Source organism: Lepidochelys olivacea (genome assembly GCF_965140295.1).
Source record: "Lepidochelys olivacea isolate rLepOli2 genome assembly, chromosome: 2".
Lineage (NCBI taxonomy): Eukaryota > Metazoa > Chordata > Testudines > Cheloniidae > Lepidochelys > Lepidochelys olivacea.
The window spans coordinates 210,687,118-210,831,296 of NC_140412.1; the positions used below are offsets into that span (position 1 = coordinate 210,687,118).

Sequence of the window (144,179 nt, forward strand, 5' to 3'; positions counted from 1 at the left end):
AATAAAACTTTTGTAACTCTTTTTGTTGTTCTGCTTTTGTAATTTAAAATGTTTTATGAGACTATAAAAAAATAGAACTAATATTCTATGATCTTTGATCTTTGAGTTTGCTAGCCAAGCAACTACTATAAAGATATAGTCTCCATCTTTCTGGCAAAGGTGGTTGAACATTTTCCAGAACAGTATTCAGTCAGAAAATGCTGATTCGGTGACATTGAAATGTTTTGTGGGACTATATTGATTTTATCAAAAAATGTGATGGGAAATGATCAAATAATTTAATTCATTGTTAAAATATTGATATTAATTAATTATATTAATTATATTAAATTTCAAAATGATAAGGCTGAAACAAAATGTTTTGAGCTGATCTAAATGTTTTGTTTTGATAATTTGGTTTCAGTGTTCCCCAAATGAAATATTTAGGAATATTCATTTGGTGGGGAATTTTGACTTTTGGTTCCAATTCAGGACAAAAGGAAATTCTGAAATGTCAGAATTTTCTGTGAAATGGAAATCCTGTTTCCCAACAAGCTCTGCTTTCTGGTGGCTTTTTTCTGACAAGGTCTCAGTTTTTGTTGTTGAGTTTATTCCTTATGAAAGATGTCAGACAGATAGTCCTGAAGACTGAAGTCTTCTATATAGCTACAAGGCAGTACATCATGGGTAGGGGAATTCCAAGCTTTCACACAATCTTCCACTACCACGCCTCACCCTATTCTAGAAGGACAAATTTGAGGGTCAGAGTATAGTTCATTCTGGCATAGCCTGGCAGACTTTTAGGGTCTCAATCCAAAACAAAGTTAATTGAATTCAATGGAAGTCAGGCTATTGACTTCAGTGGTCCTTCAGTCAACTGCTTTGTATGAAAGTAACTTAACACGTGAATAGTTCTATTTAATGGAACTACTTACAGGTTTAAGTGTCTGCATGATTGGGACCTCAGTCTTTGATCTCTTTGAGATTGCTAACCAAGGTTCCAATGAGTGTCCACCTCGAATCTGGTTCTGAGATGTGGATAAGTTTCTGCTGGGAACTGAAGAATGACTACTCCATTCACACAGGCCACCAATGGTCATCAGATGATAATGACTTCCAGCTGCAATTGATCTGACCTAAATTTGAACTGTGACCCAGGAACAAGAAGTCTTAAGAGTCCCAATTTCAGTACCTCTCTCTAAACAGTGTCCTCTATAATGTCTCATATGCTATAGATTTGATATAAGATAATATAACCAGAAGTAACTTCAGATTTTTCATAGCAAAGGCTCAGATTTGTTACTTTAATAATGTGTTACTAGCTGAATTGAGCTCCGGGTACCTAATCATATGACCCCAGATTACAGTTAAGTATTAGTTATCAAGGATTTCTGCTTTTTAAAGAAGCTTACAAATGCATAGTAGTTTGCAATCTAAATATATGAAATTAAAATTAAAACTTTAGTGCAGAATGAACTGCTAAGAAAACAAGTGAAGTTGAGGGTTAGAAATTATTTTCCTGGGGAACAAAAATATTTTCTGAAACCTACAATGAAACAACTTTCTGGAACGCTTATTTTAAAGGCAGCACTGAGTATCACCAATTGTCAGTGGAAACGCAACTAGGGTGACCAGATGTCCCGATTTTATAGGGACAGTCCTGATATTTGGGCCTTTTTCTTATATAGGCTCCTATAACCCCCCATCCTCTATCCTGATTTTTCACACTTGTATCTGGTTACCTGAAGTGCAACTGAAGTTTTTATTCTTTGTAGTCCTTATCAGCCTGAAAGGAACACTTGATGGGTAATTTGAAATAGCCCTTTGCTAGCGATAAGAGAGCTGCAATGAATAAAAGAAAAAAAGGTCATAAATTTGGGTCATGTGCACACAACAATAAAAATATGATTACTGAAATAAGAATCCACATACTCCTGGGAAAGTATGTGGACCATTAATAACAGTACAAAGCCACTATAGCTAGAAAAGCCATTTAAAATGCTTGAAGCACCAAAATAGTTTAAACAATATTAAAACCTGTTGAGATAATACAAGGAAAACTAATTTATTTTGATAACATGACCTAAAATCTCAGTATTGTCAGTGTGAGAATATCCTATCACTTTATGGGATTCATAACACCATTACTTGTGTTAACTATTACAATCATAACTCTTCAGTGACAATAAAACTCATAATTGATTAGCTGCATTTAGGATTATGATCATGCTATACCAGTTTTGCAATTAATAGGTGCAATCAGGATGGTTGCTGCTTCTAAGTCACTTTCAAGCTATAGAATTAAAAATAAATCAAAATTCTCTCTCTTACCTCACTGTATGCAGGTGAAGTACCCACCATGCTCCTAGCCCAGTACACATACTGCAGCTGAATCTCCTCTCACTTACATATGTCTAAATTAGAAGACTCAAGCCCTGTTGGAGTTATTCAAATTTATCCTCTTCCTAAGATTAGTCTTTATTTTTAGCTTTACTGAACATAAACAACCACTTGGTTGTTCCAAAAACGATTCTCTCTAACAGTCCCCATTCCTCTTTACCATGGACTGTTGGGGTTGATAAGACCCACCTCTTCCGGCCAGCCTGAGTAAGGAAAATCACTGTATTTTTATCCCATGTCACAAAAACTACCACCCTATTAAATTAAGACTTTTCAGCGGTAACACACTAGGAGTGTGGCAGAGATGAATAACTGAGCAATGGAGGCATACGTAATTATAAATGAACAGGTCTTTAAAAGTAATCATAGATTTGATTGGAAACAAAATAATCTGATATACACATTGGATTATATGCTTCTACATGTATCTATGTCAAAACATCCAAGTATACATCCAGTTCAGCAAGTAAGATATGAATAGGTAAATACAGAGACCTGGCTAAGGCCCCAATTCTGCAACAAGATCCACACATCACACAGACATATGTTGAAGTTAGGGTGACCAGATGTCCCGATTTTTGGGTCTTTTTCTTATATAGGCTCCTATTACTCCCTACCCCCTGTCCTGATTTTTCACACTCGCTGTCTGGTCGCCCTAGTTGAAGTCAACAGAGTTTTGTGTGAGCATAGGTATCTACTAGTGCAGGACCATAGGGTGTACTTCACCTCTTAATATTGTCCATATGATATATAAGGGCAGGGCTTTGAAATGAATAATTGTTTGAGAAAACAGTATTATAGAGTAAGTGTCAAAGGGCCCAATCCTGAATTCCAGTGCTGGGTCTGACACTGATTATCATTTAACTTTTGGCAAGTCAAAAATCTCTATGCCTTAGTTTTACCATGTGTAAAATTGCACTAACAACAGTGACTCATTTAATCCTTATAAATCCTTGAAATTACTGTGTAGATATATTTTCATGATTAATACATAATCTTTATAGCACTTTTACAAATGATAAAGTGCCTTCAATTTTATTTTAAATTAATTCTTCATGATCATCCAAATGGTTACTCATAAAAATAAATGACTGAGAAAAAAATTAATTTTGTCTTGTTCCTCACCACCGTAACAGCACTTAATTTTTCCTTTTTAAAAGTGAAGTATCTTTTCTTTTTACAGTGTAGGTTTTGGAATTACAGAGTGTCTGTGATAGAAGAAAGACTTATTTATGATTGATGCAAAGTTGAAATCATCCATCACAGTTGTTTCATTTCCAGGGGGTTGGTAAGAAGACACTACATATGCATATAAAAAAGTTGACAGCGCTGATCAACATTTAACATTTATTCTTTATAAATGGAAGAGATTAAAGGCGAGATGTTCTCATTAAGGCTTCTGAATGCACCACATAAGGGTCTGTCAGCATTTCCATTATAAGCATCTATTTGTCAGGGCTGTATAACTCATACTTCAGATCACTTTAGGTAATAATTTGCTTACATTGTCAACCCTATTATTATTTCTGAACAATTATCAAAATTGGTTGAGATATAGAGAACAGTAAAACAAGTATATGTGGCTGTTCATGCTACCCCACCAATGTGCCTGAACACTGACTTAAAGTTTAAATTGACACATTTCAGGCCTATTGGTCCTTAGTGGGGTTTTTAATTCATGAAAATTTTCCATCCTTTTTGAGCTCCAAATCTGAGACAATTTTTTTTAATCTTGAGTTAAGATTTCGTTTTTGCCAAGTTGTATCCTAAAATGAAAGCATCAGTCCTTAAAGTGGATCAAGCTCTTTCAGTGTACTAATTTCTTCCTAAAATTTCATTACGATAATATTTTGTCTGAGTAAGAAATGTTTCCTGAACCTGTGGTGAATGAAATCAGGGAGCGTAGAGCTAATTGGTTATTATTAATAATTTATGTTACAATTTAAATGTACATGGTTCACATTATTTGGTAGCTAGTGTACTTGCCCTGATTTAAATGCACAACGAAAAGTAAGAGAACTAGGCAAAACAGAACATATAGGAATGGGTGTGTGACCACTACAGTTGCTATACTACATAGATTTCAGAGTAGCAGCCGTGTTAGTCTGTATTTGCAAAAAGAAAAGGAGTACTTGTGGCACCTTAGAGACTAACCAATTTATTTGAGCATAAGCTTTCGTGAGAAGTGAGCTGTAGCTCACGAAAGCTTATGCTCAAATAAATTGGTTAGTCTCTAAGGTGCCACAAGTACTCCTTCATACTACATAGACTAGCTAGCTTTAAGAAGGGTTATTAAAGGAGGAGCTGGTATGTATTATACAGATAGAGCCTTGTAGTTCAGGGCAGGATCCCCAGTGGTTTGGGCCTATCTCTGTTTAAGAGTGAGGCTAAGGTAATGGATTTGCTTCCATTAGTTTCTCTGTAATCCACCCCATAATGTTGTCACGGCCTCTAATGTTTATGGGCTCCATCGTGTGAAGTGCTGAACCACTGCTGCAAGATGCTGAGCCCCTCCACTCCCTCCTCTGTAACAGCCATCCAGGCTCAGCATCTCACAGGATCACGTTCCCGTGTCACTATCAAGGCACCCGGGCCCCGTGTCCTGAGAGAACAGAGCAGCTGCACCCGCAGGGGGACGGCAAGGACACTCTCACCGCCCCTGACCCCAGAACCCTGGGGGCTGAATGGACCCTCTGCTATCAATCAGATGTCGAAAGAAGTCTGGAAACCACGCCCACAGCCTGTCCCGCCCACACACTCCGCCTCCTCCCTCTTCTCCCCCCACCCGCTCGAACAGGACAGCTCCAACCAGTGGAAAAAGGAGGGAGGAGCCCGTTCTAAATCCCACCCTCTGTGCCATCCCATAGGCTAGCGTGACTGCTCGCCGCCTCAGGATTGGCTGACGCCGCAGCCAGGCAGGGACAGGCTAGGCGGGGTTGGCCCCTTACTTTCCCCCGTCGGCGCCAGGCAGCCCCCGAGGCTAGTAAGTCAGTGAGCGGAGGAGCGGTGGCGTCTCGGGACGAGGGAGCGGCGGACCCCGGAGCCGCTGGGCGGGAGGGGTGAGTCTGACTAACGGGCGTTCGGGCTGAGGGAACTTTTCTTGGCGGGGCTGGGAGACTTTGGCCGTTGGGACTGTCGGAACCGCCGGGTAACGGCAGCGTGGGGACCTACCGGCGGCCTCCCGGCTCCCTCCAGTCCCGCGTCCGAGAGCTGTCAGGCGCTCCCTGCAGCGGAGTTCCCCTCTCTTCCCCGCCGCCGCGCCTGGGGCTGAGCTGCCACTGCCCGACGGGCTTCAGGGTGCGGATGCCTGGTGCTGCCGCTGCCCCGGCCTGGCGCCCTGGGCTGGCCGTGCTGGGGCGCCCTGACCCGAGGCGGCGGGGACGGTCCCCCCGGCTCGAAGCCGGTTTGCGGAGCCTGCCGACCCCGCCTGGCCTGGGTCATCACAGCGGCGAGGACTGACCTGATCGCTCGTGCCGGGCTTGGGGCCGCGTGGTCCCGGCGCCCTGGCAGCGGGAAGCAAGAGGGTCTCTGCCCCAAGGCGTTTGCTGGGGCGCGCCCGGGCAGCGCCTGGGGCTGGCGGGGCTGGGAGCGCTGCCCCCGCTATGTGCCCGCACAGCGCCCCGACAGGCAGCTAGGGACCCCTCCCGGACAGATGGGAAAGCGGAGGCACAGGCAGCCTAAGCCACTTGCCCATCGTCTCACAACCGAGGAGTCTGGCGCAGCGGCCTGCGCGTGTTTCGCTTTAGGAGAGGGCTTGTGGAGTGTGTGTGTGTGTGTGTGTGTGTGTATGTTGCCTTGTGGCACTTTGATTATCAGCACTGGTGACTCTCTGATCTCTTGTTCACATCTTCACAGGTTGAGAGTCCCCGAGTCTCTTGGTCTCCTTTCACACAGAGATGGGGTCATGGGGAAGAGCTGGAGAGATAAGGGGATGGTCTTGCTGAGACTGCTTATTCATAAATAGCTGTACATATCCATCTTGCTTCACAAAACGTAGAAAAGACAGCTTGTGCCTTGGAGTGCTTGCAGTCTGCTACAGACAAGACAAAGACGGCTGCTGCTATTTATCTCTTCTGTTACACTAGGATGAGTGTTTCAGATGTCACTTGTGATGTGCTGTTACTTGTAGAATTTCTGCTTCTTATGCTCAGTTATTAGTCTCTACTTCCTCTGTCACTTCTGTTTGTGTTTTTGTTTAAGCATCTGTAATTATAACTTTTTATGGAAAGATTTAAAAGCGAATTTAGTGCTGTGCTGGTTACATTAGTGAAAATTAATCTGCTTTCATTAATCTCTCCACTGCTTTTCCTTTTCTGCATTGATTTCAATCCACTCAGGCACGGGATGTGAAGGTAGCAGAAAGAGCTGTAGTTGTTAGGTAGTAGGTGGCTGGGTTTGCCGCTATGCAGATTTCCTTATCCAGTTCTTGCATATTAAATTCAGGTAACTTAAATTTTGTGCTGTGTACTTAACATTTTTTGAAAGGCAGAGATCAATGTCTAGAGACTTTTAAAAAAAGTCTCTAACCCTGGAAACCACTGAACTTATCCCTCTTCTCATCTAATTGTATCTCTGCCTTGAAAAGCCTTTGGAAGGATTTTCCATTCAGAAGTGTCAGATGGCTGATTGCTATATTTTTACATATTTGGAGGGTTTGTGTGACTTCTCTGATTTGATACTAACTTTGGCAATTTAGATTGTTCACAGTGAAATGTTTTGGAAGTTAGTTCTTTGAGAAGAAGGAAATGGATGAGTAAAAGATGCAGGTGTCTGTGTAATGGCTACTTCTGAGTAGTCTTGATGACTGCAAGTTCAGACTTCAAAATAGGAACAAATAAATGATTTATTAAAGAATATTTGTGAAGCAGACTGTGATGTAATATTGGTAGTTATTTTAGTGAGATTTTACAAACATTGCTATTATAAAATAGGATGGTGGAAACTGACCCCTTTTGAAGGTTTTTCTTTTTACAGATTAGTGGTCTATTTTTGGGGTACAAGCTGATTTTAACAAATGAATACATACATTTGGAATATGCTTTAGTCCAGTGGTTCTCAATCTATTTACCATTGTGGGCTGCATATGCAGCTCTTTGTGTTATGTGCGTCACATCCATACAATGTATATACTACCTGTGTGGAGTTGAGGGTGTCACATGGGCCAGAGCTGTGTGCCGACTGGGCTGCCAGTGGGCTGTGGGTTGAGAAGCAGTGCTTTAGTCTGCTCTTCATAGAATATCTTTCCTCTAACATATCAGGTTTAGTTCTCTGTTGTTTTGCAAGTGAAATCTTTCTTCAATTTTGTTGCTTTGGCAATAGAGAATACCACTATAATGCTTTGGTTTAATTTCCAGAGTGTTTTAATTCCTAAGATGAAATTTTATTAAGAGTAAAATACTTTAAGTGTAATTTGAGGGACACAATTTCTTTGTCTTAATTTCTTTGGCATACTTTCCTTCATTGTAAGAAAACACAGCATAAACCTTTCTTCCAAAATGAAGATTTTATTTTTGTGTTGTACCAAACTAAGATTTTATTTTGTGTGTGATACCAAAAATACAAGTCACAAGATAACAAGTTTTTAACAAAGCTTATGGCAATCTTGAACTATAGTGTTTTGTTGGCTGTATTTCTAAGTGTAGTAGTTCTTTTGATTTCAGTATTGAGGTGCATTTTAATAGATAAAACTGTTAAAGGAATATCTTTTTTTCCTGTATTACGCTTTCACTGGTGGTAGTGATATATTTTTGGTCTGCCTGTTGGCTCCCCTCCCCCATTTCATTTTGTTTCTATCAAGAGATTGTGCCACAGGAAGATTGACAAATAAGCAGGAACAGCTGGATACTTACTTCCTTAAGCCCCAATCTTGTAAAGACTTTTAAACAAATGCTTAACTTTACTAACAGTGTATAAAGTTAAGCAGCGCATGTGCTTAAGTTGTTGTAAGATCAGGGACTTATGCCAACGTCTTGTTTGAACTGTGCTTAGCACAATGGGACTGGCCAGAACCCATGACTGGGGTGGCCCCCCATGGTACTGCAATACAAATTATTAATAATAGAACTGTTTTCTTTGTGTACAAAATTGAACGGTATTGTTGTGATATGTGCATGCCTTGGACATGTTCCTTTCAGGCAGGTGGTAACAGATGCTTATGTCTCTGTCTGGTCATTTTTGTGTTGTCTGCCTCACAACGAAAGGTTATTTGGATACTGAGCCAGGTGCCAGTCAAAAGGTTGCAAAATCTGCAAGAGAATCTACAGGAAGAAACAAAACAATAGAGAGGTGGGGAGTGACAGCCTGCTTATGAATGAAGTCAAAGGATGGGATTTGTATATATTGGGAGATAAGCTAACAGCATGCCTGCCTTGTGAAAGGAGAATCACAGCCTAGCATGTCTGTAAAATGCTGCAGGACCTTTGGGTGAGCATTACTCTACTCTACAAGACACCAAAGTATCTAGTTAATTAAGTCTAGGTCCTAGAATGTGTGTTAGGACTTTGTTTTATATGTAAACATTTGTTTTCAATGCTACTACTTGCTATTACTTGAATCTCTATGCTTTGTTAAATAAACTTATACTTGATTTCAATATAAATATATCTAAGTTCAGTGTGTTAAGTGGAGAGAGAATCTGAGGTGGAACTGGTAAAATGGGGCGCCCTGTTTCTTTAGAAGCAGCGAATTGGTTAATGCTGTGGGTATAATAACATAGGTCTTCCCCATGTTCAGTGGAACAGAGGCTGGACACTGAGCCCTTCGAGCATCTCCTTTGAGGGTTGGAGTGTGCATATTGCTAACCTGTAGAGTAACAGTGGAGCTGGTGAGGCCTAGAGAGAAGTGCTTGTGTTGCCTGTGGCCATTGGATTTGGGGATATGACCCACGGAAGGCACAAAGCTTCCTCATGCTAAGGTTATGTGGTAGTGAGGTGCCTCACAATCATGGGTACCCTGGGAAGCATTTTTACAATGTTGGCTAATGGGTTAGGAGAGAGCTTAGTGTTTCCCTTGATCTGCTAGCACATGTTAAAATTTTAGCTGTGTTGTACACACTATTAGAGAGAGGAGATGGGGGCAAAAAACATAACTGGTTTCAAGACTGACCTTGATAAGTTTAAGGGGGGGATCGTATGACTAGACTCCCTACAATAGCATGTAACTGATCTGCAACTGCTAGTAGCAAATATCTCCAGTGGCCAGTGATGGAACAATAAATAGAGAGGGATTTGAGTTACTACAGACAGTTTTCCCCAGGTGTCTGGCTGCTGGGTCTTGCTCATGAGCTCACTGTGTAACTGATCACCGTATTTGGGCTTGGGAAGGCATTTCCCCTGAGTCAGATTACATAGGTAAGAACGGCCATACTGGATCAGACCAAAGGTCTATCTAGCCCAGTATCCTGTCTTCTGACACTGGCCAATGCTAGGCGCCCCAGACGGAATGAACAGAACAAGTAATCATCAAGTGATCCATCCCCTGTTGCCCATTCCCAGCTTCTGGCAAACAGAGGCTAGGGACACCATCACTGCCCATTCTGGCTAATAGCCATTGATGGACCTATCCTCCATGAATTTATCTAGTTCTTTTTGGAACCCTGTTATAGTCTTGTTATAGTTTGGCAGAGACCCTGGGAGTTTTTCACTTTCCTCTGCAGCCAGGGTCACTTGCAGGTTTAAACTAGTGTAACTTGAAGTCTTTAAATCATGATTTGAGGATTTGAATAACTCAGCCAGAAGTTATTGGTCTATTACAGGAGTGGGTGGATGGGATTCTGTGGCCTGCAATGTGCAGGGGCTCGGAGTGGATGATCATGATGGTCTCTTCTGGCCTTAAAGTCCTATGATTCTCACCAACAGAAGTTGGTCCAATAAAAGATGTTACCTCATCCATCTTGTTGTCTCTCTAATATCCTGGGACCGACATGGCTACAACAACATTGTCTGCACAATGATTTTACTTTTTGTACTAGGCCTGATCTACACCTAAAACTTAGGTGAATTCTTCCATCAACCTAGCTACTGCCTCTCAGAGAGATGGATTACCTACGTGAACGGGAAAAACACCATAAATTGCAGGAAGCATCTACATTAGAGTACTGTAGCTATGCAGCTGTAGTGTAGACATGGTGGTTAACCCATTAAAAATGCACCTTTTTTCCTAGTTAAGATGAGGCCTAAATGTATAGAATATATTTACTAATTATGCCTCCCATAATAGCAGATGCATAGTTTTGAGGAATTCGCATGAATTATAACAGGGAAAAACAATTTTAAAGCAGAGTTTTTCTTTAAAAGTTAAGGTATTGGGAGCACACTTGATACTTGAGCTTTTAAAATGAAATCTACATTTTTAATTGAAACTTGAATGTTAAAATTGCTGGATGTATTAAGTACACTAGAACTCGGGCACCTATCAGAATTACACTAGACACTCTCGAAAAATATGCTCTTGAAAAGACACTGCTCTTGTTCTGGACAATTTAAATTAATTGATCAGCTGACAATCATTAATGGATTGATCCCAAAGTCTTTATAGAAGGTAACACCCACTGGAGTCAATGTGGAATTTTGTCAATCTCGGGACCACAAGATTGTGCCCAAAATATGTTGTTTATGCAGGTAATGTGTGAATCACTGTGCTCTGGAGGGAGTATAATTCAAAGATTGGCATTAGTTGTCAAGCATTCTATCTTCCAGAAGTAATATGCATAAAGTTTAAACAAGATACTCTCAAATTGTATCGATATGAAGTACCATGATGTAATCATATAATTATACTTTATACTACTTTAAACAAGATGAAGTACAATTATACTACTTTATTTATAATTTTATAAATTTATTTATTTATAAAGTACAATTATACTACTTTAAACAAGATAAAGACAATTATACTTTATACTACTTTAAACAAGATACTCTCAAACTGTATTGATATGAAGTACCATGATATAATTATACTTTATACTAATCTTTATACTGTACATGCTGCTTCTAACATTTTATTGGAATCTAGCAGGCAGGGTCCAAATTGTAGTTTCTTCTGTTTTTTCCCCTTAAATTTGGAAAACTGGCTCAACCAATGAGTATAAAGTAATTTACAATGGTGTAAGTGATATTATATAAAAGACTGTTTCCAATGCATGATGAGGATGTGGGTGAAAAGCAGATCTGACTTGATTCTCCTGGTGCTGTGTATTGGAAAATTATTTCTTAGAGATAGTATCAGATTACAATATGCTAACTGCTCAGCTAAATTGTGGGTTTTGACTTAATGCCATTGCACTTATTTATTATTAGTATTATAGAGGTGTCCAGAGGCCATAATTAAAATCAGGGCTCCCTCATGCTCAGTGATGTACAATCATATGTAAAAGACTATGAACTGTTTTAAGCAGGGACTGCCAAAATAATCAAGATGTAACTGGTGACTCTAGACCAGCATTGTAGAAATGACAATAATGGGGTAGTCATCTGTTTTTTAAACCTCATAATCCACTGTTTCTGCCTTAATTTATAGAATATCAGAAAGATTCTTTTTAAAGCTTACATCCTTTTTTTCCCTAGGCAAGGATGTGGAGATGTGTAAAGCCATTTTTAAGACTTCAGTAAAGGGTAACAGGTATGCACTGGCTGTTTGTGGGGAAACTAACTTAAATGTTTATCAGTATAATGAATTAGTCTGGACTTCAGTGACATTAAAATTTAAGCTCTGTATTTTACCTGCTTTTTTTTTCGTCTTCCAAGATCTTTGTATGGGATTTTCTTTGAATACAACTTTGTTTTTGTATAGTATGTGTGCATGCGTAGTGTCCTCTTGTACGGATGATTGGAGTCTGTCTTTTCCTTGGTGGCCTGTAAAGGATGTTTCTAAACTGATTTAGTGAAATTGGCACAACTTTTGTGTGTAGACTGTTTTACTTTAAGAAGAAAAGGAGTACTTGTGGCACCTTAGAGACTAACCAATTTATTTGAGCACAAGCTTTCGTGAGCTACAGCTCACTTCATCGGACCCCGCTCCATGGTGGGAGTTTGAGGGCCGGATTAAAATGTCTGAAGGACTGGATGTGGCCCCTGAGCCATAGATTGCCCACCCCTGGCTTAAAGGAAGGCACTTGGGTCTTGAGAGAAGAAGATTACAACATCAGAGTTGTCTGAGACCTGGAAAGTTGGGGTCAAGTATGTGAGGTGCAGGAGAGAGCTGCCTGAGACTCTGACGGGAAGCAGCAAGAAAGGTGTTCCCTAAGACTGAACTTCAGGAGACCCAGTAGAGGGAACTAGCATAAATTGGTTAGTCTCTAAGGTGCCGCAAGTACTCCTTTTCTTTTTGCGAATACAGACTAACACAGCTGTTACTCTGAAACCTGTTTTACTTTAGAAATATTAGGGCTGTCATCTCTGGTCTTTCCCGGTTTTGCTGGAGTGAGAGCCCCTCTGCGAAAGGCACTTATGGAAGTTTATTTTGAGCTGTCACCTGAATTGAAGGAATAGAATGCTGATTCATTTAAAAAACAAAAACAAACCTCCTTTCAACAGGTATTAGGTATTGGAACTAAAGAGACATTGACAAACTATCCCCATATAGCATTTTTTTAACTGTCTCATTAACAATTCCTTGCTTCTCAAGTGCTTCAATTTCTTGTGATTTCGTTATTTGGCTAATGCTCCAGTTGACCATAGCCTTACAATCTGAACAAGATTTAAATTTCTTATTAAAAATGAAAGTAAGCGGAGGAGCATCCTCCCCCACCTCTTTAGGCTTTCTTTATACATAATAAACAAGTGAGAGGGCATAAGATCAATTTTTCCCATTTGATGGTGACTTTATTAAATGTGATCAATTTATTGGTGACTTTATTAAATGGGACTTATTTATGGAAGTTAGTCTTCATTGTGTAGGTACTTGTAAAGGTACTGTAAGCAACTTTATGGGTTTCTCTTACATTATTCCATTTGATGTCTTTGTTGACAAGTCAAGATATGATTAAAAATTGCAGAATATAAACACACAAGGGCAAATCTTTAACTGGTATCAAGTGTCATAGCTTCATTGATGTCAGTAGAACTATGACAACATACTCCAGCTGAGGCTCTGCCCCATCTGATGGAGTTTCACTAGTATCAAGCTAGAACTAGCTGCTGGCTGATACCTTGTCACAAGGTGACACTAGCTCTTTAAGAGGGAAGAGACCTGTGTACTTGTGACTGGTCAGAGGACCCCTTGTTAGGCTTAAAGTAGGGGTGGGCTAACTTTTTGGCCCAAGGGCCACATCTGGGTATGGAAATTGTATAGCGGGCCATGAATGCTCACAAAATTGGGGGTTGGGATGTGGGGGGGAGGGCTCTGGGGTGGGGCCAGAAATGAGGAGTTCAGAGTGTGGGAGGGGGCTCCGGACTGGGGCAGGGGGTTGGGGTGTGTGTGTGTGAGGGCTCCATGTGGGCTATGGCATGGGGCTGGGGATGAGGGGTTAGGGGTGCAAAAGGGTGCTCTGGGCTGAGACCGAGGGGCTCGGAGGGCAGGAGGGGGATCAGGGCTAGGGCAGGGGGTTGGGGCACAGGAGGGGGGTCAGGGGCGCAGGCTCTGGGTGGTGCTTACTTCAAGCAGCTCCCAGACGCAGAGGCATGTCCCCCCTCCAGCTTGTATGCGGAGGCATGGCCAGGCAACTCTGCGCTGCCCCGTCTGCAGGTGCTGCCCTTGCAGCTCCTGTTGGCTGCGGTTCCCAGCCAATGGGAACTGCGGGTGCAGCATTTGGGGCTGGGGCAGCATGCAGAGCTCCCTGGTTGCCCCTACGCTTAGGAGCCGGAGCGGGGACATGCCCCTGCTTTCCGGAGCTGAGTGGGGCAAGCCTTGGACCCCGCTCCCTGGTGGGAGTTTGAGGGCCAGATTAAAACGTCTGAAGGACTGGATGTGGCCCCTGAGCCATAGATTGCCCACCCCTGGCTTAAAGGAAGGCACTTGGGCCTTGAGAGAAGAAGATTAGAACGTCAGAGTTGTCTGAGACCTGGAAAGTTGGGGTCAAGTATGTGAGGTGCAGGAGAGAGCTGCCTGAGACTCGGACAGGAAGCAGCAAGAAAGGTGTTCCCTAAGACTGAACTTCAGGAGACCCAGTAGAGGGAACTAGCACAAAGTTTTTGATGGGAACTGATCAAAGCTGGGGATGCTTGATGAGCAGAAGGCTTGGGCAGTGGGCCCTAGGAAAAAGGGGTCTATCCAGCTTGGACAGGGGAAAGCAACCAGAATGAAAATTTATTGTGTAAGAGTGGATCTTTGCTGCAGAAATTGCAGCTTTTCCATCACTTTCTACCAATTTGGCAAGATTTCTGAATGGTAAGTTCTCTTTGTTTGACAGCATTAAATATTGTTTTCCCAATACCAGATAGGGATGACAGTTGCATTCTGTTAATGCACATACAGCTGGAAGCATTTTGCAGAAATCAGGTGGCATGTCTGAGGTGACACTTGTCAGTTAAGCTGGGAATGGTGCCTGTTTCAATCTACATGTTATCTGTGTGTTCCATTTTTGGAAAGTAGTGAACAGCCAGGACCAAAACGTGTACCAGGTGATCTAACTATTATGGCTTCTTTGATAGCAAGAGGCCCAAAAGCATATTGGCATAGATAGCATGCAGAAGCTTCTTTGCGTCTGCTTCCTCCTCAGTATTGTACAAGCCTTAAGCTTCTTCAAAACCTCTACTGGTAATGGACTTTGCTATTTCGACACAAGAAAAGCCTCCAACAAGTGAATTATACAAGTAAGTGCTTGTTAGATGCTACCTTTAGCAACATTTGCTATGGAGACACAGGCACTGGTGTTCACCAATCACTTGGCATATCTTACATTCAGCCTTAGAGCTGCCTGGCGCTGTCTTGCAGTTGTCAGAGTTTGACAGATATGACAACAATAAAACTTTTGATTATGGAATTAGCTTTGTCAAATCCTTTAAGGACCTGCCTCAAGTACTCAGCAGCCAACTCCTCAAATGTGAGGAATTAAGTCTCCAGTCATCATTTGTATGACTGCCATGGCATCTCTGATGTACACTGTGGTTTCTTTGTTGCATACTGGTAGCTCATGGATTATTTTGGCTTGAGCTTCCAGTTAATACCCTAATTCAGCCTTGTCTATTCTTATTAATCCATCAGCATGGAAGAGGGACATAGGCACAAGCCCTATTGGGTAACTAAGAATAGTTGCCTTTGAAGCATCTGTTCTGCATCTTGCAATTTCTGGACTGATAGCTTCTGGTGGTTGTCTTCTGTGAAATCGTCTTGGCTGTGTCAGCAGATGTTTTGATGCCAGATTTCTTGATGACTGAGGAAGCTGTGTCCCCCATCAGAATCAAGTGCACCTCTCTCAAATCTCTCCATTTTGTTTTTTACCAACATCTGCTATTTTCAGTTGAGACTCTTGTAGATCTGATGTCACATGCAGTCCAGTAAATAGGTTGATAAGAACCTCTGGATGTGACTCAGGGTGAGATGAATTTGTCATATTGTTGTTGTGGTTGGTAAGAGCAGTAACCTGCACTTCATCCCTCTTCTGTGCAGAGGCAAGGACTTGTTTGTGGACTTTGTCTTCATTACTTCTTGGGACATTTCTTTCTTCCATAGCTTTTGAATATTCATAATATGAAGCTGTGTAGTGTCATCTTTGACACTAATACTGACCTGTGCATAAGAGTCACTGAATTAAAAACCTAATTTTAGAATATTTCAAAGACTAGTACTGCAGACATAGGCAATTACAAATTAAAATGTTCTACCGGGCAGACTAGATGCTACATTTGTATGTACAACAACTTATTAATGGAAGAGCATTACATTAAGAATTCATATACATTTGTAACTACCCATTATGCAGAACAATCTATGGGCACGCAGTGTTCTACTACTGTTGCACAACCTTCAGCATGAGACTAATCTGGTCAGCAAATTTCAACTGAATATATAGAAAATTATTATAGTCTTATGAGATACTTTTGACAATTAAGAATATGTGATGTGAAAACACTTCATATTAGTGTATCACAAAAATTGCCATTTTTGCCATGTGATAACCACCTTGATCATTTCTGGAAAAAATACTTGCCCATGCAAAACCAATAAAAATCTTAACACATTGTAGTTTTGGTAGCTTTGACCAATAAATGACACATTAAGGTGTTGAAATTAACTTAAACTGTAAGAATTGTAATCATAGCCATGTTGCAGTATTTCTGGAACTGTGCAAAAAAAAAAAGACACTTTCTCATTTTGGGTACCATTGTTTCACCTCACCTACAGGCTTATAGCACCACTTGACAGCTCCACATCCAACCTGATCAAAATGTATATAAAATAAACTCTCAAATGATATGATGTGGGTGTGTGTTAGGGTGTGCACATTACGCCCCAGAAATATCTCCCTTTTTGGAGAATTGCCTCATGCCTAATCGGGCTGGTTGTGTGTGACTTAAAAAAAACAACAAAAAACTACTGCATCTACTGCACAACATTAAAAACCAGTGAAATATTCTGGGTGTACTCTGTCAATTATGGTAAACTTTCGGTTCATGTCATGTTAATGTCCTGGATGCTGCTCTACTAGAACTGAATTTTTTCTTGCATTTTTTAAATCTACTGTGCAGTATCTGCCCTAATTGGAATTTCAGTCAGAACCAAAGACATAAAAAGTAGTAGGCAGGCTTAAAGTCTGGTAAAGTTGCTGTGTTTAGTTTTGGTCTTTGACAGGCATTTCTTTGCATTCATCACCATGTTAACTAGTGAGCACTTGATTGCCTGAGGCATTACAACTGGAAAGAGTGACCAAAAATATAGTGTGTCTTGGATTGCAAATGAATATTACAAGGAAGCAAGTGTTAACATCTGGGACACAGCCTATTGTAGTCATCATAGTAGTGGCAAGGAATAGGTGATGGGTTCTGTTTCAGTGACTTTCTGTGCAGGTATTTTTGTGATTTTAAGATTACTGGGAGTAGAATTGGGTTGTTTGTCAAGTTAGTGACCTATCCATGACTTTTACTATATAGCCCTAACTAAAACTCTAGGTGGGGGGGCCATGGGTGCTCGGGGGCGCTGGTGCTGGGGGGTGGGCAGGTGGGAAGGGCTGGCAGGCTCCCTACTCACCTCTGTGTGTCCCTGCATCTTCTAGGCAGCAGAGGTGCCGGGGGCTCTGTGTGCTACTCCCACCGCAAGTGCTGGCTACACAGCTCCCATTGGCCAGGAACCACAGCACATGGAGCCCCCTGGCCCCTCTGCCTCAGAGTTGCAGGGAGATGCCAGTGGGAGCTGGGGAGCCCCCCACCTCGAGGTAAGCATCATCCTAGCCCTGAGCCCAGCACTGGCTGCTGCAGAAGTCAGAGGTCAGGGACAGTCACGGAATCTGTGACCTCCATGACAGACTTGCAGCCTTACTCATAGTAACAGTCTATCAAAGGTGGAGCCACCAAGATAGCATGTGAAAAGTAGACAATCTCTTAATCCTATTACATTTTATGGATTGAGACGGTGAGTGGAGGCTCAAATAGGTACTACAGAAAGAGGAAACTAAATGGCCACTGTTGTGGAGGATATGACCTAGCGAGAGGAAGATTGAAAGTTGGTTATCTCTCAAGAAGACATTTTCCTCCCTATTTGACCCCCTGAAAAAATACTGCATGGAAAGCATGGCAGAGAAATTAAAATAAAAGTAATATGGCTAAACAGCTACGCTAGTGAAGGCATTTTTATATATGCTTATTAGCTTCCTTTGTTTTTTGTGGATGTACATTCATTCTGTATAAGAGGTAAGTTGGCTTTTTTTTCTTTAAAGTTAGAAGTTAACCTTTCAATTAAAACAGCACAGTATGGTTTGAAGCACTGCACAAATACTAATTAATTCACTTCAATGCTAAAACCATGCTGTCTCTTATGGCTTCCTGTTGTTTGCACTGGATAAATGTTTGTGCTTCACCAAGGCATTAACTTCATCCTGATGATGGATTGTGTATAAAAAACAGCTTCACCTTGTAAAAAATTAATAGAGGCACTTAAGATTATTACACGAAACAGGAAGCCTTTAGGGAATCTTACTAAAAGTCCCATTTTAACACAAAATCACTTAATTGCTTTTCTTTTATTTCAAAATACGGTAAATCGAAATTATAATTTCCCTACTGGAGAATTTCACTTACAGCAATAGTGTAAAATCCCTTAAACCTAACAAGTATATTCTGGAATTAATTTATGTAATTTGCACTATTAAAATAACTTAAAGCCATTTTGAGTAACACACACAGTATAGAATTAAATGAAACTCTAACTCCGATGTCAGAGTAATACAAAAAAACCCCCACTTTCCTCATTTTGACTTTTTCTGTTTTCAGTTTCAAAAGAGTACTTGTAGAGTATTATTTGGCATTCAAAACTTTAAAAGTTAGCTTAGCTTTTTAGTTTTAAACTGACCTAATAAAACATGGTTTTGAAATATTTCCAATATAAGGAAACTGTTAGAGCATTTCAGATTTTAATTCTATTTTAATATGCAAATTATCTCTTCTGGACATGTGGAGAGGAAAGGAGATTTGAATTATTGAAGAGCTACAGATATTTTCAAACATCAGTGAATCTCAGAAGGCACAATGGTTATGCTCTATTAATATAGACCTTGGGATGTGGAAGTGTCTCTTGATAAAGTAGTTTTTGTTTTGTTGGGTTTTTTTTATACAAACGAGAACTTTTCTAGTAACTACTTCTTAGAAACACTTCCTTCTTAGTGGTAATTTAACAGAAAGCCACAATACAGTCGACATCAAGGGAGAAAATGGGTCATATGATTAGGTTGCAACATCAATCATTCTGAGCTGGGATTAGGGATTTGAGAGGTGTGGAGTGGGAGAGAGGATGTGAGGTCGAGAAATAGATAATGGGTCATCCTTCCGCTCTTAGTACTTAAGCACAAGACTGAAAGTTAGGCACTTCACCAGTCCTTGCAGTAGTTTGGGAGTACGCAGTAGTTTGGGAGTACACACTAGTGATGAGATAATTTAGAATCTGCCCTACCATTTAGGTGTAGCAGCTCATTTTTGGCTGAGTAATTTCCTCTGATAATAGCAAAGGTCATTATAAGATATGCCACCTGCTATCTTCTTGGAGTAGTCATTTACGTACAGATAACATACCTTACAGACTGTATAAGTCTGAGAAGGAATTTTATTCCTAAAATGTCCTTTCAGTGGCATTGTAAATACAATTAACTCTTTATTTATTTATTTATTTATTTACCAAATTATTTTAATAATATTGTGGAACATAGCTTGCACTGTCTGAAGTACAGAGAAATTTTTGGTGACTCATGTTTCTTTGTGGCCTATACAAAAAAGGAAACAACTATCTTGTAAAAATATTGCCAATGTTCTTTTAATATGGGAACACTACTGCTATATCCAGTGCCCTTCAAAGGTTAAGACAACTTTAAAAAACTGAAAAGATTTTTGTGTGCCAAGGTCCGAGTTCAAGGTGCTGTTTCTTCTGTTTGCAACAGATAAAAGTACCACTTAAAGGGGGAGCAGCATTTATCAACTATTCAGGGACTGTTGTTTTCCTGCAACTTAGTTCTCCTATGTCAATAAAGTATTTTCTTTTAAAATATGTTTAACTCAAGCCTACTAAACAAGCCTATTCATACATAAACATTTTTTATACAGCACTAACAGTATTTATAAATCAAAGATGGTCTAGAGCTTATCTTGTATTTACAGAGGTTTGGACAGTATTCAGTCATCTGTGTTCATGAAGCTATGTCCAAGGAAGTTAAGTAGAGAAATTTATGCTTGTCTCCCCTTCACTTAATTGAACCATTGTAGTTCCTCCTGAATGTGGTAACAAAAATGGTGTATGAACTTAGAAGCAGCACAGGATTCAGATATCTTTTGTTTTCATATGAAGAAGGAACCACAGAAGGTAAAATGGAGTGCCTATTTAACCTTTTTTTAGTGGTACAGTGAAATAAATTTGTAAATGTTAAATTCAGACATGGGGGGCGGGGAGGGAGTATTGAAATGAAACTAGATCAATTCTTATTGCTATCTTGCTTTTTCCCTTAGCCTGCATCTGAAGTAGAGGTAGAATTTAGCTTCTACCTCACAAAAGTATGAACACTAGCTATTTTTATACCCTTTGGTTGGAATTTTATTTCTGCTCTTAGAAACCAATAATTTCTATTGTCTATCTTTAGCAGTCAAGCTAGCCTCTGAATCAAACTGGGGAATATGAACAAGATGTTAATTAGGTGATAACACTAGTAAGTACCAGATTTTGCCACTCTTAACTCTTTTTAAGGAGTTGCACTGAAATCAGTATGATTGAGTAAGGTCCTATTCAGTGTGAGTAAGGCCCTGTCTACTCTAGTGAATTGGAATACAGTAAGGCCCTGTCTACTCTAGTGAATTGGAATACAGTAAGGCCCTGTCTACGCTAGTGAATACACTAGTGAACTACCCTGTCCTGATGCAGCTGTGCCACTGTAAGATCGCTCATGTAGCCACTCTATGCCGGCGAGAAAGAGCTCTTCCCATACAGCAATCAGATCCAGTGTCCCATTTGCTCCATGCTGGAGCTTGTTTGCGATTCTGGGACTGCATGGTCACCTGTTCTGCTGAGCTCACCACGCTGACCAAACAGGAAACGAAATTCAAAGTTCCTGGGGCTTTTCCTGTGTACCTGGCTAGTGCATCGGAATTGAAAGTGCTGTCCAGAGTGGTCACATTGGAGCACTCTGGGATAGCTCCCGGAGGCCAATGCCATCAAATTTCACAGTGCTGCATCTACAATACCCCAACTTCGACCCAGGAAGGTCAATTTTTAGTGCTACTTCCCTCGTCAGGGAGGAGTACGGCAATCAATTTTAAGAGCCCTTTAGGTCGGCGGAACGGGATTGGTTGTGTAGATTCATTCCTTATAAAATCGACCTAACACAGCTAAATTCAACCTAACTTTGTAGTGTAGACCAGGCCTCAGTCTCTAAACTTGTGAAATAGCTGTTAGAAAGGCACCATGAAAGCAATAAGGGGGTTGTTTAACCATTTTTTTTGAGGAAAATCTGTCATTATTTATGAACCAGTAGGCAGCGTGGCAGTGCTTATCTCCTCCTCTCCCCCTTCACTTTGAGAGGCTAATGGTAAGTTGTGTCAACTTAGTGCAAAGAACAAAAGGAAATACTGTGAAATTTAAGGATTCCCCAACCGAATGTTTTTTAATATAGCTGTCCCCCTATGTTGACAAAGCTTATCTCTGTCTAATGTAGAAGTTTACTTTGGTATGTCATTTTACTGGGCTACCAAAACACAGGCTGTGTGGAAGATCACATCAAAACTTTCTCACAATTCTAGATCAGAAAAAGTGGTAGAATACTCGTATTGGGAACATCTCCATTATCCCTGCCCTCTTCACATATGCTTTGGGAGAAGTGCTGGAATGGAAAGACTGCATTGCTCATGTATAAAATTATTCAAGGAGAACAATTCTGTGAATAAGTGGACGACATTTGGTGATATGGAGTTGGCAGAATGTTCATTTTATAAATATGAAATATGGCTCTGGCAAAAGGGTCAAAATGAAAATCATTGCCAAAAATTGATTTGGAAAAGGACTAATGTGTCTGAGTTCTAGGGGGAAAAGTGAGCCTAGGCAAAACAGTAATGACTTATCTGACAAGAGCTAATTAGAGTAATTTGGATTCACATGTAATCTAATGTGTCTTCTCTTTTCCTTGATCATTCTCAGTCTCCTCCCCTCCATTTTATTAATCCAGAAATACAACTTTTCCCACTAGTTCTAAAACTGGATCCACTGCTTGTATTTATGCAGTACTACCAGTGTTAATTGCTGCTTGATATTTATTTTTGCAGCATACAAATTATAGTGGCATCCTGACTATAGTGACTAAGGCCTGGTCTACACTAGAAAAATCCACACTCCAGAGCAGCATAGTTAAGATGAACAAAGTCCCCCCTCCCCGTAGACAGCTCTGGGCTGACAGAACTGAAGAATTCTTCCATTGACCTAGCTACCACAAAATCTACTAAACTCCCCTCCCAAAAAACAGAGTCCAGAGTAGCAAAGGATGGATTCTCCAAGAAAACCTGAAAGTTTAAAAAGATCTCACTAAGAAGAATGTTTCTGGCTGACAGCATGGAGAACCCTCTCTCTCCAAGTGAACACATGGCAGACAAATGAGGCAGAAATGCCAGAGCTGAAGATCATCAAATGTCTACCAAAGACTACAGTCTGCAGATCTCTGAGTTTATTAAGGCCATTAGAGATGATCTGACAATCAAGCTTCTTGAGGTAAAGAAAGAAGTTGCTAACTTGAGAGAGAGAGTGTCCGTGTATGCCTACACATGAGTTAGATGTCTGCAGCTGACCTGTGCCCACTGACTCAGCCTGAGCCCCACAAGCCTAAGGGGCTGTTTAATTGTGGTGTAGATGTTCGAGCTTGCAATGCAGCCTGACGTCTGAAGCTCTCCCACCTTGCAGGGTCCTAGAGCCTGGGCTCCAGCCTGAGCCTGAACATCTGCATTACAGCCTTTAGCCTGAGTCCCTTAGCCTGAGCTGGCTGGCATGGGTCAGCTGTGAGTTTTTACTTTCGGTGTGGACATACCCAGTGCTAGAGACTAAGAACAAAAGAACGGACATACTGGGTCAGACCAAAGGTCCATCTAGCCCAGTATCCTGTCTTCCGAAAGTAGCCAGTGCCAGGTTCCCCAGAGGGAATGAACAGGTAATCATCAAGTGATCCATCCCCTGTTGCCCATTTTCCAGCTTCTGGCAAACAGATGCTAGGGGCACCATCCCTGCCCATCCTGGCTAATAGCCATTGATGGACCTATCCTCCATGAATTTTATCTAGTTCTTTTTGGAACCCTGTTATAGTCTTGGCCTTCACAACATCCTCTGGCAAAGAGTTCCACCGGTTGACTGTGCGTTGTGTGAAAAAAATATTTCCTTTTGTTTGTTTTAAACCTGCTGACTTAAAAGAAGCAGGTGAGAGAGAAACAGAGCTTCATTTAGTGATGAAGCAAAGAGAAAAAGATGCAGCTTCAATTGGATGATATAGAAAACCAATCAACAAGGAACATCATCAAAATTAAGGGACTGCCTGAAAAAGTGTAATGAGGAAACATAATCTAGTATGTAAAAACTTTTAATTGTGGGAGATATTACATCTTAGCTCTCTGGAAGAGGTAAAAGTGGAAAGAGGACGTGGAGCGCTACTTGCCTGATCTGGGCTTCGTCATAATAACTAATCCCAGATGGCTAATTGTGAAACATCATGATTATCAGCAGAAAAATTTAATTATGAAAAAAGGCACAGCGCATTCAGCGCTCATCACAAGTTGCAAATTTGAGTGCCTTTTTTTCATGACCTCTCTGCCCTAACTTAAAAAAAAAAAAAAAGAGAGAGAGTGAGCACTGGGGGAAATAGAGCAGCACTCAGAAGGACAGCTATCTGCTACAGATTGCTATTTAAATTGTCATTCAAAATCAGTGTAATACAATAAGAGATTGTAAACAAGGAAAAATACACTCTAGTCAGTTTGGATAGAAATCCAAATTTCAGATGTACAAGACGACTTTCCAGAGGTAGTAACTTTAGATAAGCTACTAAACATTCTTAGAAAATGGTGAAACACAGGAAAAAGCAGACAGAAAAAGAAAAGACAAAAGACTCTGGAGACCATATTGGCAATGGAAGTGAAGTTGAACAAGAGAACTCAGATATCTGAGTAGTAATCGAAAACCCTAATCTGAAGGGACTTCTTGGGAGTCACCAGGAATGAACAGCCAAACAGTAGCTCAGTTAATGTTATAAAGAAAATAGTACAAAGTTCACTTTAATTGGGGTGGTCAGTAATAGCTGTGTGTTTTGAATTTTAAAATGTAGAGGAAATAAAGGACAATAAGAAGGGAATGGGGAAGGGATTTCAAGGTTGGAGAAGATTGGGGGGGAATAAAAAAGAGAAGGGACGGGAAGGAGCCATTAGGGGTTTTGTTTGAATCCTCCACATAACTCAAATGTCAGATGGTAATCTATTCCTATGGGTGAGGTCAAGGTCCCACATATGGAGAATGTACCTCCTTTGGATTGCAAGAGGAGCAGCCCAATTGCTGATGGGGAAAGTACAGGGGTTCCAGGTTCAGCAAAGCAGTTTTTTGAGGACTGTTTTATGTGTTATGTTGATATTTTGTTTGTGGATTTAGAGTAAGGGGAATGCAAAAAAGGAGAGGGAACAGGGAAGGCAAGGGGGAATTTAATACAAAACATGGATATGGAAGTTTCCAAACAGAAACTAAGCCATATTCAGGCATGCAATAGTGAATGCAACTTAGCCCTGGTCTACACTACAAGTTTAGGTTGAATTTAGCAGCATTAGATCAATTTAACCCTGCACCCGTCCACTCAAAGCCATTTTTGTCAACTTAAAGGGCTCTTAAAATTGATTTCTGTACTCCTCCCCGACGAGGGGATTAGCACTGAAATAGACATCGCCGGGTCGAATTTGGGGTAGTGTGGATGCCATTTGATGGTATTGGCCTCCGGGAGCTATCCCAGAGTGCTCCATTGTGACTGCTCTGGATAGCACTTTCAACTCAGATGCACTAGCCAGGTACACAGGAAAAGCACCAGGAACTTTTGAATTTCATTTCCTGTTCGGCCAGTGTGGCGTGACCATGCAGAGCTCATCAGCAGAGGTGACCATTCAGTCCCAGAATCACAAAAGAGCTCCAGCATGGACTAAATGGGAGGTACTGGATCTGATCGTTGTATGGGGAGACTAATCCGTGCTATCAGAACTCCGTTCCAAAGACAAAATGCCAAAATATTTGAAAAAAACTCCAAGGGTATGAAGGACAGAGACTCACAGCAGTGCCATGTGAAAATTAAGGAGCTCAAGCAAGCCTGCCAAAAAAACGAAACAGGCAAACAGCCGCTCCAGGTCAGAACCCCAGAAATGCCGCTTCTATGATGAGCTCCATGCAATTCTAGGTGGTGCCCTTACCACTACCCCACCCCTGTACATAGATTCCTGCAAGGGGGGAGTCTCATGCAACAGAGATGAGGATTTTGGGGATGAGGAAGATGACCGTTCTCCCCGACAGTCAGGAACTGTTTATCACTCTGGAGCCAATACCCTCCCACGGCGGGCTCCCGGACCTTGAAGGTGGAGAAGGCACCTCTGGTGAGTGTACCTTTTGTAAATATAATACATGGTTTAAAACCAAGCATGTTTAATGATTAATTTTCCCTGAAGACTTGGGATGCTACTGGAAAAGTCTGTTAACGTGTCTGGGGATGGAGCGGAAATCCTCCAGGGACATCTCAATGAAGCTCTCTTGGAGGTACTCCCAAAGCCTTTGCAAAAGGTTTCTGGGGAGGGCGACCTTATTCCGTCCTCCATGGTAGGACGCTTTATGATTCCAGGCCAGTAGCACATAGTCTGGAATCATTGCATAACAAAGCGTGGCAGCATGTGGTCCCGGTGTTTGCTGACATTCAAGCAACATCTGTTCTTTATCTCTCTGTGTTATCCTCAGGGGAATGATATCATTCTTGGTCACCTGGTTGAAATAGGGGAATTTTATTAAGGGGACATTCAGAGGTGGCCATTCCTGCTGGGATGTTTGCCTGTGGTTGAAAAGAAATCACCCCTGCTTTTAGCAACGTGGTAGAGGGGGGCCCGTTCACTCTGAGCTGTTTGCGTTTGGCTGGCAGGGATCTTCCCGATACTAGTCACGCAGTGGGAGGAGGGGTGAAGTGATCATCCCAGAGAACTTTAGTTGGGTTTGTGCTGCACTTTAACCCGAAAACCGCAGCCCCTCCTTTTAAATGGCCAACCCAATGGGTGCTTGGTATGGGAAAGGAGGGCGCTGCTGTTTGAAACCATTCACCGTAAATGAGTCTACCCATTGTTCTCTAAAATGCCCTTTTCAATACTGCTCTCCCTTTTTTTCCCCTCCCACAGCTGCAAATGTTTCAACCCTCCCCCTATCATCTCCGTCCCAGCTAGCGCAGATAAGGAGGCGAAAAAAACGCACTCGCGATGAAATGCTCTCTGAGCTCATGTAGTCCTCCCGCACTAAAAGAGCTCAGCAGAATGCGTGGAGGCAGACAATTACAGAGTCCAGGAAAGCAGAGAATGAACACGAGGAGAGGTGTCAGGAGCAAGATAATAGGTGGCGGCAGCATGATGAGAGGAGGCAATGCTGAGGCTACTGGAGGATCAAACTGATGTGCTCTGGCATATGGTTGAGCTGCAGGAAAGGCAGCATGAGCACAGACCACTGCTGAAGCCTCTGTGTAACCGCCCGCTCTCCTCCCCAAGTTCCATAGCCTCCTCACCCAGATGCCTAAGAATGCGGGGGTGGTGGTGCACGGGCAGCTCTGGGCACCCAACCACTCCACCCCAGAGGACTGCCCAAGCAACAGAAGGCTGGCATTCAATAAGTTTTGAAGTGCAGTGTGGCCTTGTCCTTCCCTCCTCTCCCACCTCTCCTGGGCTACCTTGGCAGTTATCTCCCTATTTGTGTGACGAATTAATAAAGAATGCATGAATTTGAAACAACAGTGACTTTATTGCCTCTGCAAGTGGTGATCGAACGGGAGAAGGGAGGGTGGTTGGCTTACAGGGAAGTAGAGTGAACCAAGGGGGTGGGTTTTCATCAAGGAGAAACAAAGAGAACTGTCACACCGTAGCCTGGCCAGTCATGAAACTAGTTTTCAAAGCTTCTCTGATGTGCAGCGCACCCTGCTGTGCTCCTCTAACTGTCTGTCTGGCTGCGTGTAATCAGCGGCCAGGCGATTTGCCTCAACCTCCCACCCTGCCATAAACGTCTTCCCCCTTACTCTCACAGATATTGTGTAGCACACAGCAAGCAGTAATAACAATGGGAATAGTGGTTTCGCCTAGGTCTGAGTCAGTAAACTGCGCCAGCGTGCTTTTAAATGCCCAAATGCATATTCTACCACCGTTCTGCACTTGCTCAGCCTATAGTTGAACAGCTCCTGACTACTGTCCAGGGTGCCTGTGTATGGCTTCATGAGCCATGGCATTAAGGGGTAGGCTGGGTCCCCAAGGATAACTATAGGCATTTCAACATCCTCAACAGTTATTTTCTGGTCTGGAAAGTAAGTCCCTTTCTGCAGCTGTTCATACAGACCAGAGTTCCTGAAGATGCGAGCGTCATGTACCTTTCCTGGCCATCCCACGTTGATGTTGGTGAAACGTCCCTTGTAATCCACCAGTGCTTGCAACACCATTGAAAAGTACCCCATTTGGTTTATGTACTGGCTGCCAAGGTGGTCCAGTCCCAAGATAGGGATATGTGTTCCGTCTGTCGCCCCACCACAGTTAGGGAACCCCATTGCAGCAAAGCCATCCACTATGACCTGCACATTTCCCAGAGTCACTACCCTTGATAGCAGCAGCTCAGTGATTGTGTTGGCTACTTGGATCACAGCACCCCCCACAGTAGATTTGCCACTCCAGATTTGATTCCCAACTGACCAGTAGCTGTCTGGTGTTGCAAGCTTCCAGAGGGCTATCGCCACTTGCTTGTGAACTGTGAGGGCTGCTCTCATCTTGGTATTCTTGCACTTCAGGGCAGGGGAAAGCAAGTCACAAATTTCCATGAAAGTGCCCTTATGCATGCAAAAGTTTCGTAGCCATTAAGAATTGTCCCAGACCCACAACACTATGCGGTCCCACCAGTCTGTGCTTGTTTCCCTGAGCCCAGAATCGGCATTCCATGCTATGAACCTGCTCCATTGCCACCAGGATGTCCAAATTGCCGGGGCCTGTACTTTGAGAGAAGTCTGTGTCCATGTCCTCATCAGTCTCGTCACCACGCTGCCTCCGCCTCCTCGCCTGGTTTTGCAGGTTCTGGTTCTGAACATACCGCATGATAATGCGCAAGGTGTTTACAGTGCTCATAACTGCTGCGGTGATCTGAGTGGGCTCCATGCTTGCCATGGTATGGCGTCTGCAAGAGAGCAGAGTTGCAGCAGAAGCGGTGGATGATGATGGTTAGCAGGCCTACTGCACAGTCTGCTGCCAGCAGCACAAAGGACACAACAGCGGCGGTGTCGGTGAGCTGAGCTGAGCAGGCTGCACGCTTGCTGTGGTATGGCTTCTGTAGGAGAGCAGGAAAGCAGAGCTGCAGCGGAAGCGGTGACTGACGACCTGCGAGGTGGATTCAGGAGAGCAGAATTGAAGTGGGAGCCTATGACAGCCAACATGGAGAAATTTGCTATCTAGACAAGAGCAGGAGAGCAGAGTTGCAGCAGAAGTGGTTTGATGACTATGGTTAGCAGTCCTACTGCACAGTCTGCTGAAAGCAGTATGGCGTCCGCATGGAAAAAAAGTGCAAAACAATTGTTTGCCGTTGCTTTCATGGAGGGAGGGGTGGCTGATGACATGTACCCAAAACCACCTGTGACGATGTTTTTGCCCCATCAGGCATTGTAGCTTAACTCAGAATTCCAATGGGCAGCAGGAACTGTGGGATAGCTACCCACAGTGCACCGCTCCATAAGTCGATGCTAGCCACAGTACTGTGGACGCACTTGGCCGACTTAATGTGCTTAGTGGGGACACACACAATCGACTGTATAAAATCGCTTCCTAAAAAATAGACTTCTATAAATTTGACCTAATTTCGTAGTGTAGACATACCCTTATAATTAAAAACAAAAGAGACTTTGGCAACAGAAAGATTCATGTCATTACGCAGTTTTTAAAAAAAATCACAATTTCAAATTTTTCAGTAAGATAAATAATTACTCTCAATGTCTCTTCCTTTTAAAGTAGCATTTATGTCAAAAGGCTAAATAATGTCATTAAAAGGAAAAAAGTTCTAACAGAACTTAAAAAAACCCCCTACTCACATTATTCTATTTCAAGAAACTCCTTTTCAGGAGGGGCAAATTATGGATATGAAAGGTAACTGATTTCGACAGACATATTTTGCTTTCTAAAGAAGAGAAGAGTGAATATAGTATTTGCTAAACATGTACCTTTTCAGATTACAGATCAATTTAAGGATAAGGTGGAATGATTTATACTCTTGAAGGTCACAATCACTGAGTTATTAATAACAATATCAATACATGCTCCCAACCCAAAGCAAAACACCTTTTTTTTTTTTTTTTTTTAAAAAAAAGGTCTTCTTTAAACAGTGCAACGTTTTGGGAAAGGGGAAATTATCCTTGGAGGAGACTTCAGTTGTACACCTATTCTATACTGGGACAGATCTGTTAAAAAAGACTTGGGGTGTAGGGAATCAAGTACAGTACTGATGTCTCTGTGCCAGGTCTTTCAGATTGTGAGAGAATTGTACACAGTTGAAAGAAATTGTGTTTTTTTTTTTTTGCACCTTCATCAGTTATATATTAAAATAGATTTAATGTTAATGACTATATCCTTAATGAAGCAGACAAGATCTGCAGAAATTGGCAACGTTATGGTCAGATCATGAACCAATGGCAGTAATATTTGATAAGTGGGTTGGGTCCCAAAGACAACTATATTGGAAAGTGAACTGCTTGATTCTCCAAAGATTGGTTTGCAGCAATTAAAGAGGACATTATTCAATACTTCTAAATAAATGATATGGACAATATAAAACAAGTCTTTCCCTGGGAGGCAGGTAAAACAGTATTTAGGGTGTCAGTTGATAAGCAGAGCCTCTCAATTTTAAAATGAAAACTCAAGAAAAAATATAACTATAACCGGAGATGCATTACAAGACATTCATAAAAACACAGGTTCATAAAAAAACAATTAACTAATATTAGGGGAAAGTTGAATATGTTGATGACAGCTGCCACTGAAAAAGCTAATAGGTATATGAAGCAGACGTTTTATGATAAAGGAACTAATAGTGATAATGTATTGGCTCAAAAACTTAAAGGGATTCAAGAGCAGCGTATTATTCCTCCAGTTAAGAACAATCAGCAAAAGATTGTTACACACCCTAATGAAATATGTGCTACTTTTGCTGCTTATTATAAGAATCTTGGTACCTCAGATACTCCAAGCTCTGAAGTTACTCAATAATACCAAAGTAGCAGGCTTGCCAAAGAGAAGCAAAATTGATGATGAAACTTTAGATAAAGAAATAACAGACGAAATGCTAGAGGCAATAGCAAATATGAAAAGTGGTAAAACTCCAGGACCTGATGGCTTTCCAGCTGAATTTTACAAGGCATTTAAGGAGGTATTAGGGAGTTCCTTGAGAGGTACCTCGAGTATCACTCTGTTACAGGAGGAACTTACACAACCTATGAAAGAAGCTACAGTGGTTCTCTCTCTAAAGATGGAAAGGATTTTATCTCATGTTGTTCCTATAGGCTTATATCGCTGTCGAATTATGGCATAAAGATTTTAGCAAAAATACTAACTAGTATAATGCTAGCAAAAGTACAGTCTGTGCTCTCATCTTCTATTAATCCAGATCAAACTGGATTCATTAGGGATAGACAAATGTCAGACAATATTCTGAGTATTTGGAATCATCCATAATACCAGATGGAAAAAAGTTCTATTTCTCTTATCACTAGACTCAGAGAAAGCCTTCTGGAATAGAATGGAATAGAATGGAACTTTCTGTTTCAAGTCCTGTCCCATATGGAGTTTGTCTACCAGTTCCTTAAATGGATAAGGACACCAGTCCAAAAGCAGCTGTGCATTAGTGGGGTTAAATCCCCCTCTTTGTGAATTACACAGAGGGATTAGGTCGGGATGACCATTGTACCCTTGACTTTTTGCACTGGCTGTGGAGCCTTTTGCACAGAGGATGGATAAGGAACAATAGATCCATCACAGGAATAAAACTTGCAGGAACACATCAGAAAATAGCATCATCTGCATATGATGTAATATTTTTATCTAAACCAAGTATTTCCCTAAAATTAATTTCTAAAGTAATCCAGGACTTGGGGAAAGTGTCTGGATTTAAAATAAATTATGCCAGATCTAAAATGTTAGCTACAAACTTGACAGACTCTCAAAAACTGCTCCTCCAGAAAACATTTGGGTACAAATGGGCAACAAATTCTGTAAAATCTCAAACAACTTAGAAGAGCTCTGTGATTTAAATGTCAAAACCACTACTTCAGCAGAAATTTTTTTTTTTTTTTTTAAAAACCTTGAATGTTGAGGGAAGTCTGCAATTTCTTTATTGGGAAGAATAGCCACAGTGAAAATGAATATTCTGCCAAGGATATCTTTCTTATTTCAAAATCTTTCTGTGACCATCCCAGATAAAACCATAGCAGAAATAGAGAAGATATTTGTTAGAATTTATATGGAATAAGAAAAGACCAAAAGTGAGATCAGATACTTTGTAGAGAGCCATTAAACATGGTGGACTAGCCGTTCCAAATATTCTGTGGTACTGTCAAGCCAGCCAGCTTAAAGCGTAGTGGATTCAGAATGCTCTAACCCAGCCAAACACTGGGTCTTTCTTGAACACAAAAATTGTGGCAATGTAAACCTTGTTCAGCTAGTATGGATTAATTTAAAAAAAAAACTCAGTAGAAATTTATGCACATCTTTTAGCAAGGCTGCTCTATGAGTTTGGGATAGATCTAGAGATAAGTTCAGTTCTTTTCCCTCACCAATGACTGCCATTGCAAATAATCCAGATTTTAACCCAAATCACAAACCAGAGAGCTTCAAAGATTGGGGGAGCCATGGAATACACATGGTTGGTGAACTATTCAGTAAAGAAACTTTTCTAACTTATTTAGAGATCAAAACAAACCTTAACTGGCCCAGTCTCCCCTGATACCAATACTTTCAAGTCAGGCACTGTTTCTCAACTTTCTAGAAAACCTATTTTATACAGAAAGCTAACTTTTTTAAATAAAAGCAATGGCATCTGGTCAATTAAGAAACAAAATTATAACTTACTAAACTATGTATATCAATCTTTATAGACAGCTTTCCTAACAAAAAAGTGTCCATCTGTGACATGCTGGGAAAAGGATGTGGGTAGACAGTTATCCCAGAGGAGTGGGGTTTGATCTGGAAAAGAGGACCAGCAATGTTAGTCTGGAGCACAATAAAAGAAAATTTCTTTAAGATACTGTTTCAATGGTATCTCTCACACCAGTCAGGTTAATATATAATTATCATTAGAGAATATTGGGATGCAATTCATAACCAAATATCACAAACTGTTGGATATTTATTACCAAATAATCCTTTGATAATCCTGGGGCTTCCTACTGGGAATGGTCCCACAAAAGGAAATGAAGAATTAATCTCTCATCTGCTAGTAGCTGCTCAGCGATTGATAGCCCATGATTGGAAAAAAGAAAAATAGCCTAGCTGTTGAAGAATGGTTAAAAAAGAATTGGAGGTTGTGGTTATGGAAAAATTCACACCGGTTATGTACCCAGCAAAATAGAGGACAGATAACCAAATATCCAAGTGTCTACCTTTTATTTAGTACTCAGAATACATTCACCTGTTCAAAAAGCAAACAAAAAACCCAGCACACCTGACCAGTTGTTCGAATATGAACATTTGGTAGACATTCCTGATCTGTTAAATGTGTGTATAGTTATTTAATTCAATTTTATAACATCAGTAGAAATGACTGGTGGTATTCTCATGCCCATCTTGTTAAATAGAAAGATCTGATTACTTTATTCCTTTATAATGTCTCTTTAAACAAAAGTTAACTGTTCTAATGATTTTGTTTCTGATATTTACATGGCAAGGATTAGTAAACTTGTTAACACTTCTTAAATCATTTAAAAAATAAATAGAAAGATGTTACATGCACTCTGGTCCAATGTGTGTTGTCTGAGGGGCCAGATGATCTGCAGAGCAGTCAGGGTCTCAAATCCCTTTTCAGTTCCAGGGGATGGTCTGAGTTCTCCTCACACTGGGGGAAGGAGCTTAGATATAAGCTTTCTGCTTTTCCTGCTGGCTGAGGTCATTATCAATGATCAGGCTGTAGTCTGAGGTAGCCAGCTGAACCGTTCAACTGGGGAGTCACTTCCTTTACGATGATATGGTAGGTTCCCATAGGGGCTAACTTGACTGAGTTTCCTAACTGAGACTTGAAAAATTGGAAAAAAAAACCCTGTCACTGTGCCTTAGAGCTTGATGCTCTCTGGCTCTCTCTGCTGCATGCTTCCCTCCCACCCACCCCCACTTTCAGCTGTTACCTAGGAGGGAGCTACCACCCCTGACTCTTTCTCAAGTATAGAGACCAGCTGAGTGAAGTAATATCTTTTTTTTTGGACCAACTGCTTTTGGTGAAAGACACACTTTTGAGCTACACAGAGCTCTTCTTCAGGTCCTTTCTCAACTGTCACTCTAAAGGGAGGAGTACTTGTGGCACCTTAGAGACTAACCAATTTATTTGAGCATGAGCTTTCGTGAGCTACAGCTCACTTCATCAGAGCATCCGATGAAGTGAGCTGTAGCTCACGAAAGCTCATGCTCAAATAAATTGGTTAGTCTCTAAGGTGCCACAAGTACTCCTTTTCTTTTTGCAAATACAGACTAACACGGCTGTTACTCTGAAACCTCTAAAGGGAGGAACTACCTCCCTTCTCCCAGGCATCTGGTCTCTGGGTAAAGAACTAATCCGAGCTCTCCTTTTTGGGACATCTGGGGCTGCTGCTTTAGTTCCCGCCCTCTAGCCTCCTCTCTGTACAAGGGAGGGTTGCCTGGCAAGGGGGCAGCAATGCTCCTAGAGTGCAGTCTTTGGCCCTTGCTGGGCTCTGGTAAGATTCACAGCCCCCTTTATGGTAATGGGGGTAGGGGTTACACTTAGAAGGCTCAAGGAGTAGAATGGGCAGAATTGCTTCAGAAGCAATAGTTCATATTTGCAGATGTACAAAAACTTGTCACTATCTGATGCCTTTAATGTGCATCTCCAGTTAGTGAGTTTTTTTAAACTGTATTTGGGAGTGAAGGGTGGCATTTTTAAATACATTGTCCTTGATATCAATAATTGTGTTCAATAAATTACATAAAAATATTTAATATGTGTTTCTGAGAAGTCTTTGTGTGTGTGTGTGTGTGTGGCTGGCTAGAAAATATTTCTGGTAGGACACTTAAGTGACCTATTGTCTAGGGATGGGAACTGAAGTAGCAACAAATTCTACAGGATTCAGTAAGTGGCAGAGGATTGGTCGTCGCAGGCTCTGAAGGAGGATACAGCTCTTCCGTTTGACTATATAACTTTTGTCATTCAGTAATGATAGTGGCCCCAAATGCCTTTTCTGCTAGCTTTATCCTTGTCGGCTGTGCTGCTTTACATATGAAGTAAGAAGTGAGATGATTAGAATGGCAGTAGAAATCTGCAGTCTGAGATTTGAAATCTTGTCATTTTGGCTTTGTGGGAGATTCTGGTTTTTTGGCTGCACTGTGGTATCCTTAAAGTCTTACCAGCAGAACTGTTTGGGTCGTGGACAGGCTAGTTAAACCATACTGTCTGTGTTTGGTTAGTTGAGTGTTTTTCTTACTGCAAGAGTTTTGTTACTGAGCTGACTATTTACATGGTATCAAGTCTCCTGAGCAATAAACATTTATATTTCTACTCAACATTTTGGAATAAACCTCCTAGCCCAGGTCGACAGACTCGAGCTAGCGGGGTTTGCACTAGTATACTAAAAATAGAAGATGGGTAGGCATCTAGGCTTCAGAGCCTGAGCTTCAGTGCAAGATGCATCTTCAAAGCGCTGTCTATATGGCTATTGTTAGAGCACTAGTGTGAACCTCGCTAGCCTGAGTCGATTGACCTGGGCTGGGAGGCACATTCCAAAATGCTGTATAGATGTACCCAAAGAAACGGCCTCTCAGTGTTTTAGCCAGTGTTGCTTACTGTGGTGATGGGATGTGTTGAGACCTCTGACATGCATCCTTGGTTGGTGAAGGTCAGTGGAGAAATACTGTCTGTTCCACTGTATTGCCTCCCCTTTCAGGAGAGCGTCAGCTGATCTTGAAGCTATTGTGAAGCCTCTGCTTAAGAAACACTCTTGACATTGCTGACTTTGCCACTTACTGATCTATTTACACATTTGTTTTTTTGGGATAGGTCGTTGAAGGTTGTGGCAGGCCAAATCTGGTGATAAGACGATTATTAAATTTCTTTGACTGTTGTCAAACTAATTCAATCAAACAGGAGAACCTGTCTTTAAAATTAGCCTTACCGCAGGTGAGACTGAACTCACTAACAATTAGGTTAAATAACAAGTTTCTGTCTGAACAGCGCTTGGTAATTCTACCTTTTCAGTGGTATTGAGAAGCTGGGGAAGGCACTATGAAGAACTAGAGTTCATAGTACGACAGCAAAAGTACTAGTTTTTGCTCTTAAAAGGGCCTTCAATTGGTAATTCAAGCTTTTTACAGCCTGGGTTTCAAAGTAGTTCTTGTGTAGAACAGTATCCTTTCTCTCACCTTATTTATTCATACTTACACTCATACAAGTTTAGAATTCATTTGAATTTGGTTTGGCTTTGGGTGGAACTCCGTGATCACATTACCAAATACCGTACCTTTGGTGCCAAGAGGAATTACAGAATATGATAACGAATATAAATTCCTTAAAGTATCTCAAAGCATAGAAATATGCTTGAAACCAAACGGGCTCCAGATTGCTAAACTTCTGCAGATCCAGTGGTACAAGTTCCCTTATATGAAAAAAGGGTTAAGAGTACTTTTAGATGAGTCACATGGGGATGTGGTTGGCAGCTCTAGACAGATTTCAGTCAAGAGGAGAGCTAGTACATGCAAAATGGACACAGTTTTTAACCACGGCTCTCATAAGAGCACTGGTTCATAAGAGCAGCTTTATGGAACAAGTTACTTTGAGTCCACGTGCCTTGGAATGAAAGTCAAAGAGGCAGAGACCAGAGAAGTGTCCTTTCAGTTGGCAACTTCAGCACTGTGAGTAGCCATCTCTTAATGTTAAAAATAAAGTGTTTATCTAGAGGTTTGTTATTTACTTCTGGCATTTATTTACATCATTTCTTAAAAGGACTAGCCAACATACATAGCTTTGATCAATATTTGTAAAGAGATTAGTCGTTCACTCCCCCGCCCTTTTTTTTTTTTTTAAGTTTGAAGGAACAACAAGCATAAAGAAATTTTATTTTTTTTTGTTAAGTTGGTGTGTGTATATATAGAGTGAAGCATACGGAAGCTAATGAACCACAAAAAACAAACAACGTTTGAAGCATTAAAATAGCTGTTTCCTCTTATAGCCTGGTATGTGCAATACTCAAACATTTTCACTGCATTGTACATCTTAAAAACTATAAGACTTATTGCAGCTGGAATGGCTCAGCACATTTGGAATGGAGTAAGGCCTCTGAGATAGAGGCTGTTGATCTGTGGGATATGATCAGGCTAAGTGGAATTGTAGGTAGCCAGCTCTAACTGAGCTTGTAGCCACATACAGAACAAGAAAAAGCAGCAAAGACAGGGTGACAAAAGGTAAAGTGAGACTATATTTACAAATGGATTGTGAGGGCAAATACTGAGTTATCATTCAAAACTATTATTGTAATACCTTTACTCCCACTGGGGCCTTGAGAGCCAGATTCTCCCTGCTTTAGGGCAGTCTTGTGCTGCTTTAACAATGCAAGACTGGTTTACTAGCCAAACAAATATGACTAGGAGTCCTCAAATGGTGGAGAAGCCACGATATGGGTCTGTTGCTTTCCCTGTTGTGACGGATTGGGTCACAGAGACCCCCTTGGGACTGCCACCTGATGTGCTGAGACTACCTCTGAGCCAGTTTTCCCTGGCAGTGTGGGACTTCAGAACCCTGCCTTGTTGAGCCAGATACACCAGTCTGCTCCAACACAGACCCAGAGTCTGAACCAAAAACTGCAGACTTAACTGAAAATGGCTTAGAAAGTGCTCCTGTCTCTAGCACCCAGATACCCAGTTCCCAATGGGATCCAAATCCCAAATAAATCCGTTTTACTCTGTATAAAGTTTATACAGGGTAAACTCATAAATTGTCCGCCCTCTAAAACACTGATAGAGAGAGATGCACAGCTGTCTGCGCCCCCAGGAATTAATTACTTACCCTGGGTCAATTAATTCGCAAAAGTGATTTTATTAAATATAAAAAGTAGGATTTAAGTGGTTCCAAGTAATAACAGACATAACAAAGTAAGTTTTTAATAGATTCATAGATATCCAGGTCAGAAGGGACCATCATGATCATCTAGTCTGACCTCCTGTACAATGCAGGCCACAGAATCTCACGCACCCCCCCCCCTCCAGCAATAAACCTCTTACCAAGTTACCAAGCAAAATAAAACAAAACATGCAAGTCTAAGCCTAATACAGTAGGAAACTGAATACAGATAAAATTTCACCCTCAGAGATGTTCCAATAAGCTGCTTTCACAGACTGGACTTCTTCCTAGTCTGGGCCCAATCCTTTTCCCCGGTACAGTTCTTGTTAGCTCAGATGGTAGCTAGGGGATTTCTCGTGACTGCTGCCCCCTTTGTTCTGTTCCACCCCCTTTTATAGCTTTGGCACAAGGCGGTAATCTTTAGTCTCTCTGGGTCCCTACCCCTCCTTCTAAATGGAAAAGCACCAGGTGACATGGTCACATGTCCTATGAGACCCCAAGCCTTCATTCTTCCCAGCCTGACTCACAGAAAGGCTTGCAAGTAAACAGAGCCAACTACAGTCAATTGTCCTGGTTAATGGGAGCCATCAAGATTCAAAACCACCATTAATGGCTGACGCTTTGCATAATTACAATAGGACCTCAGAGTTATATTTCATATTTCTAGTTTCAGATACAAGAATGATACATTTATACAAATAGGATGACCACACTCAGTAGCTTTGTAATGATACCTTACAAGAGACCTTTTGCATGAAGCTGTGGAAGTAGATACAGGGAATTTGGATGCAGGCCTCTGAAATGAGCAGGAGTCAGGCTAACTCTAGCTTTAATAACGCGAGATTTGTAGAAGAGGGGATTGTGCAAAACAAGTGGGAAAAGAACTGTGAGAGAGTCTGTTGTGACCTTGTATTAGATAAGAATAGAATGTAGACTATAAGAGAAATTGGTGAGGAAAAATAAGATATCATGAAGGAATATCTATAAACAATATGCAGCTGTTGCTCATTATTGTCTGTAATAAAGGTATAAATGCTTGCTCTAATTGTTTATTTTTAGAGAGACCTGCCCAGGTGGGGGAAAACCCTGTGTCTTAGTGCACTCTCTCCCTCTGTGCAATTGCTTGAGAAAATGAAGTGTATCTGACTTGCTGCACCCAACCTGAAGAGTGAGAACTGTGTTTTTCTCTGACAAAGCATATTCCAGTTACATTATATTCACACTCATTAGCATGTTTTCATAAAATCATATGGAGTGCAACACCCGTCCTTGCAAGTGCCATAACTGGGTTGGTCCATTGGGATTGTTGACAGCAACCAAAAGTTAGAATAGTCTGGGGACTGGTACAGAGTGACCCCAGGATTGAGGGTGTGCAAGGCTGGCTGAAAGCTCCTCCTCATCTGTGAAAATGTGCTTCTTGATGGGAGCCAAGGATCAGGATGAAAAATTTAAGAATTACTACTACATATAATATGAAAAATCTCAAAGAGTTTTGAAGAGTTGGTGTAGTTCTTGCTTTTCTCCTAGTAAACTTAAACAGTAAACAGACCCTGCCAGAACAATAGATGCAAAACCTGCCAACATATACTACAATCAGAGGCAGATTAATATTTATTGGGGCTGTGGGCACAAAGAACATTTTGGTTCTGGGGGTCTAGGCACACCAGAGCAGAGGGTGGGGGCAGCATGACTGCCCACTTTTTAACATGGGCATGGGAGCCTCAGGCAGGTGTGTAACGGTGGCAGCATGGGCATAGTTTGTGGGAGAGGCAAGGGCATTGCCTCCCCCCACAAACTGCAAGCTTCTGGCCAGAGGTGACGGGAGGAGCAGTGCCACACGGGATTGCTGCCTCAGGCACAAAGCCTAGGCAGCAGTGGGGGCAGTCTGTCACTGGGAGCAGGAGGGACTTGGCGGGGGCAGCCTAGCAACAATGAGACCCAGTGGGGGGAGCCTGGCAGCAGGAACTGGGCTCAGGAACTGGGCGAGCCCGAGCAGTGTGATGGGTGCTGAGTCTGGGCCAGTAGCAACTGGAGCTTTGCCGGAGAAGCCCTTCTGCCTGGCTCCTCACTGCCTGTGACCTTCCCGGGGTTCCCCACTGGCTCTCAGCCAGGGCAGGGCCTTTTCTCCCTGAAGAGTGTGTCTGCAGGCCCTGGGGAGGGGGCATGAGGCTGGACCAGAGCCCCTGCCCCTGGGTCCCACTGGCAATGGCCTGTACCGCAGGGTGGGGACACGGGCTGGGGGCTCCTCTTGGGCACCCTGGACCCTGCCTAACACTTCCTGGGTGGCTCTTACCATTGTCCAGCTCCAGCTTCTGGCCTGGCTAGGGGGCAAGGCCCTGGGAGGAAGAAGAGGAGCCAGGGGTAGGACCACAGTTCTGGCACTGGTGGCCCCTCCCACTTCTACTCAGGGTCTGGTGGTCCTGAGGGGGCCCCAAAGTTGGCATGGGCCCCTTGGGCCTGTGCATCAATCCACCCCTAACTACAATGACCAACATCCCCCTCAACACACCTTTCAAGATCCAAGGGTTCTACACATACCTATCACAGCATGTGGTGTACCTCATCCTGTGTACTAAATGCCCCAATAGCAGCTACGTGGGTGAAACCAGATAGTCACTACGCTCATGAATTAACTTACACAGAAAAATGATGAGACAAAAACACCACATCACCTGTGCGTGAACACTTTTCACAAAGTTATCACTCTGTATCTGACTTATCAGTCCTCATCCTCAAACGAAACCTACTCAACACTTTCAAAAGACGAGGATGAGAAATTTAAATTCATAACTTTGCTAGACACTGAAAATCATGGACTGAGTAGAGACACTGTATTTGTGGCTTATTACAACAATCTATAACCCACTAACAACCTCCTTCCCCAGCTGCTTCCCCCCACTCTTTTTCTCCTATGGCTGGAGGGGTATTAAAAGGTCACTTCAGCTTGAATGAGCCCTTGAAATGTGTTAACTACTTATGCCAAACAATCTGTTCCACCTTGTATTTAGCTGTGACATTCTGAGGTAAGTTTCCCAGACCTGAAGAAGAGTTCTGTGTAAGCTCAAAAGTGTGTCTCTGTCACCAAGCTGGTCCAATAAAAGATATTACCTCACCCACCTTATCTCTTTAACTAAAATAGATCTGGCACAAAGAAATGCCTCTCCTCCCTAACCCCCACCCCCACGCACTCTCCTTGAAAGGATTCTAATCAAAGTGAGGTTTGACTTCTGAAGCATTAATTGAGCAGAGCACATAGCTTATATTCAATTCTCAAGACAGTTCTCAAACTTCTTTCTCTTGGAAGGCTATGTTAATAAGTTACAGGACTTCCAAACTCCTATAGCTCCTGAATATTGATAACAAGGAGCATGCTGAACTTGAAATCATCCTTTTCTTCTGGAATGCTTTCTAGTGCTCTGCCATATTACTCAAAATATACATACAGTTCTGAGTAATTGCTTTTAAACCAACTTTCATAGCTAAGAATTTGCTCAGTTTGATAAATTACTCTTAATGTAGTACATAATTTCTTATCCACTTAATATTTCACTTGCTTATAAGGCATTTAGAACTTCATATATTTACTATAGCTCATATCCTGCAGTTGTATCCATGTGGTTGTAGCCACAGAGGAAATAGACATGTAAATTTACCAGAACCATAAATGACTTTCAATAAACATATTAAAGGAACATTGTAATTTAGTCCCAAGCTTTGTTATTTTATGTTAGCTAGTGAAGTTTATACATCAAACAGAGAGCTTTGTAAGAGGAAATTCTCATTCTATATCTCCTGGAAACTTCAGATGAATTGGCCTGTTAATAACTAGAACCTGTTGATCTTCCCTTCAGGGCAACGTGAGAAACCTGTGTGCTGGATCTGTGCACCCATCAGTGAGGCCAGCCTTAGCTTACCACTCTACCACATTCTGTCAGCTATCTTTAGTAGCACAGCAGACTGTTAGCCTCCCTGTGCCAGCAGACACTCCACATAGCTAGCATCTGCAGGGGAAAAGGTTTTCTGCTCTCAGTTGTTTCATGTGGGCCAGAGCAGCCCTCTGTCTCCTCAAAGAGTAGCTGTAGGAAGTTTACTAACACTCTGCTCCTTCAAAGCCTTAGAAATCCTGAGGTAATGCCCTTGCAGAATGTTGTAACCTGAAGTGGACCTAGAAGATGATTGCTGTCATAACCTAACAGCCTCTTCCTCTGAGTCAGGGAAAATTGGATTCTCTCTCAAACTCATCGTGCCACCCTTAATGGGAGTCAGAAATCTTCTCCTAAGGGAAATTGCCCTGCAATTAATGGGAAACATTGTCTATTCATATGTCATTTTGCACATCACTTCCTATAGTGTTGTCCAAGGTGATATAACGTTGATTGCCCTCTTTCTCCATCTGGGCTTTTACATTTACTTTTCTTTAATTGGATGCCCTTCTGATGACTGTCTTCTAAAAAGATTTCTCTTTCTATAGAGTCCAGTAACTGCATCAGCACTTTATTAATTTACTGAACAAATCCTTGGTATTATCCATCTTGGAGCTCATTTTGAGATAGAACAATGGGAGAATTACCAGATTATGTAATTCCTAAAATTCTAGTTTTAATCCTTTTTTCTCTCTCTCAGGTGGTCTCCTTCAAATATTTATTGTCCACACTACTCTATTGGTGGTATGCATATATTGATCTAATGAGACATGTAGCACTCCATAGCTCTTCATCCTGAACAATTGGTGATAACTTGAGATTCTTAAGACTCCAAAGCAGTCAGTAATGCCATTGAAACACTGCTTCACAAAACTCTCCAAATGGTTGAATTCAATGCGTCTTGTATTGAACAATGATAGTGACATGTGGACAACAAAATGTACATAAACTACCAGGGAGTGACAAAGAACATGAATATGAGCAACGAGGCCTTCAGAATCTTTTCATCATGGAGAAGTAGGACTTGTCTATCAGGGGGAAAAATGTACTGAGTTCAAGGCATAAATCAGCTGGTTCAGTTGTCATGTGCATGCAGCAGACAAATGGGATGATCATCTGTCCACCAGATGACTTCCTTTCATTTAATTTATAATTTAGAACTGGAAGGTAAAAGTATTTCACTCTTAACAATAGCATCTCTGACTGTGGAAGACAGATCACTGTACTAATGTGTGATTATTTAGTTTCCTCTATTTTCTAAAATAGTTCAGAAAATAAGACTAGACAGAACATCTGTAATGCTTTCATGCCATATAGGCTTCACAGACAACTATTTTCTAGGATTAAAAACGGTAGACTGCAAGGCCTGGAGGTTCAACAATCTGCATTATTCCTGATGACTTTTAGTCACAGATTGGGTTTATAGCCTGAAACTAGAGTCTGAACCTGCAACAACATGAATGCTCTTAGAAATTCAGCTAATTCCTATCTGTCTTATGTACTCTGATTATGATGGTTTCTAAGGTTTTAGAAAACTTGTTCACACTGTTATGCAGGCCTTTGTCAAAATTGGCTTCAAATGTCTATCAAATCTTCATTTTCTCATGGGTGGCCTTCATGAGGATCAAGTCTTAGTTACCTAAAGATAATGGTTTTCTGTCCTTTGGGTTATTAATTTAAGAGATCTGGCACCAGCCTTCTCACATCTGTTTATTTGCATATAATTGTGTAAATAGAATTTAATTCTACAGATCTTTGCAAAACCTTTTTTGTTTTCTCACCCCAGATCCTGTAGAAAGAGCCTCGCTGAATAAATTTTCTTTGTGTAGTAATTATTATCTTGAAGAGTAAATTACTTTGGACCTCTGTCAACCAGGCAACCTTGAAAAAATTGTTCTTAGTGTAGGTCCTGACTTTGAACAAATCCAAAACAAGAATAATATACAAATTTAAACCAATCTCTTCTTTTTTTTTCTGTAAACTAAATGTTATTAGGAAAACCGTTTTATACTTTAAAATTTTTAAATTCTCATTTCATATCTCTTTACACTGGTCCAAAGAATGGAGTATATCATCTTCAAGCAATAAATATCTGATTTAAATCCAAAATCCATTTTTAAAATTATTTTTATTGACCATGGTCATTATTCAGTAAACTTCCTGTCTCAGTGCATAATCTTTTGGAATCTAGTAAACTGCTGCTGGTGAATATTCCCATTTTGTTTTCAGCAGCTGGCATCCGTGAGGCAAAGTAAAAAAATTTGGAGCTGATGTTGATGTATGATAGGTTAGTGAGCTAAAAAAGCAAGATAATAGATTAACATTTATATAATTATGGTGGCTGAGTAAATGCTCTATACTGCAATAACTTCTTAATGATATATGCTATGCATAAATTGTCACTTTTTAACAAATGTGTCTCTTCTTCAGGTATTTAAGGTTGAAGGTTTCAGATCAGATGTGGGAAGATGTTGGCTGTGGACACAGGAGTTGTGGAGGAGTGGTTATCAGAGTTCAAGGTAATATATTGTGTGATCATTAGAAATAAACTTAGTTTTTAAGCATTATATTATTCAGTAGCAGTAGTAGTACCTGATCAGCTCTTGCTTGTTGCTGAGATGGGTGCTATAGAAAACCCCAAGATAAATTTGACAGTTGAATTTCAGTCTGAGAGATGAAAAGATGAAATACATTGTCAAGTATATGACTTGAATTTCCTTTCTTGCCATATTCAGGACTGTATGCTATGTTTGGCTCGTGACAGCCCAATGAAATTCATGCTTGGAAAAAGGAATAAACTTTCAATGCAGTAAGATAAAATAGAATAGATAAAATCTGATTTAAAAACAAATCCTTTAAATGTTAGTGTACCAACTAAATACTCTTAGCTGAAGAGCTCTAGGCTTTCATGTTACACCAAAATGGTATTTTTTTAAATCAGGTTCTTACCATACCTGGCATTTTATTTTCATTTACCCTTCTTCTTGAATGTAGCAACAGCACTTACTGTTTGGAATGTAAAGTAACTCCCAAAGATTGACTTGAAGTTTTATCTGTAGATTTTAATGCTGTGTGTTAGCAAGATAACCTTACTTACTTAACAAGTATTATCTTACTTCTCAAATTTGTGGTCTTATTCTGGGGTGACCTTCAGGATTTTTTTGTTCAAATCAGTGATTTAGAGGCAGCTGCTAACTTCTCTCCATCTCTTTGCTGTTTCCTGCTCTACCTGTTGGCACATTGCGGTGTCCTGTGTCAGACCCAGTGCTGTATTTGAGGGGAGCAGCAATTTCCTCTTGTGCTGTTTTTCTGAAAGTTTCTTCCTTACACATATTTTCACTTTCTCCACCTGACCTTACGATGGAGAATATGCCTTTGAAGGGAACAAAGGTGCAGTCATGGGATTCCCTTAAAGCCAACTATTTCCTCATCAGCTTTGCCTCCAGCCATCGTAAAAGCAGCTTCAATGGCTAACCAGAGAGCTGCCATTTTACCACTCCTATCTGAGAGCACCACATGCAGACCGTTGTTCAGCCGATACTCCAGCAAAAATGGGTAAGCTGTGTGCGCACATCAGGGAAGACATCAGAATTCCTGTAGTCAGAACTTCAGGGCAAACCCCTTATAGCATGCCACCGGGCTGTACAGTGTTGCTGTTAAGTTTCTATATAGACACACTGAACACATGATAAATTGAAAGTAGTAAATGAGTCCAATTATTCTGATGAGGTGGTGCACCATGACCAATGTCACAATTACCACAAAAGTTGCAGCTTCAGTGGGGTAACTGAATGGCATCGCCATGCTAAGAGGTACTCTGAGCCTTGCTCTGAGGACCCTAGCCTCGTGGAGAGCCCAAAGAAAGGAGGATCAGGAAATAGTTGTTGAAATTTTTATGGTGGCCTTTGTTATACAAATCTATCAAAACCAAAACCTACAGTTGGCAACTACCTATCTTTTCAGACTAGACCAGATCTGGTCTTCTGGTGTGGGTGAAGTCATGGCCTGGAGAATCTCTCTTCCAGATGTAGTCCAGAAAATTCACAACTATTCCCACCATCTTCCATGACACTATGTATATATTATGTATCATGGAGAAAATGCAAGTCCCTCAGTTGTCCTGAATATATGCATATTACTAGTGTGGAGTTCAACCCTGTTATGTACTGTTCAGAAATGTCATGTTTTACTCCACTATGGAGCAACATAAGAGTAGTATTCTGGCCTCATTTTGTTGAGATTTTGTATTCAACAAATCCAAGGTAGTAAATACACAACATCCTTGATTGTTAAATGCTACTTTCTAGTAATTCCTAGAAAAATGCCTCAAACCAAGATTGTTGTTGCAATTTTTCATTGAAAGGAGAAGTGGAGGGAAGAAACCAGGTTTGCAGACTTATTTTTATGGGTGGTGCGGTGGACACACCACTTCTGGAAAATGGGTAACCTGTACATAAATGAAATATCTTGCTTTAATCTTCTCAACAGTCCATATATTGTATAATTTGTAATAGTCCAACTACAAGATCTTCAAGAATCTAAAGCTAGTCTCCTAAAAGCCAAATTTAGGCACCTAAATAAGTGGCTTTATTTTTGAAAAGTACTGAGCATCAAATGTAAGATTCTGGATGCTCCATTGCATTTGGAAAATCATGCCATTCATTTAGGTACCTAAATATGGTTCTTAAAGACCAGCTTTAGACTCCTATTTTCAAAAATCTTGGGTTTTCTGTATTTTTCTGGACACAGTTTCAGATATAGAGATTAGTAATTTTGGTCTCATTTGTGATGTCTCTCTTTCTATAACAACACTCCTTATTTTGGAGTATAGAGAGGCAGTGTTGCCTAGTGGGCAGAGAAATAGACTAGGACTTGGTAGATTTGGGTTCTATTTCTTGTTCTTTCAGTTGCCTGCTAGGTAACCTTGGACAAATCACATCATTTCTGTGCCTGTTTCCGCATCTGTAAAATGAGGATTATGATTGCATCCTTTGTGAAGCACTTTGAGCTTTGTTGATGAAAAGCACTATGAGAGCTAGGAATGATGAGTTTAAGTGTAACAGCTCTATCTGAAACATATCGTAAACTGTTGAAAATCTAATAGTGACCTCTGTAAACATTGCCAGTCAGAACTCTGATTGGTGCTGGAAAGGGGGTGAAATGCATGCTCAAATGAACCATATTTGATGCCCCATGTATGTATGTAGCAAGAACCCTGTAGCTTCCATATGGCTGTAGACATTCAGATCATCTGGAACAGAGGACCGATAGCTGCTTGCAGACAAAAAAACAAAAACAAAAAAGCGCGCCTGATTGTATGCTTTTCCCAATCTCAAAGTTGCAGTTCCTGTTGCTCTTTTAAACTTATTATTCTTTTTACACATTGTTCAGGATGGGTAAACGCATGGTGAAATTGTGGCCCTTTAGCTGTATTTTCCACCCAATTTAATTAAATTCTGTACAAAACTCTGGAATGGTAAAACGTAAGTTTTAATAACTTGCCTTCCAGCAGTTTGTCTTAAATACTGAGATTTTATTAAACTGTAAAGATGATTAGAAATGTTGTTTCTCTACATGGAACATATTGTCTCCTAGAGTAAATACCAGTGAATGGATACCAGTGAATGGATTGCGGTTGAAAGGATGTTGTAAAAATAGAAAAGCCAGCTGACACAATAAAATGGCCTTCTTTCAATGCACAGACAATAAGATATTGCAGTAATGACATAAAAGGAAAAATATTTTTGTTTGATTTCAGACCCTTCCAGAAGCTTCTATCTCTAACTATGCTACAAATTTGAAAGACAAGAGTTCTCTGGTTTCATCTTTATACAAAGTTATCCGGGAGCCACAGAGTGAGGTAGGTGCACATATCTCTAAGGTTTTAGTTTGGTGTGGCAGCAGACCATGAATGCATGGATGAACAAAAAAAAAAAAAAAAAAAAAGGCCACATTTGTAATTCAAATACTATTTATGATACAAATAGTTATGATTAGACTCTGAGTAGGACTCTGTTCTCTCATAACAAAATGTTAAGATATGGGTATGATCCATTCTTTGGCAGTGATATAATATCATGCAATTAGTTTTTCAGTCTCACTACTCACAAACCATATATAATCTTATAGTTCACATTCCTGTGCTTCAGGACTCAGGCATAGGATTAAAAAGTGAATTGGCAAATTGTATAATCTCAGAGTCTGACATTATGATTCAAGCCCAATTGAATATTGAAGCCTGTGTCTGGTTGTGGTGTTTCCATGAGAGGAGACCCTGATCAGTGTTTCCTCTTGCAGTTTTTGCTATAAATGTTTTATTACTTTGCTTATAGTTTTTAATTTAGGTGAGAACATCAGTGATTGACTTATACACATTTTTATTTTTTGTTTTGGAAGTGTTTGGAAAAGAAACAAAATGTTTGTTTACATTCAGGATTGTGTAGCTTCCTTCTGGTTGATTTACTTTTTTAACTATGACCTTAAGTTTCAATTACCAAAGTTTTTGAATGTTGAGCTTGACATATATCTAACTGCCATGCACTTAAGTGCATGGCAATCTCTAAAATTATAGTTTATCATGTTACTATAAAAGTCAATTAATATGTGGTACTCAGTAGGTGTGGAGCAAAAGGAAAGGACTCTCCAATAGGAGTGAAAATCTCAAGCAGCTTGTAATTCAAATGGAAGCTCCTCATTGGACTTCTGGAAAGAAACTAATGGCCTGAGGGCATTAGGAGTCCTAAAAAGTAACATGCTTGTAGCTGATAGTGGCACAAGCAAAGACAAAGTCACAGACACCTCCCTGGGAGTTGGAGGTGTCTTTAGCCATGTCCCTGGATATAATTTGAAAGAATGAGGGATCAACTCGCTTGGACCCTTTTTTTCTGGTTGTTGAACTTGCATTTTAGTCCAGCTTGCAACTGGTATCTTTAGGGCTGCTCTAATGCAAGGCAGTTCCTTGAGGCAAGAGAGTCTGTGCTTCCGTGTGTTTAGGTGTACATGGGCTTCCATGCAACTTGCATACCAATATGTCAGTATCTTGGGTCTGTGCTATGAGACACAAACATCTTTGTGGTTCATGTAACATTAAAATTTTAGCACTCTGTGGTGCTTTGAGCCAGTCAAACATTTCTGCATACCATCATGCTATCCCTCCCGAGGGCATAAAGAGTGAAGCATCCTCAGCTGTCACTGAGTTCCTTCTTACTGCCTGTGCCTACTCAGTGTTTTCTTAGATACTGTATTGTCTCTTGATTGTTAAGTAATTGTTCAGTAGTTCTAGGATGCCTGTCATTGTTTATATGAGCTCCTAGCTTCCACCTCCTGGAGGAGTTAATTGCTTGGTAATCACCAAGATGGGATCCATGTGTACAGATACTCAGAGAACTGTTACTTACATTGCAATAACTGTGCTTCTTCTTTGTTCTGTATAGATGGATTCCATATCCACTATGTTTTCCTGCAGCTCTTGAATCTTATTGGGATTCTGGGCAGCAAAGGAAATGACTTACAGGTTTTTTGGGTGGGGACAGTGTTTATTGGGGGACAGTGGGGGACACAGCATGGCAGGGGGACCCCACAGGGGGACCCCAGCTTTCCCCTCAGGCCTGGATGCTCCCCCCTGGCGCTCAGGGCCAGGTAGTAGACGAGGAGCCTGATGGTGGCGGCCAGCATCTCCGTGGAGACCCAGGGTCTGCTCCAGGTGCCCTGGTGATCCATGCTGACTGTGAACAGGGCTCAGATCGCCGATACGTCCTCGTTGTTGTGCTGGGCCTTGCGCAGGGCGCTGTACGACTCCTCGTCGAAGAACTTCACTTTGTAGGTGCCCGACTGGGCATTCCTGTGCTCCATGAGACCTGGTAGTACCCCACGTCCTGCCCCCGGGTGACAGGGAACTGTTTGCCATTGACGTCAGCATACAGGGCCACATTCTGCGCCCCATTGTGGCAGGTGAGCGCGATCTCTACCACGAAGATGCTCTCGGAGGAGATGACGGCGTTGGCCATGGTGTAATAGGATGGGACGATGGTGGGCTCCTGGTCTTGGGAGGGGTAGCATGAGGTCATGCAGGGAGAATACTAACAGATACTGCTGGCTAAATAAACTCCGATCTCCTGTGCATGGGGTGAATGTGCACAGAGTGGGATCCAGGTGTTACAGAACATCTTGAACCACAGTTACTGTAAGATAAGTTCTTTTCCCCTCCATTATTCACCTAACACAATTGGGTTTACCAAGGACTAATGTGCTGGTGAGGAAGACCAGGTTTCCAGGAGCTTCAGATAAATATTCTGCTTCCAAATTGTTTGGAAATTTGGCCTCATTTTCTAGTATCTGATGGTGCTCACCCTACTCTAGATTCTGACAGATCATCTGTACCAGAGGTGATTTGTATTCCTTGTCCAGTGGTGTCATCTCCTTCCTTGGTTATAGCTAAATTGGGGAGAAATACTTCCTGGTTCCTCAACAGTCTCTTCTACAAGCACACTCCCTTATAACTGAAGTTATCAATTTGGAAGATCACATGGGAATTAAGTGGTGCAGTCAGAAATAATTTTCAATTGACTGTACATAGTTTATACATCATAATTACAGTTACAGTAAACCTGAATCTCTATCACAGTATTTGAGGGAGTTAAAAAATGTTCAATAATACTTTGTCTCATCATAAGTCAGCTCCTTGAATTTATAAGACTTACTTTGTGGGTAATGCAGTGGTGACTTTACTGCTGAATTTACTTTCTCAATAGAAATTTAGTACCACCCTCTCTCATACCCAGCATTATTTTGGTCCCATCATTTTCTAGGATTATAACTTTTGGATTTTGTGTGTGAAAAATGCCAGCAAAGCTGCAGTAGTGGCCAAATATGGTATAGAATCAGAAGTTAGATGACTTGGAATCCATTTCTGAGAGTCTGTCAGATGAACATTTTCAGTTTTGAGTTGGGTGCAACAATATTAATAGAAGGTCTCTGTCACGCTGTCTGGAGTGATTCACAACGTCGAGAGCCAACCTCAGAACAGATTGTCAAAAAGCAGGGCAGACACCCCAAACTGGTGGTACTGAGTTGGTGAAATCTAATTGTAGAACGTAACAAACATGAACTCCTGAAGCACCCTGACCATTTTACCATGGAGTCACAGTCAGTCCAGTCTATATTGCAACCCAGGCAATCTGGACTTGGTGATAAACGGTTGCTGTGCTCCCCAAATCACAAAATATTCAGGTTGCTTCCAGTCCAAAGAGACCAGTCACTTACCCCCAGGTCAATTTGTACTTCAGATCTCACACCAAAGACAGTGCTTGTAGCCAATCCTATAGTAAACTAAGGATTTATTAACTAGGAAGAAGAAACGAGAGAGTTATTTACAGGTTAAAGCAGGCAACATATATACACAAATGAGTTGCAGTTTATGGTTCCAAAAGGTGATGGAGCAAGAGTCCAGCATATTAGTCATCGTTTCAGAATATTATATGGCCTAGTTACCTGGTTGTTATAGGCAGTGGGATTGCTTGGTTCCAATAGAAATCCCAATAAACTTCCATTTTTGTGCATTGGAGTTAATCAGTCACACTATTATGGGTGATGAGGTTTTCAAAATCACCCACGGGAATTAGGTACTTAGCTTCTATTGACTTTCAGTGGGAATTGGAGGCCTAACTTCCTTAAGCTTTTGGAAATCTCATCCTGTAAAACAAAACTGCGGTATGTTGCAATTTTTTTGCATTGCATAGTTTGAGTAAATTCATTCTTTCATCATCAGTAGTTGTTTTGTGCTCTGCAGTGAGTCTCTCTTTAAAGATAGAGGATTGGAAGTTCTGTGCCACTAAAGGAATTGATCCTGCCGTGAAGCTTGCATACTGTGTTATGTATTTACTAAAAAATGAAACCTGCAATAATTGCCAGCTTCTGGATATGGAAACATATCTTTGATTTAAATGCTGATGATTGCAGAAGTGGTGCTTGATGTGGCTAACAGTTTCAACACTGAATGGAATAGTGGTATAGGAAACATGCAACTAACTAACACTCGCTACTTTTGTTCTGGTCTTAGCCCATGGAAGTAACTGAGAAAAAAATCTCCTTTCTGTGGGAGATAACCTTTCCACATGAGACCACATTCTGAAGATAGAACGTGGAATAGTATCATATGCAGTAAAAAGTTGTCAAATAACTTAACAGACAGAATTTACATCACCGGGCAAGGAGGACTAGAACATGTAACAACTTGAGCTCTACTCTTCCCTAACACACGGCTGTCTAAATCCTATACTGTTGGATTGTGCATGTGTAGTGTAGTTTTATATACAATATAGAATTGTGCATTCTGTTGCAGTAAGATACATCAAAGGCAAGGTCCGATGAGACCGGGAAAACACTAATCCTCCAAGTATGTGGGTGCTCAGTAACTCAGCAGTATTTGCTCAGGAGTTGTTCTGTCCTACAAGAGTTCAGGAATGTGTAACTTGCTAAAATGTGATCATGGCAATTGTCATGGTTTAGTTATAAGTACTAACTGGAATTGGTTAAAATAAGTTATAAATTGCATGGAGAATCTCAGTAGTGCAAAGCCTGTTAATTTTGGTGCATCAAGGACCTATTTTCTAATCAGTTTCCTTAGGATGGACATACATCTTTATTTTATAGCCAGGATAAGAGCCTCTCCTCTCATTACTTGTAGATAAGAGATTCAGAATCTTGTACTTTTTGTGTGTAGGACTCAGCCCTCTTAAAATTTAGTCCCTGCCTGTTTCATACGGTGCTAACTTTATTCATTTTGGGGTAGGGAAGGAAGTTCTTTGTAGTCTTTTTCCGTAGATTGTGAAGTAAAGCTGTATATGCTGACTCAGTGAGAATACTGTACTGTATTCATACTTAGGTTTCTATTGTTTTACCTGTTGTGCTGCTACTACTACTACTCACTTATGAATAGGAAATATTCACCAAGATCCTCCTTCATCCAGCCTCTTTATGGGATTAGAGAGGGACAAAGGAGGAAGGAAAGGAGCCGTGGGAATTCTTCTGCAGGTAAAAGTGTAATCTTCTGTCCTATCCACTGGGCCAGACTGGAGGGTGAAGGTGGGTATAGGGGAGATTCAGCCAGCCTCTCTGTCACTTCATAACACATGAAATTAATGTATAATTTGTTAATTTTCAAAGCAGAAGTAACCGAACTTTTAACATTTTGGCCTCCATATTTATTGAGCAGAAGGAGACAATATCCTGTGATCAGGTTTTATTCCATTGACAGTCACATCTTATATTATTCCAGCTGCTAGAGCCAGTTTGCCACCAACTTTTTGAGTTCTATCGCAGTGGAGAGGAACGACTACTACGATTCACCCTGCAGTTTCTGCCAGAATTGATGTGGTGTTACCTGGCAGTCTCAGCCAGCAGAGATCTGCAGAGCAGTGGCTGCATAGAGGCTCTTCTCCTAGGAGTTTACAACTTGGTTTGTATATGTACATAATTATTCAAATACCTAAAATGTTAGTGGGCTTTTTTTGGTAGCAGATAAACTCTCGTATTGGAGTGGAGAGTAAACAATCTAAGGTTTCTTTCAAGACAAAAATGAAGAGTTTGTGTGTTTCTATTCTAGGAATCTTATATATGTTGCTTATATGCAGCTGAAAATGCAACTTTATATATTATCAGCAAGTCCAGTCCTATAATTATAAAAGCTGCACTCTCTCCATTTGGCATCGTAGGGCAAAGGCTGCCTGGCTGAAATCCATGCTGAAGATGCCTTCTTTAATCTGCTCCATATCAACTCTCCTTTTGTCATAACATTGTTGTCTTCAGTTTTCTGTCTCCCTCTCTCTTTTTTGGAAAGCTCTGTCTTGGAATTGCCAGCAGTCTCCTCTTCACACTTTAAACTATCATTGTTGGGATAAGCTAAAAGAACCAATTTTCTCACGTTCAGATAAAGAACATGTTTAGCCAAATCTTCTTAGCAGGGAGTATTTCAGAGGCACTGCATTTGAGACAGTTTTTTGTTTCTAAGGATTGTCTGATTACTTTGGGGAGATGTGCTTTTGCTCTTAAAAATAAAGGACCAGGAACTTGTTAAATTGTTGAGACTTGGGGACTTAAATTGATCTCCTTTCATGCTGTAAAATTTTCCATGGAGATCTTATTCATATCTAATATGAGAATAGTAACTTATTTTTCATTGAACAGTTCCCATCTCTATCTAATGGATTTTTGTTTTGTTTTGTTCGTTTGCTTGCATCACACCCAAAACTTGGAGCACAGGCACTGGTTGCTTCCCCATCCTGTTATTTCCAGTCTTTCTCTGCCTTGTACCGAGTGTGTAGTCTAAAAGCATAGTGTTTTCTCTTTCAGGATTTTCTCTAATTTAATTCCTTGTACTTTCTAGGAGAGAGACCAGGGCAATGAGGGAGAGGACAACTTTGTGAAAGGCGGCTTGTTTAAAATTCTGAGAAATTAGGAGGGGTGAAAAGGAAGAGTAGATGTGCCCATTTTGTGGCAAAGTAGTGAAACAAGTTCAGCTCAAGAATTTTTTCATGCAAACTTCAAAACAGTTTTGTGCAACTTTCTCTCTAATAGGCTAAATGCATACCTTCAACCATGCATGCATGCTTCTCCACAGACTTAACTGCAGCTGAAAAGACGATAGCATTCCTAGACAATCTCCTGCACAGACAGGACCGTTGACTCTTGCACTGGGTTTATGCCTGGAATTGTGATTCATTTTGAACTAGCATTCCCTAATAACACAGGTATCCAGGGTGGTCAGAGTATAGCTGGATAACCCCTTGTGTTTTCCTGCTAGGATAAAGTCACTCACTTGCATTTCAGAAAGAAAAACCTGAAGCTGTACCCACAACCTTCTCCCTTTAGAATAGTCAGTTAAGAGAGGTTTCTCAATTATTAATACAGCTTTGTCTGCTGTTTCCATCTGTCTTCCAGCTTCTTGGTGCAATAAGGATTTGGTTAAGGTAGACTTACATCTCCAAGAGAGTCTCTGCCTAATATTTTTCCAAGACATTCTGAAATAACACTAACCTACTAATGCTGAGTTTTTATTCCTCCTTCTCACACACAGTTACTCATGTAGCCATAAGTACTGTGTAGTGTTTTAAAAACAAACAGGATATTTCTCTGCATTCTGTGGTCCAAAAGATAATTGAAATGAGCTGTTAGACACTTGATTTGTCCTTTCAGCTAATTTTTTTAAGCTCTCAAAAAATGCCAGCAAAAAAGATATGTAGGCTAATGCAAACAGTGATGATCCCTATATATTGAATGCTCTGGTTTCTTGGGGTAGGGGGAATGAGCCTCTTGAAAACACTTGAAAATTTCCTCACCAAAGGAGTAGTGATTTCAGTCCCCTCAGATGAGCCATTCTTATTGGTTTCCAACTTAGTTTTATATTTAATTTACAGAATTATCTGTAATACAGGGAATCAGTTTCATTAAAATTCATATAACTGGACCAATTGGTTACCTGTAACCAAAACGTAGAGACCTAACAGCTAGGTGAATGCATGGCAGAATGTCAGATGAAAGTGTTGACAAATGAAAGGTAATGCATGCTGGAAGGAATTACTTGAATTACTCATACATGTTGTTGGGTTCTAAACTGGCTGCAACTAACTACTCAAGAATGAGACGTTGACATCGATGTGGTCATTTAAATGGAAACATCCACTCATGCATATAGTGATAGTCCAAAAAAACCTTATTTTTAACATGTGCAAAGGATAGGATAGAAAATACTGAAACTATCATCCCTTATAGAGGTCAGGTGACCTATCTCAAATAAAGCAGAAATGAAAGGGATCTATTGATGACAAAAATGAGTTATAAAAAGACTTCCATGTGGCTCAGACTAGAAAAAACTGGGACTGTTTTAATTGAGTGAAGACATGAAGGTATGATAAATGGTATAAAGTAGAGAGAAATCCATTCACTCCTTTTATGATAAAGAAAAGTAGTCTTTTAGTGAAATTGAAAGGCAACAAATGTAAGATTCTAGAAAGGGAGGCATTCATTTTTACATAATGCATAATGAACCTGTGGAACTTATTGCCACAAGATATCATTGAGACAAAAACTCGGGAGGTGTTGAAAGATTTTATGTTTATGTGGATGAGGACATCTGTTTATGTCTAGATAAAATAAACTGGGGGATAATCCCTCATGCTTTAGAGCATGAACCCACCACTGGCTGATGGGGCAGGGAGTAGGATGAATTTTCCCATATGGAAATGTTACTCTGTAATTGTCCAGGGTTTCATATACCTTCCTCCAAAGTGCCTGATACTAGCCTCTGTCACGCAAGACCCTGGGCAACATATTACAATTCCTATTGTCTGAGAGAACAAAATAGGTGTTGACTGTTGAACACTCTGCAGACAAATGTCTTAAACTGAGGGTTATATGTGAGAGAGAACAAATTCTTCAAAATGTTTCTCTATCCCAAATCACCTCAGTCTTTCCAAGGTTAGCTTAATCTAGCTGCTCCTCATTCAGGGGCTGATCTCACCCAAGCCTTTTGACAGCTTGGTGCTGTTTGCTTCTGAATTACAGGTGGGTAAGATCTGCATTTTGCAGACATTTTAGACCAAGCTGTTTCACAATCCCTCCTCAAGGCTTCATATAGATGGACTGGGATGTGCGGAGATGATGGATCCCTGTGGGACTTCTACAGATAAGGGTTTTGGTTGTGTAGGTGCAAGTGCACCATCTGTTACACTGAACAGTGGTTTAACTCCCAGCCAACTGCTTGCATGCCTTAGAAGTTGAGAGAAAGTAATTTCTGCCCTAAAGGAGCTAGTGCACTTAACTCATTTTGTTAAGACGTGCATAGATCAGAGTTTTAGTTCATTGTTCAGTTTTCCTGCTGTGCTTCTGGGCCTATTTCTGGTGTGAATGGGCCCAATTCAGATAGGGAAATTGTTGGCCAGGCCTACGTCTGTATGGTGCTTGGTATCCTGAAATATTGTCTTAAATGTAGTTGACTTTAGTTGAGAAATAAACTGATAGCATCTCACATTGAGAAGAACTAGGTACTGGAGGTATTCATGGTCATGAATAGTTCAGTGGTGTCTGATTTAGCAGCTGCTACTGTGGAAGGCTCATACGAATTCTTTGCTGCTCCCACAGTCAAACTGCATCTATTCATGGTTACTCCTTTCTGGCTTTGTCTATCAGTTCTAGATCTCTGGAGCAACAAGGAGGGAATGAATGCTTCAGTGGAGTATCTCAGTGGCTCTGGTAACTTTTTCTCAGACTGGAAGTGTCAGTCTAGAAGTGGACAATTGGATAATCATGTCTACCAGCACTCATGGAAACGGCTCAATAGAACAGTTTTAGCACCCAAAGGCTCCCGTAATCATAAGCAGGCATTGCACCACAGTCGGAATTCTGCTTTTCGCATAAGCAGTTTGGTCTTGTAATGCTCTACAGGCAGAGAGAGAACAGTAAAGTACTAGGCATTCCCCCAAAGAGTCTGTTCTTCTTTTGTATGTTCTCTTTTCTTATCTCTTTCCCAGACAGGCCTAAGTAGGGTACTTGGAAAAGACCATTCTGGTGACGCCTGTCTGGCAGGAGGTGCTTTACTTATTCTGGCCACAGAGACTTCCTCCCCCTCTCCATCTTTGGGCCAGTTTGACTATGGGAGCCGTAATCAACTGCCTCTTTCTGGAGATTATGGGTTCATTGGAAGCTTGTGGAGACCAGACTTCTAGTCAATTACTCTTGCCTCCTGGCTAGGGAACGAGGGAATGCCAACAGCTGAAGGATCCATGGTGACATGGAGAATGATGGGGGCTTGTAGTTATATTCTGGCCAAAGAACAGTGTACCTGTGAGATTTCATCTGCTCCAATCTAACCATCTGTCCTGCTTTGCCACTCCCTCACTCCACCTTAATACCTTTGGCTTTCCAACATAGTGATGATATTGTCATAGAGTCCATCTTAAAATCCAATTCTCCTTAAACTTTTTCTCTGCTCCTATCTTTGGAGATATAAATTCTGATGCTGAAGGGTTCAGTTACCTAGAAAATGTTCCATGCTTTAGATAACAAATATTTATAGTACACAGCCTTCTGTATCCTGAATTCCATGTTATTGACTGAATCCATAGAGATAAAGCTAAAAGATGGGGTAAATTATTCATAACTGAAATTTTTTTTCTAAGTATACCATCTATGCAAAATTTTAACTCCTGGATGTTAGGACCTTAACATGAGACTGAAATCCCCTAGCTCCTAGATGTGTTTGACCCTTGAGGAGAGCAGTATTTGGGGTAGAATGTAAGCCAGGCCTGCCTCTGACTGACAGTCCCAGATGACTGCTTGCTGAGTATACATGTTATATCCTGAATGTCTTGGGTCCTTCGTGATCATATTGGCTGTGCTACATTCTCTGTTGCTCCCTCTTTCCTGTGGATTTCAACAGCACAATTGGGTATCATTTGTTGATTCTGCCCCAACTCTTCCAGTCAGGTTTGATTCAAAGTTTCCCATTTCTGAAGCCTTTGCTTTGAAACGCTGTGGACCAGTGCTCTTCTGTGGTATTGTTAGCACATCTTTGCTCGTTCTATTAATCATGCACTAAGATGCAGGGATAAAATGCCCGTTACTCTGAAGGTCTCATCTTGCAGGAAAGTAATTCCCTTTCTTTGAACCCTTGCATCCAGGAATATAGTTTCTTTAGGGTCCTCCCCCCTCACCCATGTGTAGATATGTACTAATAAACTTTGGGTTTCTTGTGCAAATGTTCTGAGATATAATTTAGTGTTAGATCTTAGTGTTAGGCTGGAGTTGGATTTAAAACTTTTAATTAAAAGTGTTGTGGTTTTTGTTTGTTTGTTTTTGTTTTTTTTTTAAATATCCAGTTAGCCATTATTATGCTATTGAGAAGCAGGTTTTCTTACCAGGTTTAGACACCTTCAGCCTTTACTCCTCAGTAGTAATAAAGAATAGGTACAATATAGCTTTTAAAAATAATGGATAATACTGTTAAATCAAAGAATTATATATCTATTTCAAGACAAATATTTTGCAACAGACTCTATAGAAATGTATATTTCTTTTGTACACTATTAACAATGTCCAGTATGTATCAATTAACAAATACCAACAAATGTCTTTATTTTAAGTGAATTCAAAAATAGCCAACAACACTTAGTTTCGGGGAAAGTATCAAGGCTATGTTAAGCTTCTAGCTGACTATTTGCATTCTAGAGCAGATAATGATATTTAACTAATTCAGAATTTTCCCCTAGAATATAAAATTTCTTGCATGTTAACTGAGCTCTTCTGATTTTCACAATAAAAATTTTAATATCGTAACCCTTGATGTCTTTTGTGTTTTACAGGAAATAGTTGACAAACAGGGGCATAGTAAAATGCTGAGTTTCACAATTCCATCCTTGTCCAAACCTTCAGTGTATCATGAAGTGAGTGAAATTACTTAAATGCATGGTTGTTACCAGATAGACTGTGTAACTTCCTTTTATCCTGAGGCCAGTTAAAGAAAGCAATGTGTTATACCTGATGATGTAATGACACACTTGACTTTTCAAACAATACCTTTTGTGGCTATTGTCTTCTAATGAGGCCATTTAAGCTTGACTTGTTTTTAAAACAATTTTTAGTGCCAACTTTTTCATAGCTTTGTTTCCTAACTTTTTCTCCTAATCTCAGGGCAGTTGCTATATTACATAACATAAGAAAGCAGCCAGATAGATTTATGTAGGTTCAAAATGTATGCACAGGTACAACTTTTCCATCTTTTTTGTCGTTTTTTTACTCCACTTTGTAATGAGACTTTATGAGGACAAATGTTTGGAATCCATTATTCAAATACCTGTTTACTTTAGCCTTCTAGCATTGGTTCCATGGCTCTTACAGAGGGAGCTTTATCCCAACATGGTTTGTCCAGGGTGGTGTACAGTGGACCTCATCCTCAAAGAGAGATGTTAACAGCACAAAACAGGTAAAACTGTAGTAAGATCTTGCATGAAAATCCATAAAAATGGTTAAAGCAGCTTCATTATTTTTTGTTGTGTGTTATCCTGCCATCTTTTTCATCTAATATTTTCTAAGTTTACAGTTGTACGTAGGTATCTTGATAATTTAGAATCTTAGGAATTAGTTGCTAGACATGTGTGTTTAAAAATACTTTCATGAGGCATATTTTTAAAATTACATCTTAATCTAGATTTGCAAATAACTACTTGTGTTGTATTTCACTACATGAAGAGAACGTTGACTTGCAGATTTAAACCATTTAACTGCTTCTGTCTACAGCTTTAATGATATATGTTGCTAAGTCACTATGTGAGAAAATCAAAAAGAGTAAGGCACAAAATGAGTTACACCTAGCAAGGAACACAAAAGGTAATAGAAAGAGATTCTTTAAATACTTTAGGAGAAAGATGAAGTAAAGTTTAGCTCTCCTACTTAGTGGGAAGGAGAGCTAATAACTGATCACATCAAGAAGGCTGAGATATTTATTTTGGTTCCGTCTTCACTAAAAAGGTTAATGGTGACCAGATAGTCAAAACTTAATATTAACAAGGAGGAAGGAACGCAAACAAAATAGGGAAAGAACGTGTTAAAGAATATTTAGATGAATTAGAAGTATTCAAGTTGGCAGGGCCTGATGAAATTCATCCTAGGGTACTTAAGAAACTAGCTGAAGCAATCTTGGAATTGTTAAGAATTACTTTGCAAATTCATGGAGGACAGGTGAGGTTCCAGAGGTCTAGAGAAGGGCAAACATAGTACCTATCTTCTAAAAGGGGAGTAAAGAGGACTTAGGGAATTATAGGCCAGTCACCCTGATTTTGATACCTGGAAAGATACTGGAACAAATTATTAAGAAATCAGTTAGTAACCACCTAGAGAAATAATAGCATTATAAAGAATCAGCATGGATTTGTCATGAACAAGTCATGCCAAACCAATCTAATTTCCTTCTTTAACAGGGTTCCTGGCCTAATGGATGGGGGGAAGCAGTAAATGTGATATATTTTGATTTTTAGTAAGGCTTTTGACAGTCCCACATGACATTCTCATAAGAAAACTAGAGCAATGTGGTCTAGATTAAATTATCATAGGTAGGTGCATAAATGGTTGAAAGACTGTACTCAGAGTAGTTATCAATGGTTTGCTTTCAAACTGGAAGAATGTATCTAGTGAGGTTCTTCAGGGTCAGTCCTGGGTCTGGTACTACCCAATATTTTTGTTAATAACTTGAATATTGGAGGGGTGAGTAGGTTTCTAAAACTCGTAGATGATGCCAAGCAAGGAGGGGTTGCAAACACTTGGAGAACAGGATTCAGAAAGACCTTGACAAATTGGAGAATTACAGTAGAACCTCAAAGAACGAACACCAGAGTTATGGACTGACTGGTCGACTGGACACCATGTGAAACCAGAAGTAACCAAACAGGCAGCAGGAGGGGGAACAAATACTGTATTGTGTCTGTGTGGCATCTTAAAGATAAGCACATCTGGGCTGCCTGTCCCCGCCCCACACCCACCCCCATGTGCGGGGCAGCCACTTACTGCAAGACATGGGCTGCCAGCCAAATGCAGCCGGAGCCAGCAAAGCAGGAGCAGCACTGGGGTCTGCGCCATTTTCACCCTTTCCCCTTCCCCCAGCTGGGAGGGGGATGTGCTGTTTTTACCTCCCTCCCCTGGCTGGAAGCCGGATGCACTGTTTTCACACAGGTATGGGTGAGGAGAGGGTCAAGCTTGCAAACTCCTGTCGGCACTGAGTAGGGAGCTCAGCTGCTGCTGAAGCCGGGCCTGGAGTGTCAGCTGCTGGATCTGGAGCCCGAACTGCGCTTTGTTCAGAGTTACAAACATTTCAGAGTTACGGACAAGCTCCATTCCCAAGGTGTCTGTAACTCTGAGATTCTACTGTAGTCTGAATTCAACAAGATGAAATTCAGTTAATAGAAGTGCAAAGTACTGCACTTAAAGAAAAATCAAATGCACATCTACAAAATGGGGAATAACTGGCTAGCTGATAGTACTGCTGAGAAGGATTTGGGGGTTATAGTAGGTCCCAAATTCAGTGAATCAATGATATGTTGTAGTTGTGAAAAAGGCTAATATTCTGAGGTGTATTAACAGGAGTGTTGTATGTAAGAAACAGGAGGCACTGGTGAGGCCTCAGCTGGAATATAGTGTCCAATTCTGGGTGCCACCCTTTGGGAAAAATATGGGCAAACTGGAGAGAGTCCGGAGGAGAGCAACAAAAATTATAAAATATTTAGAAAACCTGACCTATGAGGAAAGGTTAAAAAAAAACAAAACTGGTCATGTTTAGTCTTGAGAATAGAAGATGGATGCAGGACCTGATAAGTCTTTAAATATATTTAGGGCTGGTATAAAGAGGACAGTGATCAATTGTTCTCCATGTCCACTGAAGATAGGATAAGTAGTAATGGAAACTGCAGCAAGGAAGTTTCTAATTAGATATTAGGAAAAACTGTCAAACTATAAGGATAGTGAGGCTCTGGAATAGGCTTCCAAGGGAGGCTGTGCAATCCCCATCACTGGAGGTTTTTAATAACAGGTTGGACAAACACTTGTCAGGATTGCGCTATGTTTACTTGATTCTGCCTTAGCACAGGGGGCTATACTAGATGACTTCTTGATGTCCCTTCTAATCCTACGTTTCTGTGATTCTACGATGCTGTAAATTTGTGTTACTTATAGTAGAATCTCTTTTATATGGTTCCTGTGCATGGCATAATTTGTTAACTTATTCTCTATAGTCACTTTTAAAAAGGGAAAAGTACTAAAAATATGTTGATATTTTAAACTTACATTTTTGATCATTTTGAAAAAATTTTTCTTTAGGTTTGAAGTGCTGACATTCCTCCTGCTGTGTTATAATGCTGCCTTAAGCTACATGCCTGCAGTTTCTCTTCAATCATTGTGTCAAATTTGCTCAAGGTAAACTTTCTTTAGGCTGACTATATTAAAGGGACACAGGCAACATGAAGTCCAGGCAGTTTTAAACTAGAGGTTAAAACAGTAATGTAGTATACCTGAAAATACTACCATTATGTAGAACACCTGTAGTCCCTGAAACATCCTGTAAATTGTTTTGGTTTACAGACACATTGTCTACACTTTAAAATGGCTTTTCTTTCCTTTCTTACTGCATGAGACTCATCAGTAGGGGAAACAATGAAACAATCTAGAATTTTTTTTTTCTAATCTTAGTTATAGTAGTAACTTTTTGTTGAAGCACAGAGTAAAAATTGTCAGTATCCTTTAATACTAGTATCTCATTGCAAAGTTTGTTAAACAGAGTTTTGATGCTTTACAGTTTTGTTGCTATACAACTGGGAACTTGACTGACTTAATATTTTACTAAGATTTGAGAAGTCTAAAGAACTTACAATTGTCATGATATTGAAAGTGGAAATACATGTGACAAATGTGTATCAGTCCTTTGAAATTTTTTATTTCTTGTTTCTCATTTTATAAATGTTTGTAGTATATCTTACTTTTAAGCTTAAGGATAACCTGTTTCATATATTTGTTACCCTTATATTTACCTTAAATCAGTCATTCACCTGAAAACTCAGACATATTTGCTCAAGTGTAAGAAATGCCCTGCATTTTTTTCCACAAGAAATATACAACCCAGTAAAGAAGATGCAGTGAAGAACATGACTCTCTTAAAATCCAAACATCCTGTCACAAATCCTGCAAATGCGTCTTGTGGCTAACTTTGAAGTGAGGTGGTGTTAAGGATGGGGTGACACTCTTATGCAGATAAATACAAGAACTAGAATCCTGAAATTCCATAAACAATAACACACAACAGTTTTCCACTAGTCACTAACTCAAAGATCTCAAGCACCATCACACAAGCTTCAAAAGAGCAGCTATTGCTGTCAGGTTTGGGTTTGTGTGTGTTTTTTGTTTTGTTTTTTATCCTGAGGGAATAAGATTAGTAGGATGCTTTTTCTTTTTTGTAAGTACCGTAAAGAATCATAGAATCATAGAATATCAGGGTTGGAAGGGACCCCAGAAGGTCATCTTGTCCAACCCCCTGCTCGAAGCAGGACCAATTCCCAGTTAAATCATCCCAGCCAGGGCTTTGTCAAGCCTGACCTTAAAAACCTCTAAGGAAGGAGATTCTACCACCTCCCTAGGTAACGCATTCCAGTGTTTCACCACCCTCTTAGTGAAAAAGTTTTTCCTAATATCCAATCTAAACCTCCCCCACTGCAACTTGAGACCATTACTCCTCGTTCTGTCATCTGCTACCATTGAGAACAGTCTAGAGCCATCCTCTTTGGAACCCCCTTTCAGGTAGTTGAAAGCAGCTATCAAATCCCCCCTCATTCTTCTCTTCTGCAGGCTAAACAATCCCAGCTCCCTCAGCCTCTCCTCATAAGTCATGTGTTCCAGTCCCCTAATCATTTTTGTTGCCCTTCGCTGGACTCTCTCCAATTTATCCACATCCTTCTTGAAGTGTGGGGCCCAAAAGTGGACACAGTACTCCAGATGAGGCCTCACCAATGTCGAATAGAGGGGAACGATCACGTCCCTCGATCTGCTCGCTATGCCCCTACTTATACATCCCAAAATGCCATTGGCCTTCTTGGCAACAAGGGCACACTGCTGACTCATATCCAGCTTCTCGTCCACTGTCACCCCTAGGTCCTTTTCCGCAGAACTGCTGCCTAGCCATTCGGTCCCTAGTCTGTAGCTGTGCATTGGGTTCTTCCGTCCCAAGTGCAGGACCCTGCACTTATCCTTATTGAACCTCATCAGATTTCTTTTGGCCCAATCCTCCAATTTGTCTAGGTCTTTCTGTATCCTATCCCTCCCCTCCAGCGTATCTACCACTCCTCCCAGTTTAGTATCATCCGCAAATTTGCTGAGAGTGCAATCCACACCATCCTCCAGATCCTTTTATACGTGGAGAAGCGTACCTGACATCTTGTTAGACAGTAATGGTATCTTGGAGACCTGAGGAGGAGGTTTCAGAAATGTGTAGCAGTTAAGGGTTGCATAGGAAAGTGAGGCATTGATTATCCTGCTTCATTAAGTTGTGATAGTTATCTTGAGGTTAACCAAATAGAGTGGCTGCAGATGCGAGGTGCAAACCAAAGTTCATTCCTGAGTAAACACTATGAGTTTGGGTACTGAATGATGGTCCATTTTGATGCTTATAAAACTATAAACATGAACTTCGTAATAGCAGGACTTAAATTCCCTCAGTCCCTCATACAGTCTGCCTTCCAAGTCTGTAAGTCTTTCCAAAGATCTCCTGGCTGAAAGCAATTTAGGGAACCAGGGGAATGGAAGAGGTTTGCACAAGAGGTCCAGGATATGTTTCAGTGTGTTTAAGTGTTCAGTGTGTTTAAGTTATGATTTAACTGGGAATTGGTCCTGCTTTGAGCAGGGGGTTGGACTAGATGACCTTCTGGGGTCCCTTCCAACCCTGATATTCTATGATTCTATGATTCTAAGTCTGTAGATGTGGATCTGCTGATGAGCTAAGTCTGAGGAGGATCTGTGGAACAGGTAGTGGGATTCCCTTTTTAAAGAATTTTCCCTTTCTCCTCATTTTAAGTGAATCAGCAGGATATCTTAGGTGTTTCCGGTTCATATGGTTCTGCTGAAGGATCTGCCCAAATAAAGGTAAAAGTCTGAGTTACACTGAACAGCCTTTCTAGAAAGGTTAATTATTTTTATCAGAGATTTGGAAATGTAACGCTGTTGCTATTCATCATGACAAACCTTTACAATATCAGTTTACAAAGGTCAAACTCAAGATTAGAGATAACATTGGCAGCACATCAATTATGTGAATTTACCTAATCTTTGATTTTATTATATATACAGAATTCTCTGTTTAGGTTTTTCTGTTTAGATACCTTTAGTAATACTGGCGGAATGCCTCTGTTTTTATTGTCTTTATCTTACTTTGATGCGGTGTAGCAGAGGAATGCTGCTCCCCTCTCTCCATTTTAGCTCTTTTTTTTTTGTGGAAAATAACTTGGCCTAGGGTACCTATTTAGAGTTCTGAGTGGTATTGGCATCAGATGGATGGCTAGATTGGGAAGCCTTTCATGATTTTAGCAATTACAATACATCACAGATTTCTATTTTCAATCTAATACACCTTTTAAAAAAAATAAGTGTAGCTGAAAATCAGAACAAATTTCTGGTTATTTTCTGGTTATAAGCAGGGCCTTATGCTTACTTATGTATTACCGGTAATCATTCCATAAAATAGATGTATCCATACTAAGGAAGCCGTGCCCATTAAAGCATATAAGTAGTTGATGTTGGAATAAAGCTAACGATCCCAATCATTGTAGCCAAATGCCTCTGCTTTTAACCATAGTTGGTTAGCTTTCTATATGCCTAGACTCACACTGCTACTAGACTTACCAAGCAGCCATCTGCTATTGAGTGGTAAACAAGCATATTGTTCACTGAAGCTTATTTCATAATCTCTACTCCCTGTCTCAGATGCAGGTTCCAGTAGGAGTACATGAGTCTCAGCATGACTCTTTTTTTGTCTTTTGCTCTGATGATCCAAAGATAAAATCTTTTGGGTTTCTTTCTTGTTGGATGCATCCTGAAATCAACATGCAAAGTGTCAGGCAGAGTGAAAGTGATAACCATTGCAGTTATTGTACATTTATATTTGTCTCCAAAATATGCCTTTTTTAGATCCAGAAAAATGTGAAAGATGAATGGTGACAATACAGACTTTCCCGCAATAACCTGCTAATGAACCTCAATCCTATAGGTTTGCTTCAGAACAGGAGATTGTTTCCATCTTTGTCCTCTCCACGGATATCAGTCTTGTCTGTGGTTTTCTCACCATCTATCCACTAAAAGATTAGGTATGGGTATGCTACAGAATATATACTGAGGCTACTGTGGTGCTTAGAGGCCCCTATGGGATTATGACCCCATTTTGTCTGCTGTGTAAATAAAATTGGATGTGTTTCCTGCCCTAAAGAGGGTATGATCTAATTTCACAGCCCTGGACCCTAGTCACATGTGCCCTAAAACCATTTATTGGACAATATGGGTTTTAGTTGAATGCTAAAGTGTGTCTTAAGTCCCTAGGCCTTGATCTAGGAAAAGCACTGAAGGAAAGCAAACAAGCGTAAGTTTCCAGATCAGATAGAGTATAAGTCTTGTGACATAATCTTTATATATAGGGGACTTGCTGGATCTCAACTCTATCTCTTTAAGTGGACTATCAGAGAGGGTCCTGAGCAAAGATGAAATAGGTCTTGGGCCTCAGAGTGTTGGTGGCATCTCTTGAAATCCCAGCCTGTGGACTCATGATCTCATGTGCGACTGTCTAACCTCTCCAGGTATATCACAGGGCTGACACCTGCAAGAGCTCCAGGCCAGTATTTGCCCCTGCAACCAGTGTTTAATGCAGCCAAATATTAAAGGACTCTGCTACCTGAACTATAAAGGGAGGAACAGGTGCCAATGTATTTTGATGGAAAAGAGGGATTGTGGGGGAGAAAAAAGTCCACCACCAAAAGATTGTACCTTCAGATAAGGAGACTGATTGAGTAAAGCAATCAATCAGCCATATTTCTCTTGCTCCTACATAGTGCCCATAATGCATACAGCCTGATGTAAAGGCATTGCCTTTCCCTACACATTACCTTCAAATGGGACCTCTGCAGCAGCAAGAAGCACCAGCACCACTCCAGCCGTTATGCATGTCCCTGCAGAAAAGCACCATCAGGGACCCTAAAATACCACTCTGGCGCTATCCTGTGTAGTCACTGGGCCACTGTATCCTCCTCAGAAGTAAGAACTGATCATAAGGACTAGTGGTTCTTCAGTACTCACTCACATGTGCTAGCCCAGTCCCTGCACCAACATACAGAAGACATGGAGTTGAGCAGTTAGTGGGTCATGGTGAAAAATTAGTACTTGCCAGTGTCCTGATATGTTTTGACAGAGATGCAAGATTATGGGAAGATCACAAAGAAATGAAGCTATCATGCCTCAGAAGCTTTGGCAACACTGAAAGTCTCCTAGCACAGAAACACTGAGACTTTTTTTCTCTCTGAAATGAATGTTAGTCTTTGGGGCTTTTTCTGCCGGCTTCATTTGGGAGCCAGAGATTAGTTTGGTTTCTGCAGCAACAGAAACAAGTAGTTTGAGCAAGATCTTAGCCAAATCTGTCTTGTTCATCTGCCTCTTCTGTGATACCATGTAAAATACTACCAATATGTCTTAATGTTCTATAGCCTCATTAGCCTCTGCTAGAAGGAGAGGGTGTGAATTAAGCATGGAGATGCTATAATGATGAGCAGGGTATCAGTGAAGGGGAGGGGAAAGGTAGGTGTGTCCACTGTTCCTCCCTACCAACTAAATCAAAATTCCACAGAACTGTCCTTCAAAACCAAGCTGTCAGCTCTCTCATTTCAAGAAAATATATTTGGCCTTTAAAAAGTTTGTCACTGATTAAAAAGATCCTCCTCATGGGTGAGACATTCAATATATCTCAAATTCCAATACATAGGAACATCCAAAAATACTAGAGCTTGTTGACAAGGCAGAGATACCAAAATTGGAGCTCAACAGAAGAAGCAGACTTGACTGGAGAAACTCTTTTTGTTCAAAGGAAGGTTGACATGAAGATCCAGACCATTCACAGAATGCAGTCAGAAGCAGTACATTTAAAACTATTTTATGCATGAGCCTCTATAGCAATAGACCACTCTGGGTTGTATGCTGTGGCAGTCAAGTATCTGATGGAGGATTTCATTTTTAACTAACTTTATTTGTTGCACTGTCCAAACCTTTTCAACAGTGAAACCATTGTGGGCTTAGATAAAGGGGCAGCAATAAATAACTTCTGTGAATTACTGACAGATTGGATAGCAGGAAGCATCAAAAGTACAGTGGTTTGATTAAAGTATCTTGCTGGTGAGCCTGGGGAAATGTGAAATCTTGTGGTAGACAAGGAGATATGCAGAAAATGAGACAAACTTTGACTGTGTATGGACCTCCAAAACAAACACAAAAGCAAGGAGGTAGTTCAGGAAAGTTTAAGAAGTCTGGGGCAAACAGATGACTCGATATGGGTTTTTTCTAGGCAGTCTAGCAGAACTTTGCCATGTTTGCATGGAAGTTAATCCTCCTAGCTCCAGACTGATCTAAGGCCATTGTGCCCATATCTAATAAAGCTGTCCATGATTAAACCATGGACTGAACAGACGGTGAGTCAGAGGATTTCCTCAGAGTCCCTCTTGCTTTAGGCTTTTCTCTGGGCATGAGGCAATCAAACTTTAAGAAAGAGGGAGCTGTCAGATTGTGGGTACTCTCCTGAAAACAACCTACCTCTCTAACCTACTAAGGGATTTAGAGATCTTATTCTTCTTTATGCAAGAGAGTGAAAATAGACCTCTCTCAATCTAGAGTTCCAGACATTCTGGAATTCCTGGCTTTGGGTTTGAGTGCTAGTTTAATTAAAGCACATTCCACAGCTTTTGCAGTGCTCTGTGGTACAGTTATTTTTTAACCCATCACCAGGATCTGGTTTTCTGGGAACTAATTTTTATATAAGTTGAACAAACAAGAGCTGACAGCTCAAGGCTACTTTAATCAGATTCTTAATTAGAGGGGGAGCACCACCCCCAGGTGGTGTCTAACTTTTTCTGTCATAAATGGTTGCATCATTTGTTTGAGAAGCTCAAATACCACTGTTTGCTGCAAGCCTTTGAAATTGGGCAGGGATAAACCAAGACCAGGGAAGTGCTTCTGCTTTGTCCCATTTAATTCCTTTCAGGTTTAGCCAAGACAAACTTTTGAAAATCATTTCCCCCTTCTGTCACTTGTTGTGGTTAAGTTATTTTGGCATAGTGCCAAAATTTTGTAACAGGTTCTCATCTAAGGGAAGGCCCATGTCTCTCCTGCAGCTGCAAAACACACTGCATATGAAACTCCAGGAGCAGGAGAGGAGAGAAGCTGGGTAAGGCTCTTCTAACAAACCCCTCTTCCAGGCCCAGCGTATGATCTCAGTAGCCCATCTTCCCAAGTATTCACCATTCTTTGCAGGCTTTGGCAGGCGTGCAGTAAGAAGGAGACTGGCCATTGACTGGATGATGGTAAAAATGTTGAACAGCTGCTTCATTCCCTGTGCACTGAACGAAGCAGGATCATGTAATTAGACTGTTTTTAATTTATACACATGAGGGACCAAATTAAAGTTTCAGGGCAGCCTAAATTCAGCCATTTCCTAACTTCTGAGTGCTTGACTTTGCAACCTTAAAAGAACATGGAAAGCCAGAGTGAGTGATGTGAGGAAGTGCCTGATGCAGAATAGAGCAAGCATGGTTACCAAGGAAACTCAAAAAGAAAAGGAGGACTTGTGGCACCTTAAGAGACTAACAAATTTATTTGAGCATAAGCTTTCGTGAGCTACAGCTCACTTCACAAGTCCTCCTTTTCTTTTTGCGGATTCAGACTAACACAGCTGCTACTCTGAAACCAAGAAAACTCAGTTTCTGGAAAAAAAGAGGAGATGGAAAAATGGATCCAGAAGAAATGACAAATGTCTATGCTGTAGTGACTGAAAGCACTAATGTGGAAACTCTAGCTAGCATACTCATATAACTTAGTCCACAAAACAACTCCATAATCCTTTTCTCCAATCCCCGATTATCTTATAGCCGACAAACTCTTCTATTTCATAAACTATAGAGACTCGGAAAACACCCTTAAATATACAAGAAAAGTTCAGTTTTCCTAATTTCACATCTCTTATCCTTATTGCCATCTATCTAGACATTCAGTATCAGAGGCAAGACTTTCTTGGTTAAGAAAACTTTTTTGTTACCAGAAAAATACTCTAGTTTATGCCCTGCAAAGATGAAAATAGAAAGGACTATAAAAGTGGGATTTTTTTTTGGAATCCATTAACACATTTTAACAACATTTGTATTACTGCCTGTTGGAATTTTTCTAGTCAGCATTTGTCCAAAAGTAGAATGTGTAAGATCAAACTGCATAGCTAAACCTGGCACTGTTTTTCACCATGGCTGAGCACTTTAAGGAAAAATATTTGTGTTTTTTTTTTCTATTTGCTAAATCACCTGGAATCTAAAGGCTAAGTTGCGTGCTTTGCTACTTAGCATCATCACCAGTAAGGTTGACCCAACATATGTGTATTACAGTGTACTAGTTTAACTGTAATTGGATTATAGACCTTGGTTGGGTCAAGTTTACTAGTGATGAAGACATGCAGAAAAACACAGCCAGTTGGATCTAATGTTCTCTAAAATACCCTTCAGATGAGAAGACTCTGTTATTTTGTGAAGCATGAAATAAAACTCATGAATGGTTGATGAACTCAGAAATGCAGTTTATTTTATGGGTTCATATTCTGAATGTTTCCCTTCATTGACTATCTGTTAAATCACATAAAATCCAAATATAAACTCTGTGGATCCAGATGCTGCTCAGATCACTTATACATCAAAATGAATGCTCGTAATCACCACTGTCAAGACAGACTTGGGGCATGAGACCACATACTTAAGGATAACTAAATGTAAAATTAGCTTCATTCCCCAACAAGACCATCAAAAATCCTCTTCAGACATGTAGGAGGCCTATAAAAATTCATGCAGCATGCCATCACTCTTACCACATAATCAGAGCCCCGCAAATCTGTGGATATCCACGGACCATGTTTGTGGATCGTGGATGAATGTGGACCCAAATTTTATATCGAGAGTCCTGCAAATCTGTCAATATCTGCAGATAAAGCAGATATCCATGGACCGTGTTTGGGAGCCTGGTGTTAGAATTATTTTTATTTAAACATGAAATAAATTATAACAGGAGGAAAATATTGATGTCTGAGGAATAGAGATTTGTAAAGAAGGGATGGCATTACAAGAATAAGATAGAAATTGTGGAGGTGTAGTAAAAAGATTCAAAGGATTGAGAGGAAACATTCAGTCAAAAGTTGTACGACAGTAGTGCCTCGAAACCCAATCACATACAGAGAGAGAAGTTCTTCATCTAAAGAATTTACAATTTTAAATAGGTATGACAAAGACTGGGTGGCAGAATGAGGCACAGAGAGATGAAGTGATATGTCCAAAAATGCCCAGCAAGTCAATGGCAGAACCAGGATTAAAACATAGGACCTCCTAACTATGAAGAACTATTGGCACCTGAAGGCACTGTTCAGTAGAAGATCTTTGGACTCAGTCTCAGAGTCATTTCTTATGTTTATGGCAGAAAAAGTCAGATGCATGTACTAGTTACTGTAAACTGCAAACAGAAACCAGGGGAGTGTTACAAGGATAAAGTATCTGCTAAGAGAGTATTTCATTATAACAGTTCAAAATTAAAGGATCCGATGAAGTGAGCTGTAGCTCACGAAAGCTTATGCTCAAATAAATTGGTTAGTCTCTAAGGTGCCACAAGTACTCCTTTTCTTTTTGCGAATACAGACTAACACGGCTGTTACTCTGAAACCAGTTCAAAATTAGTTTCTGATCTTTAATATCTTCCAGTCTCCACCTTGAGGAAGACGACATAACAAAACTTGATTAAAATACTGCAATTAAATTACATTATGTTCTTTTAGTTTTTGAAAAAAGTCTATTCATGTATATTCCGTGATTTACTATGTGTGTCAAGTTTGTCATTTTTGATCTACAAAAGCCACATATGTTACAATCTGTGATGGAATCTAATTGAAAACTTGCATCAAAGCAGAACAGATTTTTACCATTTTTAGATTAATTTTGTAAATGTAGAGCATGTAATATGCTGTAATACTGGCAAAGGTAATTTTCATTTTATGAGGAGCAACATATGGTAGATTCACTAGTGTGTGCGTGTTTGAGAAGTATAGTACAATGAGTAATCTGATACTTCTGTATTTCGTTGCTATATGCTTGTAGGATGAGTGACTTACATTTCTTTTGTGTGTAAATGAAGTATGAAGGACTCATACTCCACCAGTAGAGGGCATTTTGAACACTTATTTGACACACATTTTTCAAAATGGATACATAAGAGTGATCTGGTTCAGAAAAATTGATTGCTGGATGGGTTCGCTTTGTGGTTTCCACTTCTAGCTGTGGCATATAGTAAACTCTTCTTAGCTTTGTAATATTTTAGATAAGGAGTCATCTAAATTAACAGCTGTACTAATGCCAAATGCATGGTTTCTCTAGAATCTGTGTCTGTGGATATCCTCGGCAACAAGTAAGAAAATACAAAGGAGTAAATAGCAGGATTCCAGTTTCTTCTGAATTCATGGTGCAAATGCTAACTGGGATTTACTATGCCTTGTAAGTTTACCATATACATAGGACAGCTTAACTTGTGTATTCTCTCTAGCACAGATGTTCTTTTGTACCTGTTAATTCATGATTGGCAGAATTATGTTTAGGATTATGTTCTCCTAATATTCTCCTAATGGGATAATTCTGTAAGCTGCAAGGAAGCATGCAATTTGAGAAGGAAAATTCCACTTGGTAAATTTAACTAATATCAGAATATTTTTAATAACCATTTGCAACTAGTGTATCTATTCATCCCATATCCATTCTTACTCACATATGTGTTCATGCTTAGAAATGACACATGTGGTTCCAGTTTTGGAAAATTTATTTCAATCTTAAATTTTTCTTGCCACATCCACATTATTGCTTCTCTTGTCTTCAACACTCTTATCATCCACTAATGTTCCAAGGTAAAACTAACTAAATTTTGATGTTGTTGTATTAACTGAAATAACTGATCTCATAGACTTGTTCACAACATTAGTAAATATTCAAAATGTGGAACAGCAGACAGCATACTAGCTATGCAACTTCTATTGAAATTCCATGACTAAAATGCAATAAATTGTTGAACGTTTACCTAAAATTAAACCACTCAGGAGTGTAAGTTATTGATTATAAACAAACTGCTTTTAAACTTGCATTTCTTTTTCTTTAATTAAAAAGTAAAAACTATCTGTTTATAAGAGAATTGTCTCCCTGTACGTTTTGTTCTTATTAATAGTAAGTTTAATGACTCACCTGAACTGATTTCTGAATAAGGTTATTGTTAATGTTTGAAGGTAATGTGACCAAGGAGAGACACTCGGCTTTTACTTAAGATAAAAATGAGGGTGCAGTTTATAAAACTTGGTAATCATACTAAATTATAATTTTTCTAGTTATAATGGAGAATGGGATCTAGCTCGTAAAGCAATGGATGACATTTTATATAGAGCTCAGCTGGAGTTGTATCCAGAACCACTGCTGGTAGGTATTATGTTGGGATTTTTTATACAAATCTAGATACAAAGTAACTAAACTGTAAATCATGCTGGTGATGCAGCATTATAATGAACCAATGAACCATAGGCCCACAAGGAATCATCTGTGTCCTACCTATGCTAAAGATGTTTGGAAGCATGCATTTTTAATACTCCTTCACCCCCATCCCCCCCCCCCAAAAGTTGTTTATTTTATGCACTCAAACAATGGAAAAGTAGAATTTAAAGCCTTGGGGGAGGCACAAAAGCACCATGAAGGATGTGGTAAGTAGTCATTGTTTTAAATGGGGACTACCATCAAAGCAGCTGTTTAAAGCATTGTGCTGGTTGCTTGATTTAAGACTCCAAACCAACAGGAAATAAAGGCATAATTGCTAACAGATTTTAGTCTAATCTTTGATAATTACTTTGAATCATATAATCATAGCTGATCTCAGATTGCATGTGGTATTATATTTTTTCCAGAGTTGTAAAAATATTCTAATTACTGTAAATAATACTTCTGTTAGAATTCAAATCTTGATAAGAACTTCACCCACATTTTTCCTCCCTAGGTTGCTAATGCAATAAAGGCATCACTGCCTCAAGGTGCCATGAAATCTAGTAAAGAAGGTACAAGATGTATTCAGGTTGAAATTACGCCCACTTCATCTAGAATATCAAGAAATGCTGTGACTAGCATGTCTATTCGGGGGCACAGATGGAAGAGACATGGTAAGAAACACACTGCACACATCAAATGTTATGCTTTTGTTATTAGAGCTATTTTTTTTTAAAAGTTGAAATTCTTAGAGTAATGCACACATTTTCTATTTAATTTTAATCTTAACCAAAATGTCTCTGGTTAGTGAGTGAAAGCTGCTATATACTAGTCTCTCTTTAAAAATCCAATATATTGGATCTTTCTCTGAAGAGTATGAACAGAGCAGTCTTAGCAGCTCACTTGGTTCTGTATTGAGTATTGCCCAGTTGGATGTTTGAGCCATTGTGCTATTGAGTTAGCTTATGTCTAGCTATTATATACTGAGACATAATTGCCAGTAACAGATTCCTTTTTTCTAACTGGGAAATACAGATTTCCTTGCTGTAGCTCTGAGTGAACATTTTCTGTTTCTCTCCTCAGCTATTCAGTTCTTCAAAATTTTTGGTTTTATTTTAAAATGTAGGACTGTACAAAATTCTTGAATCTGTAGCTAAAGAAGTTACACATACCATTTATTTAACTTGAAGCATTAGTATATCAAATATCTGTTAGTGTATCCCACATTTGTGTCCAGAATGAAGCAATTATTAGTTGTAATAACCAAACTAATTTAAAGCAGGTAATGTTCTCCCTATAGAACCTTCATGCAAAATGTTCAAAGAAAGCTGGGCAGGGTGTAGAGTGGGAGAAGATGGTCATGTTACAATGGTATTAATAATTATTATCATTATGCATGAATAGAAGCTTAAAAAATAACTTAATCAGAGGTCTTTAATCATGCCCAGTCTGGGCTGGCAGAAAACAGCACGTTAAGGCTTCTGTTTTTGCGGTAGTCCATTATCTGCACTCTACTTTTCCAGTCTGAGAAGGAAGAGCAAATCCAGCACAGATCAGTGCTCATGTTCGCTTGCTGTGCCTAAGGCCTTGTAACTACCACCTTGGGTTGAAAGCCGGTGAAGATCATTAATATTGGCTCTTATATAATATGGTCATTCTTTATCTTTAATTGATGTTTTGACTGTTTTGGGATGGGCTCAGTGTTGGTATTACTATGATAGGCATCATTATTATATAGGCAGTATAATAACTAAATTACTACAAGACTGTTTAAAAAATGGTATATGACCTAGTGATCTTGGATAAGTGCTGATTTTTTAAAAAATTATAACATCCAAATTTGTAGGTAATCTACAAAACTCTCGCTTATTTACCTTGACGTACAATAATGCCCACTGTGGTAGTATTTACATCAATCTCTTCATGAAAAATTTAAAAGTATCAGTGAAAACGGGCTGAGTGCAGTGGTCCTAAGGGATGGCTGTTTATGGGTCAGAGCCAGTGCTGGAGAATACAAGTGCTTAGATAAATTCCAATAGTTATTACTAACTGAAATCATAGGAGTACAAGGAAGTATATCAACCTACAGTGTGTGAAATGGCTACTGGCCCTTTCTAATTAGCGGAAGAAAGTAAGGCAGGATCTGCTGCTGCCTCAGACTTGTCAGAATCTCCTTGAAATCAGTAAGGGGCCAGCAACTCTCAAGCAAATGGCAGCACAGCGTTTTAATCAAGAAACCATCTCTGAACATGATTTAGCCAGTTGTCAGTCTGTCTTTAATCTTGCTCCTCTGTGTGGCTTTGGTGTTGGTAATTCAAACTCATTGATACAGGGAAGCATAGAGCGAAGACAGTGGATCTGTTGTTGCTTCTTTCTGAGAGAAATTGAAGGCAAATTTAACTCTCTCCTGGTGTCTTCTACTTATTGCTTTTGATAATACAGAATAAAAACATGGATTATAATGGGCCAATACTAACAAGTCTTATTTCATGCATTTTAAAGATGCTGACTATCCAGCAAAGATAAAGGTCTTGCAGTCTTTACAAAAATCATGCTTTGATATTGCCTTCTTGCAGGGATCATGCTTCATACAGATGGCGAAGTTCAAGAGACATTGGGTGGGACAAGTATTTGCTGCAGCAGATAACAGTAAGGCAAGAGGTTTGATAGTGTTAGTAGAGACACAAACTCCCATGAAACATAGAAAAAGCTATTCACTTATGAAGAGAGATGGTGTGACCGTTAATAGAGAAAAGCATAATATTAATCTCATTCTAAGCAACTAGTGTGACCCAAGCAAGGAATGATGGTAACCTCTGGGAAAAAAATAAGGGCTCTTTTACAAAAAAATAAGTTCTTGCCAAGATTCCATTTGATTCAGGGAGGGAACTACAATCTAAGACTTTGGATGGTGGCACCAAATGGTTTAACGGGAAAAATTGCACTCCTGGAATAAACTTGTGTAGCCAAAACTTTTCAGCCAAAAATGATTGGGTGTCCCTAATATCCTGTCACTAGACATTTCCAGTATGCCAAAAGTGAATCTGCAATATCTGTTCAATGACTGACAAGGCTTTTGGGGGGTTATAGATGGAAAAGGCTCTGTGTATTATACCAGTTTCAGTCTACCTCATTTCCAAAATGTTGTTTATAAAAATTCTAGCAAAAACCCTGACTATTGGACAGCAGGAATTTCTTCCTGAATCATAAATCCAGGCCGGACAGGCTTTCTTAACAGGCCATTAAATGTAATATATAGACTGGGGGGGGAAAAAACCCTCAAACGTTACAGCTGCTCCTTTTTCTAAGGGGTCAGGGTGTACTTTTCTGGGTGGAGGAAAGACTTGCTTGAACCATTCTCCAAATTTGATGTAGACAAACTCATTATAAAGATCAAAATACTGTGAAGTAACTCTTGTGTTGCAGTGGGAACTGACTTATTAATTCCCGATGAATTTCTTCTGAGGAGCTGGATAAGATTTGGGTTTTGGACATAAATCTTGAACCAACAGCTCCTGCAGTGATTAGACACTCATAGACCAGAGAATCCTGAAAAAGATATTGCCATCATACTTGGAATAGTGGGGCTCCAAGGGCTGCCTCACTTTTTCCTGGCCTGTGGGTAGAAGGTAAGAACAAGAACAGCAGCCAGGGATTGGATGTGATATATCTCCTACCTTGCTACCTCTTATCCTTTACTATCATGAAGTCTCTCTCTCTTGTGGTGCGGCGGGGTGGGGATGGATAGCAGCTGCTTTGAAACTGCGTATCCATCTGTCTACCAGCTTCCTCTCACTCTGCCAACTGCCCCTGGACTATTTAGCCATGGAAGCAACATGTGAGGAGGCAGCCACCTGCCCCACCCATGGGAGTAGCAGGCGGTGGTTGCTGTTTTATGAACTACTTGCAGATGTGGTAAGTCAGCAGAGACACTGAAGGTGGGAATGACAAGATGTGGTAAGTCAGCAGAGACACTGAAGGCGGGGAGAGAAAATTGGAATGCCCTTTAGGGACGTGTGTTGTGGAGAGAGGATAGTCTGAACGAGGGTGAACATCCAAGTTGGTGGCAAGAAGGGGGAGGGCTTGTGAAGGCTACTCTACTGACTATATTGTTAGAATTCATCATCTCTTGTTTAATTAGTCTGGGGGCTCTTACTAGGATATGCAGAGAATCCCTGTTCATGACATGAATACAAAGTTAGTCTCAGCTGAAACTTGATATCAGTTTTTAAAAACTAAAGGAGTTTTGAGATTAGTTTATTGTTTAGTAGAAACACTGACAAGCTAGATGTCTTGGTGCAGAAAATAGGAATTTAGATGGACTGCACAGTATAAAAATATTTGGAATACAAATCACACACTCTTACAAGCTGCTATCTCAAGAAAATTCTTTCTTTGCTACAGACCATTTATGGGCTGGGTGTGTGGACTAAGTTAATCAAAATGTGCTATTTACCCCAAATCTTGTTATTGCTGGTGGCTGTAACATATAGATTCTGATAAATAGTTCTAAGAGCTTCAGTGAAATACTTTTATATTTGTTTGAGGAAAATGGCTTTGACTATCCAGTAAAATTTCCTCTATGCAGAAATCCAAGAGGATGGGGATTTCCTGATGTTTACAGCTATTAGCTGCTGATGTCAAATGCATTACACAATGAACACTTTACACTGAAAAGCACAGGCTTTGATTCTGTGAAAATGGAGTGACTTCTGACATCTCAAACTTCCTAATACCAATAGTTAGGTACCTGGAGATAGAACACCCTCTTATGAAAACTTTCAACATATAAGCTGAAAAGAAAATGCAATTAAAATCTGAAAGATCTGTTCTCTGGAGACATTTTGGAATAATTTGAACTCTTAGAATGGAAGTACAGTATTATGATGTCTTCTAGTACAGACTAACCTTCACTAACTTCTGGGAGCATCCAAGTACAGTAGTTTAGTTGGAGAAGTGTGGACTTATGACAAAAAACAAAATAGACGGTTGATTTTTTTTAATGTAATGACTTATTGGAATAAGTAGCCCACGAAAGCTTATGCTCCCAATGCATTTGTTAGCCTCTAAGGTGCCACAAGTACTCCTGTTCTTTTTGCGGATACAGACTAACACGGCTGCTACTCTGAAACCTGGAATTAGACACAACTGCAAAACTAAGATGAGAAAAACAGTGGAGAAAAATGTGTTAAACCACTTAATCCCAAAAACTGGGAAATCCATATGGAGATATACAAGGGCATCTGAAAAGCTGTGTAGTTTAAAATAATTATGCTACATAACTCAGTTGGCTCAGGATGAAATTTCAAAAATGTTCTTATTTAATTTTAGAAAGTATTTGCAATTGGAGAAGTTGTTGACAGCATAAAGCCTATTCAGCATTAAAATCTGTGGACTGGCTGAGGGTTAGATATGCTCCCTATGGATCTGGTGATACTGCTGTGTAAATTCTGATTTCATGACATAAAGGACTGGAAAGTACTTTCGCTAATTCTGACAACAGCTAGTTACTGCCTTTTATGAGGCTGATGTACTGATCTCACATGGAATGCTTAAATTTGAGCCACCAACCTGAGTATTGAAATTTGACTTATTTCCTAATACTGTGACGTGTATGCCCACCCATCGTCCCCTCCTCATCATCATACACACACAAAATGGAAGACTGTAAAGCAGGAGCATGGGAGGAGGAGTTAAGTGACACATCCTGGAGCAGTGGCTGTAGATTTAATAGAAAAATGCATTCAAACACAAAATAATATACTGTTTATTACTAATGTTTCAGCAGAGTTTTTTTAAATGATTAAAAAATAGTTTTTCCAATTCTTGAAGAAAATAAGCATATGTAAATGGCAGTTGTATAGAGTATAGATAGAAAGGATAAGGACTTATTTAATATTAGATTTTTATCATATCTCAATGGTCTGGACTCTTACAATTTATAATCTTTTAGTCTAATTTTAAAATTTGCTTTTCAGGAGTAATCAATCTCTCGATAAAATGCATTGTTACCTAATGTGGAAAATTTGCATTGAAGTAAGCCTGTCCACACCAAGTTCACTATAAAATATAACTTACTGCTGTGCTATAAATAAAATCTGTCTTTTGAGAAAGATCTGCATATTGTTTAACAGGCTTAGAAATATTACCCCAGTCTCTCTATTGACACTGAAAATCTAGCGAATAGTCTTCATTATAATGGTCACATTTATATGTAACTTCTACTGAAGAAAAATATCATTGTTCTTAGCTGTCTTTCCTGAACAGCACATGCCCTTTAATACCTGTATTCCAGTCATGACTACTATTCCACTGTTTCCATTATTCCTATAATATGTGGTCTCACTTCCTGTATCAGTAGTTCTAGTTCCTCCATTTCCTTGCAGTGGTGTACAGCCATCTCAGTTGTTCCTTTTTGCCTTCACCCAGATTCCTCACCTGATTAGTCTGTCATTTTACTGCCACTGTTGCCTGTCTGACTGTTACTGTCAGTGGTATTGACACGATCTTTCTTCTTGTTATCCATTCTTCCACCCTCTGTTCTTTTTTTCATTGTTGTTCATTGTCTTTTACATGATTTTCCTTTAGCTCAATATTAGAATGAGGCATGGAGATTATATCTCCCAACCATCTTCCCTGAATACCTAGCTTAAAGCTCTCTTAATCAGTCTGTCCTCTGGGAGACAGATATCTTGATCTTTGTCTGAAACAGTCCACCATCTATTCATCAAATTGTGGCTGGCTTTTTATTATTGTTGCCATTGACTTGGTTTTCCTGTAAATAATCTGCCTAAAGGCAAAATAATTTCTTGCATTATCAGTCCTTATAGTTCTATTTAAAAATAGGTATGTAGGGGCTGTTCTGTCTCCAACCATAAATAGAAAAATATGTAGGAAAATTGAATGTCTTGTATAAGGTTAAAAGTTGTATTATTTAAGGAAGAAAGAAAAAGAAAATTGAAAGCAAATGGGATAAAAGCTCTGGCAGCACTTGTCTAGTGCATCTTAAAGTCTTAGATGCAGACTAACAAATTTATAGTAGCTTTAAGTACATTTTTGTTCAGTTTTGTTTTTATAACGTTTTTGTTTTGTCTTCACTGCTGAAATTTTGACAACAGGCAAGCATATATATCTATATAGATACTGAAAAATATAAACCCCACACACACCTTTCATCCTCAAGAATTCCAAAACACTTCAAAAATATTAATTGCTATCTAGCATGCCAAAAACTACAGTGACCCTTCAGAGTTAGGTGTTTTTTTGTTTTGTTTTGTTTTTTTCTGTCTCATCCCATGTTCTTGGCAGTTAGATGTATTAATTCCTTTGGCATCAAATGAGTAGACCTAAATAGTGTCATTTGAACCAAAACTAAAAATTGGCTTTTGGGGGCAGGGTGGGAGAGAGGAAACAAGTTGTTAAATTACAGCTGAAATCTGAAAAATGTGAGGCTATAAATGAAAATACCAATCAATGAATTCTAACTGTGTTTAAATGTAACTTAGTAACACTTTTGAGATTGGCGTTTCCAGTGCATTGTCATAATGGCTACACACTTAGGCATGCGCATGCAGACAATTTTAAACAGAATTTTAAGATTCCTTATGTCCATTAGAGACAGTTAAAGGTGTTTTTTAGCTATAAAAGATGGGATGTGGAAGAGCTTTGTGGCCAAAATAGGTATTGCCACTGCAAAAAACTGACTTCTCTGCTGCTTTACATAACTACAGAGGTGTGTAGCCATGTTGAAATGCAGATGGTTCACCTTATTAGTTAGTACCAGGTGGTGTTCATTTGTTACCTTTCTTCCCTACTGTTATTATTACTCGCTCTAATCAAAAAAGTTCCTGTTAACTGAAATAGACACAATACAAATAGACACCCTTTGGAGGTAACCTTTGTGCCTCCACTCAGACTCCTAAAAAACCTAACAGTAAGTTTTCCTACTTAATCCCTTCCACAAGTGTTGAAATCAGACTTATCTTCACTGCTGAAATTTTGACAACAGGCATGCATATATATCTATATAGATACTAAAAAATATAAACCGCACACACTTTCATCCTTGAGAATTCCAAAACACTTCACAAATGACAGTACTGTGCTAAAGCCACTTCACTTAGAGAGTGGCAGCCTGCCAGCTGATAAAAATCGTGCTAAGCAGTATGGGAAAAGTTTTTGTTTTGGCCATTGACATACAGGCAAACCCCTAACCTAAACCATTAGAAAGGGTCTTCGGATGTTTGCTCATGCAATGCATGGGGGGGCCTTTTGCCATTAAGTTGTTCTTGAAAACATTTCACAAACATTTCACCATTATAGTAAATTGTCAGGTATTTAACTTACTTTCAAATCATTCTGTCCAGCAGATAGCATGACTCTGGTGGTCAAATAGACTGTGTAGTAGCTGAATGTTTGCCAGGTTTCATGCCCCTTCGACTTCAGTGTTTACTCAGATATTTATCCTAAATTAGTGTTCCTTCAATATTCATATGTAAGCTTCATATCAACAAGTTTGAAAGTAACCTTACAGCCCAGACAGTTGTTGTCTGCAGTTCTAAAAACTCAAATACTCTTAATCTTGATATTCTTTACTTAGTCCTGAGGATTTTGAAATAACTGTTTCACTAATAAATTAAGCACTTCAGAGTAAGGATGAGCTATCATTTCTGGCTATTGCTATGCTTTCATTGGATTTTTTTCCTTCTTGTCAAGTTTGTTACTATATGCTCTCAATGTACATAAATAGTATTCTTCTGTGTGATTCTTCTCTCTTCCTGTGCTTGCTTTTGTATGGTATAAATGAGATGATATGAACTTTCATGATGGATACCCAATGACTGCTTACACTTGGTAGCTTCCCCCATCACAAAATCCAGTTCATAGTAGATCTAGTGATGAAAAGCCATTTGACTCCTGAATGTTTTTATTGTCTTAAAGTTTGGAAATCTGTGGTCTAATTCTTTAAAGGTTTTTATAATGCTGGTAGGTTGCTTGGAGTGTAGTTTGTCACATTATATATTGTAAAGTTTGAAAGTTTATTTTTTTCTCTTCCTCCTTCCCCCTCCTCCCCATTCACATTTCTCTCCCTTTCTACCCTTAACCTCTCTTGATGGGTCTTTGTTTATCGGAATCTAACTTTAGATAGTAAACTCTTCAGGGAAGGAATTTGTCTGTAAAGTGCCTTGTGCATCGGGGGGGTGGGAAATAGTTATTCCATTCTGCAAAAATGTTCATATTTGCAAAATATTTGCATTCAGGTGAAGCCAATACCTTTCAAAATTTTGTACAAGAAACTGGAAGGGTGAACCTGTTTAGGACACTCACCTTGAATGTGAAAGATGAAAGTTCAGGTCTCTGCTCTGAATTAGGCAGGGACTGTCCTCATCCTAGGTGAGTTCCCTAACCACAGGGCTATTGGCTATTCTAGGGAGGGTTTCTTTCTCTCCCCTCCTCCCAAGCCCCCTAAAAATTCCATCCTGGACCCAAGAAACCTTTGCTGATGAATGGACATAGAAAGTGATGAGTTCCCCTGAAAAATTTAGGTTTTAACAAATTGGCATTTTCTGATGAAAAATTGTTTTGTCAAAATTCTTGACCAGCTCTACTTATGCACCATTGCACTTTAGGTTCTGAAGATCTTCCTGTTCCTTTTTACTATAGAAAAATACCACTTTTCCAGTTCAATGGTACTATTTTTATTCATGTGTATGGTATCAAGAACTGCAGCAATCACTGATTTTTGCCACCATTACTGTAAATATCCAGGAATGTCAAAGTATGCTCATACTACTTTTTAAATGATGGCCCACTCTTCTTTTGCTGTGGGTTTAGTATTGTTTGCTCTCTTCCCATCCTCATCCATCAGTCAAGTTATAGTACTTTGAAGCTAAGATCATCACTTGTGCCTCAACTTGTTTCCATCATTCTCCAGCATTGCAACAAACTGTTTCTCCCTTATAGCCCATCTTCTCCTGTTTGATGCTGCAGTGAGGTAATTGGCTAGTACTTGAGATCAGTCTGACATGGAAGTGATAAGGATATTATAAACCAAGCTTCACTGTAAGCTCAAATAAGAGCAGAAAATGGGCTGAGGTCAACATGTTTATTGCGCTACTGGGAAGTGCGCAGATGCTATGGAGATGGATGTGATACACAAATTTCTATAGAATAAATATTCCGTGTTACACCTGCATAGCTTTTGGCAGGTGTTACTTGCAGATTTTATATAAAGGTTAAGTGAATTTTAAGTTGCTGTACTTGAAAGTTTCCTAAGTATGCAGACCTGTTCCAGTTGAAAATAATTTTAAAAAGAGCACAGAGATCAGGTACAATTAGATTGCCACTTTAGCTGATCTGGCTCTCCAGATGTAGGAGTTTCAGTTCAACCACATTCAAGAGATAGTGCTATATCAGTGCATACTGAAGGTATAATCTCTGCTCCTATGTGGTAGTACTTCAAGTTAACATAGAGATAATCGTAAAGATAATTTTAAAAACAAAGTTTTTCTTTACATCTTAGTACAGCTGATACAATATTGTCATAGGGCTTGTCTTCCTGGAGAGCTTTCCTGTTGACATAGTGCTATCTACACAGGGGCTGGGGGTTAAGTTGGTATAACCATGTCACTCAAGAGTGCGGATTTTTCTCACCTCTGAGTGATGTAGTTATGCCAATATTGGTCTGTACTGTAGATCTGGCCATAGAAGTGAATTGAGGGGAAAAAAGTTAAACTCAAATTTGATGTCTAAAATAACATTAAATTTTTGAATTTTCAAGAACACATGTTTCAAGAGCATTTTTCAGGTCTTTAACACTGAAAGAAAAAGGATATTGGAGGGGAGCATAGCACAGCATGGGAGAAATTCTATCCCATCCTCACTAATACTGTTCATTAACAAAAAGTTAATATGCAAACATCTGGCTTAATTCATAACGCTTCAGCCATCCAATTCTGTGTTTTGTTGTTTCATGATTTTGTTTCAGACATCTTTTTTTTTTTTCCTTCTTTCTTATCCATCTTCATTTCTAGAACAACCAGAGAATGGTAATGATGCTCCTGAATTGGGAAACTTTGTCATACCTGAGATTAGTGTCACAAATGTGGCTGGAGAGAGAACCGGGAATGGGGAAAAAAGCAGAGCACTAACAGAGAATGATTCTCAGCATATACAGGGTGTGCAGGAAACAGCTACAGATCCTAGAACTGACAGCAAAGGCATGCCAGAAATCAGGAGGCAAAAATCTGTAAGAAAAATGATGGAGGATGGAATAAACTCATCTGGCAGAGTGCAGTTTTAGCAGAGCACTTTGTAGCTGCCCTCTAAGGTACCATTGATGGAAAGGGTCACTGCTGCATGTTTGGAGAGTTGCAGTATGCAGTTATCATGTTTGCATGTTGTCATTTAATAAAAACACAAATGCATGCACTGCACACACAATTTCTTGTTGTGTCTGTGCCACATACAATGATGAAATAACTTGGGGAAACCACACTGTGAAACTCAACACTGACAGAAAATACTTTCCTATTCTTCACTTTGAGCTTATTTTGCATATTTGTTGGATTTACAAATTAAGTTATCAAGGAAACAAAGTGGACTATTTCAAATTTATGCAAAAAGCATTTCAGTACGCTTTACGGTCTCCCCTGCCCCCCCATTATACTATTTGAAACACCTTCATGATGTTGAGACATTCATACTCCAGTGTTAAATTTCTAACCTAGTTATACTGGTAAACAGATAATGCAGAAGGTGACCTTTTAGTCATAAAACTGAAACATTGTTGGGTTTTCTAAACTTTCAGGAGCCATAATGGGTATTTTGCGGCATTGATCTACCTTCATGATTAATTTGCTTTGCAAATAGTATGTAGAAGCATTTGCACATAATAGGATTTATACCGTGTGGTATCTTTCTGATCTGTTCCTAATCTTTTGCATGAATAATAGTGCTTTTTTTTCAAAATCACTACAAAATGAGATTATGCAGGCATGCCTTGTGGTTTAGTAAACGCAACTTGATGAAATTTTAAATCATAATGAATCATTTTCTAAAATTTAATGTAATAGGTAAGTGTTTTATGTTTTTCTACTTTGCTCCATACTCTATTGCTTTATTGCTTCGTGTTTGAAAATGACAAAGTCTAACTGTATATATTTGAATTAATCACAATATGAATAACACTTTTTAATTAACACTTTTCTTGTTCCTTTGCATAGATAATACTGATCTAGCAATTCCAGAAGAACTGATAGAAGTATCTGAGGTTGACGAAGGGTTTTACTCTAGAGCAACTTCTACCACAAGCCAATCTGCCTTATCAAACAGCAACAACACCAGCAGCAAGATCCTTTTAGGGAAGAGCCAACGAAGGTCTGGAGGAAACAAAGCTGGGGGGAAAGAAAAAGAAGCTTCTGGGGAATCCTGCAAAGAAGACATTTCTCGAAAACAAACTCAAAGAGCCCTGAGTGAGAATTTAGATCTTCTGTCTTTAAAGAGACTGACATTAACTACTAGCCAATCCCTGCCTAAACCTGGCAGTCATAGTTTGGCTAGAACTACCACTACTGTTTTTAGTAAATCCTTTGAGCAGGTCAGCGGTATCACAGTTCCAAATAACCGTAGTGGTGGAAATGGTACTGAAGCAAATAGGTTTTCAGCATGTAGTCTTCAAGAGGAAAAATTGATATATGGAGCAGAAAGAATAGATCTTCCCATTTCAAACAAACAGTCAAATCAGCAACGACCTCCTAGCATCAGCATAACACTGTCAACAGATTGATGTTTGACAAATTACGTAGTATGAACAAGGAATCTGGAGATTCCGTTGATAGTGTTGTACATTGTGCTCCCCATCTTCCCCTTTTAAAATCTAACCCTCCAAATTCTTGATATTGTTAGAGCTTGGCTTGCATTTGACAGTGTGTTTAGATTACAATTTTAAACTATTTTGCATTGTTTCAAATGTTATTAATAGCCTACAGCATTTTTTTTTGCACTTGCACTTCCTATTATTTACGTCCCCCAGTTGTTAACAAACATTGGCAGCCTCTGTTTAGCCATGCTGGCATAGAGTGTCTGTGTGTTGTAAAATATAGACTGCAGAGCAAAGGGATCCTCTTTCTCAGGATGTAGCTGTTCAGTCACTGATGCAATGTAGTTACTTAAGTTTTCTGTTAACAGGGGTTTGTGACTCAGGAATGAAATTTGGGATGACATTTGAATAGGTCCATACAATAAAATCAAGCATCGCAGACCAGGCCAGAGAAAATGTGCTAATGTGAGAGATGTACTTTGTTATATGCCTACAGCTAGAAGCACCAGTTCAGTGTTCCATATTAAATGGAAACTTTCATAACAGTGGGCCAGATCTTTGCATGTGCCTGACTTAATTCACAAACTCCAATGTGTTTGCACACCACTTGAGTTGCATATTCCTGTAAGTATATGGGTATATGCAAACTGAGTTTTTTGTACGATACATCTCTGTAAACAATTGGTTGAAAACTTTACTCCAAAAGTCATACAATGGCAGATCAAACTTCTGCTGGGGACAGGAGTTTTCTGTGATGAAAATGCCATAATACTCAGAAAAGTGACTAAAAATGGCACTGGGTGGGTTCCATGTTTGATTCTGAGTTACCAAATGTGCTCAGTTCAAAAGCGCCAAAAATAAAATAAACGAAATAAATAAAATTCCACCAGTCCTGTTAACTTAAAGTGGAGTCTAGGAGGGAAGGGTTTTTTTATTATTTCTGGCTCAAAGTTTCACTGGCAACAAATATTATTCAACTAGAACTCTGTGATCAATTCTGATGAGTGAGCTAAAAGAGCTTCCTGCTGTTTCCCCTAGCTGCATTGACTGCAATACCAGTCTGTTTAGTCACATTTTTTACCCGTAACCATGTTTGAAGATCCAGGATAGTCAGGCTGCTGGGAAAGACTGTAAACAGTTTTTTCTTTCCATTTCTTCTGCGGTGTGGTGGGATGTAGAATTACAAAGGAGCAAGTCCTCCTCCCAAACTTCCCTCCTGCCCACTCTGAGCCACTATGTTCTGTCAGAACATGCAGTGACTTTGGTTTCTTACCTAAGTCATCAGGAGTAGGCACAAAGCTACTAATTAGAAAGTCATGATCAGCATTTTTCATCACTCTGTGGAAAATGTTCATAATTACAATATCAGTACGTTTATGCTGATTTTGACACTTGTTGCATTGAATCAAGCACATAATTTTAATGGAATAATGTGTTTAAAGAGCAGGCTTGTTCTTGAATGAGATTAGGACAATATTACAAAAGGACATATACAAATTAAGAATCTTGCAAGCACAAAGGGAAATGATACTGTAATTATTTTATACCTAATTTCATTTATGTTGTAACTTAATGTTGTTGTAACTTTCATTTATGTTGTAACATGTAACTCATGTCACCATTATTTTGCCAGTTTGAAACTACAAAATATCAACGTTCTTTAAGGTTACTATAGTAGTGTTTTAAAAAAATCTTATTAGCTGAGATTATAGCTTTAACAATGCTTATTGATTGCAAGCTACACACAAATGGGGAGAAGAGAAGCTGGCAATAACCACTCCTCGAAAAGTGAGGGAGTGTTTTACATTGTATAACTATGTGGTCTTTTCTCAGGGGAAGTGGAGAAAGTAAAAGGGAGGTCTAATGTATATCCATTCATGAGTATTCAGATCTCTTTGGTGAGGTTCCTTTATAGGCCAAAAATGTCAAAGGGCATCATGACACAGAGCAAGGACTAAAGCTTTTTTAGACTTCCCCTAGTTGAGTGTTGCCCTGAGATCCATTCTTGATTTGACTGAAAACTAAAGCACAAATACATTTAAATAAGCTCTCATTGTAGACTGTCTGCAGCCTCTTAAGCACCTTTTAGAGTGGGGTGACAATGCTGTGTTAAATTTTGTTAATTTCCAGCCATTGCCTATTTATAGCATCCAAACCACAGGCAGTGGAAGAGTATTGGGGAGCTGGTAAGAGGTATTACTAGGTAATGTCTACATAATAGACATTCTGCATTTAAGATAACTTGAAATTCCTCCTGGGAGACCAAGAAGGGATGTCCACTAGAGTTTTGCACAAGATCCTTTCCTAGCTCTCACTAAGCAGAAAGCACAGCCTTCCTCTGATTTCCTAGCTGTAGGGTAATACAATTTTAAAATTTAACTTGAACTGTACCTTTAAGTTGACTTATAACTTATTGCTTTAAACTGTAATTCCAGTAAACTTTTTATCATGACAGTATTAAGCATGGATTAGCTTTAAGAATAAATTTGTATTTTAAGTAGTTTCTTTTCTAGAGAAATTGTGATTTTTTTAAAAAATTGTCTCCATAATAGTTAAACCCCCTTTTTGATTCAATAGTGGTAGAAAAGATTTTGCTATACTGGAAGATCCAGCCATTTAAGTTTGAAGCTACAGAGTAACCGAATTAACTGTCTTTTTTAGAAGTGTATTTGAAATGCCAGGGATACAAATGAGTAACTTTAATGTTTACAAAGCTGTCACTTGACTGTTCTCCAAACTACAGATCAAATGGTATTTTTTAAAAGGGTAAACTGGTTTTATCTTGCACATTTAATCATTCTAACTTTGGCTGTTGGGTTTTTTTCTTCCTAGGCTTAAATAAATGTTAAAACAAAATGATAAAACCCACATTCCTCTTATACAATAGAATTTATATAAGGTTTTATGGTTTTCAAGTAAATGTGATTTAAAGGAAAGATTTCTTAATGCTAAAGGGCTACTGCTTGTACTTACACATGCAGCTTTATGTACATAAGTCTTTATAAGCCTATCTATATGGTTTATTCATTGAGTACATTTTGTGTAACTGCCACAACCTAGGTCCTGGCAATACTGAAATTTTACTCTAACAACCTTTTTATAACCATAAGTATTTAAACTTATAACTGTATTATTTAAACAACTGCAGGAAAGTTTTAGGAATACGTATGTTTAGCTTAGTGTCTGAGACTGTCCAAATACCCACCAAGACTTCTACTTGGAGACAGTGTTAATTAGTGAATCTCGAGAGTTTTTAAACTTAAATTTTATACTAATCAAGTTTGCATTGAGAATATAAAAGTTTTCTTTTTTTAAAGTAAATGTTATTGTAGTCTTAAGAAATTACATCTATATTGTACAATGTAGAGTTCATTTTGAATGAATACATTTCAGGAGTTACCACCATTTAATAGAATATTCTGTAGAAGTAAACGAGATCTCATTTAAAAACAAAAAACTCAAATAAGTGATACTAAAGAAAAAAATAGCTAATGCTTACACTTAGGTTTGAACTCCATTTCATTATATCAAATGGAAATGTTTCCAGTGCTGCATTAACACAGCAAAATCTAACATCAAAGTATTTGATTACCTAAAGATTAACAGTGAACTACTATTTCCTGTTGTCTAGAACTAGGACACTTTTGTGCAAAGATTGTAGACATTTTAACCACCTTGTGTAGCTATGTTCTGTAGTAATTTTTTTTGTTGAGAAATTGTTGACATTCATGAAAGGTTATTGGAGTTCCTATTGCTAGAAAAAGTAATACTTAAAAAAAAAAAAACTTTCTAGAGGTAACCAGACTCCTTTTGATTAGCATAAGGATTATACAAGTTTTTAGTTTAGTAATTATGGCAAATATTTCTTTAGTCAAAGTTTAATTTTTGAGGTTTAAAATGCTGTATATAGATGTGTAACATATTGGATTTTGTATCTGTGTAACTCCATTTCTAAAAGACTGCAACAATGGACTAGATGTATATTTTTAGTAACACAGGTCTATGGAATAACTGCATCAGTTCACAGGTGTTCTCAGTCTTAACTTGAAAGGTTAAGTTGAAATGAAGGTGCCACACTTTTTCATATTTTTCATGTTTTGCATCGTTTGTGTGATTATTTTTCTGTCTTCTATTTTGGTAATGTAGTGTTTCACTTTCTATATAGTAAAATATGTTTTAAATTGTACTCTAGAGTTAATATTCCTGAAGTATAAACCATGAATTTGCATTGTTTTGTGTTTAATATTTTTGGCCATTGGAATAAACAAACTGGAATTTTGTTTTTCAAGTTGTATACATTTATAAATACTTTAGTACTCCACATTTTTCATAGCAGAGTTTTCCCTCATTGACAGGTTTTGTTGAAATAAATCTTGAGTGGTGAGATTATACTTCTCAAAACACTTGTTCACGTTTGTATGAAAGAATCTAAAGAAAGATTTAGAAATCTAAAACAAAGAATCTAAAATTGCAATAGGACTGATCATGCTACTACGATGGGGTAACTTGGGGTATATTCATGCATACCCTGGGCTCTACATATGGTATATACTGTGGCCATGTTGTCCTATCTACACTGCAAATAAATATGCTGGACAACAAATGTCTGTAAGCATGTCAACAGTGGCAAAGATTTGTAAGCCTGGCCTACACTAGGAAAATTAGATTTTATTTTTCACTAGCAGTGCAGCTCCACTGATGGCAACATGGTGCTAAAATATCAGTCCTGTCTACAGAACAGTCACAACTGGTAGAGCTGCAACCGTGCTGAATTTCGGGTCCTTATTTTGCCAGAACTGATAGCCATAATATACACAGGGTGCCTTCACTATCTCTCCAGTCCAATAGTTTTTGTACTGCTGCAGTAAAGAAGCAAACACGATCAAGCAGGCAGTTCAGAGTAAATGGACTTAGTACTGGTGTACATTCCTCACCCACTTCTCTTTTGATGTAGCTTGAGGAGTTGAGTTGGTAGCATGAGTAGAGAGGTAATGTTAGTGGTGGTGTTTGCTATCAGCTGGTAATGCTGCATGGAAAGGAAGGTATACAGTAGGACTTAATGTAGCATTGAGCTAGTATCAAGCTAATGCCATTGAATGATGTCCATTATTTAATGTTTTTAAAACTACCTGAACTCTTCTCTTCTTCCTTCTGTGACTAGGAAACAAGATGTAAAAAGCATCTTTAGGAAGGAAATACTTTGTGTTCAGGTGGATTAGTATAAATGTTTACTTTTTTCTTGTTTTTAGTGTGTTGCTATCCAGAATAGAGGTCACACTTAAAAGCTGCCTAACTTATTTGACGTGTTTAGAGTTTTCTTAAGTATAGTTGATACAGCTATGCCATGTATCTCTAGCATTAGGTTCATACTCATCACCCTAATTGCTAAATTATTATTTATTCCTATTGGACTTCATATTTGGGAATCAGACAGTGTAAAGCAAACTCTTATTTCCATATAAGCAAGTTCCTGGCTGAAGAGTCTCCTTCAAATACCACCACTGTGCTTAGCTTAGTGGATGGGGAACTGGATGGCACTAGTTTCAGAGTAACAGCCGTGTTAGTCTGTATTCGCAAAAAGAAAAGGAGTACTTGTGGCACCTTAGAGACTAACCAATTTATTTGAGCATAAGCTTTCGTGAGCTACAGCTCACTTCATCGGATGCATACTGTGGAAAGTATTCTCCACAATATGCATCCGATGAAGTGAGCTGTAGCTCACGAAAGCTTATGCTCAAATAAATTGGTTAGTCTCTAAGGTGCCACAAGTCCTCCTTTTCTTTTTGGATGGGATTAGCATCCCAAGCCCCAGAAGGAAATGAGGTGGAGGTGGGAGCACATGCCGGGAGAATGCAGGTTGGCCCTCCTCATCCTCTGGAGGCTCTATCCATCAATGGACCAGCTGGAGGAGAAGAACTGATTAGCCCCTCACTTTCCCCTTTCATTAATTTAAACCTTAGCCTCAGTCCTTGGGGGAACCTGTTCCTTCCTTCGAAGCCTCTGTTTCAGCAAACTCTTTCTCCTTGTAATTAGTCTCAGAACTGTGTTTTTGCAGATGCTGTGGGTCTGACTGATCACCTGTTATGGGCATCAGGAAAGGAATTTTTCTTCCTCATGGGGCCAAATTGACAGAGGCTTGGTGAAGTTTTTCCACCGTACACACAGCATCTGGGAGGCATAGTTAAATTAAACAGGAGTAGGATTTAGCTAATTAGTGATAGTACAGGATAGGGATGTTAGTTTGTCATAACTTGCAGCCCGTTTCCAGTGTAGTTAAGAGGCTAAAAGGGCCACTCCCAGAAGTAAGACCTGGGATTTTGCTAATTGACCTTGTGTTTATGGGATAGGGGAGTCCTGACCTTTTTAGTACCCTCTGTCCCCCTCACAGGCAGGGGAAGGGTGGGCAGCAGTGAAAGGATTCAGAAGAGTAAGCTAAATTCTAGGGGTAGATTGAGAAGAGTTTATTCTGAGTTATAAGAAAAGGAGTACTTGTGGCACCTTAGAGACTAACCAATTTATTTGAGCATGAGCTTTCGTGAGCTACAGCTCACTTCATCGGATGCATACCGTGGAAACTGCAGCAGATTTTATATACACACAGAGATCATAAAACAATACCTCCTCCCACCCCACTGTCCTGCTGGTAATAGCTTATCTAAAGTGATCATCAAGTTGGGCCATTTCCAGCACAAATCCAGGTTTTCTCACCCTCCACCCCCCCACACACAAACTCACTCTCCTGCTGGTAATAGCCCATCCAAAGTGACAACTCTCTACACAATGTGCATGATAATCAAGGTGGGCCATTTCCAGCACAAATCCAGGTTTTCTCATCCCCTCCACCCCCATACACACACAAACTCACTCTCCTGCTGGTAATAGCTCATCCAAAGTGACCACTGTCCCTACAATGTGCATGGTAATCAAAGTGGGCCATGTCCAGCACAAATCCAGGCTTTCTCACCCCCGCCCTTTTTTTCCCCCCCGGGACACACACACACACACAAACTCACTCTCCTGCTGGCAATAGCTCATCCAAACTGACCACTCTCCAAGTTTAAATCCAAGTTTAACCAGAACGTCGGGGGGGGGGGGTAGGAAAAAATAAGGGGAAATAGGCTACCTTGCATAATGACTTAGCCACTCCCAGTCTCTATTTAAGCCTAAATTAATAGTATCCAATTTGCAAATGAATTCCAATTCAGCAGTTTCTTGCTGAAGTCTGGATTTGAAGTTTTTTTGTTTTAAGATAGCGACCTTCATGTCTGTGATTGCGTGATGGTGTCCCCTGAATAGATATGTGGGCACAGTTGGCAACGGGCTTTGTTGCAAGGATAAGTTCCTGGGTTAGTGGTTCTGTTGTGTGGTATGTGGTTGCTGGTGAGTATTTGCTTCAGGTTGCAGGGCTGTCTGTAGGCAAGGACTGTCTTGGGAGACAGACCATCATAGGGCCTAATAACATCAGCCACGCTATCAGAGGCTCGTTCACCTGCACATCCACCAATGTGATATATGCCATCATGTGCCAGCAATGCCCCTCTGCCATTTACATTGGTCAAACTGGACAGTCTCTACGTAAAAGAATAAATGGACACAAATCAGATGTCAAGAATTATAACATTCATAAGCCAGTCGGAGAACACTTCAATCTCTCTGGTCACGCAATCACAGACATGAAGGTTGCTATCTTAAAACAAAAAAACTTCAAATCCAGACTCCAGCGAGAAACTGCTGAATTGGAATTCATTTGCAAATTGGATACTATTAATTTAGGCTTAAATAGAGACTGGGAGTGGCTAAGTCATTATGCAAGGTAGCCTATTTCCCCTTGTTTTTTCCTACCCCCCCCAGACATTCTGGTTAAACTTGGATTTAAACTTGGAGAGTGGTCAGTTTGGATGAGCTATTGCCAGCAGGAGAGTGAGTTTGTGTGTGTGTGTGTGTCCCCCGGGGGGGAAAAAAAGGGGGAGGGGGGTGAGAGCCTGGATTTGTGCTGGACATGGCCCACTTTGATTACCATGCACACTGTAGGGAGAGTGGTCACTTTGGATGAGCTATTACCAGCAGGAGAGTGAGTTTGTGTGTGTATGGGGGTGGGGGGGGTGAGAAAACCTGGATTTGTGCTGGAAATGGCCCACCTTGATTATCATGCACATTGTGTAGAGAGTTGTCACTTTGGATGGGCTATTACCAGCAGGAGAGTGAGTTTGTGGGGGGGGGGGGGGTGGAGGGTGAGAAAACCTGGATTTGTGCTGGAAATGGCCCAACTTGATGATCACTTTAGATAAGCTATTACCAGCAGGACAGTGGGGTAGGAGGAGGTATTGTTTTATGATCTCTGTGTGTATATAAAGTCTGCTGCAGTTTCCACGGTATGCATCTGATGAAGTGAGCTGTAGCTCACAAAAGCTCATGCTCAAATAAATTGGTTAGTCTCTAAGGTGCCACAAGTACTCCTTTTCTTTTTGCGAATACAGACTAACACGGCTGTTACTCTGAAACCTGTATTCTGAGTTATGAGTTCTCTGTGGGAGTTCTATAATCCCTGTACTGCAACCACTTAAAATGCCTGGTATGTGAGAGTATGGGTGACAGGGTGGGTAGTGTCCCTTCCCTGTGTCAAGTTTAATAAAGTTGCAGTTACTGCTTAAAATCCATTGCACTTACTGCACAGAATGTAGCTGATCATTTTCATCCAAAGCCATTTAAGAGCAGAGGTGTGTTTTTAAGGTTTCAAAACAAATTTTGGGAACTCTGTACATTTCTTCCTTTCTCAGCTTGCTTTTTTATTTCAGAAAGTCAGATTCAGCACTCTCTCTTTTTCTGCTTCACTGGGGTAAGGCAAGAATGAGCAGAGTCTCAAAGGATATTAACCATATCCTTTCCAATGAGAATACTCAAACATACAAGCTTAAAACTTTGATTTTATAAATAGTCTTAACTAAAATTCTATCACTTGACTGTCCAGGAAAACACACAAGCTGTGCAATTACTAGGGCCCTACCAAATTCACGGCCATGAAAAACACAGACTGAGAAATCTGGTCCTTTGTGTGCTTTTACCTTATATTATACAGATTTCACAGGGGAGACCAGCATTTCTCAAATTGGGGGTCCTGACTGAAAAGGGAGTTGCAGGGGTTGCAAGGTAATTTTAGGGGGGTCGTGGTATTGCCACTCTTATTTCTGCACTTCCTTCAGAGCTGGGCGGCCAGAAAGTGGCAGCTGTTGGCTGGGTGCCCAGGTCTGAAGGCAGCACCCCGCCAGCAGCAGTGCAGAAGTAAGGGTGGCAATGCAATACCGTACAACCCTTTCTCCTGTGCTGCTGCCTTCAGAGCTGGGCAGCCGGAGAATGGTGGCTGCTTACTGTGAGCCCAGCTCTGCAGGCAGTAGCTCAAAAGTAAGGGTGGCCATAGCATGCCATCCTTACTTCTGCCCTGCTGCTGGCAGTGGCTCTGACTCTCCAGCTGCCCAGCTCTGAAGGCAGCACTCCTGCCAGCACAGCACAGAAATAAGGGTAGCAGTACCACAACCCCCCCTTACAATAACCTTGTGACCACCCCACAACTCCTTTTTAGGTCAAGACCCCTAAAATTACAACACTGAAATTTCAGATTTAGATGGCTGAAATCATGAAATTTATTTTAAAATTCCTATGACCGTGAAATGGACCATGAATTTGGTTGGGCCCTAGCAATTACAGTCAAAGCACATTCATTTTTAAATTCAAGGGAATGCTCATAGTAAGCACTTTTTTGCTGTAATTGTTCAGTTCTAGTCCTGAGTTATTAATTCCCAACTCTGGTTCACGATACAGTAAATAATATAACCAAAATTAATGATCTGGAGGATGGCGTGGATTGCACCCTCAGCAAGTTTGCAGATGATACTAAAATGGGAGGAGTGTTAGATACGCTGGAGGGTAGGGATAGGATACAGAGGGACCTAGACAAATTAGAGGATTGGGCCAAAAGAAATCTGACGAGGTTCAACGAGGACAAGTGCAGAGTCCTCATTTCGGGAGGAAGACTGCCAGGCACTGCTACAGACTAGGGACCGAGTGGCTAGGCAGCAGTTCTGCAGGAAAGGACCTAGAGGTTATGGTGGACGAGAAGCTGGATATGAGTCAACAGTGTGCCCTTGTTGCCAAGATGCCTAATGGCATTTTGGGCTGTATAAGTAGGAGCATTGCCAGCAGATGGAGGGACGTGATCATTCCCCTCTATTCGGCATTGGTGAGGCCTCATCTGGAGTACTGTGTCCACTTTTGGGCCCCACACTACAAGAAGGATGTGGAAAAATTGGAAAGAGTCCAGCGGAGGGCAACAAAAATGATTAGGGGGCTGGAGCACATGATTTATGAGGAGAGGCTGAGGGAACAGGGATTATTTAGTCTGCAGAAGAGAAGAATGAGGGGGGATTTGATAGCTGCTTTAAACTACCTGAAAGGGGGTTCCAAAGAGGATGGCTCTAGACTGTTCTCAGTGGTAGCAGTTGACAGAATGAGGAGTAATGGTCTCAAGTTGCAGTGGGGGAGGTTTAGGTTGGATATTAGGAAGAACTTTTTAACTAGGAGGGTGGTGAAGCACTGGAATGGGTTACCTAGGGAGGTGATGGAATCCCCTTCCTTAAACGTTTTTAAAGTTAGGCTTGACAAAGCCCTGGATGGGATGATTTAGTTGGGGATTAGGTCCTGCTTTGAGCAGGGGGTTGGACAAGATGACCTCCTGAGGTCCCTGATATTCTATGAGTCTATGAATCTTTATGGACTGATACCTAAATGTGCCTAAGTGCTGACCACAAACTGTCTAAATGCAACATGTACATAGATTGCAGGATTTAACCAATCTGAAATCTTCAGAAGCAAGTATGCTTGATTCTCTTTAATAATTTGTCATTAGTGTGTTGAAATATACTGTGCATTGTTACAGAACACTTTTTCCCCTAAAGATCTCAAATGTGGCTAAGTTTTTGTATTTCACAAATGGGAACGTTGGGGCAGAGATGTGGGCAGTGCCGTTGACACTCTAGGAACTGGAACATGGGATTCCTTACAGCTACCAGTAGTTCTGTACAACGCCTCAACCACATGGCTTTTAAAGAACACGGCCTTTAAAGAACAAAGCTAATAGTATGCCCATCACCTTTTTATATGGACTTTGTATTTGGCAAATGGAAAATTGTATGATCAGATAAGTCCTGTTCCTTTTACCATATTTATGCATCCTGTGCAAGCACGCAAAACTATCTTCTTTTATTAATATGTTCTAGGATGTCATATTACACAGATAAATACATGTGCATATTTAACACTGCAAAACAAGGTGGTAAATAATGAATAATCAACCGTTCAATGTCCAGATACATTACCTTGGTCATTATTGCTTTATGAGAAGATGTAACAGAGAGCAATAGACAGACAATATCTGAACATATAAACATATAAACTTGTATAGGAAAAGAGAATGGCTTGCTGTTAAGGGGGGAAATTTTGGGGTGGCCTAGCAGTTTCCTTTTTTATAAAAGGGATTGGAAGATAAAAATGTGTTACCTCTTTTCACTCTAATAAGGAGTTCCAAAATAGAACAAATTAGGAAAGCAGAAGGTGGTGGGGGGAGGAGGTGGTCTGGTAGGACTGCTTCATGCAAACGTTTAAAATATGACACGTTATCAAAAGGTGATTGAAGCAAAAAATACCCATGTGTGGGAGAGCATGTGACCTTAGATTGCCTTTTGAAAGGAGACGATTACATGCTGGAAAAAGCAAGTAGGTGAATGAAGACAGGCTGGAATGCTCTTTTCTGGGATAAGTGGCTTCTTATTCCTTTAGTTCTCTTAGTTGCAGATGATTACCCAAAGCAAAGAGCTTGAAACCAGATGTTCTTGGTTTCAGATCCAATTTGTAATCTACTTCTAAGAGTATCTGAATTTCCCTCTGCATAATCAAGAGTAGAGGCATGACACCCCCGCCCCCATGCTACTTGGATTTTGTGATTTTTATTTTTTAAGACAAAATGAGAAAAAGGAAGCTACTTTTAATTGGCTTCGTAACTTTTCTTCTTGCCAGAATCAATGGTACTTTTTGCTGATTAAACATATGTCATTATTCTAGCTGTTCAGTGCTGGAATAAACCAAACTGTTAGGGAAAAAGGGTTCCCCTCCCGTCTAGGGTTAGGAGGGTAGCCTTCCCTGGACTTCTGTATTAGCCAAACAAAACACAGAGTCTTGGCTCTTTGATAAAGTGAGGCACTTTATTGCTAGCGAATACGACAGCTGAAGGGCTCACCAATTCCTTTTCAGAGGAAAATGGTGAAGCCCCGAACAAAGAACAGGGATGAGCTTTTATAGCTTGGTTCAACATACATTGTGATATCTCTTCCAGTTCGAACCGGTTAACCCAGTCTGTTTGAAGTTCTGGGGTAGGTAAGAGCATGGAGGCTTATCTGTATAAGGAATTCTCTCCCCAAAAGCAGGGAGTGCAGGTTACACACAGTTCGCATTCTTTCTATCCATAAACAAAGTAGAAAGGACAGATAAGCATAGAAAAAAGACAGCAGCATAGCTTTACATGATTATAGGGTCGCTTTCTGGGTTTTTTTCCTATCAGTTCCCCCCTTTGAGCCTGAAGATAATTATCTTACATGGCTCATTATTCATTGTTTAACATGTTCATGTGTTTCTCATCTTGGTTAACACCACCCTTCTTTACATATAGTATCTTTGCTGGGCTCATGGTTTTGGTACATACCCAGTGGAAGAGAGCACAACAACTGGACGCACAGCAAAACAGCAGACCCACAATCATAAGGAATCCCACTCCATACACAAACAAGGTTTTTAGCCATCCAAAGTTAGGCAACCAGCTGGTGAGCCAGCCCCACAAGTCAAAGCCCACACTGGGAGAAATAGAGGCCTGCTTATGAAAGAAGGCTGACACGTTTGCAATTATGTTAGTATCTGTGACTATGCATCCGCTTTGATTTACATAAAGGCAGCATGTGGCATTGAGAAATGTGCACACCCCTCCCTGTGCACTTAAAAGCTGATCCAGGGCCAACCTGTTTTGCATACTGTAGCGAGCTAGTGAGCTTATTTCTTCTTGCAAAGCTTGGATTGCATCTCGAGTGGCGTTAGTAAATATTTCCATTTCGGCTGACATATTTTTTAGCGCGTATTCAAGTTGGCCCACCCCTACCCACGGAAACAGAATACGGAAGGCGCGCATACCTGTACTGCCTTCCTCGACAATAGGATTATAACTGGTATCTCGACGGGTTCGTCGGGTTGTGTCTCTGATTTCTATTAAGTCTCTACGATGCATCCCTCCTGGCCAGGCAAAGGCCACCGTGCATCTTCCCAACCACCTTGGGGGCAAGGTCTTTCCTGCCCAAGTGCCACATACCCACCATAAGTGATGATCTCCTAATACTATGCTATAGTTGCCTTTATTGCCCCCTGAGTTCTGAGATACTTCCTGCAATCGTCCCACCAGGGATGCAGCATCATCAGGATTGGGTCCTATTCCCCCCCATTTCCATAATGTAAGGCCGGCAAATTGAGTCGCATTTTCTCTGAGAATGTACCCCACATAGCCTCCAGCACAGGCATAGTTGGCTACCTCAGTACCATTGGGATACAGCAAAAGAGTAGTACTTGCATTGTTTCCCAAAATTAGAATTTTCTCACAGTGGGTTTTCGGGTATTTTCCCAGAGTAGTTTTGCCTCGGGTGCGTAGCGACCTCTTTTCTACGCACAAGGGGGCCTTAACGAGCAAGTCTGGGCGATGGTTCGGGATCCAGGTCCTAAAATCTATGGGTCCCCTTCCCCTTTTTCCCTTTTGGCCGTACCACGCCAAACCATTTTGCCAAGAATTGAGGAGCGCTGGAACCGGCAAAATGGGGAACCCTTGCAGTGAATGGGAAGAGAAGTGGGAACACACCCAACAGTCACTAACATTCCATGCGTTGGTTAAATTTTGGGCTAATTGTAGAAACGTATTTTTATCCCAACCCCCCAGGGCAGAGGTCCAGGTTAACGCCCATAGCCATACATACATTATAAACACTACCAGCTACTAACAACTCTAAAAAAAATAATATTAATACAATATTTGTAACAGTATACTAATACTCCAGAGTTCTGTAACTGCTTCTGATTCCGCTGATTGACCGGTACCCAGTTCATGTAGAAGCGGCGGTCGTGATGGGAGTTGTTGGGGATGTTGGAGCAGGAACCTTTTTACAGTGGCTGCAGTGCACCCATCTATCGATGCCCTCGACCTTCACTGCAGTTGGAGTAGTCAGAAGGACTTGGGCCGGGGCCGACCACCTTGGTTCCAGGCAATGCTTCCTTCGATGGATTTTAACACAGACAAAGTCTCCTGGAAAAAGAGAGTGCGCACAAGTATCAAGCGGTAAAGGTTGGGCATCTTTTACTCTGGCCCATGCATCACTCAAGGCATCTTGCAACATGCGACAATAACCCGCCAACTTATCTTGCCCAGCCATTAATGAAGTTTTTGCTGGGGCAAACCCGTCTACACTGGTTAGAGGAATCGGCAAGGGTCGGCCAAATAGAATTTCGAACGGTGTCAACGAATGCTTCCTATGGGGTGTATTACGAAGATTGGTTAACACTATGGGTAACACTTCAGGCCACTTTAATCCAGTCTGCTCGCATAGCTTTGCCAATTGGGTTTTTATCAGCCCATTCACCCTTTCTACTTTTCCTGAACTTTGTGGATGATAGGGGGTATGCAAGGCTTGTTTTATGCCGAGGGCCTTTGCTAAGTGTTGAATAATTTGGGAAGTGAAATGGGGGCCTTGGTCACTTTCCAAACGAGTCATTATCCCGAAGCGGGGCACTATCTCCTTGAGGAGACACTTCGCTACGGATACTGCATCTGCCCTTCGAGTGGGGAAAGCCTCAACCCACCCTGAAAAAAGATCAACCAGGACAAGCAAGTGTTTTAGTCCTGTCACTGGTGGTAAGTCCATGAAGTCCATCTGGACCACAGCAAATGGGTACTCAGGCAGTTTGCAATGTCCCATAGCTTGTGGTTTGACTGCTCCTTGGTGATTGTACCGTTGACACAATTCACACTGTGCAGTGACGGTCTTCGCAGCTGCATGGACACCCGGAGCAAAAAACAACTTCTCCATTTGAGCCACTAATCCCCCCTTTCCCAGGTGCGAGGCCAGGTGGAGTGCCTGGGAAACCTGAGGGAGGAGTTGTCTTGGGAGAACCGGACGACCGTCCGGGCTGACGTAGAGGTTGTCCTCATTTAGGTGGCATCCAATGGATTTCCAACGGCTAACTTCGGCCGGGGGCGTCGTCTGCTGGGCAGAGAGCAAAACGGCTGGCGTCACTGGTTGCAGTAGCAGGGGTGCCAAAAAAGGAAAAGGGGCTGGAGCCCCACAGAGGGCAGCATGACGGGCCGCCGAATCGGCTGCAGCATTTCCCTTGGAAACCTCGTCCGAGGCGCGGGAGTGGCCCTTACAGTGTGTAACCGAAACAGCTGCAGGAAGTTGAATAGCCTCTAACAAGGCAGAAATCAAGGCAACATGGGAGATCTGAGAGCCGCTGGAGATAAGGAACCCACGATGCTTCCAAAGTTGTCCAGTAGAGTGGCATACCGAAAAGGCATATTTGGAGTCAGTATAGATGGCCACAGTTTTGTTTTCAGCTAATTGACAGGCCCTAACAAGCGCCACAAGTTCTGCTGCTTGCGCTGACTTTTGTGTAGGTAAGGCATGCGCTTCAAGCATTGCCATCAGGGTAACAATTGCATAGCCAACTCGCAAGGCCCCAAACTCGTCCCGACAGGCGGAACCATCACAAAATAATTGGAGGTCAGGATTCTGCAATGGAATATCAGAGAGGTCAGGACGAGGCGTGGAGATCAAATCCACCACGTGGAGGCAATTATGGGGTTCCCCATCCTCAGGCAGAGGCAAAAGGGTTGCAGGATTCAGGACTTCGCAGCGGCGTAGGGTAACAGCCTGATTGGCGAGCAAGGCCAATTCGTACCTGGTCAGTCTGGCTGCTGTGAGGTGCTGCGTGGATCCACGATTAAGAAGTGCTGCAACGGCATGAGGCACTTGAACTAGAAGAGGGTGGCCCAAGGTAAGCCCCGAAGCTTTCTCGACCAACACGGCGGCAGCCGCAACAGCGCGGAGACAGGGCGGAAGACCCTGAGCCACTGGGTCAAGAAGGACCGAAAAATAAGCCACCGGTCGCTGGCCAGGCCCAAAGGGCTGAGTTAGCACACCAGACGCCGTGCCAGATTGTTCATGGCAAAATAAGGTGAAAGGCTTTGCGTAATCCGGTCTGCCCAGGGCTGGTGCAGAAGTTAATGCTTGTTTGAGGGCGGTAAGGGCGTTATTGTGTAGAGTCGTCCATGGTAAGGGTTCGGGAACGGAATCCAGCAGCAAATCGGTGAGGGGGTGCACTAACTCCGCATAAGCCGGAATCCAGGCTCTACAATAGCCACTTGCTCCCAGTAACTGGCGGAGTTGCTTTTTAGTGGTAGGCCTTGGCATACTCAGAACGCTTTCAATCCTGTCCTGAGTAAGTGCAGTAGAAGCATATGAAATACGATGCCCCAAATATTCCACCTCGGGTTGGGCAAACTGTAGCTTGGAGAGTGCCACCTTGTGACCTTTTTCGGCCAATGCAAAAAGAAGGATTCGAGTGTCCTGTACACAGGCAGCCTTGGCTGTAGAGCACAATAACAGATCATCAACGTATTGAATCAAAGAAGAACCCATAGTCAACGAAATAGAGTCCAGATCTTGCTTTAAATACTGGCTGAAGATGGTAGGGCTCTCCCTGTAGCCCTGAGGGAGGCGGGTCCATACGTATTGACATCCGTCAAAGGTAAAGGCAAATAGGAACTGTGAGTCTGGGTGCACAGGGATGCTGAAAAATGCTGAAGACAGATCAATCACAGTAAAATAAGTAGCCCCTGGGGGAATAGCAGTTAAAATAGTTGCTGGATTGGGAACAACCGGAGCTCTCGGGATCACAATAGCATTAATCAGTCGGAGGTCATGCACGAAACGGTAAACCGGTTTGCCATCGGGGCCAGGCTTGGGTTTCTTAACAGGAAGAATAGGTGTATTGCAAGGGCTGGTAGCCTCCTTAATGATTCCTTGAGTTAAAAGCTGTTGTAGGACTGGCCGAATGCCCTCTATGGCCTCTTTAGGCAATGGATATTGCATTTTTCGGGGCAGAGGGACATCTGTACGGTAATTGATATACACCGGTTCTGCTGACTTTAAAAGTCCAGTTTCAGTGGACGCCGAGGCCCACAATGCTTCAGGAATATCAGATAACTCAGCAGGGACAAAGGGGGCGGTGGGTGTAGTGGCTAACAATGCCATTACCGTAGCTTCAGGGACCGAAGTAGGGACTGAGAGATATAGCCCCTCCGGGCTGCAAGTTATAGTTGCTCGTAGTTTACATAACAGATCTCTACCTAATAAATTTGCAGGACAGGAAGTTGCAATTAAAAAGCTATGATCCTCTGATAACGGGCCAAGCTGGACCGTTTGCTCCGCAGTTAGAGGAAGGGCGCACACGGTGCCACCAACGCCTATAGCTTTTACGGTTGCAGAAGTGGTAGGAAGGGTGGGGTCCTGTAGAGTACTTCTATCTGCCCCGGTGTCAATTAACATTGAATAAGTTTTTCCTCCCACCACAACTGGAAGCTCCGGGTGGTTTGCATCCAACTGCACTGTCCAAGAAGCGGAGGGGGTTCCTGGCGAGGGGGACGAAGCATTGTGGGTGGCTAGCTTTCAATCAGTACTTCCTTTCTCTCCCCCCCTTTCCTGTACCCTCTGGTAGGCTTGCATAAGAGGGTCAGCTGGCTGGAGGGGGTAATTTGGGCACTGGGCAGCCCAGTGTCCTTTTTGTCGGCACCGCCGGCACTCATCTGGCCCTGCCCTCCCGGGCCGTGGCTGGAAGCTCTGACCTTGTGATCCCCATCCCTGGGTAGAGCTGCCTCCTCTTCCGCCTCGTCCCCGAAAGCCTCCCCTCCTGCGGCTTGCATCCCGTCCCCGAGAGCCGTCTTGGAAACCTTGCAACTGCAGATTAAGGAGCTTTTCGGACCTCCTAGTGTCTAATTCCTTCCTATTCCTCCAGGCATGGGCTGCTAACCCCACCACCTCCTCCAGCGTTTTGTTTTCATAAGCTGGTTGACTACACACATACTTCCGAGCGAATGGTAATAAATTTTTTACATACTGGCCGATCACTTGTGTTTTCGCTACAGGGGAGGTTGGATCTAAGCCGCCGTGGTTTTTCAAAACCTTACAAAGGCGGTGGAAGAATTCCCCTGGGTGCTCATCGTGCTTTTGAACACATGCATCTACTTTTCCCCAATCATACACAGGCTTAGACATATCCTCTAATGCTTCTAAGATTCGCTTTCTCATTTTATCCCACTCTTGAACGGTCTCTGGAACATCCCAATCCATTTCAGGTTTCTCTTGCGGATAAGCCGCCCTGCCTTGCACCGTCTCTCTAGCTTTCTTATACACCGTTTCCTTCTCACCCTCGCTTAGCACTTGATTTAAAATCATTTCCACATCGTCATAATTACAATTATACATTGTGAAAATACCCTTTAACTTTTTAATAAATTCTTCCGGACACTGTCGAAATGAGGGAAAAGTAGATGACCAATTCATTAGATCCGTGCTGGTAAAAGGGACATACACCATCTGTGTCCCCCCCTACCGCTCGGCAGTTGTCGCATAGGCATTTGGACTGCACTAGCTATTGCAGCTCCAAGAACTTTTGCCTTAGGGGTGCCTAGAGAACCGTGAGACCGGGTCTTTGCAGGGGTTGCATCACTGGGGTGTCGCGGATCAGGACGTGTCAACCCCCTGGTAGAGGTGCCAGCCTCCGGATCGCCCCCCCGCTCTGCGTTAATTGTGGGGGTATCGGTAGCTAGTGGGAGAGTGGGACCGCTCCTTTCCCCGGTTGGGGGAGTGGGTGCATCAGGGTCAGGCTGCGGTACCCCACCCCATAGCCAGCTACATTCTTCCAATGGTATAGGATCCCCCGCTTCTTTCAATGGGAGTTGGGGATAAATAGACTTTGACGTTTTTAGCTTCTGGTCAGCATGACTAGATTCTGGATTGTATGGTGGGGGCCGCATGGCTTTAAGTTTTTCTACCTCAGCACGTAAACTAGTAGTTACACTGGCACTTTTGCGCCGTTCGGCCTCCCTTATCCATACATCAGAATACTTGAGTTGCCGCGGTTGTAAATCATATAATACTTTTCGTAATTGAACAATGTTATGTAACTCAAATGTTCCTTCCCCCGGCCAGCGATTTCCTGGTTCCGGGTCGTCTTGCGTCATTCCCACCCAGGGACCTTGACACAAAAATATAAACTTATACAAAGCTTTGTTGCCATCCGATTGTAAGGCCTTGATATCCCTATCATAATGTTTTAACATATAGCCCAGAGGCGTAGAAGGATCAACAGTTCTACTGGACCCCCCCCCCCATCTTTTCCCAAAGACGGGACCCCCGGCTGTTGTCTAGACAATCACAAAGGAAAAATTCAGAACTCACCAAGTTCCCACCGGCCGGTGTTCACCAATAGGTCCGGACCCTAGTGCCTTCGGGATGCCTTATTTCGCTGAAGCGGCGGGTGGAAGCGAGACGGGAAGCCTTCAGGGTTAAAGCAACCCGGGTGCCGGCAAGAAGGATTCAGAGGCCCGACCGTCCACCGGTCCGGAGAAGAGGCGATCCCGGACGAGCCCCCAAATTGTTAGGGAAAAAGGGTTCCCCTCCCGTCTAGGGTTAGGAGGGTAGCCTTCCCTGGACTTCTGTATTAGCCAAACAAAACACAGAGTCTTGGCTCTTTGATAAAGTGAGGCACTTTATTGCTAGCGAATACGACAGCTGAAGGGCTCACCAATTCCTTTTCAGAGGAAAATGGTGAAGCCCCGAACAAAGGACAGGGATGAGCTTTTATAGCTTGGTTCAACATACATTGTGATATCTCTTCCAGTTCGAACCGGTTAACCCAGTCTGTTTGAAGTTCTGGGGTAGGTAAGAGCATGGAGGCTTATCTGTATAAGGAATTCTCTCCCCAAAAGCAGGGAGTGCAGGTTACACACAGTTCGCATTCTTTCTATCCATAAACAAAGTAGAAAGGACAGATAAGCATAGAAAAAAGACAGCAGCGTAGCTTTACATGATTATAGGGTCGCTTTCTGGGTTTTTTTCCTATCAAAACCTCAAAGATGCCAATAGCTTGCCAGGTGTACTGTGACTCAGGCAAGTACTGTAGGTCCTTCAGTAGCTAGGCCTTATAAGCACTAGTGCTGGTGGGTCCCAATAACCACTCAGACAAAGTCCTAAGGGAAACAGTATATTAGTAGCATTGTCAGGAAAAGGTTGCAGATACCCACGGTACAGAGGCTTAAACAGTTACAGTTCAAAGTGAGCAGCAATGGTTCTATGAGTTCCTGAGGCAGTTCAACTGAAAATTAGGACTCATCAACCCTACTGCCTAGGCTGCTTTGCCAGTCAAGTCTCTTTTTCAGGCAAATAGGAGCTTGCCAGTTTCCAGGCCAGGCTAACATCGTCTATACTTAAAATGCCACAGGGGAAGGTGGCACTTCAGCGTACACGTTACCTATGTCGACAGGAGGGATTCTGGTTGGCGGCAGAATTCTTCCATTGACCTGGTGCTGTCCAGACAGAGCATTATGTTGGGTTACCTACGCTGCACAAGGGTGTGGATTCTTCCCATCCCTGAGCAATGTAGTTATGAGGACCTAATTTTCTACTGTAGACCAGGCGTTAGTGGTGTCTCTCTCAAAGAGACCCCTCAGCATTGGCTCCCTGCCCAGTCACAACTGCTCCCCTATAAACCTTGTCTTGAGCTACCCAGCCACACAGCTGCTGCTTCCCAAAAGCACCCAGTCACTTCCCAGTCAAGGTCCTTACTCCTTCTTGGCCAGGGGAAAAGGAAGCATAGTGAGGAGGGGGCTGATGGGAAATGTAGTTTCTTGTCCAAAAGTTCCTGGTAATTTCCTGGGCCCTCATCCTTGCTCCTACCTGGCCAGGAGCAAGTGTTATGCTTATAAGAAGCAAATGGAATCTTTTTAAAGGGGATAAGGCCGTAAGCTGTGTTTATTGAGAGTACAATTTAAGCATTACAATCAGCATATGCTTCCATTCTCTCTCACACACACACACACACAGTCCCATGGCAATACACCCTTCTTTTATAGTGATAAGTTCCCATACATGTGACCTTGCTGTATCACACCGGAGCTGTCAATCACGAGGTATTCAAGGTTCCTCTTACTTAGCATTATTTTGAGTTGTTACTGGGAGAATCCACAGCTGTTTCTTATCTCGTCTCTTTGGCTCAACTCCTTATCTTGTCCTTGGGGCATATGCCTTTGCTTTAGGGTCGTCAATCTGCCATCTGGGTAATTGATAATTAAGTTGATGCCTCTTGACTCCTCCACTCCCTTCTTGACCACCTGGCCCAGTTGTCCTTTCTCAGTTAATTACCATACAGTCACACCAAATAGTAAATAAGGCAATTACAGCCATAAAACTTCTTCTAAGAACACATGTAAACACAATCAGAAAAAAATAAACTCAGAACAATTTCTTCTTACTAATTCAAAACTAGCAAAATGGAGTACAATTTTACTTGAGACAATTTCTTCCCATTCGTGTTTTGGCCTACACAAGTGGGATCAGACTGACCAAGTCTCCCAGTATGTTAAGGAGACTCCCATTGGCAACCAGAAAATTCCCAGCTCCTGATTTAATAATGTTATCTCCTGCATAAAAACTAAATTACCCAGAATTGTATGTCAGTCACACAAGTGCATCAGCCCCCTTCCCTCTCTTTGAATCAGGAGAGAGACTGGTGTGGCTGAAGTACAAGATTCTGGGTAATGTAGTTGAACTCTGCTCTGTTTTTGCTGATTCTTCCAGTGCAGAAGGGGCATAGTTGGCTGGGCTCAGTGGCCAATGGCAGGTGGAGGAGGGCAGATTTGAAGTTTGGGGCTGCAATGGTGTTGCACAGCATGAGGTGGAAGGGGGCGGGGAGGGGCAGGTGCAGTGAAGCTTGGGGGGAGTCATGCCCTATTCTTGCCCAGGCCTTGGCTGCAGCAGGGGAGGAACGGATGTTCAGGGCGGGGAGAACAGCCCCACTCACCCTAGAACTCAGTGTAGTATGGGGTCTTGGAGATCAGGCAAAGGGTTCATGCCATTTTCTCCCAAAATCTTTGGGTGCAGTGGGAGGGTGATTGGAGAGGAGATAATGCCCCTTCCTCTCCTGGGACTTGCTGCAGCATAGAGGGGGCAGGGTTGGTTCTTTTCTGCTACATGCATTCTCCTGAGAGCAACTGTCTCTGCTTCCCCAGGTGTAACAGCAGCCCTGCCTGCCTTCCTCCCCAAATACTGCCTATAGCCAAGTGTATAGCCCTGCTGGGATGGGGCCCTGCACGGCGGGAGGGGATGACAACTCTGCTCACCTCACTGTGTGTTCTATGGTATGTAAGGCACTGGGTAGGGGTGGAGGTTGAGACTGAATGGGGGCATTAGTGGGGGAAGCAAGGGCATGGCAGTGTTGATGGGGCTGGAGGGAGGTGGGGCTAGCAGTGGGCGTGTTGGTGGGGCGGGGAGAAGGATGCTCCTTGAAATTAATTTGAAAATGTTGGTCTGTATGAAGGGATGTGCAGTGGGGAGGGGCTGATGGCAGTTGTTGTCTGCTGCGTAGCAGAACCATCACACATAGAAATTCTAGTTAAGTTCATCCTTTCTTATATTTCTTAAACATTTTAGCATAAGCTGGTTTGGCGGCAAGCTCTGCATTGAGCAGCATTAGAAGATACTGTGCTTCAAACACCAGCAGTGGTTGGCCTACGTTCGGTTGGTTTTTAACAAAGACAAATAAAAACACATACCTATCATCCCCCCCAATCGCTTTGCTTATATATTCTTATCCCTTTCCTCCAGCCATAGTCTATCTTTTGTGTAATTGGACTGTGTGATGTGGCTTCCTGCATATATGGACAGCACCTATCCCAATGGGGCCCTAATCCTGAGGGGAATTTTTAGGTGCTGCTGCAACACAAATAATTCCATGTAATATTTTGTTACCTTCACTTTTTTACTATGATGTAGTGAATTTATTCAGCCACATTGCTCTTTTCTAAAGCCCAGAAGGATTCATACTTTTACATTACAATCTGTTACTCATGTATATACACATGACAGAAACCTCTGATTTTCATAATTAAATCTATGAATAGATCTTGGATTAAATAGCTTCCAAGAGTTTTCACAATCTGCAGCTGCTTAACTTGCTGCATTTTCAAGGTAGGCTCAACTTGTTGGAGGCTGCTTCACTACAACAGAAGCTTTCCGAGCTGCTTCCAGATCTTGCTCATGCTGTAGATAGATAAGGCCTTTAAGCAAAGGAGCAATTCAGTGTAATTTGAGCAGGACCAGCCCACAACATTTTGGCACCTGGGGCGGGGAGCTCAAATGATGCCCCCATGCCACCTCGCTTGGGCCAAAACTTTGAAAGGTCTCGATTCTGCCTTCTTCCTGTTCTTCTACTCTCATGGTACTGCTCTGCTACCTACCCCAATAAAAAAGAACTAACAACTTAAAATGCCTCGTTCAAAAATTTTAAGTAACACTTAACTTTCAAATGCCTGAACAGGAAATGTAACTTTTCTTGTCTGCATAGTAAACATTGGCATTTTTATTTGTTTGAATAATCAAAGTGGAGCTTTCTGTGCCTTCTTGGTTGCAAAGATTTGAACTGCTGAACGTCCACAGTCTGGGCCAGCTTATGCTCTATTGAGATGGGTGCAAGGCCGACCAGCCTCTCCTGTGTCATTGTGGAGCATAGATGTGTTTTTATTAACTTCAGCTTGGAGAAGCTGCGTTCTCCAGTGGCAACTGTTACAAGAAGTATTAGGAGTATGCCCAGAGCAACAAAAGCATTTGGAAAGAGGGTGGTCATCTTATTTGTGCACATATATTCCAGAACAGTCTTTGGAGTTGATCCTGCTGAAATGTATCATGAAAAGGCTTTCAGTTCATCACCTAAACCACTCGCATCAATATCACGCATGTCATTTTGTGTCAACACTGTCTCTAGTGCAATGCATTGCTGGTGTAGGTCTTCTTCGGGTATAGTGAGGAGTTTTGGAATATCATACAATGTCCCAAATATACTGCTGTGTTCCTTGAGCTACATGAAACATTCTTCAACTGACTGTATTGCACAATCTAGCACCTGGTTAAAGAATTCAGCTTTGAATTGTTGTTTGGGGTCTCTTATGGAATTATCCCGTGCCTCGTAATCAAAATGTTGTCGTCTTTGGTGATTCTTGTATTCTTGAATGGGTGGGGAAATAGCTTCAGTGTGAAGTTCCTCCGCCAACTTCTGTGCACTCTTCAGAACGTTTTGAAATCCCTCATCTGACTGGTAAGACTGTAGGTATGACTTTGCTTTCTCCAGATGTTTCATTGCTCCAGATATTTCAAAGTCAACACCTTGGAGTCTCTTGCTTACAACATTTATTTCAAACAGTATGTCATACCACAACACTAAGCCACACAGAAATTTGAAGTTATGTATGTTTTTGGTAATTCCATTTCCCTCTGCCACTGTTCTCCCACAAACAGTTCCTGTCATAGCATGATCCTCCATAATGGCATCATCTATCTTTCCAATTTGGTGTTTGATAGGCTTTATTGCCTCCACTCGACTTTCCCATCATGTGGCATTCACCATCCCCAGTGCCTAACAAGAGGCACAAGAAGCAGTCTGATCAAAGCAGGAGATCCCTGGCTCCAAAGTTTGCTACGCATGGTGTTAAGAGTACAGTGCAGTCTATTCAGTACCACAGAAGATGGCAACATTGAATCCTGTGCCTAGGCAGGTTCTGTCAAGTCTAGAGCCAGAGTGGCTCCTTCCACGTCCACAGCACTACACAATACTGACACTCTCTCAGTACCAACCCCACTGGAGGCGTTTGCAGCTGCCAGGGACACCCTGACTCTGTCAGTGCCGGTACAAGAGTTGGCCATTGGCAGTACAAGAGTTGACACTATCAGCGCTGGCAGACACAAGAGAACCAGCAGAATTGCTACAGTGCTGGGTATCTTGCCAGCCTCATGTAGGCATGCCCTTCAGTACCATCAAAGGGATAACCCATGATGCTTGCTTCTCTGAAGGCCTCTCCACTTTGGCTCTGATCTCCAGCACCTTCTAGAACTGCGCCTCTGTGGTCAGCACAAGGAAAGTCAGCTTCTTCCATGTCAGAGATTGGGTCGTACATTTACCATCGTTGGAGCAACTCTCACTACATCTCCTCTAGGTGTTTCCACCCTTCCATGGATCCTGTCAAAAAAGTACCGTCGAGTGGTTGGCCAGTAGGTCACTGAGAGCCTACAGCTGTTCATGGCCTTTTTGGAATCAGTGAGATTTCCCCCTATTTCCAGGCACTTCTATTCGGTGGCATCAAAAAGGTGTATATATATATAGCTTCCAACTGCTGCAACATATGGAAGTGAACCACTCCAGTCCCTTTGGATCCAGGTTTTGTTTTCCATTGACAGTCCCTTTCTTAGTTTCAGTTGTTGTAGTTCTTAGCATGTAGTATAGTTTAAGCATACTGATAAGTGTAGATAGTTTAGTATAGTTGGTAGGATGGTGGAACCGAAGAAAAAGCTGGGATTTAAGAGATGTGCTTCGTGCCCAACTGTCTTCCTGGCATCAGACAACTGTTAGGTGCCTGAAGTGCCTGGGGGAAGGTCATTCAATTTCTGGGTGTCCCATTTGCTGCACACTCAGAGCATGCAAAGAGAGGAAGAATAGAGTTCTTTAGGAAGCTCTATCTGCTAAACCCTCTGGTTCCGGATGGATATCAGATCCAAAGCCTAAGATACTGGATTTGGCTCCTGTGGCTTCCTCCAGGACTAAGCTGCCTAAACATTCCAGGATGTTAGGCTCCATCTGACTCCATTTAACTTTGAAGAGCTGAGTATTTTTCTGGATCTGATGCTTCCCAGGTCTCTGCTCCTGTACTGGGACCATCCTTAGATCCAAAGGGAACTTTTACACTAGTGGTTGATATGAGTCTGAACATTCCTTGGGCTGAGTGAGAGGAAGATGGTGATGAGGAAGAGACTGGAATTGTGGGTTCTGAGGTCTGCATCTTCACCTGAAGAGGGAAGAAGAGCAGAGGAGATTTAGCCTTTCTCAAGATCCATCTATGCTTCCTAAGACTCCTACAGCAGTGGTTCTCAAACTTTTGTACTGGTGACCCCTTTCACATAGCAAGCCTCTGAGTGCGACCCCCTTATAAATTAAAAACACTCTTTTTTATATTTAACACCATTATAAATGCTGGATGCAAAGCAGGTTTGGGGTGCAGGCTGACAGCTTGCGACCCCCATATAATAACCTCACGATCCTCCTGAGGGGTCTTGACCTCCATTTGAGAACCCCTCTCCCCCTGTCAGATCTTTCTGATCTTATATCTCTCTCAACCTTCCAGTACCATTGTTGTCTCTGGTGTAGTCCATAGCAGTTCTGAGGTCAGATCCTCATTTAGAGAAGGATAAAGGAAGAGTTAAGAGACCTGATTCATCCTGGTTCATACCTCTTCATCCTGGGTTCCCTCACTCCTTTGCTCCTTCTCCTATGGGTATGTTTCCAGATCCTAGCTATTGGAGAGACTGGCTATCCTGGTCTCCATGACCCTAATGGGTTCCGCCACAACATTTTTTGAATCATCCTCATGGATGGAGAGGAAATGTTTTATCTGATAAGGATATGATGGCTCAGAAATCCTTGGTTCTTCTTTGAGTAGTGTCCCTGTGAGTGCTCCACTTCAGGTGGCAGTGCGTCCCAGTGCCGTCGATTGGCGATTTATGGTAGCAGTGTCCATGTGGGTCACGCATGTGCAGTAGGCATCTTGCAGTGCCGTTGGTGCCACGTGGAGCATGAGCACGACCCAAGCCCACCAGTTCCCCTCAACCATCCTCGGCTGAAGATGGAGCAAAGGGGCAATGTTAGCACTTCTCCCTAAAACTGTTAAGAAATAGCTTTTAGATAGAGTTAGCGTTAGTAAAAAATACAAAAAACAAAACAACCCTAAGATGAAACAACCTGATCCATCCTCTGTCTTCCTTGAACACCAGGCCTCAGACTTGATGTGAGGTTGAAAAGTCATTGACCAATCAGTGAGGACTCATCCCTTTCTTTATCTGGAGACAGGCTAGCCTGATTCAACAGATAGTCTTATTACATCGGATGTATGGACCCTAGAAGTTATGGAGAAGGACTATGGTATTCAGTTTGAAAAACTATCCCCTTTCAAATTCCCCCTACCTTTCCTTTTCAGGGAACTTTCACATGACTACTTTTGGAAGTACAGAAATTACTCCAAATAGGAACTGTCAAGAGGGTACCAAAACATCAGTGTGGTCAGGGTTTTTATTCAAAACACTTGGACTTTGTGGCAGGGAAAGCCTTTCTCCCAGAGGACAAGTTTCTAAAAATAGAGCAAGCTGTTTTTTTAAATTTGAATCTGTCAGACCTGGAAAGTGATGGTTTTCCCAGGTCTCCTGGATTTGATGGTCGCTACCACTTTTGCTCCTCTCAGAATAAGGCAAATGCAGCACTAGAGCTCAAGTCTACAGACCCAATCTAGAGAGTGTTCAAATGTTTGCCACCATACCTCAAAAGGTTCTAAATTCGTTGAGGTGGTGGATGGACAGATTAAATGTTCTCAGAAGTGTCCTTTTTTATCCCCTTCATCATTGGTCATTATAATAGATGTGGAGTACATTTGGGTCATTTTACAATCCAAGGTCACTGGGCTTTTCAGGAAAAGAACTTGCATCTAAATGTGTTGGAATTGAGAGCCATTTGTTTGACTTGACCATTCCTTGCTACGAGTATGGTATGTTCTCATAGAGAGGGGAAAGCTTTTTCGGGCAGCAATGGACAATACATGAACAAACACGATGGGGTTGCTCATTCTTCCAGTTATCTGCTCAAGCAACCAGTCTATGGTACTATGTATCCTTCACAAGATCTATCTGGCAGCCGAGCATTTAGCAGGGGAGAGCAATATTCTGGCAGATTATCTCAGACAGTTCTCAGAGGCATGAGTGGTCCTTGATGGGTCAAGTAGTACAAGTCATCTTTTGCAGTTGGGCTTGGCCCCGTGTAGACTTGTTTGCTTCAAGGTTCAACAAAAAGTGTCATCTCCTTTTACACAACCTCCAGCAACTTACACTCTGCCCAAGCTGCTTTCTTTACAGTTCTCTTTTTCTACTTCGCTCATTCTATCTTTCTGTCTTCTTTCATGCCACCTTTACATTTGAACAGTATTCCAATGAATGCTTAAACCTCCTCAGTTCCCTCCTGCTGAAAAGGCACCTTTCCACAAAACTTTTCAGCTGTAAAGCCAATGTATATTGTTCATGACATTGTCCCTGTTAATGACTTTAAATTGTGAGCTCTTTAGGCTGGGGTTTCTTTTCCCTGTTGAGTGCATTGTACACATTGGAGAACACCCTATACACTGTGAGATGTACATTTGTGATGGATATTATGATACTTATCTAGAAATAAATTAATTGGGAAAGAAAAGGTTTCTGTGAGCTGCCTAAGTCTATTGTAACCTTATTTGTCCATTGACTATATTCTTGACTTTCTCTTAGTGTCAAGAATAGTATTACTTATGACCAAAACCAAATGGAAGGACCTTTGTAACACTACCAAGACAATAACTCTTAGCCAAAATTGTTCTCTGGACATCTTTAACACCAATCAACATTTCTTTAAATGTTTTGTTTGTGTTTTGGGAGAGGGTCTAATTTAATGTTAAACCCTTAATAACAGAAACTGAATAGTGGAGATGGGGTTCTTTCTGGTGGGAATTTGGTAGATTAAACAGTTGTGTGAGGCATCTAGGTTCCTGGTGTTCCCAAAATATGCATGAACACAATCCTGCTCTAACAGTTTTTCTGTTTCAGGAACTTCTAAAATAATTGAGCTAGTTATTCTTGAAATTCTGTTTCAAATAAACGGTGCATGATGGAACAAAGCTTAAAATCTTCCCTCTGCCTTTTCCTTCTCTTCTGTTTGGTCAAAGCTGCGATAATTTTTGCCTCACATCCAACACTTGCTGATATCTTGGAAAACCAGGCACTTTGCCATATGCTGTTTTGTAGCTGATATATAAAAGTGATTTAAAATGTTGGGGAATCAAGCATTATGAATGGTAGGGGCACTAATATAAATGGCTGAGTGCTCTGAGTTTTTAGATAAATTGCACAGGGGTGCTGCTCCTGCCCCTGTTCTCTGGTCTTGCATACTCTGTATGTTTTCACAAATTCTCCTGTCATTGGTCTAACATCAGTGAAGAGCCAAGAAAGGATGCTCTTGTGATTAAGACACTGGATTGGATTTAGCAGATCTGGATTCAATTCCTGGCTCTGCCACAGACTTTCTAGGATCTTGAGTAAGTCATGCAATCTCTCTGTACTAAAGTTGCCCATCTGTTAAAATGGGGATTACAATCCTGTAACAGGGATGTTGTCAGGATGATTTCATTCATGTTTGTGAAGTGCTCAGATACTTTGGTGATGGAGGCCCTCAAGTATTACATAGCATTGATGGAGATTGGCCACAGGCTTTTTACCACTGTCTTCAAGAGCTGGTGTGAGCATTTCTGAAAATGCTTTGTGTACAGGCAGCCTTTGGGATGAAAACAATGTTTTTGTAATTTTGCTAGTGAAATAATTGTAAACACACATGGAAGCCACAGGAAGGAACAAGGATATAAGGCTGGCTTTGAATGCTGAACCATGTACCTTTCTGAAATGCAATAGGTCTGTCTCAGGTAAGCAAAAGAAAAATGCCCCAATGGTATTAGAATTACAGTTACTCCTAATGAACTATTAAAACATTTTTAAAGACAAGGTTTTACTTCTGATGGGATCGCCAAAGCTGGCACCTCATCTGCAGAGCCAGCAGCCAACTGTGGTTTCATTAGGACCTTTATTTTTAAATGAAGGGGGCTGAGTCATTAGAACCCTGGGAGTCAGGACTCCTGGGTTGTATTCCCAGCTCTGTAGCTGATTCACTTACCTTGAGAAAATTATATGCTTTAGTCAAATACAAGTTATTGGGCGCTAGGAATAACTGGAAGAAATTCTATAGCCGGTTCTGCAGGAGACCAGACGAGATGATCTAATGGTCCTTTCTGGCCTTAAAATCTATGAAACTGTGAAATTGCTTAACCCCTCTGGGCCTCATTTTACCTATCTGTAGAATGGATCTAGTAATGCTTCCTCTTGCATGGAAGTATTGTGAGGCTTAGTTCATTTATTTCAGACATATGGATTAGTGCTATGGGGTGGGATTGCAAGAAAGCCCAATCTTCTCACTAACTCCTCACACCAGTGGGAGGGCCAGTAGGCTGCTTGTGCCCTGCCCTACTGAGCAGCCAGGCAGAGAATGCAAGAGCCTAAAGTACTCTCATTAAGTATGCTTCATTCCTGAGGGCAGATGAGATGGAAAGTCTCTTCTGTGTTTGTCAAGAGGTAGGTCTTGTCTTGGCACCTGCCTCTCATCTGTTTTGGCTTTTTTGATATATGTGTGTTTTTATGTCCAAACAGCTACATAATAAGTGGTTCAATACTCTAGTGTTCTACCTAGTGTTCAATACTCTAGTGTTTAAGCAGGTTCACACTAACTTGATTTTAACACCTCCTTTAAAGTGGTTTTGCGAACATTGTTCTCAGCCCAATGAAGACAGGGACGTTGTCTCCCTCTTCCAAGCAGAACTACAATGCCATGAATTCTGATGTAAGTACTTAGTCTCCTCTGCTCCTTTGACTGTCACATCACATTCACTTTCCCTGGCGCTTTGGCCAAACCTAATGGAATTCCTTAGCATTATGGGAAGTCCCTGTCTGTCTTCCTGTACTGCAGTGTCTCTCAACCTTTCCTGACTACTGTAACCCTTTCGGAAATCTGATTTGTATTGCGTACCCCCAAGTTTCACCTCTTATAACAACTACTTGCTTACAAAATCAAACATTAAAATGCAGAAGTGTCACCACACACTAGTACTGAAAAATTGCTTACTTTCTCTTTTTTACCATATAATTATAAAATAAATCAATTGGAATATAAATATTGTATTTCTATTTTAGTGTATAGTATATAAAGCAGTATAAACAAGTCATTGTCTGAATGAAATTTTAGTTTGTGCTGACTTCGCTAGTGCTTTTTATGTAGCCTGTTGTAAAACTAGGTAAATATCTAGATGAGTTGATGTTCCCCGTGGAAGACCTCTGCATACCCCCAGGGGTACACATACCCCTGGCTGAGAATCACGGCTGTACTGTGAGTGAGCCCTTCCAGAGCCACTGCACTCCCCAAGAGTACAGATGCATCTTGCTTTTAGACATTTTCATTTTGCCTGCTTCAACTTTTGGGTGCCCAACCTGAGGCATGTGAGTCCAGTCACCAGAGTTGTTGAAGTTAGTGGGAGCTGCAGGTGCTCACCACCTCTGAAAATCAGGCCCTGGATGTCTCAAGTTAGACACACAAAATGAATGGACAGTTATGAAAATCCTCTGCAACTAACTACTAAGGAAATTCCACAAACATCTCACAAAATGACATTGCAGTTTGACAACTGTTGGTGAATTCTCAGAATCCTACGAAAGTCATCTAATATTTTTTTCAGTTTTTTGGTGAATACTTTGTAAAGAACATCCCATAAGATTGATAAACAGCAGTTTAAGCATAGGGATTCAAGTGAAATTGATACACAAGCCTGCAGAAAACCATCAAATCTCTCTGCTTATGTGTTCAGATAAAAATTGAAGTCACATGATGCTTTGAATTCAATACATGAAATTGTATTCTTAATTATTACTGCAATTAAAACAGTTAAATGATACTCCTCTTACAGCCAAAAGCATCTCCTCTAAAAGGACAACACATAGCCAGTATTGCAATGTTTAAAATAGCATGTATTCTCTCCTGAGGCTTCACTGAAGAATACAGCACATGGGGACTAGAGTACATGATCATAGCTCCACTGAAGTCAAGCCCTCTAATCTCTGCACTGTTTTGACGTGTAAATCAAAATGAAATGCTCGGGGCAAATAAAGCAGTCAGCATCTGTGTTAGCTAGGCTTTGCCTTTCTGCCCTTTTCATGCCAGACGTGAGATGCAGTGCACTCCCAGGATTAGTCTTTTCCCAGTGGGCTAATTTACATCGCACCGAATGACCCGTAGAAAAGCACATTGTACTAGCTTGTCACATGTGACAGAAAATGCTGGCTTTTCTTTTGACAACAAACATGAAACATTTGCACCTCCAGCATTTTTCACACAACGCTATACATGTTAGCAAGTGTACGTGTAAGTTTCATAAACTGAGCTCTTCCTTTTTTTAAAAAAATCATCTTTCCATAGAGTTGTACAGCAAGTGACTGAATCAACTAAACAATAAAGCTAGAACACATGAAAATTTTGGTCCTGCTGTTCATGCATGGTAAGTAAAAATAAATGTATAATTGACTAAGGGAGTTGTTGGTTGCAACTGATTTCTATAGCATGTTAGCTAGTGGAATAGAAGTGAAAATACCCAACTTTTTGAATGTCCATGGATTATATAAATGAAACGATCGTTTTCTCTTCGTATTTAATTTGCATTAATTATAGTAACTATAATGCTATGGGAGAATGGAAAGATTTTTTTTAAATGTATGCTAATGTAGAAATGTTTAACAGTCGCCTACTGCAGGGCTGAAAAGAAATCGGGCTCATTTAGTATAAAACATAGACTATTTCCTATTTGTGGTAAGTTAGAACAGTTAATTACAGTGTGCGTATATTTATTTAGTCATATATAATTTGCACTTAGACAAAGGGTATTTAGGGAATTTATTAGTACATGTCCATTTGTTGATAATCTGGCTATAGCTGAAAGCAAAAAGTTCACATATATAATTTAAAGAATGACTTGTGTAAAGGCATAACAGTGTCTTCATTCAGACAATTGGAGGATCTGATTTCTATTGAAATTAGACCTGATGTCCCACACTTCATGCAGTGTAGTTGCAATTTGCATATATTTTCAATGTGTGTAACCTTTATTTGCAGTAAGAAAGAATGGTGGAAGACTCAGAAGACCTAAAAGACTCTAGAAGTCAGAGAATATGGACAGAAACATCCATCAGGAAAGAGAACAGATTTATTGGTAAATCTCCCAAAGAGATGAAAATGACTGTTGCCAGGTGTAATTCTGCTGAACATTATCAGCTTGTCATATCATTTTATCTAGGCCTTGTTCTTGAACTGAAGTAATCTCTCTGCCACTTTAAATTAATCAGAACTCTATGCAATTTTGTCTGTCCACTGAGCGCTGCAGAAATGCATAAGACAGATACTTTTCTCAGATATTTGTTCTTTATTCAGCAATATGAAATGACTGCCTAACTTAAATGCTGCTTAGCAACTGAATCTGTCTTCCAAATGTGCCCTTCTACTGTTTTCATACACATGACTATTCCGCCTCTCATGATACAGTTTCAGGTCAGAAGGATGATGTGTGGGGCTACAGCTGTGACAACTAAACATGAAAATGAAGTCAGAGTTCCAGGCATGAGAAGCATAAATGTCACCCCCTCTAACTACAGACACTGATGGAGAATATGATTTTTAGAGATTGAGCTTTATAGAGAGTGGAGCTGATATGGAAGATTAAAACACATATATAGGCCATAGGGAAGATATACTAGACTGAATTGCTAAGGGCCTGATACTCCATTGCCTTGCACCTCATGTGGGCATTTCTACCTGTGGAAATTGGGTATAAAACACTACCAAATCAGAATGATAACATATCCCCATCTAGCACCAATGACTGCACAACAGGCCACACAATGGAGAATCAGGCACTACATTGTTAGCCAGACTAAAGGTAAGGGATACAATTCCTCAGACTGATCAATTTGATAGTCAATTAGAATAAAAGCTCCACAATGATACCTAATATTTCTTTGAAAATAAGTATAAAAGACTTCATTTTTTAAAAATGGCTTCTGAGTTTGGTCCTTTAGTTGATTGTGGGTACAAAATTCCAGACATCATGAACTGCAGGAGAAAATAAAGAATTTTAAACAAACATCTTCCCGTCTGTCCCTGCAAATCAGGTAACTAGAAGAGGTGTCTAAATGCCAGCACTTACTCCCGCATTAATTAAGAGTGCAATGTTGTGGGTGCAAATTAGAGGCCTGGCATAGCCTACTTTTAAATGAGGCCCTTTGATGTTAAAAGTTTGAGAATTACCAATTAATCCCATGGGTTTTACAACCAAAAGCATCTTCTCTGAAAACACAACACACATAGCCAGTTAATCCCAATAAAGTAAATTACACACTATGTGCAAAAGCCTCTGTGGTGAAAAGAAGAACATCATTTTCCATTTTAACTGATTTGCGCCAACATGACCTCATTTAGTCACCTCTCTGCTTTGCTCCATCACTAGGGAGATCTTTTGTTTATCCCGTTTAACGTTCTGATGTGGTGTTTTGTGCAACAGTGTTCCCACCTGTGAGAATTGAGAAGTGTTATTCTGGTTTCCATCATGGGATATCTTGGATGAAATCCTGGCCACAGTGAAATCAATCAGAGTTTTGCCTTTGACTTCCATGAGGGCAGAATTTTATCCCTTTTGTCTGTGAATGTGTGTAGTGAGACTGTACTTTCCTATGGGTGAGGTACACTTTTTTACTTGGCTATACAGCACCAGCCACATCAATCACACACAGATGCACATGCACATGTGTACATACAAAATTTACTTTCAAGTGTATTTGGTTTCTGTGTATGTGTTTCAGATGCAGTGCTGAGCTACCTCATGGGTCCAAGATTTCTGGTTTATGCAAGCTGTGCACTTTCTATATGGGTAAGATAAGCTCAGATAAAATTATTGCATTGTAAATGATCAAGAGAAGCCTGGTTTGAGAAGCATTTGTATTTCTGGAAGCACTGTAGTACATCTGGAAACGTATTTAGAAATGGATCAAATTAAAATATTCAGACTGCCCCATTTTCTGTACTTGCATTTATTTAGTCCATGGTATTGCTTTATTTTGTGAGGCTAAAATCAAAATAAAGTTTTGTCTCTTCTGTTTTTCAGGGAGATCGAATGTGGCACTTTGCCATGTCTGTATTCCTGATAGAATTGTATGGACATAATCTCCTTCTAACAGCTGTTTTTGGGTTAGTGGTAGCTGGCTCTGTACTGGTGTTTGGGGCCTTAATTGGAGATTGGATTGATAGAAAACCAAGAAATAAAGGTAATTGTCTGCGTTGATTTTGATATTCCTAACTAGGAGATACAAACTCTTGAATATAATTACTATCCATGTGATTTAATAATGCTTATAAGTGCTATCTTCTTCAGGGTGCTTTAAAAATATTAATAATTTCTTACACCTTTCCTATGAAGGAGGGAAGCATTATATCATCCTAACTGAACAGAGAAACTGAGAAAGAGAGATTAAGGGTAAAACAGTGCCTAAGTGATATAGAAGCCTAAAGCCAGTGCGACTTCCCCAAGGCCACAGAAGACAAGCTGGGAGTAGGAGTTCCTCACTAGATCATGCCTCTCAGAATTTGCAAAATGTTAAATAATGTTCCTTATAATTAGCTCTGGTCAGAAAACACAATTTCTGTTCTATAGTGAGAATGAGGTGTCATTCTTTGTCTTTCATACAAAGCTGAGACATTTCTTATTAGAAAAGTCTGTTCAGGTGGCTGCTAGGGTTTTGTCAGATTGTTTGTATTAAGTGACAGAATTTGTGAGAGTCTTTTAAAATCAATCAGATATATATCAGATCAAGAGCTATTTCATTTTGCAGTTGCTCATGCATCGCTGTTCATTCAGAACTCCTCTGTCACTGGCTGCTGCGTAGTACTGATGTTGGTATTCTCTTACAAAACCGAGATTGAGCAAATGTGGCACGGCTGGTTTAGTGTAAGTGTCTAAATGATACTTTGAATATTTCAGTCTTGGGTTCTTTATGTAGGTTAATAATGCATGTAAAGTATTTGCTTTAATCGTAGAGACTGACTGTGGGCCAGAATATCCTCTGTGCTGTGGCTGTTGTACACAGTACCACCAGCAAAGCAGCCAGAAAGCCAGTATAATCAGCCACAGGGTATCCTCACAGAGAGGATCCCATGATGGGGAAGAGCCAATGAAGCAGCTCTTCCTCTCCCTCCGTCTCCCCATCCCCCTCCTGCACCCTCGGCTTTGAGTGTAAGGCGTGCAGCTGGTCTTTCCTTGTATCCTGGTGAGCCCCAGCTGTTGTATTGGCCTTTTGGAGCTGTTAGCAGCCAGGGCAAGTTAAAGCAGCTCTCAGGGGGACCAGCCTGCCCCAGGAGTTGGGGGCCTTAAACCGCCATTGCACCTGCTCCCACCCTTTAACACTCTGCATTTCTTGGTTGGAGCTGAGGCTCTGGGCCTTGGTGAATTGAGCCTCTTTAACATGTTTCCCTCTAGTGTTAACCTTTGATTTGAGGCAAAGTCACCTCTCGATATAATGGCAGAAGATTATAAGGTTTAGGGGCAAATTCTGCTTTCATTTACCCCTTTAAATCTAGAGCGACTCCACTGAAGGCAACGGGTTCACCCTGGCTTTCGGGAGGTTTAACTGAGAACAGAATCTGGCTCATAGTGTTAATGGAAAAGCAGCTTCTGCTGCTCAAATTAGCAAAAATGTACTCACTCCTGTGGCAAACTTAACCTATCTCTGAAAGCTTCCATCCTTATTCAGACTTTGCGTAATGTTCCAGCCAGCAATAGCTGAGTAACCTTGATTCTTGGATTCCAACCCCTGGCTTTTATTCACTTCCAACAAGGTGTTCTGTTATGCAGTGGTAATCATCTTAGCCGATCTGGCAAACCTGGCAAGCACAGCGCTGACGATAACCATTCAGAAAGACTGGATTGTGGTCATCACAGGTGATAACAGAGGCCAACTGGCTGGTGAGCTAGATATGGTTTATGTTCATATAGCCAAAGCTATATTTTATTTAATAGAAGAAACATAGTTACATATTTATTTAGAAACAAATCTCTAATTTCATTCCTTAATAAGAGTCTAAGAAGATTAAATAGAGATTAAATAATAATAATAATCTATTAAATAGATTAAATGTGTTCAAAGCAGTATCTAATGTTCAGTCCTCTCAGGAGAAAGCCTGGTAATGTACAGATGACAAAGATTTCAGTTTTTCACCAATTTCATAGAATCATAGAATATCAGGATTGGAAGGGACAGCAGGAGATCATCTAGTCCAACCCCCCTGCCCAAAGCAGGACCAATCCCAATTTTTGCCCCAGATCCCTAAATGGCCCCCTTAAGGATTGAACTCACAACTCTGGGTTTAGCAGGCCAATGCTCAAACCACTGAGCTATCCCTCCCCCCTGGTTTTCTGGTTGATCAGATAAAAAAATATAGGACTGTGCTTATTAATAATGAGCTTTTATTAACAAGTAAAAGTAGCAAAGTTATTTCAGGTGAAGTAACTACTGAGAATTGACAACATCTTTTTAGACAGGAGCCTACAGGGCACAATAGTTTAGTTACACTTGTCTTCTGCTTTGGGAGACCTGATTCAAACCCTGGCACGAATCATAAGTGAAAGGACATATCCAAGACTCTGTCTGTGTACTTCACACCACCACCATGTACTGCAATTATGCTCTCTTGGAAATCTCTCTATGGCAGCATCACAGGTCTAAGTTAGGAAGGGTTCTTGTAAATCAAGATTAAAGTGCACTGCCAAAGCTGAGCAAGGAAGCATACATGTCTCTCCATGCTCTCCTGGACTCAAACCCCTGTTGTTAGTCCCTGGCTTTCATGAACACATCTTTATCTGTCCTCCCCACCACGCAATCACTTTATTTTTCATGTGGTCTTATGTAAAATATCTTGCTCCTTCTGAATATCTTAAGTGATAATTTATTATTAATATTATTGGTTGTATCACAGTAGCACTTAGAGGACCTGAGTGAAATTCGGACTCCATAAGATGCTGTATAAGTATATAGTATGAGACAGTCCCTGCCTGTAGAGCTTTTAGTGTTATTAGGCAAACAAAGGGTGGAAAAATTATCACATCAGTACTGATGCACGCGTGCATCTGTATATATGTAGAGTGAAATGCATTCTGTCTTTACACCATGTTTAGGAATGAATGCAGCTATAAGAAGAATGGATCAAGTCATAAATATCTTCGCTCCTCTGTCTGTGGGGCAGGTTATGACCTGGGCCTCTAATGTCATTGGCTGTGGATTTATTCTTGGATGGAACTTGATCTCTCTTCTGGTAGAATTTATATTCCTATCCAGGGTGTATCAACTAGTGCCTCCTTTGGCTGTGAAACCTCAACAGAATGCAGGAGAATATGCTATAGAAAGACAAATGGAACTTACAGATGTGCAAGGTAAGTAGTGTTCAATAGGAGAACAGCCTCCCACCAACATGTTAAAAATGTATTACTATAGAAATACAGGCTTGCATCCAAAATGTTGAATTACACATGAAATAATTAGAGTACTAGAGGGTATCCAATGAGTCAGTCCAAAGGAACTGTATGAAGATAATAAAATTACTATAAAAAGAAAAGAGAAAAGCTAAGTAGCAAATATGCGGGGGTCAATTCTCCAAATCCAGGTACGAGGGTGATTTACATACACAACTCGCAATGGTGGGTGTGAGAATAGCAGATCCTCCATTGTTTAATACCTTACCAGGCAGATTTAAAGACAGTTTAATGAATCCATCTGTCTGCATTATGTGCTCCTTGGTATAGAGCACTATCCTGCAGCATGTCACTGAACCACTGATACTCATTTAGAATGATGGTTGTCATAGCAATTCAAGATGCTAAAAGAAAAGAAGTCAGTGAAGAATGATTTAATGCATGTAATCCCTAATATTCAGTTTATTTTTGCTACTCTTTTAAAAAGAGTATTGTATCCCCAGTGACCATCTTCCTGTTTTAGTGGTTCTCCATGGGGTCAATTCCTGCCTCATTGTACATGGCCATCTTCTACTAATGACAATGGAAATTATGCATAAGTACTGTTGCCCATTTTTGACCTGAACCGCTCATCAAAGTTTGGGGCCCTTCAGATGTACAAGTTGGAGGGAGAAATTGGTGATAGTCAGGTATGCAGTTTTATTTATATACAAAGTCCTGTGTCTCTGAACACAGGAGGAATCGAGTAACAAAAGGATCAGCTTCTTACCTTACAGAGTTCAAGTCTCTGTAGCCAGCACCCAACCCCAAAGCCCTCTCTCTAGCTTCTTCCAGGGCCACACTGTGCTTACAGGCTCCTGCTTGGCTTTTCTTTCCTTTTTTCCTCTGCCTTTCTCTGTTCTTGTCTGCCATATCAATCATTTCAAAAGCAGTGTTTTTTCTCACACTCTCATACACACATACCAAAACCAAAACTCAGCCCAAAAGCTTCTCAGCAGGTTCACACACACCTTTTGTTTTCCGTGGGGCTCATATTTACAGTGATGTTAATTGAAGAGTGAGTTCACACCCATCAACCTCAGTGGGGTTTTACCCCAACCCATAACAAGGTTTTACCCAGCTTATACCAGGAGATTAGATGACTTATGACAACAAGACAACTCCTCTGACATCGACCTTACTCCCTGGAGCTGAGCCTTACTAATACTAATCATCAGATGCCGTATCAATGGGGGGTGAGTCTGTACTAGCAGCTAGAGTTGGGACATAATACTTCTTGATGCCTTTAGACATTTTAAGAAAAAAAACAGTAAAATCACAAATTAGGGCATGTCTACACTGCAATCTTAAGTCGACCTGTGTTAGGTCCACACTACCCTCCTTCTGTCGGTGGTGTGTGTGCTCCTGGTGACACACTGACTGAAGAGGGGCAGTGTAGGGGGGCAGCTCTCCACTAGGAACTCCCCCAGCTTTTTTGTCAATTTCACGACTCCGGCCATTAAATTGACAACACAGCCAACAGCTGATGTAAGAAATGCAGTGTCTACGCGGACACTGCGTCACCCTAACCACCCCGACATAAGCCCTACACCTCTTGTGGAGGTGGAGTTATGATGTCGGTGCCGTAGGGCACTTACATCAGTGGGAGCAAGGCTGTAGTGTAGACACTGACATAGGTCAGCATAGGCTGCCTTATGTCAGCCTAACTCTGTAGTGTAGACCAAGCCTTAGTCATGATTTGTTTGTTACACAATTGGTGCAGTGATGATTAGCTGAAATCTGTTTTATACTAACCTGCACTCCCCAAGCTCTTGTATGTGATATTCAGGCTAACACATTGTTCTCACTGAGGAAAAGTATCCTGTGCAATTGTTCACTCCCTACTATTTAGGACATTCTTCATCCATTATTGATGAAGAATTTTTTTTAAATACCAAGCAAACCACCTGCAGATGGACCTCCTGTGCAATTCTGCTACAAATGTGCCTGTTCAGCCCGGTCTACCTGTTAGATCAAGATGGCTACATAGCTCAGGGCTGTGAAAAATTTCATACCCTGACTGCAGAAGTTAGATCGATCTACTAGATGTGGCTAGGTTGATAGAATAATTCTTCCATTGACCTAGCTACCTCCTCCATAGGCACCGAGTTTCTAGCCCAGGTCTACCTCCACTCCACCCCTTCCTCCCAGGTCCTACCCCCCGCCTCTTCCTGCCCCGCTCTGCCTCTGCCCCGCCTCTTCCTGCCCTATTCCGCCCCCTCCCCTGAATGCTCCCAGCCCTCGTTCCTTCCCCCAGTGCCTCCTGCACGCCGCAGAACAGCTGATCACGGCAGGTGGCAGGCGCTGGGGAGATGGGGAGGCGCTGATTGGTGGGGCTGCCGGTGGGTGGGAGGCGCTGATGGCGGGATTGCCGGTGGGTGCTAATATTTTTTCCAGGGATGCTCCCCAGAGTCAGTGCCTATGACCTCCTCTTGGAAAGGTGGATTAACTACCTTGACAGAAAAACCCTTTCTGGCAATATTGGAAGCATCTACACACAGTGGCACAGCTGCAGTGCCATAGCTGTGCTGCTGTAGCCACTGTAGGGTAGACAGACCCTCTGTTGACTATACTAATGAGAACATACTAGCCATCCACAAGGGTTTTTCCGTAAGAACAGACATCTCTATGTGTGGGGTGGATGGCAGGAATAACAGAGGGGGAGGTGAATGGGATGCAGGAGTGGGGGTTGAATAGGAGCAGAGGGGGAGGTGAACAGGAGTCAGAGAAATGGGCAGTTAGATAGGAACAGAGGGGGGAGGAGCCAGGGAAGGGGTGGGGAGACTGGATAGGAGTAGAAGGGGAGGGGACAGGAAAGCTGAGGGAGCAGGGTAAGGGATTGGAGGAGCAGAGGGACACAGACACAGCCTAGGATCACAGTGGTAGAAGGGTCTAACCATTAGAACATGCTCCCCTACAAAACCTGGAATTGAATCCAGGAGTCCCGAGTCTCTACATTATTCTAAGCAGCTGTGAAACCCAATGGCAAAGTATGTGTCTCATTCCGCACTCTGCTTGTTTCACATAGAGGATAACAGCCTACTATGGCTACCAGTTATTCTATTAGCTCAAGTGGTAGAGGTCCATGCAGTGGGTCTAACGGTTCAAATCATGCTGCTGATGCAAGTGGGGGCAGGGGGGGGAATTAGTGTGCTTGCACATAATAGAATTTCAGTGTTTTCACTTTTTACTTAGGTTCTAGACAGTACATTAAAAAAGAAATTATATTAACAGTATGCTAAGGCTGTATAGTTGAGCACAGATTAGGAAATGCCAGAATTAAAATTACTTGGGCAATCTTAATTTGACCGTCTTGTGCGTATGCATTATGATACAGTCTTCAGTGACATGATCACATACTAATTTTTCCCATGGGGATCCCTGCCTCATTCAGTGCACTGGACTGATGGTGCTCTGGGGAAGAATCGGGGCTGTGTATGCGGGAGACTGTTGTCTGTAGGACGCCTGTCTTGTTTATTGCAGAAATTGGAAGGTGTGGTAGTGAATGAGGCAGGGATTTTCAGGAGAAGAAAGCATGGTCTTATCTATCTGATTGCCCAGCCCTCTGGCATCTGTTCACTGTGCCCTCTGCTCCTATCCACCCCCAACACAAAGGTTCTGTTCCCACCCCTTCACCCCACCCCACCTTGGTTAAGACAAGTGAAGAACTTGGAGAACTGGATTCTATCCCTACCTCTGTCCCAGAGCCCTAAACCAAAATGTTCACAGGTGACCACTAACTGTATGTTCCTAATTTTCTGAATGCCAACACCTGAGACCAGGTTTGCAGAAGGGCTCAGCATTCACAGCTGCAACTGGAGTCAATTGAGTTTATGATTTGAATATGTTAAAGTGACAGAAAATGCTAAGTACTCTGAAAAATCATGACCTAGTTGTTTCAAGTTGGACACCCAAAAATAGTGGATACTCTAGACAATTTTGGCCTTGATCTCATTGTGTTTCTGTTCCCCATCAGTAAAACGAGGAGGATAATGCCTCCTAATCTCACAAGGTTGTTGTGAAGATAAGTGAATTAATGTTTGTGGAGCACTCAGATACTATGGTGAGGGCACTCCAGAAACATCCGTGAGAAAATTAATAATTTTGTATCCAGTGCAGCATTTGGATGATGTGTGTTAAATAAGTCCTTGGACCACACATTGAATGAGAAGGATAAAAAGAAATATTGAATAAACACCCGTTTACTGAACAAGGGACTGGATCTTGTGGAACAAATAGTATGTGATCATGTAATTAAAGACTGTATCATAATGCATATGCACAAGGGGATTGAATTAAGGTTGCACTGAAAGCATTAATTCTGGCATTTCTTAACTTTTGAGTGCTTGAGTGCCATCCTTAATATTCTTTCAATGTAGTTATTTTTGTATGACATATGAGATATATATTTATGCACTGAAATATGAGCCCCACAATGACATTTTTACAATCATCTTTCTCACACACAGGGTAATTAGCACTTAGCACTTACATTTGCAAAGTACTCTACAAACATTAATAGTAATTAAACTAACTTACTCTTGATGGATGATATGATCACTTAGACGGAATTAGCTGGAGGTAATTGAAACTGATTATAAATATGAGAAGAATTTACATTTTCTGAGAACTGTTATTCTTTCATAGAAAAAAGTATCATATGCCTTTTAAAAATGAAATACCTTTGATGGGGCAAATAAAACTGCATGTATATTATAGGAGTAGCTGGTAGTGCTCTACACCTTCAAAGTTCTTTGTAAGAACTAAGTGTCAAATCTTCACGAAAGCCCTAAAAGTTTGAAAATAGTATTATCGCACTTTTATAAATGGGAAATCTGAGAGAAACATAAGTAATTTACCCAGGGACTCAGTATTAGCACCAAAATTATAACTCAAGAGTTTCTGGGTCCTAGTCTTCTCCTCAGCTCATTCGATCATAGTCATCATATTTAGCTCCAATAACGGAGCTTAAAAACAATCTTAAGAACCAAAATCTGCACAATGAAGTTAACCATGTCTGAGATGTATCTAATTTACATTTAAATCTTTATTTTGTAGTTGTATCAAAACATTATTCTTTTTTTCTAAGCTTGAAATATAGATGAGGATGAACTGGATATTGCATTTCCAGCTAATGTTTCTTTTTTGTGTGTGCAATAAATCCCATACTGGATCTGGTGCCATTTTGAATGTCTGAACCAAAAGAGTAGTAACAGAGCCAGAAACCTTTGCTTAACAAGTTCCCCTTTAAGTTCATTAGTTCTGATTAAAACTTGCTTTCTCTTACCTTACTTTAACTTTATTTTGTGTGTGTGCATGTGAACGTGCGTGGCAAACAGCCAAACTAGTATGAGATGTTTTGTTCCTCTTTAAAATATTTTGGCGTAACCAATATATAGACAGTGTCAATGGCTTTCTTTCATAATGTAGCTACCGACACAGTAGAGAGACTTGTAATTCAGTTTGTCACGCCACTCTCTGGATAAGATGTAAGACTATGCCTGCACCCGAAAAGGTCAAATGAAGTAATTCAAGGCCAATTAATAACAGGTCCACTTTCAACTCCCTTTGTTGTTTGATGCTTTTAATGCCTTTAATATTTGCCTTCTAGCAGCTGCTTTGAACAGATCAGTTGGGGTCCACTCTTCCCGAGAAAGCAGGAATTCTTATTGCAGCTTACTGCACAGTGGAGCAGTTGCCACCAGAATCATTAAAACCTTCTGACTGGTATTTTACAGGGGATCTTCCCATTTGCTCAGCTGTTGTTGAATTCATCAACAAACCTGGGATTCCAGAAGCACCGACGGAGCAGAAATCCAGTCCTGAAATGCAACGCAAGTCAATCACAAAACTGCCTCTTTGCTTCAGAAAAATGCACAGGATGCTGTGTACGTGCAGAGATGGCTGGAAAGCATATTACAGGCAGTCTGTCTTTTTAGCAGGCTTGGGTTTAGCCTTCTTGTACACCACAGTGCTTGGCTTTGACTGTATCACTACAGGGTACGCCTACACGCAGGGGATCAGTGGCTCTCTTCTCAGCATACTCATGGCTCTTTCTGCCTTCTCAGGACTAATGGGCACAATTTTGTTTACTAAGCTAAGGAAGCATTATGGCTTGGCTGTCACAGGAGTTGTATCCAGCCTCCTCCATGTAAGCTGTTTAATGCTGTGTGTGTTTTCAGTCTTTGCCTCCGGCAGTCCTTTTGACTTGGGTATTTTCTCTCTTCTCACAAGTAAGAACTCTTCCTTAAACCACGAGACACTACAAAAGAACCAGCTGCATATTTACCCATTCCAAAGAAACATCAACCAACCCATACTGCCAGATCGTTCTTCAATTCATTGGACTAATAATACAGTGCTGTTGGACAGCGTGCATGGGGACAATCACCCAGAATCCTATATTTCAATCATTCTTTTGTTCTCAGGAGTGATACTAGCCAGAATTGGTAAGTATACATGCAATTTGCCACCACATGCAGAGTCGCTTCACTGGGTAAAATATTCTGTGAACAAAAACCAGATGTGATGATCTCTCTGTTTCATATGGCCCACATCATCATAGTATTGACCGTCTCACAGTCTAATATATATATCCTCACCACACCCCTGATTGATAGGGAAGTGCTGTTATACCCCTTCTAAAGATGGTGTTGGCATTCTGGGTGAAGGTAGGCAGGACTAGTGGCAGGAGCTTAAGAGCCAGGGTCAGAGCCAGTGTCAGAGTCAAGAGTCGAGCTTATAGTCAAAGCCAGAGTCCGAGTCAGGAGACAATATGAGGGTCAGAGCTGGAGGCAGAGTCAGGCCGAGGGTCAAGACCAGCTATGAGGGTCAAGACCAGCTATCAAGGTCAGTGTTGGGTTTCTGGTGGGGGGTCAATTGGGAGGCAGAATCCAGGTCAGAGCCAAAGTCAATACCTGGAGACAGTTCAAAAGCAGGGCAGTCATGGCAGCTAGCTAGGGATCCATATTGTTGCCTGGACGCTTCCTAGTATGCCCTAGTATGGCTTATATAAGATACAGGAACCAATGTGGGATTGCTAAAACAACTATCAGTTGGATCACTCGAGGTGGGACTTCCCATGGCGTACAGCCTCTGCAAATTGTGGGTCATAGGGGTCAGCTAGTTTCCAGCTACTCCCAGGTGGCAGTGTGGGGATGTTGGTTAGCTGTGTCTGCAGGCTCAGGATCAAGTCCTGCTGATCCTTTCAGATGGAGAACTGAAACACAAGGACTAGCCCAAGGTCACATCAGAAGTCTGTGGCACACCAGGGAATCAAACCATCGTCTCCAGCCACCAGGCTAGCACCCTAACCATTGGACAGTGCCTTCCTCTTACATGTTAGCAATGCATTCGCTTTTAAATATATACATATATATAGTTGCTACTAATTTACTAATACAGCAACCTTCGTAAGTATTAGGGTGTAGTACAAACATATATAACAGGCTTGGAAACAGAAATAACCAGGAACAAAATCTCTCTAATCTAATCTTAAGAACAAATTCATCTGAGCAAATGGATGTTCCATTGGCTTAGAGCCAGTCAAAAAAATCCCTGTAAATGAAAGCACAGAAAGTACAACAGCAGTTGTGCCAGACTGCTGTATGCTTAAATATGTAAGAAGCAGAATTAGTAATTAGTACTTAAGGTAAGAAAATTCAGATAATTTAATATGAATCTCCTCACAGGTAGCACCATTCCACAAACAAAGGTTTGTAAGGGGTGGGGGTAGACGGGTGGGGAGGATGTTGAGGCTTCCAAAGAGATGCCATTTGGAATGAAATCACTTTCTAGTCAATACTTTCAGAAAGAATATCCTGTTTTCATCAAGTTAATGACTGTATAGGCATAAACATACTTAATTTACTCTAGGGCTGGTGGAAAGCGAGGGCCTAATTAAGGATGCTTAGCACCTTGGCATAGCAGGCACTAATTTTCAGAGCCTTGTAATTGCATTTCTGCTCCACCATTCAGAACCTTATTTTTAAGTATGAATGCAAAGTAGTTGATTGTGTGGTATAGGGATTTTTGTTAAACATAGCAGCCTTATAGGGAGCAGACAGGATCTGCTCCCAATGTTTAAAGGCTGTTTCTTTTGTCTTCTTAGGTGTTTGTGTGTGTGTGAGAGAGATAACTTGGGGTGTTTTTGTCCCTCACTTTATAGTCCAGTCCCCCTTTCCTGCTGTGAGGATGGAGTCAGGGAGTGTTGTGGTGAAAGAGGTTCCATGTGTTGTTTGCTAAAATGTATATGGATCTGTTACTGCCATCCTTCTTTGCCAAAGAACAGCCACTTGACAGATGATGGCCCATCAATTTTGATGACACATGGCTAGATGACACATCAGCTTGTCCTATGTCTTTGGGAAACAGGTTTATCCAAACTAATCTGGTAAACGCACTTCAGACCTGATTTCAACTTATGTTTATAACTTTACATATAATGTTACTACACACATTTCATCATGATATTATTGACCAGCGAGTTATTAGTTTTCAAATGATATCACAAGCATATTTTGCACAAAGGTTATTACAATAATCTGTAGGGTGTGAATACAGGGGTGTATTCAGTCACAACTACATTTTGTGTATTCATACTGCATCCATATTGAGATGCCTTTATATATTCCTTCACTATTGTTACCCAGGATTACGTGAACTACTTGTCAATAAAAATGTAATTTTAGTTTCTCTCATGCACATGCCAATTCAGCATGTTTTTCAACTATTTTATGCAGATAGTGCATGTCATTTATGCATCTGAGTCTTCATTAATAGACATCTACCAAAGATTTCTAGTCAGTTTGACTACCTTTAGCATATCTGTGTTTTAATAAAACAGTTATGTTGCATTCCCAGGATTTCCCCCTGTAATTATTGGTAGGGCTGCTCAGAGGAACAACACTGATCTACATGACAATGACATTTCATGCTACTATTATAGCATTGTTAGCTGACTTAAATTTAGCATTTTCATGGAATCCTAAGTATGCTGCAGAAATAGAAAGGATGGGGGAGAAGTAGCATCTCAAAGGCTATACTTCTCCTATAAATCCTATTTTAGTAAACCAAATTACAAGGCGGGGGAGGGGGGAAAGAGGAAGTAGGTGACTCAACTGCTCAGCATGCTAGCCTGGCACCACTGGAGGTCTAGGTTCAAATCTGTATTAATTCATAAATGAAGAAAGGTAGTCTCATTTCAGGGCCATATTTAGTTTTCATCCACAAAACTATAATTGGTATAAACTGGCAGCCTGTTCAAGAGCAGCCCATGATGCAATAGCAAAGCCACTGTAGGTTAGCATTTAGGTATAGCTGTGTGCTGAAACTTATGGAGATTGTATCATGAAGAATTATCCAGTGAGTCTATTCATGGGGTTTTTTTTTTCACAGTTTAGTGCATTTTTAAATATAAATTTGGTACATCCATTACATATTATTCTTATTTCATGTAACGAGTCTTTTTGGCTTTGTTTTGATTTTATAAAAGTCTAAACGTATTATGGAGGGATTGGTAACTACTCTATAGTTAAGGTTGAGTTGAGTTTTGAACATAAAGCAAGGATCAACCCTGTATGGTAAATATGCATGTCCTTCCCCCAATTACAGCACTTGCTCTTTGAGTACGCAATTTTCTCTAAAGTTACGAATAAATTGGGGTAATTAGTTTAGGAATTAAAATTAATTGAAAAAGGGGCTTTTAAGAAATTTAGTGTCAGATCTCTTTTCACTAAAGAAAATGATCTAATGGTCATTTTTTCCTGTTGTGCATAAATGAAAATTTCTCCTTCATGAGAAGCTGCAGGATACAATAGTTTACTTTAGTTCAGAGACATCAATGAAGAACTACCCTCTTTCAAAATGGCTGACATCTTCTATTGTTCTCAGTAAGACCAAAACTACAGCTGCCCTCAGTTGGTGGCCATTTTGGGAATGGTGTAAAACTCTCTTGTTCTGCATGGGATTGAGCGTATGAAGAAATCATCTTCCCTATGGGCTGCAGTGCCTTCAGTCCCATTGAGAACATTAGGAGAAGGTGGCCATTTTGAAATAGGGCAATTCTTCCTGACAACTATAGGATGAATTACAAGGAAAAATTACCATTAATCAAAAGAAAAAAATCAAGCACACAAGAACTCAGTGAGTTTTAAGTATATGGAACGTTTCAACAGTTAATTCATTTTGGTTGCCCTAATTGTACATTTCTATACTCTATCAAGTTTGGATTTCTTCTACATTTAATCTTCACTGTGAATTTCTTAAGTTTACAGTGCTTGGTTTTGAGATCATTACAACATCCCTTTAATGTAGTTTACCCTAAAGTATTGATATATACTCACAACATTAACTCCATTTTAACATAGTTTTTGTCTGGGAATTATACTAAATATGAACACAAAAGTAATAGAAAAGTTACATGAAGGAGGTCTAGAGTTTGACAAAAACAAAGAGCTGAGATGGTCCTTCCATATTTTAACTTGCAGTTTCCTAGTGTAATTCTTTTTATATCACTCATAACGATCTCTACTATCAAGAGAGACTATCATAGAACCTTGCTAATCGGCACTAACAACTAATACCCCCATTACAATTTTTTAGCAAAAAAGGAAATGAGGAAATAATGCATTATGAAATGCACATTCTTATTTTAACAATTGAAATTAGTTTCTTACACAAAATGGTAGAGTGCCTATTATAAGATTTAGTAATGTGATGCCTCATAAAAGCACCCTCCTATTAATCCTTTCCTAAGAAGGGAGAAGAAACTAGTTTTTGTAGGTACAGTGTAAGGTGCGTGCATTAGAGAAATTCTATGCATTTTGTTATAATTTAAAAAAAAATTATCTTGTGTCCTTCAGATGGGATATAAGAGAACAGAAATATATAGTTATTCCAGTGATATTACAATGGGTATTTTGAGGTCATTACACTCTTAGCTTTTTCACAATTCTTCCATCATTTAACAGAAGTCACTGGTTTATCATCTGAATACTGGTGGACAGGGCCACAATATGTAGTGTGGCTCAATGGACTTCCATATGTGGGTAGCCTGCTGTAGCTCTCCTAATTTGAAATCGCTAAATTTAAAGATGCGGGCTGGGAACCCATTAGGGTATTTGGTCTTTTCCCTGCCAATAGTGGACAGCTACTTACAATCTATTTTCTAGTATAATGTTCAATGTAGTTTGAAATGTTTTACATAGATGGGGCTTTCCATTCCCTTAGGAGAATATTATACAATTCAAAGGACAAATTCATGCACAATTTACAGCACTTGAGTTTTACTGTTCTCTTGCAGGTCTTTGGTCATTTGACTTGACTGTGACCCAGCTTCTACAGGAGAACATTCCAGAATCAGAGCGTGGGATAGTCAATGGTGTGCAGAGCTCTATGAACTACTTGATGGACCTTGTACATTTCATTATGGTTATTCTAGCTCCTCAACCGCAACAATTTGGGCTGCTGGTGATAATTTCCTTACTGTTTGTGATAACTGGACATGTCATGTATTTTATTTATGCTAAAAAATATAAAATTAAAGAAACTGTGATACCAACAAACTCAGAGAGGAAGCCACAGAATCCCTCTGTCTGAAAGTCTCATAATCCTTTATTTTAAAATTATCCTGTCATTCATGGAGTATAGGTTACTTGCATAAAAATGTTGACTAAACTCAACACACTAGCCAAAATGTTCCTCTGTTTCTATTCCCACCCCAAACACACTGCTATATCATGAGAAATAAAGAACAAAATACTAAATGAAAGACTTATTTCAAAACAATTAAAGATTGTGTTTTTTAAAGGACCGTCTCATTTCTGTATGTGCTTAGTTTTTACAATCAACTCTTTTCAAGGACACACAAAGCCTATACTCAGGGTTCCAGATGAAAATGACAAGGCAACTATTTTCGCCTTTGTTTTCCATATGTAGAGAACATTAAAACACAATTCACAATTTGCACATCACAACCTGCCCTTCCTAAGCAAATGATACTGTCGTTATTTTTTTAACCATCTTTTCCATCACATGAGATGGAGCGACAGGAATGTGTCTTCCTAGATAGTTCGTAGAAACCAATAACTCATTTACAGCCAGCACATTGTGTTCAACTTATCACTAAGAAATACTGTATTTTTTACTTTGGAGTGGCCGAATACTGACCCCTTTATTGCATATAAATATTTTCCCTTTATTTGAAAGGTTCATTGAAGTTATTATACTAGGTGATTTAGGGTTTTTTGCGGCACCTCTTTCTTTCATACTTTGGTTTTATTTTTGAATGCAAAAAAACTGGCTCAGCATCCAACTGTTCAAACAAGTTAGTGACTGCATGGGCAATTATTTCTTCACTAAAGCTTTCTTGAATGCAGTTTCTCTTTTTTAAAATAAAGTGATGTTTTCAAAGTTTAAATATGTGGCTGTGTATGTTGGTCAGATTACTATTGGAGCATAAAATAGAGGCTATAGGTATGGTTTCCTTTAAAGACTTGTTCATGACATGGAGTTTTCACTCCTTGACAAAGAAGCACAGAGCATCTTAGTGAATAGAGCATATGGGAAATGGATGATCTTGGCTGTACTCCTGGCTCTGCCAGTTGCGTTCTGGGTAACCAGCAAGTCATGTCACCTCTCTGTGCCCATTTTCCCAGCTGTAAAATGAGAAGAATGATATAGACTTGCTTTGTAAAATGCTTTGAGATATGTATAATTAATAAGTAAACTGTGTGGATTCTCTTTTGTGAATAATATGCGGCTGCTAATACAGTGAGTCACCCACTCCCCCGTTAACATCTTTATTTAAACACACACAGCACAACTCTCTCCCTTTGTCAAAGCAGCAGTTGTAAAGTGGGGTTTATCAAGCACCAGAATAATTAGAGTAGTGGAGAACTGATGAGGGTACTGTCAGCTCTGAACACAAGGGACTAACTGGTACTTTCAGTTACAGTAACTTAAAATAACAAAAATAGCTTCCAGTTCAAGTTTGCCATCCAATGGTTTTAAAGGAACACTGCTAATAAATCTTGGTGAAGTGTTAGCTTGAGGGTGAGAAGAACTAACTTGAAGGAAGTTGACATGACTTGTTAATTAGCAAGATTTATTAGTATTCAGTGTTTCACTTTTTACTGTGGCAATTTGCTTTCTGAGACTCGCTGCTTTCCCCATAGGTCATGGGTATTCAAGTCTCATATAGCTTCTCTGGCACGTTATGAGCTTCAGTCATAATAGTATTTTATTCCTTAACCTAACAAACAGAATTGAAAGTAATTGCTCTATGCGTCCGCCTACTCCAGCTGAATAGAATGGAGGCAGGGGAAGTGAGGGGAAACTATTTTGCAAGAATGCAGCTATTGTTGCTAAAGTGTGTTATATACTGTATTCAGTGGTGAGCTGGAGCCGGTTTGCGTGAATCGGTTGTTAAATTTTGAAGCAGTTTTAGAACTGGTTGTTAACCTGCTTCCCTGTAGGGGGCGCTGAGGCTTTGATGGGCTCTGGCTGGGAAGTGATGTAATTCCTGCTCCGGCCACCGGGGGCGCCTGTCTCCAGCCAGCTCCGCACCCCTTGCCCTGCCCGCAGCCAGCCCCGCACCCCCTTGCCTCCAGCCAACCCTGCACCCTCCTGTCTCCAGCCAGCTCCGCATCCCCTGCCCTGCCCACAGCCAGCCCTGCACCCCCTGCCTCCAGCTAGCCCTGCCCCACGCCCCTGTCTGCAGCTGGCCCCACATCCACTGGTGCCCTGCAGTTCCCAGGGCAGTAACCCTGCACACCTGCTTCAATGAGGGGGGCAGGGAGCAGCTGGGACCCACACGTGCACACCCTAGGGTGACCAGACAGCAAGTGTGAAAAATCAGGACAGGGGGTGGGGGGTAATAGGAGCCGATATAAGAAAAAGACCCCAAAACGAGACTGTCCCTATAAAATCGGGACATCTGGTCACCCTAGCACACCCCCACGGAGTGGCGGGGACCCACACATGTGAAACGGAGCTCATTTCTAGTTCAGGCCCATCTTTTTAAAAAAGAACTTTAGGCAGGGTTAACATACATCCGTATTTTCCCAGACAGGTCAGGCTTTTTGGTTCTTAAATCGCCGTCTGGGAGGAATTTTTAAATTTTAAAAGGGAAAATACGGATGTATTGTAACCCTGTTGGTACAAAAAATACATACTGGCGCACATCCCTTAAATCAGAACTTTTTATAGGGAACCGGTTGTTAAGATTTTGGCAGCTCATCACTGACTGTATTGTTGTGGAACCATAGTACATTAGGGTAATATTATAGCCACATGTACACTTCAGATACTGCCATGTTAAAACAGACCGGTATCAATCTAGTTTAGCATCCATTCTCCAGCAGTGGCCTGACACCTGATGCATGAATGGACAGTATAAAACCTTTATTATTGTATTTAAACTTATTTTAAAGGAAAGAAAATTCCTTCCAAAATCCAACAGTGAATTACCTTTTACCCTAAAGCATGAGGGTTCTTTCCTTCCTTCATTTTTTTTTTTTTTTTTTTTTTAGTTAACCTCCTAATTAAGGTGCTGTCTAGGCTAGACTTATTGATGTATACATATGTCTAGCCACTCTTTAAATCCCAGGGTAACATTTGCTTTAGGAATGCAAAGGCTACCCCTGCATGCAGATGCCATCCAGCTGAAAGCTGTCTGGTGCATCCATCTCCCCATCTAATCTCCTGCCTGTAAGCCTTGCATGAACAATAAAACAGAACAGAAGTAAGAAAACAGAGGTTAACACTGGACAAAGCATAAACGCCCAAGTGGCCTTGTAAATAACATGTAGTTAGTAGATAAAGAAATAGTAAGAAGAGTTAATGTGTGATAAACTTGCAGCTGCAGCTTTGCTTACTAGCATACTTTGTAGCTTGTGGACAGTTCATTATCTGTAGAGAGATTGGTACCAAAATTAGTAGACCAATCATAAAGTGACAGTAACCAATAGTATTAAGTAAAAGAGTGTATAAAAGCTAACTTATGATTATGTACATTGAAGGTGCGGTATACCCTGTACCCACCTGCTACACTTGAGCCTAATCAACTCAAGTGTAGTTTGATTGTATGCCAATACTGAAACCTCAGTGATGAGTCCAGAGTTGAGCTGATTTCTTGGATTCGAGAGAGCTGGATAAAGTATTATCCCAGAACTGGAGAGGTGTTCTGGGTAAGCCGAATGGAAAAGATCTCTGAGGAAATCATAACATTGCCACTCTCACTTATTCAGACCTAAAATGAAGATGAAAAATGTGATGGCTTTAATTTGCACTTAATTATAAATTATTGTTCATGCTTTTTACCCCTTTGTGATAAAGTAGTAAGGAGAGTGGCTCGTTTTGGCCTTTCAAATATCTGAAGAACTGTATGAGCTGGGGACAGAGCTTCTGCCAGTGTCAATGGAGTTATGACAGTTCACACCAGCTGAGGATCTGACCACCTGACCTGTGATATATAAATGAATCATTTTGAATAATTTGCCTTTCCAAGCTGTGTACTTCTAAGTATTTTTTCCAAAAGGCCATGCAAGCACATGTAATATATAACATTTTCCCAGATTAAGCTCAGTCTCAATATGCTAGTTCATATGGCCATCTCATGCGAAAAACTTTGCTTTAGGAGCCAACACAGCATTTTACAGGAAGCAATGGAAAGCACATGTGACCCTAGCCGCTGCTGTCTTTTTATGCAAGCTATTGAAATCAGATTACCAGTGTAGTATTTTTTTACTTTACAACACCCCCCCCCATTTTGTACTGCTATCTAATGGATCGAAACCAAAATAGCATCTAAAAACAAGTACTGTCCCAGTGCCTCTAACTACTGTTTTTTAATCTTTAAACAGATAGAGGATACATTGCTGGATAGTGTCCTATAAGGTAATTGTGCTCATTGCACTGGCAAAACAGGCTATGCCAAGATTAAAGATCTCTAAAATTATTGGTTGTACTCTCTTGAAAGTGCCTGTTCTTTTTTTTAAAAAAAATTGCTTACACTAGCTAGCTTACTCATACGTGGATTGTAGGTGGTTGGTGGTTGTGTAAAAATGGATGAAGATAGCCTAGATAAGTTTTGTTGCACAGGAAGCAAAAACTCTGACAGCATTTAAAAACAAAGTTACCGATTTTTAGCTAAATTTTCTATTTTTAATGAAATTGTCAGAATTTCAATCTATCTATAATTTCTAGCTATCAGTTACACTGCATTTAATCCCGATAGTTTATTAAAGGTGACCTGTAATGGGGGAAAATGTCTGCTGTTCTTTTTGATGTATAAAATAGGCCTGAACTGTTTTATTAGCTAGCTTGATTTTATAATACATGGATTACCACGTCTTGACTGCTGTGTGTATTGAATAACTAGTGGAACAAAGACAGCACAATAAAGTGAAATCTAAGCTGCTGCGAAGGGAAAAAAATTAATCAGGCTGTTTAAAACTCTTTGGATATTTTTGTTAACATCTATTTAACTCAGTCCCGACAAACATTTAGGAGAAAAGTATTTTGTGATATTTTGAGGCTTTCAAACCTCTGCCCTTTCTGTTGAAGCTTGGAAAAGGTCCCACTCAGATTCTCCACGAAGATCTGCAGCCAAAAAAAAAAAAAAGAGGGTGGGGAGGGGGGGAAGAGAGAGCTTGATATTCCTCAAGTTATAATAACAAACAATGTTTTTCCTGGGAGTCAAGGGGGTGGCAAGGAAATCTTCAGATTCTCCTTCAAACACGATAAAGACACAAAAGAGGGCACATGCATTTTTTTCTCCTTTGCAGGTCACCTTTGCAGACCATGTTTCATTAGAATGCTGGTAAGGGCCTGATCCAAAGCCTACGAAATCAATGGGATTTGGCTCAGGCTCAACGAGAACAATCAATTTCAGGTATTAAAGCTCAATGCATGTATTAATTCAAATAGTTTGTTCAAGGTTTTAATATGTTAAAGGTTGCTTTAAATTCTATTAATATAACTATCAGATGTGTGTACTTGATAAGATAATCATAGTGAAATTTTTAAAAGATATTGAATTACTTTAACCTTTTCTTATTGCATTCTAGTCGCCTCTGGAAGGAAATCCTATTATCAACATTAAATAAAAATGGATTATATAGATTTTTATTACTGTCCTTGAGTTAGCTCATAAAAGCAAAAGGTATTTCCTGCAATTATTAAAGATGTGTATTTTTAATTAAAGTGCTGTTTATAATTTAAAATTGTGTTTAGATATGTCAGTTGTTCTGTTTAAATAGATTCTATACACTTAAGTCAAGCAAGAATTCTGTTCATTTGAAGAGGAACTTTGCTAGCATACGGGGTACAGATCAGACCTAATATTGGATACTCAGATATCTCAGTGATGGAGGTCGTATGGGAAACAAGGTAGATTATGAATAAGGCTACGTTTTAGTCACAAGTATTTTTAGTAAAAGTCAGGGACAGGTCACTGGCAGTAAACAAAAATTCATGGCCTGTGACTTGTCCATGACTTTTACTATATGCCCCTGACTAAAACTTGGGTGGGTGCTGGGGAGTGGCCCAGGACCCCTGCCTGTGCTGGAGGGGGTGGAGCCAGCAAACTCCCTACCTCGTTCTGTGCTCTCCCCCTAACCCCCAGCAGCAGCAGACTTTGGGTGTGGGAGAGGGCTGGGGGCACTGGATGGGGTGAGGTGGGCTCTGGGTGGTGCTTACCTGGGGGATTCCCCAGAAGCGGCGACATCCCCCTCACTTAGCTCCTAGGTGGAGGTGTGGCCAGGCAGCTCTGCCTTCTGCCTCCGCCTAGAGCGCTGACTTCGCAGCTTCCATTGGCTGGGAACAGTGGCCAATGGGAGCTGCAGGTGCGGTGCCTGCAGGTGGAGGCAGCATGCAGAGCTGCCTGGCCATGCCCCCGCCTAGGAGCTGAGTGAGGGGGATGTCACTGCTTCCAGGGAGCCATCCATGGAAGCACTGCCCAGAGCCCGCCTCACTCCATCCCGTGCCCCAGCCTCCTGCCCCCTCCCACACCCAAACTCAGCTGCTGGGGTGGGGGTTGCGGTGACCCGAGACAGGGCTGGATTAAGGTTATGAGGGGCCTAAGTATGAATTACATATTGAAAAAAAAAGTATGAAGTCATCAAACATTTCTCTACATACATATTATTTATTTATATAAAATTAACAAGTTTATTCTACTCTTACTACACTCAATTCTTCAAACAGATACTTCTGAGTAAGAGGTAGCTTGAGGGATGCTACACTATCCTTCTCTTAGGCCTCCTTCCTCCTAGGTAGTGGAGTGCTCTTCTTCATGAGGGTGAACACCGCAACATTCCCCATCCCGCTTACCTCTTTCAACCTTGTGCTTCTGCCCTCAACCCTCCACATGGCACAGTGCAAAGCCAAGCCTGCAGGTGTTTTCCCCAAACTATGGACTCTGTCTACAGCACACCACATACCCTATCTCACTCTGACTGCAGCCAGCTTTTATTATGTAAAAGAAAACCACTCAGGTGTAAAATCCATGGAAGTAGAAGAAGTAGTAGTGGGAAAGTTACATTGGGTGGCAGTGTATTTTAGGCTGTCTTGCTCTGAAAGCTGCCTCCCAGTGTTGCACTGGCTGAGGACAATGAATTACTGTTTTCACACTGAACCCAAATATTATTTGTGGGATGATACCCCCATTTGTGTAGTTAATCTCCAATTATTCACCACATCAGGCCGTTCTATCACCAAGCTCTTCCACAATTAGAATAAAATCATAGGACTAGAAGGGACCTTGAGCGGTCATCTAGTCCGGTTCCCTGCACTCATGGCAGGACTAAGTATTATCTATTCTAGAATGTGTTAAGCATGAGTTCTGTGTGCCCCAGCCCCCTACACTTTGCGTTTGTTTGTTTTAAGCTTTTTGT

At 40.8% G+C, this 144,179-nt stretch overlaps 2 protein-coding genes and 1 long non-coding RNA gene across 5 annotated transcripts in view; 2 read left to right on the top strand and 1 right to left on the bottom strand.

The window, feature by feature from the left end:
* The first annotated feature begins 5,339 nt into the window (after window positions 1-5,339).
* On the top strand, window positions 5,340-90,907 carry HYCC1 (hyccin PI4KA lipid kinase complex subunit 1). 3 transcript variants are annotated; one of them, XM_084619068.1, is made up of 12 exons: window positions 5,340-5,438; window positions 43,887-43,975; window positions 47,215-47,316; window positions 52,732-52,911; window positions 58,811-58,891; window positions 59,315-59,430; window positions 62,313-62,408; window positions 72,674-72,790; window positions 73,666-73,753; window positions 74,322-74,481; window positions 84,841-85,136; window positions 86,032-86,162. In XM_084619068.1, the coding sequence occupies exons 2-11, from the start codon at window positions 43,925-43,927 to the stop codon at window positions 85,107-85,109; spliced, it is 1,260 nt and encodes a 419-aa protein (XP_084475194.1). In that variant the 5' UTR covers window positions 5,340-5,438; window positions 43,887-43,924; the 3' UTR covers window positions 85,110-85,136; window positions 86,032-86,162. The 3 variants fall into 3 exon arrangements, with proteins under 3 accessions (XP_084475194.1, XP_084475192.1, XP_084475193.1); XM_084619066.1 differs by lacking the exon at window positions 84,841-85,136 and having other exon boundaries at window positions 86,032-90,907; XM_084619067.1 differs by lacking the exons at window positions 5,340-5,438; window positions 84,841-85,136 and adding an exon at window positions 11,983-12,000 and having other exon boundaries at window positions 86,032-90,907.
* Window positions 90,908-119,054: 28,147 nt separating this feature from the next.
* Window positions 119,055-136,881, top strand: LOC311516781 (ferroportin-like; the record flags this gene model as incomplete). The annotated part of the gene is made up of 9 exons (XM_084621118.1): window positions 119,055-119,235; window positions 119,847-119,943; window positions 121,586-121,653; window positions 121,888-122,047; window positions 122,612-122,727; window positions 123,615-123,741; window positions 124,951-125,205; window positions 131,022-131,732; window positions 136,586-136,881. Exons 2-9 carry the CDS (start codon window positions 119,856-119,858, stop codon window positions 136,879-136,881), a joined length of 1,821 nt encoding a protein of 606 aa, XP_084477244.1. The 5' UTR covers window positions 119,055-119,235; window positions 119,847-119,855.
* An 8-nt stretch (window positions 136,882-136,889) lies between these two features.
* LOC311516359 overlaps window positions 136,890-144,179 on the bottom strand; it is a 12,639-nt gene continuing 5,349 nt past the window's right edge. The window contains exons 3-4 of the long non-coding RNA XR_014710391.1: window positions 140,326-140,533; window positions 136,890-137,939 (exon numbers count right to left, since the gene is read on the bottom strand). This is a non-coding gene — a long non-coding RNA (uncharacterized lncRNA). The remainder of the gene's footprint in view (window positions 137,940-140,325; window positions 140,534-144,179) is intronic.

Coding starts and splice junctions, on each gene's coding strand:
- HYCC1 (XM_084619066.1), top strand. CDS start 43,925: ATGTTGGCTGTGGACACAGGAGTTGTGGAGGAGTGGTTATCAGAGTTC. Junction 58,892..59,314: donor AACCTTCAGTGTATCATGAA/GTGAGTGAAATT, acceptor TGTTTACTTTAG/CCTTCTAGCATTGGTTCCAT. Junction 59,431..62,312: donor ATGTTAACAGCACAAAACAG/GTAAAACTGTAG, acceptor ATTTTTCTTTAG/GTTTGAAGTGCTGACATTCC.